This window comes from Rhynchophorus ferrugineus, unplaced genomic scaffold (genome assembly GCF_030347505.1).
Source record: "Rhynchophorus ferrugineus isolate W39M unplaced genomic scaffold, kcgeb_rfMv2 rfM11, whole genome shotgun sequence".
NCBI classification, from domain to species: Eukaryota; Metazoa; Arthropoda; class Insecta; order Coleoptera; family Curculionidae; genus Rhynchophorus; species Rhynchophorus ferrugineus.
Genome location: NW_027472590.1, coordinates 4,348,428 through 4,492,606, shown reverse-complemented (window position 1 = coordinate 4,492,606; position 144,179 = coordinate 4,348,428). Strand labels below are relative to the sequence as shown.

At 31.6% G+C, this 144,179-nt stretch overlaps 1 protein-coding gene, 1 long non-coding RNA gene and 1 other non-coding gene across 3 annotated transcripts; all 3 read right to left on the bottom strand.

The window, feature by feature from the left end:
• Nucleotides 1–44,427: 44,427 nt before the first annotated feature.
• Nucleotides 44,428–44,529, bottom strand: LOC143205378 (U6 spliceosomal RNA). The gene has a single exon (XR_013007811.1). It is a non-coding gene; the product is annotated as a U6 spliceosomal RNA (small nuclear RNA).
• Nucleotides 44,530–58,206: 13,677 nt separating this feature from the next.
• LOC143204658 (leucine-rich repeat, immunoglobulin-like domain and transmembrane domain-containing protein 2) lies at nucleotides 58,207–109,394 on the bottom strand. The gene is made up of 4 exons (XM_076417362.1): nucleotides 109,266–109,394; nucleotides 69,113–69,994; nucleotides 65,538–66,176; nucleotides 58,207–60,780 (listed from the first exon to the last, which is right to left on the bottom strand). The coding sequence occupies exons 2-4, from the start codon at nucleotides 69,953–69,955 to the stop codon at nucleotides 60,391–60,393; spliced, it is 1,872 nt and encodes a 623-aa protein (XP_076273477.1). The 5' UTR covers nucleotides 69,956–69,994; nucleotides 109,266–109,394; the 3' UTR covers nucleotides 58,207–60,390.
• A 28,665-nt stretch (nucleotides 109,395–138,059) lies between these two features.
• On the bottom strand, nucleotides 138,060–139,467 carry LOC143204657 (uncharacterized). The gene is made up of 3 exons (XR_013007651.1): nucleotides 138,947–139,467; nucleotides 138,384–138,660; nucleotides 138,060–138,331 (listed from the first exon to the last, which is right to left on the bottom strand). It is a non-coding gene; the product is annotated as an uncharacterized LOC143204657 (long non-coding RNA).
• Between the last annotated feature and the right edge of the window lie 4,712 nt (nucleotides 139,468–144,179).

Sequence of the window (144,179 nt, the reverse complement as noted above, 5' to 3'; positions counted from 1 at the left end):
GAGTAATTGTGCTTCAAAATAGTGTTCTTCAGGATCGAAGAAATAATTGTAAAGAACTAGCAGCACATCGTATTTTATTTTCACTGTTTATTTTAATAATGCGGTGACAAAAATTATCAATTGGAACATTGTTTAATAACAGAATGTTCCATCTACTGTTTACTATATTCCATATGAATATATTTTACCAGAAAATTAAAAAGTGTAATTCGAATGAATGTACTATGCTTAACAACCTGGCATCTTAGTGATCTTGTTCGAAAACTCGTATTGTAAAGGAGAAAAAAACAACTTCGATCCACTAGGAACTATTTACAAAAATTACCTTTTCGCGAACCTGATAAATGATTTCTTTTATGTCTAATGACACGTCATTCTTATCTTTAAAATAATTCAAATACATTTCTTGTATGGAAAATTTAACGTTAATCATATATTGGTCCTATGTACTCTACTTATGCAAATTATGTAATTCTTTTATATATATTATATTTTTCTATATTCCTCATCTGAAATATATATTGCAAAAATAATAAATACACAAGGTTGATTAAAATAATAGTTTCTTTAACTTAAATTTTTAAATAAAATTGCATCGTTCTTTGCTTATTTACGCCGGTTAGGAACTATTTTTGAGAATTTTACAATTCATTTTATTCCAACCTTCGCTGAATTCCATTATCGGGTAGATCAAAAAGTAATGGCGTGTTATAGCATGTCAAGCAAAAAATAACAGTTTTATGTGCTTATTACGACTTGCGATGAAAAATAGATATAATATGACGTATATGAGGGAGTCAGAAAGGTACCTGCAGATGTCAGTTGAACATATTAAACCAAGCATCATTGCAATAAAGACCAGCAATAACGAGCAAGAGTCCTTACGTGAAAACGTTCAGTCGCACGTTGAAAAATGTCTGAAGATCGATGTAGCATGGCTTAGCAGACACACAGTTTCCATATGCTCAAGAAGGGCGACAATTGAGCGATGATGGTATAACTATCATAGTGTGAAACTGTAGAAAAAGATAAAAAATATTTTAATAGATATATATTGAACCAATTTTTCGCAATATGAGCCTTTTTAAATTGCAAAAATGATCACAATACATGCAAACACATAATATATTGAAATATTGGAGTGTTTTTCACACCCATAGTTTTTTTTTGCTTGATGTTTACTAGTGGTCTCAATATGATTGGTCTTATTATCACACATAATTTTATACCTAAAAATGTGTATTTTTTAAACTATATTATCCATATTTTTTGGTCAATTGAACAGTCCCCGGCCTACCATTGTAAAACACATTTTTTTGGAAAAATTAGTTTTTTTTATTCAACATAATTCCTTTCAAGGGTGATGATACACTGATTATAGCGACTCTCCAACTTTTCCATACCATTTTCTCACAGCGAAAATTACTTAGCATACCAATCTTTGATGGTTGATTTTTCTGGGGCAGTGTCCGGCATCAAGCCAAGCTTTTGCTTCAACTGTATTTTATTAACCAGTGAAATTCCATTTTTATCCATTTTTTTTCACATTAACAAAAGTTGTTTCATTCAAAATGCTATTATTCACGAACTAATGATCCGACAGCTGTCAAATTTATACAGATATCTATTGAGGGTTAGGGCTAACAAAAAATATATGGATTTAATTCTGGTACCGCCATCTATGCGTCAGTCCGGGGACTTTTGGAATGACCTCTTAACAAAGATATCGATGGGATGTGGTTATTTGTGAGTTATTTATGACAGTATTAAAATAAAGAGTTTCTTAGCTCTGGAAATTGTATAATAAAGAACGATTTGGCTTATCCTCGCAAGCCTATGTACTAATCATAGGGTTCTCGTACTTTTTAGATAGTAGTTTTAATTAGTTTGTTCAGAAAACAGATTCTGTTCTCAGAATATCCATTTTTTTCTTTATGACTCACTTATTTTCACTGAACCTTTTTGTATAGTAAGATTATAAAAATTGTATGTACTATTAATGATTTTAAACTATAATTAACTTGCTCTTATCCTGATTATCAGCCTTCGTTCTGGTTTAGTTCATCTTGTTTTATGTAGACGATGTATCTCCTTTTATAACTATTTGTAACATCAAGTTTCTACTCTGAAACTATTATAATTTTAGTAAGTCGAGTCGACTTATTTTCAAGCAACAATTTCAATGATTTGTTGTACTGGATATACTGGAATCTGAAAATGAAAATATAATATAATCAATGTTGGTAAACACTTTATACAACCACTCATTGCTACATAATTCCCTCCGTCTTTCTCCACTCGTTCACCATCAAAAGCTGCTTAACCAAACAACAATATAAAATACATTAAAACTCCCCCAAGATGGTTGGTTGATATCAAAGGATTCGTATTTTTAATAAAATATTTAATCGAACGTTTCCGGCTACTCCCTTCGTCTTTTCCTAATAACGTTGAACCTGATTTTTTGCGGGGTTTGCTTTTTATTTGCTAATTACGACCCTCTCAACCTGAAACCGATTTCATCAAGATATCAAAAAATATTTTGAATTTGGGGATGATAAATTAAATATTGTTGCGAAATGGTGTTAGGGGCAAAATATATGTTAAGGATATCAAAATAAAGTTATAGAATTGAAAGGGAACAATTAGTTTATAGGATCAGGGTCGTTCTACTGGAACTCTTTTGAGTTTTTCCGTTCTCTCGCAGAGCACTAGAGCCAAGAATTTAATTAAAAGGTAAATAGAAGAAACAAAGAAAGTTCATCGACCAGTAAGAAATCCCTTTTGTCGTTTTCCACCGCATCTAAGATATTTCTCCGTCTTGAAATGTTTAACGGAGATTTTAAGCTCTGCTTACTTTTATCTCTCTCGTCTGATAACCGAGCGATTGTTTAGTTTTATTAGAGTGTAAGCGAGAGTTTTTATGCCCTTTGTTGGCTGGTTGGTTGGGGAACTGATAATCTGGTTATAAAACAATAATAGTGTTAACCTACCATGCGCGAAAATGTCGTTAGTTGAATGTAAGAAGGGGGCTCTTGCAGTATTACGACTAATATTTTGTTACAGTAATCCTATCTTTAAGATAACTGAAATTATGTCACGATATTTTAAACTGCAACATTTTTGGGGTTGATAGAGAAACCCTTATAACATTGTATCTAAACATGAATCAGAAAATAAATCAAAGTTTTTATTAGATTTTCAAAAATACTGATATACCAAAAAAAACACATAGATTAGGATCAACTATGAAGTTAATTTAAAAGGTTCTTCGTCCCAAAAATATGAATTGCTTGATTACGTTGCGTTTGTTAAGTTCCATAATCTTAATACCCTGAAAAGTAGTTATTCCAATATCGAATAACAGGTCAAATGAAAAGTCACCGGCCCGACACATAGACGGCGCTACTAGAATTACATCCATATGTTTTTTAGTTAACCCTAACCTTCAAAACATGCATAAATTTGACAGCTGTCGTATCATTAGTTTGTGAATTCCAGCATTCTGAGTAAAGCAACTTTTATTATTGTGAAAAAAAATTAAAAATAGGAATTTCGTGCATTATAACGATATAACATTGGTTTTTGACGGGAAAAAATACAGTTGAAGCAAAAACTTGGTTTGATGCTGAGTTTCCGGACACTGCCCCAGGAAAATCAACCATCAAGAAGGTTGTTACAAACCAAAAGAGGTTGTTACAAAGGAAAAAAATTTAAAAAATCCACAAAATGATTTTGAATGACCGTAAATTGAAACTGAATGAAATAGAACACACTCTAAAGATCTCAACTGAACGTGTACATCATATCATCCACGAATATTTGGGTATGAGAAAGCTCTGTGTAAAGTGGGTACCGCGCACGCTCACTTTTGACCAAAAACAATGACGAATTGATGATTCGGAGCAGTGAATGAAATTTGGCTCTATCATTTCATTCCGAAGTCCAATCAACAGTCATCCGAGTGAACTGCACACGACGAACCTGCTCCAAAGCGTGGGAAAACGCAACAGTCGACTGGCAAGATTATGGCGTCTGTATTTTCGGATGCGCATGGAATAATTTTCATTGACTACCTTGAAAAAGGAAGGACCTTGATGGTCGACTATTACATAGCGTTAATGGACCGTTTGAAGGACGAAATCGCCGATGGACGGCCGCATTTGAAGAAAAAGAAAGTGCTGTTTTACCAAGACAATGCACCGTGTCAAAATCCATGAACTGTGCTTCGAATTGCTCCTTGGTCCACCGTATTCTCCAGATCTGGCCCTCAGTGACTGTTATGTGTTCTCAGATCTCAAAAGAATGATCGCTGAGAAGAAATTTTCGTCGAATGGAGAGGTGATCGACGAAACTGAGGCCTATTTTGAAGCAAAGGACAAATCCTACTACAAAAATGGCATCGAAAAGTTAAAAAAAAATTAACAAAAAATATGTTTTACTATGTTAGGCCGGCGACTTTTCAAGTGACCTGTTAGATTATACTAGTTGTTGTATCTTACGCTATGTAATTTTGTTAGTAACTTTTATTGCTCATAAGAATATTTTATTTGATACTTGATATTTATTTATCCTTAGAAAAAATATTTATGGCATATTTTTTTTGATATTATTAATATTTGATTGACTTGAAGTGGGGAGTAATTTTTTCAGGTGAATTATATACACGCCGGAATATTTTTAGTCGAGCCGGAGGAAAAGCACGAGAAACAAATATCAGAGTCCGAAATATTCTCTGCAAAATAAATATTTGATTTCTTTAAGAATGTCCCAGATGCGTGACGGGGCGACCGAACGGGTTTCCTTTTTGTTGGCGGAAAGTATTTTTCTGTATTTCGTTACCTTTTTTGTTGTATTCCCGGTTCATTGAATCCTTTCCGAACGGGAACCGGGCTGAGAAAGAAAATGTGGAGGAAGAGGAGGAGGAGGAGGGAGCTGCGAGGTGAGTTACGTTTCAATCACATTAGGTCCCTATTTATTTATATTTAATGTCGGCGGCGTGAACTGTGATTACGTGAGATTATCCGAATTACGTGGACCAATGGGATCTGCGGGATACAGGATGGGAATCGTGTTATATGAATGGGGCCTCGTATTTCTATTCATCGGGGCTTTAAGTTAAAATTATTTATTAGTTTTCTTTACGAAGGGTTCATTATTGTGGACAAGATTGACACGATGTTCCACAGACTAAATTTCTTCATTAAAATATGGGGATAGGAATTTGCCATTGAGAATGGTGGTTGTAAAAAAATCATAGGAATGATCATTAAATAGTAAAATAATATTTCAATGTATAACACTCTAGTAATGAGATTTACAGGATGTTCCATAGACTAAATTTCTTCATTAATTTATTTGGAAGTGGGTTTGGTATTGAGGACGATGGTTGTATAAAATTTAAAAGAATGATAATTTAATAGTAAGACACAGAACCAACGAGCGATTTCCTAGCAGCGGTATTAACGGTGTTGCAAATAAGTATGTGACAAACATTTAGGAAATGTTGCATGGAGAAAAATTTTTAATTATATAATTTTTAATTATACTAAAACCATCGATGAAAATGGTTTTTATTGAAGCCTAAAAATTAAAAAAAAAATTCTATTCTACCCCACATTTCAATTCAATTTTTTCCGACATATTATAAACTAGCGACCCGCCCCGGCTTCGCACGGGTGCAATGCTGATACTAAATTAAATACACTACAGAAAAAATATGAACGTTGTATATAAAAACATAGCGGCCCGCTCCGACTTTGCACGGGCATAAAATATATATGCCTATGTCACTCAATGAAAACATGATTAAAATCGATCCAGTATTTTTGGTTCATTCATTACTGCCCTTGGCCTGCACGCATTAAATTTGGAGTAAAACAATTCCTCTTCCCCTATACTTACTATGAAGATTTCCTGCTATCTTTGGAATATCTAAATTCATACAATTTTTATTACATTATACATTTTTAAACGGAAATTTTAAATTTGTAATATCTCCGAAAATATTTGTTTAATTTACATGCTGTAAGCAACCATATTGATCTATATTAATTGCACACTGTATTTAAGGTACTTAATTCGATAAGGATTAATGTCGTATTGCTTAAAATAGCTTCGTAAATAAGCCATTTTCTCACGTAAAAAGTAAACAATAAAAATGGTTAATGTGGGTTATCCCTAAAAGATATACCATCGCGGACTTTTTTGTAGACCTTTTTATGGTGTACAATACTGTAGTACATTAATTTGATCTAACTCGTAGGGTTAGGCAGCGTTTTTGCTAATTGCTAAATAAGCCTAAAAAATAGGTTAATTTACGACATCACGTTAGAAACCTCTAAAATTAGCAATGTTGCCTTAGTATATTATGCATGTATTATACATATAAACCTTCCTCTTCAATCACTCTATCTATTGAAAAAAACCGCATCAAAATCCGTTGCGTAGTTTCAAAGATTTAAGCGCACATAAGGATATAGGGACAGAAAAGACGACTTTGTTTTATACTATGTAGTGATTTCAGAAACTAAGAAAATGTTAAAGGCTAAAGTCCAACAATAATCATAGTCGTACATATTTATACGAACAACGAAACATTTTATAACCGAAGAGAATTAAATCGATTTTATCGAGATAAAAAAAATCAAACGACGACAAAGAAATCGTTACGCTTGTTCTCCGTCACACCTGGGACCTTACTCTGAAGTCAAATATTTATTTAAGCCGAACGATTCAGGTGGAGCTTACCTCAAACCCCCTTCGACAACAAACAGCAGACAGTTGTATTGTTTCCTTTTTTTTGCTCGACGCTTTCCCGATATCGAGCCTTGTTATAGGCCCTTTAATTAAATCCATTGTAACGTCGATGTGGAGAAATCAGAGTGGTCGGTGTTTGTCATTGAGAATTAAACGAAAAAACATGATAGAGTATTATTTGAATCATTAAACACTGTGGGTAATATTTTTATAGCAACAGCAGTTTTTTTTAATAAAATATTATTTTAAATTGTTCTAAAGAGGTAGAAACTCTGCCTGGTTTGTTCACTGTTAATTATGGGATTTGATTTCAATCTTTTCAAAGTGGTGATACTAATGTCAATGACAAAATACCAAATAAAGGACCGAATAAGTTTTAGGGCAATTCGTTGCAAGACTTATTGGACAAAAACTCGACTTTTACTCTCAAAGAAATTGCAGAAGTGAAGTTTTTGAATAGACCATTTTGCAGAGATCTATATGCGATGGAAAAGATCCAAAAGGAAGATACAACGAATAAGTAATCTAAGTAAGACACAGTTGAGTTATTTATGTATTCATTTGGAAAATTTTAGACAAAATATAGGCATACGAGATATTTAAAAGTCGTTTGATACTATATGTTCCTCTTCTGTGTTCCTTCTTGGTTATTTTAAATAGATATAGTCTCTTCAATCATCCTTGGTTTATTATCAATATGATCGTCATTAAGCAACTAAAACAAAAGTTCACATATATTAAAGTACTGCACTTTTCCCAATCACTTAAAGTTTTAAAAGTAGATTGAGAAACACCCTATATATAACTTTTCTTACGATCAAGCTAATAAATATAATATTATTTATGTTTTGCTATATTTTACCAAAATAGTATTTCCGAAAATAAAAAACGATGTCCTAACTTTAATTCTTTTCCCAACATTTATCAATTTAGCCGAGTAATTTTCTGTAAATATATTACTGATACTTTAGCTTTTACCTTCCTTACCACCAATAATCATTAACCGGTTTTTCCAGGTTTCACTATTTAATTAATTCTGTCCGTTAAAATAAATTAGGAAGAGAAATGTGCCCCGTCAAATAAAACCTTGTGTACAGCGCGATCAAGAAAAATTAACGCTGAAATGGATCATGAACTGCTATTGAATTCAGTTTTTACGCTCCTTGAACGTAAACTAAAAATTGTTTGCCATAATGTGGCCCTCTTGAGTCATATAGTTTCGCAGAAATCGCGCCTAACACTCAAGTAGTATTCCTCAATGACATTTTAGTACAACACCACGACTAGAGCAAAATGTCAAACCAAAATCTGCTTATAGACATTCTTCTACAGTTTGATCCATTACACAGCTAATATGGTAAAAATTAGTATTGTAATATCGACTGAAAACAGTCGAAACAGTCTATAGTCACAAAACAGTCGATAGTCAAAAAACTGGCGACTAAAAATAGTAATTACTGTTTTCAGTCAAATGCACAGTTTAACTGTTTTGGCAACAATTTGTGATCTCAGACGAAGACACACGAACCCTTTCCTATAGGAATTGTACGGAAATGTAAAACGCACGGAGATAATTGCTTGGAGTACTTAATTTATGTGCTTATATTTTCCAACGGTAGTATAAGCGAGACGGAGATATACATATTCGTTCATGTACTAACTTTAAAAAAGAAAAGGAACAAAATAATTACTGAATACTATTAACATTTAATTAATAATTTAATTTTAAACAAAGTAGAATTACTTTTATATTTGAATGTTCTGTGGATCTGTAAAATGGAATAGAACAATACCCCTCAAATGTTTTATCGTATACTAATATATTAATTGCTAGTATGAATTAATATTCTATAATAAATATAAATAATACAATAGAACTTAAATAAAACCCAAAAACAAAAGATGTACTATAACCATAAATACTAAATAAAAATTAAACATATACCTAATCATAAAAAAAACTAATTAATGACATAATTAAAAATAAACGCACAGTAATTACTAGAGCTTTTTAAAATAAAGTAAATACTTCATTTATTATTGACCTTAAACGATTTAACAAATATAGAGAGAGTAAGCGAAATATTACCTATTATTCTTTTATCTATTTTTTTACGCTATTAACATTAACAATCCTGAAAAATATCGTTTCAAAATGTTGCTATATTAATACAAAATATATGGTTACTTACAAGCAAACTAATAAAAAAATCATAAAACTATATATATATATATATATATATATATATATATATATATATATCAAATAAATCTGTGAAAGCATAAATTGGGTACATTTTTGTCATGGTCGCGGCTAGGACGACAGAACCAGAACGTTAAAAATCAGTCGAATGAAACTAGTAGAACCAAAAAAAAAGTAACTAAAAGTACACGACTGAAATAGTCGATAGTAAATAGTAACAAAATCATTCGGACCAATAATAGCGACTGGAACAGTCGATAGTAAAATGTAGTCAATTACTGAACAGTCGATAGTCGATTTTAATCGAGAGTTCTCAACACTAGTAAAAATATATCGAAATACACGGGTATTTGTTTACAACGCTCCAAGCTTGTATCAATTTTTATTTGGTTTCCAATTATACTTTTAATTGATGAACACATTTTTCGCTACCCCAAATTCGCATTAATGAATAAAATTAATTAAAATCGGAACGAAAAACAGCGGAATCCTCGAACTACTCCGGCCGACTGTTATTAATGGTGGGAAATGAATGAGCCCCAAATAAATAGTCGATTTTTTTACAACTGAACCTCATGTAATGTACTCTGTATATAGTTTTATAGAAAAAAACACAATAACGTTTTTTTTAATTTAAGTTGAATTAAGGACTTGAAAAATATTCTCTTATTTACAAATCATTATCTATTCATATTTTTTATCAAACATACGTTCACTAGCACAAAGTAAAAGCTTTTCTCTTTCTCAGTAATGCTCCTCTTTTTATATGTTCACTTCCCCATTCCCCCATTTCTCAAATTCAGATAGCACTTCAGGTTGGAATAACCTAGCCACAGCTTTTTTGTTGCAGACATCGGGAATATTCAGTTGTAACAATATATTGATGAATACATTCAACAGGATATTTTGGCACTACACAAAATGCAGAAAAGTTTAAGCCAAGAAGAATACAGAATTATCTATTCGGTGTTTACTTAATTAACATGCTTTAGACAGTGTTTTAATTCAACGTAAAACTTTAAGACAACACTTATCTCAAGAAGAGTTACTTCCAAATATTAATAGAAAGAAAGCTAATCTAAAACTAATACCATAGATAATCTGTAATGAGATATATAATTATGGTGAATATAGCAATAATTGTTATATATACTATTAATATCTTCCAGTTTCATTAAAGCTCTGGACAATATTGTAACTGTAAGGTAATATAAGTAAGAAGATAACAATAAAATTAATGGAAAAGTTCTCATTGCTCGTTTAAAATGAATGCTTGAAGAAATATATGAATGCTGAGTGGACATATGGATTTTTTTCGCTAACTTCCATTTATTTACTGCTTCTTGGCTTCTAAACCACCATCAGTTTGTACATATAATACTGAAAGTGGTGTTTTCTGGTTAATGCAAATGAAGGAGCAATATTTCCTGTTATAAACTTCCAAACTGAAGCTTTGTCAAAATATAATTCAAACTTGTTTCTATGCAATCAATATTGCTTTTAGTATATAAATCAAAAGCATCACTTACTCTGAGTAGTGGAATATTTCATGTTCGATGTTGAAAATGATCATTTCTGTAATATAAAGTTTTACTTTCCACATGTTGGGATCAGCGAAAATTTAACGACGCATTTTTGAAAAACGGATTGGCTACAGGTAGTAACATCCTCTTATATGACAATACTAGGCCACACGTTACAAATTTTATGAAGGATACATCTTTACAGCTCCGAAAAGATGTTCTGCTGGAACGCACCCACTGGTTCAGACCTTCTGAATACAACTTGATGATTAGAAAAATTCGCAGCCACGAAACCAAACCAACTTTGTTCCATGAAAAAAGATGTAGAAAACAATGAAGAAATAACGAAAACAATATTGCCAAAAAATTAAAAATAATGAAAAAATTACTAGAAATACATGGAAGAAATAGCCTCTACCATTAATATGACCTAATACTCACTGAATTTATTTCATATAAATTGATATTTAATTAAATTGGATATAAAAATTGTTTCCTTTTTTATCGATTTAACGACGTCGAATTCAGGCGACAAGGGGAAATGAGACGGAGAAAATTTTAATAGCGCGAAAACAGACGCTTTACTTGTTTTCTCACGCATCCGGTGTGTTTTCACGGTATTCCGAATATTTACCCGGCGTAAACTTTTCAACCCAAGGTCTACCTCTTCGAATAAGAATTACTCTCAATTGTATTGATTCGCTTCGGCTATAGCCGACCTGCTTTTTTAATTGTTTTCTTTAAAATACGACGAATATTGTAATTAAATCTCGTTTGGTATTGTTTATTATTATATTATGGGGAGCTGTAAAATAACACAAAACTGAATACATTTCCGCTCTGCCTGGGAATCATATTTTTCTTCAAAGCTACTATGTTTTTTTTTGTACAATTATTGATTATTACTTGTCGTTATATTTTAATGTTAATATTTATATATATTTTGCTTAGGATGTATTGCAGTGAACGTATACTTCATCTGTCGCTAGATATCTTACTTGAAAATCTTCAAACAGTGTTCCTACTCGTCAAAGTGTTATTACTTTTGACTCGGTTCAAGTAAAACGACAGTCCTTTCGTAAAATAAAAATGACTGTACTTATTGATATTTTGGGGTACCTGCAACTTTGTTCCTAAGGTGCAACTTTGTTTTAAAGTTGTTCGAAATCATTTTTGACTTATATGGTTACATAAACAACTGTACATTTTAAATCATCAGGTTTAAATTTAGAATATTCATGATTGATATAGTGCATAATGTTTAATTAATCTCTATTTATATTTAGCACTATTTATCTGAATTTAGAAGGCACTTTGTTTCACGAAAAATCAATGTAACTTATTTTGAGTGTTGATCTTATGCTTTAGGTGTATTGGAGCAGATATGTATTATATCTGTTGCTTTATACCAGCTTTAGAAAGTCCTTTTATCTGACTTAAACAAGTTGAAACAATGTTCATAATTACCAACACATTGCTTTTGATTTGGTATTAGTAAAAATACACTTTATTCGTAAAATATCAAAAACAATACTTTTGGTTATTGTTTGCTAGTTTTTCTCTAAGGTACAACCTGGTTTTAAAATTTTTCGTAACAATTTAGTGTGACTTTTTTATGGTTGATCAATTCCACAATGTCTATATAATCTCTAAGATTTAGCAGCAATTTTATCCATTAAGAGACCAGGTTATCTCACGAAGAACCAATGGAACTCAGAGACCAGGTTATCTCACGAAGAACCAATGGAACTCATTGATTGATATTTGGAAGAAGTTAGTTGTGTCAATAATAGTGCCATCTATGTGTCAAACGAAGACCCACGATATTTTACTTTAGTTAAATGAAACCATTTTCATTACAAACTAAATTCTGTTAGATAATAAAATTAGAGGGTCCCTACAGAGGAATCTAAACGTAAGAAATTACAACGCTCAGACAATTTAGTCACGGCAAAATCGTCTGAATTTTTCCTTTCCGATGTTCTATTGAAAGGAATTTAATCAAATAGATAAAAGGAAATAAAAGGAAACACACTTTAACGACCGTAGAAAAAAGAAACATTTCTTTGCACTGCGCATCAAAGGCGTGAATTAGTGCCATTCATAGTTTGATTGCTTCGACAATTTACTAAAAATATTTGGAATATATCCGAAATAGCGCAAGAGAGAAAGTAGGATGAAAGTTTTTTTTAGAGAATACAGAATTTATCGATTCATTTTCGACTCTGTATTGGAATGACGGACCTTCACAGTTTTAAAATAGGAATTGCTAATACCAGACACTACAAACTTTTTGTCTTTTCATTCAGTGGCTTGACTAAAAACAAAAATGAAAAATCATACAAATTATAATCTTATCAAGGACACAAATAATCAAAACAAGATAATTAGATGTCTTCTTAGATGATTTCTACTTTGATTACTAGCTAGTTGGCAGAGCTCATGAATTAATGAAGTCAAGAATTAATACTTCATTGGGTGTAAGGAACAAGGTTATGGAGCTTATGTTTAATTAAATGGCCTTTTAAGCTTTCTAATTTTGATGAGTTATTAAGAGAAATGAGTAGAATGTATTTGAGTTAATGCTATGTATATTGTTACCTGTGACTTTACCCTGTCTTTTAGGCTATATAGGTATTCGACGTTTTAAAAGATTCTTATAAGAGTATTTAATTTGTTGGCTTAATTGTAGGAAGTTAAGAGTTCCTAGTTAGGAACAGCATCAACATATAGAGAATATGGCGGATATATGAAACAGAACCTTCGGATTTAAACTTCCAATTCAGCGTCTTTATCCAATTTTGATCCTCCACTACCTTTTTGTACCACAAAAATTTAAAATCCTAGAGTTTTTGAACATATTGAAGTAACTTTCTTCATTTGTATTAGTATATCATGTTCTTCTGGTGACAGGTGTCCGGTTTTGCAATATAACGTTATAATTTCTGTTATTCATCTGATAATATTTACTGAGAACGATATTTAAAAATCTATAGAGTTAAAAGAGTAAATATTGAATTTATTGTTCGCAATTTTTCAACCGTAAAGATCCCGAAACGTTGTATCGCAATTTAACATCAATCTTATCAAGAAAATTTACCTAAACTGTATATTTCCTTTTTCCGTTATACCTCTACGGAACTTCGATGGCGCTACGGAATATAAAAATCAGCAGGAGCGAACGGTAACAATGGGAAATAGCGATTTCAAACATTGTTACGTTATTATTGACTTGAATAATATATGAGTTTTGAAAGTACAATTATTTTTTCTGTATATAAAATAAAATGTAATAACTAATAATTTTTTAAAATAAGTAGACACATTTTAAAGTATATAAATTTTAAAGCAATCTAACATAGGCATTCGTTATTTCACTGCAAAATACATATATTTTGAGTGTTTAATTTTATCCAAGTTTAAAAGTTTAAGGTGTTCACCAATTATGGGTTTATCTGGACTGGGCCTAAAGTTTAACGTGGGCTCAGAACCACGGTCCTCAGCATTAAGCCTACCGACTGGCGAGTGACCAATTTTAGAAATCATCCCAGAAGACATCCGGTCTTATCCAGCCTGGTTACTGGCGTGACTGGGATCATTTTCCTTGTCGAATTTTACGCTCTTGCCTAGAACATTCACAAATTTTAAACAATCACAAACGTAAATTTACGACCATGCCCCAGCAGGTTTCGAACCCGCGGCTATCGCAGTAGGAGGACCATCCCATCGCCTTTATCACTGCGCCACCCAGCTGGCCCTATAAACTGTTGTGGATGTATAATTAACTGTAGTTCTTAGATGTACTATAATTTTAAAATAAATTTTATTTGATAACATTTTTGTTCAATTATTTTATTTAGATTAGAATTTTGTTGTATCTCAAAGCCAAACTGAACTAAAATTCAGAGTTGATGCGGCAACATTACGATGTTTTGGCGTCACATATTTAAATTACGTATGTACAAAATAACTTTGAACAGACTATATATACTCTTGAAAGTATGCGATTTTTGCCATTTTCAGGTTGTTTGCTGTTATTTTCAACAAACTGATCGCAGCTTGTGAAAATAACAGGGATTATAAAGAGTTTTAAGCTCAAACCATTGATGGTATACTAAGGTTTATACATTCTTTAGTTTATAATGTATATATAAAATTTGTTTTCAAAATATGAGTGGATTTCAGTTTATGTCATATATCTTAAAATTATGTACAATTTATAGCATATATCGTATAGCAATTTACTGTAGATTATCATCGTTTATTGCCAGAAAAAAAAGCATATATTTTGACACTTTGATGTTAAACTGAGAAGTCGTGAAAATTTAATTTTTTTGCCATTTTCATATAATTTGCGATCATTGCCATCGAGACAATTACAATTTAGTGAAAATTGGGGGAATTTTACAAATAAACAAATAATGTTACACCTAATTGAATGGTGTTACAGTAACTTTTATCTTATTTTTCGATTTTAAGTAATATAATTAGAAGTCTGTTTTGAAAACTTTGTAGATTTCTGAATTTTTGGCATATCTTAAAAAGTTATACCTTCTAAAAATTTTAAACTAGATTTTCTAGATTCTTTCAACATAAACTTAAGCTTCAAGATATACTGTAAAACTTTTATCTAGATTATCACGTATATATGCTGTTCATTTATCTATTGCTAGCCACATAAATAAAAGTGTGGGCTCAGAAGATCCTCTTAAATCTCAGATGGAAGGTATTCACTCATACACCTTATTAACCAGACTTGATCTCATCTGACATCTTTTTCCGAACAATGCAGCACGCCTTACATATAGAAATAACCCAAAACGAAAAAATTAAAAAATGTCACGAAAATATTTGTTCAAAATTTAGGTCGAATAGATTAAAGTTAAATAATCCTTTCGAACCTACCAAAAGGCAAAGCCTAAACAAAACACAAAACTTTTATGTTGATATCTAATTAATATATATCCTTATAAAGAGTAACTTTTTTCATAAATAGCAATAAAGCTTGATATAATACTACCAATACAGAAATATAAGCCGTAATAATAAATGAATGTTAACGTTATAAAGTTACTCCGCGTGAAATCCCGTTTCAACCTTTTATAATTGTTTCAATACGGTCCAGGGTATATATTTTTCGTTCCAATTTATTTATTTCGGTTTTAATTAAAAAGGGAAAAGGGGGGACCGTGCGGAAAATTCGAATATTTAACCTTTATTTGTTGAAATATCGGTGGAAAATATGTCGCCAGGTGCTTTTTAATGAAAATCGCCCTATTTATAGTTTTTTTCGTTTAGTTATTTTTAAAGAATTTCTATGCAAGACGTAATTAAATAAATAGGAAAAAAAATGCAGAGAAAATATATCACAGTGGGGCATTTAAGATATCATTTTTTTTTAATTTTAATGAAATTGATATATTTTTGATTGATGGCAAAAAATGGTTAATATAATTTCACGTGACAGAAACTGATGTACGTAACGAATCTGTTAGTGAGACCAATTGTTCTGGAGATATAGTATACGATCATAGTAGATATAAGTAGAGATAATTCTATAGGTTAGTAAGATATTTCCATAAATTTTAGTGTTTTAAATTTTGGTTTTTCCATAAACCTTATCTGGATTTTCACAAATATTTAAAAATAAAAACCAACCAAATCACCCTTGATGTTCTCGAGTTTTAGCAAGAAAACATAGAGTAAATCGTTGAAATATAAAATACCGAAGAAAAAGTTTGATTTATATGTGGATTGATATTTGTCTTAGTATTGCCTTAGTGAACCTAAGATAGCAATTTAACCAATTGTTTTTCGTATTATTTCAATTACACATATACAGTCTAAATAATTATGTTTACAAGAAGGCTCTGATAACAAGAAATCCAAAAATAAACAATACCAGTCTCGGCGAGAACGTCTTAACTCAAAAGGACCTGGTCCCGGCCTCTTAGCATGTCTTTTAAATATCGTTTATCACCTCCTTATCTGACCCTCGTTGTTTCATTCCGCCCTTATCATTGCTTATCCCGCGCCAGAAGGGGGGCGAGGATTGATGATCTCCGAATCACGTGACATTTTCATTAACACGGGTACGCTAGCCGTGGCAATTTATAAGTGGGACCGTAGTAGGTACGGTATTATGATGTAGACTGTGCAAATACGACGAATACACCTCCAATATTGAGGAACGTCTGGGGCGGATTCTGTTTGTGGAGATATGTTTGACGTACATAGTTGTTTTGGCGCGATATAACGGATTATCAGCGGAGGTCTTACTTAATGTTCATAATCAACGTTGTTGTTGGGTTAGAGATAATTCATAAATTTTTATATCAACAATAATACATATAATATAATTAAAAATACCTTCTACTTAGGGTTGGTCTTTGGAAGTCATTAATTTTAATTTTAATTTTGCCTAATATTTATATTATTTATATTTATATGTATTACGAAATTTACTATTCATAGCAAAGAACAAATATATGATTCCATAATAACTTATAAATATATATCTATACATGGTATAAAACAAAGTCGCCTTTTCTGTCCCTATATCCTTATGTGCGCTTAAATCTTTAAAACTACGCAACAGATTTTGATGCGGTTTTTTTCAGTAGATAGAGTGATTCAAGAGGAAGGTTTATATGTATAATACATGCATAATATACTAAGGCAACATTGCTAATTTTAGAGGTTTCTAACGTGATGTTGTAAATTAACCTATTTTTTTTTAGCAATTAGCAAAAACGCTGCCTAACCCTACGAGTTAGATCAAATTAATGTACTACAATATTGTACACCATAAAAAGGTCTACAAAAAAATCCGCGATGGTATATGTTTATCTTTTAGGGATAACCCACATTAACCATTTTTATTGTTTATTTTTTACGTGAGAAAATGGCTTATTTACAAAGCTATTTTATAGCAATACGGCATTAATCCTTATCGAATTAAGTACCTTAAATACAGTGTGCAATTAATATAGATCTATTAATATAGATAATATGGTATATTTATAATATATATATATATATATATTATATATATAATAGATATACATATATATATATATATATATATATATATATATATATATATATATATATATATATATATATATTTATAATATATATATATATAATATATATATAATAGATATACATATATATATATATATATATATATATATATATATATATATATATATATATATATATAGTATCATATTATATCTTTTTAAGATTTCGTGGAGAAATCCTTTGATGGTTCTGGCCTACCACTAATTATTATTACATCTTCAAAAGCTCTAACTGACATTGCTATTCATTCATATTTTTATACACTATAGGTAGTCTTGTTTTGTCTATTTCTCATTTCTATCTTATCTTTTCCATTAGTAATAGAGAGTTGGTCTCAAACATCCGCCTTGTCTTAGTCCTGCTTGAATAGTGAAGGTTTTCCATTTCATATTACTGGAAGTTACAATATAGAAAATTGTGTTGGTTAATTGCAATAAAATCACAATTATCAGGAACATGATAAATTGCTATTATATCAGTAATTATTGAAACCTATGGACCCACGAAATTCAATCATAGCGATGTTCCGCGAAATCTAATATAATTTCAATACAAGTTTTCTAGAACAAAGACTTAAGAAATATTTTAGATGCATTGAGATACTACAGGACTGATTACTTACATTGCGACCGTCAGATGCCCACTGTCCCCAAAGAAACTCTGTCCCCCACAAACTCCTTTCTCATGTCAATACAACCCTTGGATAACACCAGAACAGGACGCAGATACGAAGACAACCGGACGGATTTGGCAGGCGTTTATGTATGCGAACTAATCATATTGCATTGTGTCTCTTTTTAATTAAAGTAAAATCAGAAAGACAATATTGTCTGATTCCAAAATGAACTTACAAATTGTGGAAGGCAAAACATTAAATTAATGGTGTACGTGCAATTAATATAAAGAAAATTTGAAGGCTATTTGGCAACGACTAGTAACAATGTAATAAATACATTTAAGGAAATATGACTGCAATGACAGCGTTAGCATTTATCCTGTATATTTCTAAATTATTCTTAAAGTTCTATTACTAACACTTTTTCGCTTACTTACTCTTTGTTGTGACCTATAGAGCCTATAGCTATTCTCTTGTTATTCTGTCAAATCTCGTATGCAAATCGATAAAAACTAGATATATCAATTTTTGGGGTTAAACATTGTCCATGATTTATATTATATTAAATGTATGGCCTTAAATAGTTATTTCCTTTTGGAATGTTCTGCGATTCTGCTAGCCACTTATCAACATTTATTTACTTTATCCTAAGCAAAGAAAAGAAGATATTCCAACAGATTTTTTTATTTACATTAGAACAGACACATATTATACCTGGTAATATATATACATATCTACCACTTAAACATATTTTCCTGCGTTATCACCAATTTTCAGGCAGATATCCTTCAACACAAACGAACGTTCGCATCGAACTTCGACCTCCGTCCCTCCCCTCTACCCCGTCGCGTTATATATACAGCAGGAGTGGCATTAACGGTTTGCATAGCAGTAGTGAAACGTAACAGTTCGTATAGCCGAGGCGTCAAGCACGGCCAACTTAGATAAAAAGGATATATATCAGCGTCAGAATAGTAATGGCGGGTCGCCCGCAGAAATAGATGAGATTTATCATGGCGGCTCACGTGTAAAATACAGTGAGTACCTCGGCGCGACGATCTAGGACCTGGAATAACTTAAGCGGTGGAATTTCAGAGCCGTTTCAACGGGACTAGAGGAAAATGCGAACGCTTCTCGGAAAAAAGACGAGGAAAACTGTTTTAACAATTAAAGCCCCACTCAGATTAATTAAGAAAACTCCATATAAGAGAATTTTATATGTTTAATTCTCGGGTATAATACAATTAATAATATAGCAAAGAAATGGGAACTTGCTAAAGACAACAAGAAATACCAATGAGACTGAAGTATAAAAGATTATAAAACAAGCGCTTTATTCCCTTTTATATTTTTGATTTTGATATTTCCTGAAATAATTTCGGCTGATTTATGTGATTATACTAGAAATTGCATATCGCTTCATGAATCAATGACTGAACTGAAAACGTATAACTATGATAATTTAACTAATAATGATGAAATCGTTCAGATGATCAAGATATCATTTAGGTCTCCACAGTACTGAGCAAGAAGTAAAAGTTCATTATTTCGTCCTCGTCATCTGCTTCAACGTTGAGTTTTAAACTCAAACATTTATTTTTGACGGTCATTGAAGAACATACAGCAATTTGGCAGAGAAATTTGGTTCTATTTCTGTTAAATCTGACTAATTAATGTTTGATGAATTCTCAAACAATTTGGTTATTATTTTCGGTTATTGCTAATTTACCTATATATGCTGTTCATTTGCTTATTTCCCGATTAAATGGTAACGCTAAAAATAAGATATCACAAATACAAACCAGATGCACATAGATAAGAATCTTAGCTCAGAAGATCTGACATACTAGTATAACATGACTCGTGTTCTGACCAATTCATTACCATTTCTATTAAGTTCAGTTGACTGATGTTCGATGAATTCACCGGCAGCTTTGACGGTATTTTCTTCAGTTGTTACAAATATGGATTCACTAGTAGCATTCTAGTGATCAGATCAATTATTTATAACTAAGTACGGTATGAGTCTTGAAATTTTGATATACTATATAATATATATAATCTCATATAAATGTATAAAGAAATTGAGTTTACATTTTTGCTTATTTAAAGAAGCTTCCCTCAATCCCGCTGCTTAAAAAATCAACATAACAAACGAGATGGGACACATAGGGTACCGGGATATGCTCTTTGAAAGTAAATATTTAACTTGCAGGGCGAGGCCGGAAGGCTCGAACGACTAAAGCGATTTCTTCGCCAGCTTTAGAATTTGTTTTCTTTTATTTTGTTTTCGACTAAAGTACTTCGAGCAATACAAGACGGTGGAAGGTGGTGGAAACAACGGCCTTTCCAGATCGGCTAAAAGATGTTCTCGTTCGATTTCCATTTTTGTTTTATTTTTTATTAGGCTCCATTAATTTTTAGGGATGGTTTCGTAAATCTAGAACTTTACTTGAGATGAACGGTGCTCGGTCTAAATGTTCAACAATTCTAAATGATTTACAAAGGAATTTTCTAAGTCGTGTAGTGTATATTGTATGTTAAAATCGAAACAAAAAACGGAATTCTTTTTAAACGTAAATACTCCTCACATGTATAGCTTATTTGGTGACTGTGAAAAGATTTTCTTGGAATAATAATTACAACTTACATAATATGTTAAAATACAGACCGGTCATTTTTATTTTATATAATAAAATGTTGTTATATATAAACATAAATGTGTTATTTATAAAAACATTTAAAAAGCTTTCCATCTGCCGAATTTTCCATAATTGGCTAAACTAAATCTATTCAAGTCTCCGGAATTCTTCAAAATATTATAATTACGTGTTATAAACTGGCAAACGTTGTTTGAAATATTTGTTGAGTATTGCAATTGCACTAAATAGTAGTACCAACACGGTCACTAAAATATCTCAAAAAATAAAAAACAATATGACCTTAAATTCACCAAAAAGAATCTTTATGCGAAACAGGTGACGAGAGAATATGCGAAATGTATGAAAACAGTATTGTTAAACCAGCATTAATTGTTAGTTTGAAAAATATCCATAAAAACCCAACAAATATGCAACTATTTGAGGGATCATGAAGGTGTTTAATGGAACTTACCATACGAACTTAAATAAAGTGTATACATTTAGTGTAAACTATAGCTATAAGTTAATAATTAATAAAAAATTATAATTTTATAATTGAGGAGTACATACTGATGTATTTTCTCGCACACGTCTTGCTTGTTAATTAATCCAAATACATAGGAAAAGTAGTAATAAATTAATTGTAAATTAAGATTGTACTAAGCATATCTAATAAAGATGTTATAAAAAAAATTGTTCAGAATATACATGTACGTTTGGTTAATATGTGTTATGAAAGAAATAATACTAACAATTTTAAAGATACAGTAAATGAATTAAGGAAAATGCAGGGATTAAATGTAGTTTTATCAAGTAAGATATATATACGTAGTAACAGAACAAACTAAGAAGAAATATAGTAATATCAAAATGACTTTCCAAGGAAACATTGCAGCGAAGGAAACAAGAATAAAGCGTAAATTACTCAGATACACAATCTTTAATAAGGTGGATTAGGCCTTAGGGCATACCACTACCTAAAAAACGCGCCCGGAACTCTACCTATACTATTGTGGAAAAAACTTGAATGTAAATATAATGAAACAACTCTAACCTATAAATTATTGATGCTGTATAATTTCTTATAATTTTAAGCGTTTCGAAAATATATGCATAAGATGATCTATATAATGTTAAAGTAAATTAATATACATAACTTTTTTGTCTCATTATTTTATTTAGATTAAAATTGTGCTTTATGTCAAAGCTAAAAAATATTTAAAATCGCAGGGTTCCTGAGATAATATTGCGACGTTTTGCAGATAACGTGGGTACTCTGCTGTTTTGAATTGACTATATATTGTATGCAGATGCGCTGGGAGTTCAATTTGGGTATTTAACCGATAATTTTTCTAGAGTCCCCTAGTGTTGAATTGAACAAAGCAAATAATCTAAGAATTTTATTAATATGATATTAAATAAAAAGTGGGACTCATGAGCTGTCCGCTGTTCCTTCTTTTTCGCTCTCTATATATAAAACACTTCTTTATGTAAATCAGTACCGTCTTACACGACGAATAAATTAAACGGAGCGTAAAATTGATCCCGATAAACAAGCCGAGAGGAACGGGGAATTCGGCGATGAGATGTAATCGTGGAGATTTTTCCTCTTTAACTTCCACGTCGACAAAAATTCAATCAGACGCTATAAAGCAAATAAAAATAAATGAGCCACCGAAAGGAAATCCTTTTAGTTGTTTTGCTCCCGGAGACACCTGAGACATACCACCCACGTCAAATATTTATCTTCGAAGGACGATTCGGGCGTGGCCCCGATATGGGACCGCCTGGGACCCTTTTCTTTCGGCCGTTCTCGCTGTTTCGTATTTTGTGTTCAGTTAGTTCGTTGTGGATGCATTCCGGTCGCTCTTTTCTTGATAGATCTATAGATTAGAATCAACAGAAATCGAAAATATCGCATCGATTGAAGAGTCTCGGGAGTAGCTTCAAAATTGGTTTTCCCATCAAAATTGGTTTTCCCATCAACGTAATCTTCATCAAGAGCAACACAAAAATTCCAGAACCACTCTAATATTTCAATGCCCCTTTTGCAAAATAGTTTATCTTTTACCTAAACACGTTGCTGTCCACTCAGATGACGATCTATTTGATTCCGCAGTGACAAGTTCAACAAGTTCTTGTTTTTGGTCAACAGTGAGCAAACGCGACACCCATTGTGATTAGAGCTTTCTCATAATCAAATGCTCATGCAATATAAAACCAACGCGTACTTTTGGTATCCTTGTAATGTTAGCCAACTCGCGCAACTTCACTTTTCGAATATTCAAGACGATTTTGTGGACGTTCTGCAGCAACGGTGTCTCTACGACCACGTTTGAAGTCAGCAAACCAACGCTTCATTGTTGTTTCTGATAAAGCGGAGGCCTTATAACACTTTTCCAGCTATTGCTTCAGATGAACGGTGATTTTCCATTCTACCAGCATACCGGTCTTTAAAATTCTAAGGTGTAACAAAATCTGTGTCAGTCTTAGCAAAATAAGTCATAAACTAGGAAGTAGAATATAGTGAAACTGTAACAGGTTTCTGTTCAAGGTTAGTGTTAACTGAAAAAACAGTGAATATGTAGGATTGTTGATCTTGTCGATCGGAATGTGTGGCTGTCGACGCCATCGTTTGTTTGAAAACTTACTACTATGCTTGTGGAAGAAATTCGCGTGGGAACAGAAGAAACCGGCTGAATAAAAACTTGTTTATTTCGATCTTAAATAGTACATGTATTCAACGGCAAGATAGACGAGATATTAGGTTGGGTAAAGCAATCACGGAACAGCTATGGAAGTTGTACTGTTACAAGGGGTAGAGAAAAGAGAGAGATACCTCATCGTGGTGGTATTTTATAGCTGGGTACCGCATGGTATCAATCCTCCAACGTCGCCAACCTTTAATCTTAATGAATATTTATAAGCGGTGGCGTAAAGGGTCGTAGCGGTCGTTACATCACTCCCCTCCTAGTGAATCTGCCGTGGAACGTACCTTTTTTGACTTCTTGAAATAGAAATCATAAAGAAAACAAACGTTTTCCACTTTTTAAATATTTAAAGAACAGCCTTTAACAGAATTTAACCTTATTTATCAAGATATTTTTCTCGATGAGTGATAAATTTTATTCGGTACTTATTTAAATTTTTTTAATATTTTTGTGAAACCTCTTCCCCAGTAGTCACTGTGCACCAGATCTGGACTATAATGTCTGTGACAAAGGTATTTGTGGTAAAATCAGTTTAATTTGACCTATCATTTCCATCGACTTGGATGTGATAAATGTTTTTGCGAACCGCAGAAAGTCATTTTACCAAAATTGCTGTAGTTTTTAAACTTAAATTTAGATTTTCACGAAACGTTGACATATGACTATAGTTTTAAACGTTTGCACCTAGGTTAAGATTAATAAGTTAATCCAACAAATTTAAGAGAATACACTATTTAATAACATATTAAATATATATATATATATATATATATATATATATATATATATATATGTATACTATTATTTGCATCTCTATATCTATATCTGAACCCAAATCAGTAGAGGAATAACATATCTGACGAACGGTAAGCAATTCTTAGTAATTTGCACTCTACAGATCATATAAACATACGTACACTGTATAACTGAATTTATATTCGCTCATATATAGAAATGAATTATAGAGCAACGTAACTGTAAGCGCATAACTCCATCCATTCCCCCAAACATTCCCTGTTACGGTTATTTTCGTTTTTCGAATTTCCATTTCTGTACAACCGCCCTCTAGCCTCAGTACAAGGGTAATTTAAAAATAAATTAAATTGACCCTCCTTCTGTCACATGACGGTTTAACGTGCAAAATGTATTAGCACCGCATTTTCTGACTCTCTCTCTCTCGATCTTCCCCTCTGAATAATTTCCGATAAAATGTTATAAAATTGTGCATATATAATAACACATTAGATTGATGCGATTCGTTATGGAACTTTCGGCTCTTTTTAAGTTATTTATCATGACATCCTGCAACATCTGACGCTGAATTTCTTCAATTTGTTGACGAATATTATTTTAAAAGTGTTGAATCGTTTGCGGCTAATTCACATAAACTTTTGATTTCAAATATCCCATAAGAAACAGTCTGGTGCTGTTAAATCCGGAGATCTGGCTGGCCGTACTAAATCGAAACTTCGCGATATAAATCTTCACGGAAAAATGTCATACAGTAGTTGAATTGTTGAAGGAGCTGTGTGCTGTGGTCCCATCTTGATAAAACCACATGCCCTCTAGCCCTGGTTTTTCCACTTCAGGCACAAGAAAATTTTGAATCATGTTTTGGTACCGTTCAGCAGTAAGAGTAACACCTTGGTCATTTTCAAAAATAGGGACCAATGATGTTTCCAGCATGAATACCATACCATACAGTTGTTTTCAGTGGATACAATAATGTTTCATCAATTAACTTAGGATTCTGCGTCACCCAAAACTAACTGTTCTGTTTATTGACGTGGACACTGAGAAAAAACTGGGCCTCATCGCTCATTACCAGTTTAGACGAAAGATCTTCAATTTCACCAGACAGCCTTAGGAATTGCATTACTATACTCAAGTCGTCGATCAGGATCTCTCGGTAGCAATTTTTGGACCAATAGAATTTTTTATGGAATATTTTCAAATCTTCTGTAACACTGTTAACACCATAGCGCACCAGAGCCACATTTTCAGCGTTACGAGACATCCATTGTCTTTCAGAATGAGGCGTGTCTGTTGTTTTGTGAGGCATTGGACTATTAGGATATTTTTGACGCAATTTCCGCTAAGTGCCGAATATGAAACGACTATTTTCAACAAATATTGTCAATATTTCTGCTCGTTCTTGTGGCGAATATTCATCCGCAATAAAATTTTGACGTCTTCACAACAGAATGGTTAAAGCGAAACTGATCTAAACATCACATAACCAAGATGGCTTACTATCAAATGGTGGCAGGACTTTTACCTCATCTCATATCTTCGCTGGTTTAAGTTTCCTTTTCAAATTTTGTTATCAGTTTGATGGCTAGTCTCAGTGTTCCTATATACTATATCTGGTCGCTTAATCCCAGTGTTAAAAGTTATAAGTCTCTTAGAACAGGTTTATGAATCGGTCAATAAAGATATTTGTTCTAAGTTGTGTTGAAAATCTACTGGACATAATAACATAATAATATTTCGGCCAGTTAAATGAAATGATTTAAAGAAATAAAACAATCCACAGTTTTCGGATCAATATATCAAGGACTATTTTTTGATACATTTCAGACCCTTCTTTGCTCCCCTGGCACGGGGATAATATAAAAACAAATTAATTCCACCCTCGAGCTCACACGTAGCCATTAAGTGAAGGAGCGCATTAGCGCAATATTTCGTGACCAGGAATAATATCCCGCATCAGTTTTTACCACGGTAACAGGTCATTCTCTTTGAGTTTCTGCTTATGCCTAATTACAATTTCCTGTTGGCCTTTCGAGGGGGAGGCGTTATTTTTCTTCTTTTGTTTATTACTTTTGTTCTGTAAAATGGATTCTGGAATTTTAAGGTTTGAAGGGGTTTTCGAAAAGTTATGTCCGAATATTTGATGGTTGCATGTATTCTCGTCTGTTTTTCATTATAAAAAGAAAATTTATTGAGAAATATTGGTGCAAATGTATGTTAGTGACCCATTGACGAGTGATCAACTTGGAAATCATTCTCGAGGATGGTGGTGTCTTACCCAGCCTGACTACTGGCGTGGCAGTTATCATTCTTTTTGTTAGAAGTTGCTCTCGTTAATCTTGAACAATCACAACGTTTATTTTACTCTAATGCACCAGCAGGATTGGAATTCGTAACTACGGCAACAATAGGATGACCATCCCATCACCTGAACGTACAGTCCAAAAGAAACTATTACTACCAAGAGTACAGGGAAATAATTACTATTTTTTTGGGAAGTAAATGGAAAAAATTTTTATAATTAAAGTACTAGCCATTCGAGTCTATATATCTTGTCCATCTTTTGTGCAATTTATGGATGCCACTCCAAAAAAGTGCAAAATAAAATGGTATATAGTCTATTCAAAGTTTTTTGTATTGCGTCATGGATATTTGTGACATCAAAATATTAGTTATTATTATTACAGATTAAAAACCGACAAACGTCATTTTAGCATTTTGATTATTTTGATAAATTTCAAATCGTTTCGTATAATATCATTTCGTTTGAAAATGCCGAAAACAATAGATAGTCAGCGGCTTTATTAAATATTTCAAAAGGAAACGAGATAATGGACGCCCCAGGTATTGTGAATAACATCGCTTACAAAATGGAGATAATACGTTAGATTCACGAAAGAAAATCCGTCTACATACAAAGTGGGTGACGAATTTTGACCATTTTGATATTGTCTCTATTCGACACCAAATATACGAAATGTATAAAAACAGTAAGTAGACAAACTATTTCATAGATATAAACATTATTTAATAAAATTGTTCTATAGAAATTTCTCTGTCTTAAAATTACAACAGCATTTGATTAGGTTTTGTTGGTCATTATATTTATTAATAACTATTTGCAGATATATTGCTAGTCGAGAAGGTTATTCCATCAAAAACTGTTTAGATATGCGGAAGGAAGGATTGTCAACCATAACACCTTCGGTTTGGATGAACTCGATAAGACATACAAAGGAAGTAATTGATAAATGGTGGAATCGTGAACATGTTTTAGACAGATTAGAAATTCACAGTTTAGTGATGGAATTGGGCAGTGAAAGTGACTGAAAGAAACTTTCAGGATATCTGATAATCCTGCGCAATTCTGGAAATTCCTGAGACAGAGTGATGAGAGTGGAAACTACTAAAGTTATGCACATAATTAATTGAATATAACAATTCTGAAATCAAGACAATATTTTTTCATCAAAGTTGAAACCGAAATCATAAGAAAAAAATATTTTTTCTCTCGCATGAAGCTACGAAATAAGTGAAATTAATTTGATAACCTTTTTTGTCAAGAACGGACTCTATCGAGTTTGGCCGAATCCATTTTTTATTAGCGCTCGTATAATAAGAGACCTATATATATCCCCGCTAATAAATTAGACCCAACGCAAATTAAACCGAATTATTAAAATGTTCAGGACCGAATAAAACTTCGGGGCCCCCGAAAGGTAAATGTATAAATCCGACTCACTCTATCTCTCTCTCTCCCCCCAAAAGCATTAACAAATTTATTCCGCACAAGCATAAGCTGCATTATTAAAATCATAATTCCGCAATAATTTATCGACGGGATCCTTGGTAACGTTGACAAAGATAGATTGGCAATTTGTTCGGTTAAAATTCCAACAGGAGAGGACTTTTTGACGCACGGGTGGCGCCAGAGAAGCGATTATGAGAGAATGCGCCCGAGTCTGGGAAATGGTAATTTATAGAAGATTGAAAGCATATCGGAAGCTCATCAAAAACCACGAAATTAGGATGCCAGCTAGTGGGACTTCCGTCTCGGCCGGTGATTTATCGCGGCAATACCAGAAAAGGATGATGTTGAATTTTCTTTATTGGGACGATCGGGGAAAGAGGCACGTTCCTAGGCGGTTTTAACGAATGCTAAAACGTTTCCGTTCGAAATAAGGACGTTTAAAATTAGGTGCTAAATTTCGTTCTTGTCGCTTTCGTTTTTTGCTGAGTCACTGAGTATATATTCTTGAAGAAAATTATTTATTTTATAGGCAATTTAAAACTACTGCTGACCTTTTGATATTATGTCTAAATTTATGTTTTTTTTTTGGCTTGGAGAGTACTCTTTTTTAAGTACACTAGCAGCGGGTCAATCGAAAAGTTACCGGCCTAACACATGGCGCTACTAGAATTAAATTTATATGTTTTTGGTTAGTCCTAACCCTCAAAAGATGCATGGATACATTTGGGAGCTATCGGATCATTAGTTTGTGAATTATAGCATTTTGAGTGAAGCAACTTTTGTTATTGTGAAAAAAAAATAATAAAAAGGAATTTCGCGTGTTCATAAAATATCGCTTTTTGAAGGGAAAAAATACAGTTGAAGCAAAAACTTGGCTTGATGCCGAGATTCCGGACACTGCCACAGGAAAATCAAGCATCAGGGATTGGTATGCTAAGTTTAGACGTGGTGAAATGAGTACCCAAGACGGTGAACGCAGTAGACGATCAAAAGAGGTTGTCACCGACGAAAACAATAAAAAAACAACAAAATGATTTTGAATGACCATAGACGGAAATTGAATGAAATAGCAGACACACTAAAGATATCAAATGAGCGTATAGATCATATCTTTCACGAATATTTCGGTATGAGAAAGCTCTGTGCAAAGTGGGTGCTACGCGAGCTCACTTTTGACCAAAAACAACGACGACTTAATGATTCGGAGCAATGTTTGAATATGATCAATCGTAATAAACACGAGTTTTTGCGTCGATATGTGACAATGGATAAAACATGGATCCATCATCTCTCTCCAAAGTCCAATCATCACAGTCAGTCACCCGAGTAGACTGCCCAAGTTGAACCCGCTCCAAAACGTGGGAAAATGCAACAGTCGGCTGGCAAAATTATGACTTCCGTATTTTAGGATGCACATGGAATAATTTTCATTAAGGATCTTGACAAAGGAAGGACCATCAACAGCGACTATAACATAGCTTTATTGTACCCTTTGAAAAACCAAATCGCCGAAAAACGGACGCATGTTAACCGTATTCTCCAGATCTAACCCTCAGAGACTATTTCCTGTTCTCAGATCTCAAAAGAGTGCTTGCTGGAAAGAAATTTTCATGGAATGAATAGGTAATCGCCAAAACTGTGGCCTATTTTGAAGCAAAGTACAAAACGTACTACAAAAATGGTATCGAAAAGTTGGAGGGTCGTTATAATCAGTGTTAAAATAAACTAGCTTTACGAACTTTGCTAAACTTCCAAATAGTGTCATAGATTGCACAAAATAAATGGATGAAATACTGTTGGTGTGATTGTTTTAAATTGCATCGAGTATATTTATAAACAAATTCCTATACAATAAATTACATTTGCCAGAGGTTTTACTTTTTACTTATAATTGAAGAAAAAGGCGACTAAAGGTTTTCGAATACTGTGTGAAGCTTATGGTAACCATGTTCCATCAATTTTAACAGGTGTATACTAGTTTCGACTTTTTAAAATTGGTGATTTTTATACCGAAAACAAAGAACATTCTACCTACTAAAAAAATGTTATGTGCAGGATTGGATAGTATTACGAGATGACTATTGATATAGACCGCAAAAAGAAAATACAGGATTGCTGAGGTATTATTGTCAACGACAAATGTCAACAATAAACTAATTCCAATCGTTTGAAGACCAAAAGTTTTTTGCATTTTATTGTTACTGATAGAGAATACTAGGTGCACTATGATAATCTAAAGCCACAAAAAATCATGGGAACCACCTGCTCATGTAACAATATCAACAGCAAAGCCTCTATATTTTATCGGTGTGGTATACAAGCAACTAAAATCTAAAGAAACCGATGGTGATCGATATCCATTACAATCAATGCGTTTGGGCCGATCAATTTTCTGGGAATGGCGGGAATACGAGTGAAGACACAACAATGTTATCCTTAAACATGATAACGCTAGACCACATGTCCCCAACCGGTTAAAACATAATTGGAAATATTAAAATGGAAAGTCTACTCCACTTGGAATATTCTCCGGACCTTACTCCGTCTGGTTGCTACTTGTTCCGATATACGAGTCGAGATCTGTCAGAGGTGCGCTTCATTTCTTATGAAGATACCTAAAATTGAATCCACGTAAATCGTGGATAGCCTACATACATACATCGTTCATTCGAGATTGAAAATGTACCTTTCATAAAATGTGTGAACAAGTAGCGTCAATAGGTAGACAATATTTGACCAATTTTTTACGATAAATCTTCAGACTTAAAAAATCCTTTAAAACTAATTTATAGGTCAATGTTTGTTCCTGTTGACATAGGCCTGACGTACTTTGTTGATTAGAAATTCAATACAATCGTAGTTTATATATTAATATAATATCTAAATCTGATTTTCCCCTTTCAATAGATAAGTACATAAATTGAGTGATATCATGATGACTATATTGATTCAGTATAGAATTCAGTACGAAAAACAATCAAATTCTTTTTTTTTTGATAAAATATCCTATATGTTTGAGTATCAATAAAAAAATGACAATTAACAAAAAATTTCATACAAATATCGTTTAAGCTTTGTCTAGTATAACTAGAATGACTCACACATAGTTATATCAATTGATTCTCGTTTTAACTTGAATTTTATATAATTTAATATAAGAATTTCTCAACATTTTTCTCTTTATTTGGAACACTCAGTGAATTTGTCGTGATTTCAGAGTATGACATTTCGTATATTTATTCTAAAGATCGATTGGAATTTTGAAGTGTTTCATATTTATTATATTTATATATTTTATTAGTATTCTGTAATAGTTTACAAACACATGTTGCAATTACAGGTATTTTGTTCCCATCGTAACCTCGAATATCTTGAGTAACAATAACAATTTTTTTGTTCTAAAATCAATGCTAACGTAGACAATTAACGAAAACCGAACGAGACGCTGAAAGGACGACGACAAGTTCGGAAAGTATCCGTACGAGAAAGTCTGGCAATTAGTTTAATTAAAATCAAAAGACCAACCGTGGACAAATCCCGACTACGTCGGGAGAGTCGACATTCGTCAAACGCAAAAAGATGGTCGCTGCCCCCGCAAATTGATATTTTCTTTAGATATCGCGGGGAATTAAAAAAGTTTGTCGAAATCCGACTTGGAAACGACGAGACGGTGGCCGTTTTTATCGTCATCGTCTCCCAAGGATAATTTGTCGAGTGGGTTTCCTAATTTAAATGTAAGCAGATAATACTTGTTATAATTAAAATGGTCGGCGAGCAGTTTATCTCTTAATTCGTCTTTCCAAAAGTTTCCTTATTTAATTCGCAAAGTATATTTGTTTATGATTTACCTCCGCATATAACTATAACCAAAATCTAAAACTTTTATATTTTACTTACTTTAGTATACCTCTTAAAAAATTAACTCTGAGTTTTAGCTTATTTTCAACCTGACATAACAAAAAATCTCATCAAAATAAAATAATGAAAAAAACATTTATGTTGTTGTACACACTCATGTTATTAAATATAACATATTTTAACATTAGGGTGCGTCTAATGCATACATCATGGAAGGATTTAAACTATAATTAATTATAGAATCATAATAATTTCTAGGTAGGCGTTGTGTTTTGTTATATTTACATTATATAAAAGTGATTTTATTGAACTTTTTTCCTATGAGGGCTTCGGCATTTTCAACCAGAGTAATAATGAGAAACGATTTGGATTTTATCAAAACAAGCAAATCGTTAAAACAACATTTGCCAATTTATATTCTGTGGTTATTATAACTAATATTTTGAAGAATTTTGCAGAGGTTTGGCACAACCTGCAGAGCAGAACGACTTTTTTAGGCTGGTTTGATTATATGTTGGAACGTATCACCTAACATTGTATCTCATTTTAACTAGAATAAAATGAGAAAGAAAATATTGTCTGATTATTAAAAGAATTTACAAGTAGCGGCAGCCAATACATTAAACATGTTGATGATGTGAGTTTAGTGTTCTCTCAAAACATTATAGATGGGGCAACTAACACGACGATGATATGCAACCTTACATTCACCAATAATGATGCGTTTTATAAATAATTATGATGAATATCTCACAATATTCCTCACCGAAATTACGTATTGTCAAACATCCAACCGAATTCTTACAGGGAAATAAGTGCCTATAAAACTTCCTGCAAATGATGTTACAAAACTATAAAATTCAAAATAAAATTATATCATGTTTCATAACTGTGAAACTATAAAGTGAAGCACCGAACTTCGGTTCACCGTTCTTTACGCTCTTCTACAATATGTCGTCATTTATAAAATAACTTCAGTTGTGTTCGGTTTTGTTTTATTTTTCGTTTGGTAGTAAAATATGATAAATTCAACGGATATATTCAGATAGCAGTTGAGAAACTTTGCCCTAAGTAATTAAGACAAAAACAGCTACTAAATTATACATTATAACTAAACTTTACATTTATACACATAAACTTTAACGTGTAGTTTCTTGGAGATTATGTACGAGTATCGTTTTGTGTGACAAACTTTCTAAATTATTATACACAGCCCTAATTATTACGCTTTTTAAGAGAGTGTGTTAAATTTACAATCGTTTTTATAACTTAGTGGGTATTACCTTATTAATGACCGATCTTTTATTTTAGTGAAATATTACCAAATAGGTATATTTTATGACTAAATTTTAATCATCCAGTTTTTGCTTTGTAGACTGTCGCAGACAATAGAGCAGAGAGAAACGAAAATTTCAACAGGCAAATGACAATATAAATAACTGGAAATGGAATTCAATTATAGGGATGTTCCGCAAAAACTAACAAAATTTATATAATAAATACATCTAAAAATAAGTTTCCAGAACAAAATCCTGATAATTATTGTAGATGATTACTTTCACCGAGACTTTCAAATACCGATTTTTACTCAAGAAATCAAGAAAATTGCAAGCATATATGAGAACATGTTCCATTCTCATGTGTTCATCGAAGTAATAAAACCCTTGGATAACACAGAACAGGACACAGGCTTAAAAGAGTCAAGTTAATTGATAGATAGTGAGTGAACAATGTAACGAATAAATTAAAAATTAAAATTAATTTAAAATTAAAATAATTTTAAATTAAAAAATTAATAATTGAGGAAAGATGTTTTCTAGTATAATACCTAAACATATTTTATCAAAATTTGTTTATTTTCTATTTACATTAATATAGTTATTTAGCTATAACTATTGATATAACTATATCCATTTTATATTTTGCGTAAGATACATTAGTGTTAAAATATATTTTTAATCACAATTTATTTAATCTACAGTTTTAATAAAGTAATAAGAGAACATAACCTAATAATTTCGTGGTATTTTTCTGCGGACGTTCAGATGTATATATCACGAAGAATTGTAATGGTAATCCCTAACAAGCATTGTTGTCTTTTCAATGCTATACATCTCCTGGAAAAACCCTGGCTTAACAGTAATGGCTTTCTATACGATCCTAGAGGGGAAATTCTCCAGGCTCCGGGCCCTAGTTCAGAACGATGTGTTCTCCTTTTTTTTCCTGCAAGGGAATTATTACTGCTGACAGACACATTCCTCGAAAAGATAAATATCAGCAAGAAACTGTTCAAATTGCCTTTAATCTTTCCCGAAAAACACCTGCTGATCCAGAAAGTAAAATTATTTCTGACTGTTTCAGTGAAATTAATGGATTATCGAGTGCCAAATTGAAACCGGTTCTCGTTTGGACGTAAATTTGGTTATTATTTTAACTTTCTTCGGGTTGTTTTTGTTTTAATTAGTGTCAATCATGGGTTTTCGTTTAACTAACGCGAGGCGATATACTCTCTTAGCAATTAATGATTGTAGAAGCGTGTAAAATAATGGAAAAGTCAAGAATAAATTAGGAGTATCGTTCTCTTCTTAAATAAATCTCCGTTAGGAAATTTTGTAGACAGAAAAAATCCGAAACCGCAAGAACAAAGAGCTCAATAATTAATTATACGTGTCCTACACTTCTCAGATTAGATCGGATGGGTGATTGCTAATGCCAATCTTGCAATAGATATTCCTGTTCGTTTTATATTTGCAGTTGAATTAAACACTGAGGAAATTATGGTCCTTACATCCCAAATAGCGTGTTAATTAATTTTAATCTTCATCGCTAAAGGCTAGTAATTAGTTGCTGCTTCTATATATATATTTCTCCAGTTATTTTTCACACCGTTAGAGTATTTATTGTAGAATCCTTAGTCATTTTGCATTTTATAGTCTGAATCGTCTTCACAATTTGTAGGTATTTGATTGCCATTTTATTGCTTTTGCCATATTACGTTAACTTACTAGATTTAATAGAAATGATATAGAATTCATAATTTGTCAATATTCATTAATTAGTAAAAAGTATTTTTTTATTCATGCTTTTGGTGTTATTGAATTATAAATATATTTGGAATATTTTCATAATTTGTAGGTATAAACTAACTACGTCATAGTTGTTCTCAAAAAATCTTATAACAAAGTATTTGCTACTACATCAACTTATAAATATCAATAGGGATTATATGGGGTACATAAATTTTTGAGTCCTCGTAAGAGTAGATTTAGTTACTAAAATTTGTGCTATTATTGACTTGGTATTGTAAATGTATTGTTTTCATAATTGTTAGGTATACGATTGGCACTTTATAATTAATAACTAAAAACCTCTTAATAAAATACTCGATAATAAAATAAATTACTAGATTCAAAAGATAATATATTGTGTTCATTTTTGAGTACTCTTCGTGATTATTTCTTTGTTAATTTTTGGTGACTATTATTTAATTGAAATTGTGCATGAAATATATTCGCAACTTCTGTTATTATTGAATACCCATTAATTTTTGTAAGGAAAACCTTTCAAATTGGAGCGATGCTTGCACAAGAAAAAAAGTTTGTGTAATTATTGAACAATGTGTGTTGACCAAAGAGTACAACTTTAGAGTTAATAGAATAATTTGATTTTTTTTAATTGCTTTACTTCTAAGTATGTTGTAGCCAGTTCTCAGCTATTAAAGATAGTTTAAAAATTCAAAATAGTTACAGTGGAGCTAAGGTAACAGGTATTTACTATTTTCCTTAATAAACAGTTAAACTAATAATAACAAATAAACGTTGTTTATATATATTTATTATCAATACAAATATTTTAAATACGTCGCGTTTACATTGTCGACACTTTAGATAAATTACACGTTAAAACGACGAAGAACGAAACGCCAACTCCTAATATTTAATATCAATTTAATACGTTTGGCCAATCACAGTTGGTGCGACGTATAAATTTTAGATAAATCTTCTGCGGCACCAGATTAACCAAGCCATATTTATGGCGGCAGGAATCTGACGTCTAAGGGAAGCTGTTTTCGATTCTTTTTGGTCCTGCCGAGTGCTTTCGATAAATTGCTCGTGCTCTTTTTTCAGTGGTCGTGTTTAACACATTTCCGCTACGAGATATATGAGCCCCGAGGTGAGCAAAATCGTAAATTTCCAATTTTGAATGGGGTAATGTCGAATTGCCTTTACACACATCGGATTGTAACAAAGTAGTTTCTGTCTGCTTTAATATATGAATTGTTTCGATTTAAATAAACTCAAGGAACATGATGTAATACATTTTTTGCGTTGATTTGTATCCCTACGATTTTTAGCACATATAATAGCCCCTAAAATTAGATCTCTATCATCACGAAGATGGTCCTTAATTTGTTTTCGATGTAAATTGTTAGGAAGAACCTTTTAAAATACAATTGTTATGCATTGACATATTCAGCTCTAAAAGCTCTCGACGATCCAGAAAGGTTATGTCAGAATTCCTCTTGCTATTTTACTCATCCATGGTTAAGCGTGCAAATAATTGTAGTATTTAGAGTTTCTAACGGTTGCAATTTAATACGAAATATCAATGTTTATCTGCTCTAAGTGCAATTCGTTGCGTTCTGCTCACCAGACCATTAATTCAACCACATGTTTGATCCAACAATATTTTACCAGTCGATTGGTTCGCTGGAGAAAATTATTTAATGCCTGTAGTAATATTCTGAACATTATATTCTAGATAAATTAATGTATATAGAATTTTTAATTTTCGTAAGGATATATTCAGACAATTTCGAGTACTTTTTGGGATTTTTAACAGTTTTGCGAGTCCTATTTTTCTACCTGGACATATAAAGATATCTATTAATGGGCTACTACCCCACCCCATGTAAAGTGAAATGCTATGCGGGTGAGATTTGTGGACTTTTCAGGCAGAAATATAAGGGTAAAATTTTCATATATAAGAACTCTAATTGTAGTTAACGTTAGTTTTAAATCTCAGTTTACCTTGAAAACTATCGAAGAAATTCCCAACTCTCTATAAGAGAACTTCTTTACTAACTATTGCTTTTTACACTTCATACAAAGCATATTTATTTAGGGTATTATTTTAATCTACTCATTTCAATTCTTCTTCAACATTTTGAAAGCATCTGCAAGATAGACCGCCTCGAACTAAACAAGCTTCAATCAGTAATGCTAGCTTTTTCCGCAACATAAGTTCTTTCATAGCATTTAATTGATGTTGATAGATCTGATCAAGTTTAGTCTCTATGCGTTTTAACAGTTCGTAGTATATCAAATCTTATTAATCATACTCAGACTAGTAGAGCAGCCTGTAACCCTGAATATTTGAATTTGGATATATCATTTTATAAAAATCATGTATCAAGATTATTATTTTTTACAAATAAAGAATCAGTTATTATAAATCCTATTTAAATATGGTTTATATATGGAAAATTAGATAAGTACACCAGTACCACATTAAAACCAAGTAAGAAAATAAGAAAAGTTGAAAAACCATCCAACTACGTCCCTAAAAACATAAATATACTAAGTATATTATTATTAAATTCGTTTTAATACAAAAACTATGACGAATTCTCGGAGTAGTCAAACTTCTAGTGTCAAGTCAACATCTACAAATGTCCGAAACTAAATCAATATAAGATTGTTAGAGATTTCTTGCGTGTAAAAGAACAGGACGCTATGTTTTTCTTTAACGCCAGAAAGTAACTAAAATATATGATGCCATTTAATGTGGCAATTCTTTTGTTGGTCGCCTTTCAGGATGGTTGTTGCAGCGGAAATAAAAAAGTTCGGGTTGTTAGCCGGCTAAACTTTTATTATTTATAACTCGGGGTCGGCGGGAACAAATGATAATAATTTAAGTGTATTCCTTGGCGCCGGAGCCATTTAGTTGCTCCTGCTTTCAATAATTAAACGTTAAACTTTACCACTCTCATAAAAGCACTAGATTTGAAGTTAATAAAATATATTAAATATACAAAATGTACAAAATTTACAAATTATGAATGAATAACATAAATGAATTTGAATAAATATATAATTGAGAATTAACATTTGAGTGTTAGTTATTAGTTTTTTTATGAATTTGATTTGATTTGATTTTTATGAAGCTTGAGGTATTAAATATATCAAATATACAAAATGGTTATCATAGTTTGACGAATTATGAATAAAACATACAAATGATTTTGAGTTAATATACATTTTTATTGCTCTATTTGGCTAGATATTAATAGTTTTATAAATTTGATGTCTTACTTAAACAAAAATAATGAGCTTTATGTCTTTTATAAAAGCTCTATATTTGACAGTATTAAATCACATTAAATATACAAAATGGTTATGATCATTCGACGAATTATGAATGAAGTAGCCAAATATGTAAATACGGTATAAGACTGAGTATACATGTAACTATGAATTAATACTTAAGTGATTGTTATTAGATTTTTTATGAATTTGATTTGATTTCTTACGTTTTAAAGCTTACGATATTATAATATATCAAATATACAAAATGGTTATCATAATTTGACGAATTATGAATAAAACACAAATGAATTTGAGTTAATATATATTGTTATTGCTATTTTTGGCTAGATGTTAATGCTTTTATGAATTTGATGCCATTGCTTAAAAAAATGATGAGCTCTATGACTTTTATAAATGCTCCAGATATAACAGTATTAAAACACATTAAATATACAAAATGGTTATCATAATCGACGAATTATAAACTAAGTAGCCAAATATATAAATACTGTATAAAACTGAGTATATATGTAACTATTAATTAATATTTAAGTGATAGTTATTAGACTTTTTATAGATATAAAGTCATTGCTGAAACGAAAATAATGGCATAGAAACATTTTCTTGGCTTCGTGCTGACCTATTTATTTTTCATATTTTATTTTTTTAATATGTGTATAACTCCATCTCACCACTACCTAATATAACTAAGGTCTTTGAAAAACTCTTGTTGAAAATAATAATACCAAATATAGAGATAATAAACCTAATACCTACACAAACTGATGTTAAAAAAACTTTCGACAATTGACCAGACGCATAGAACAACAAATGTAATCTACAATAAAAGAAACTCAAGCAGGTGTCTGCAGGGTACAAATAAGTGTATTAGGATCAATTCTTTATATACTCTACACGTGTGATGTAACCCAAATGGAAAATATCATGGTGGTTTCCTTTACTGATGATACTGTGATTATTACTGTGGAAGGCAATAGCGAAGAAGCCACACAAAAATTAGAACATGCAAGTAACAATAAAAATAATTGGGCCCAAACTTTGAAAATAAAAATTGACGAATTAAAACATAGGATTTTTTTTGATTGGAACGAAATCACAATTATCAGTACACAATAAATTACTATTATTTAAGCAAGTTTTGAAACCTATATGGTCATACGAAGATCAATTAAAGGGATGTTCCGCGAAAATTAATATAGATAAATATTTTCCAGTGCAAACTTCTGAGAGATATTGTACTTGAACCGAGATACCGCAGGACTAATTACTTACACCGAAACTTTCAGATACCGACTGTAACATAGAAAATCAAGAGAATTGGAAATAAACGTGAGGAGAGATAATTATGACAGATATTTTTTTGTTAATGTCAAAGTAATACAACATTTGGAAAACACCACACCATGATAACCATTTGCTGAAGCGTAGTATAATGTAGTAAGGTGCTTTTAATATAAAAATATCAGTGTTAATACACAAACACTATTACATTAAAGACTAAGTTAAATTGTTGTCGGCAACGACTAGTAACATTGTAATAAATAAATTGTAATAAAAAATAATTATTTTAAAATGTTTTTTATTTTGAATTAATCGTTGTTTTTTTATATACAAACCATTACGAAATGGTGAACACAAAATAATTATTGGTTTGACACTAACTATAGTATCCTAAATTACTGTCGATTTTCTTAGTGGATGTTGACTATAAACTCGAATAGGAAAAAATCGACAAAACAAATCATAAAGCGGAAGTAAAAAGGCTTATGAATAAGCGAAATGATGTTGATGCTGTTTCGAAGATGCGGAACGCGCTTTTCCTGATGAAAAATTATTCGTTTCACAGTATACTTCCAACGAGGGGAATTGTCGTGTAACGGAAGATATGTGAGGAAATATTGTCTCGAGAATATCCCACGAAAAGGAACGTATAAAAACCAACAACCATACGTACAGTTACTTTTGTTTTATGCTAACTATTCCCTTTATTATGTATATCTGTATTATGTGTATGATGATCATAAATAAAAAGAATATTTGTTTTAAACAATATAACATATTATTTAGTTATTTTATTGTTTCAGTAAATTATAATCAGCAATTGTATTTAGTACTCCCGTGAAATTATATTGAAGTTATAAGGCTTAAACTACTTTAGATGTAGTTACTTTAATTTTCATTTTATGCTTTATTATATAATAAATTTAGTTTGTAGGATAAATAAGTAATTTATTCTATTAATTTGTACATTTAATCACATTTACAAAATACCTGGATTGTGAATTAATATAGGGATAAATGTAATAAATACCATAACAGAAATGTTAAAAAATAGAAAATTCGAAGCTCAAATCTAACGATCGGGAAAACTTTCTATAGATTGCTACAAAATTGTCTATAAAATTTCCTATTAAATTATCTATAGAATCTTCCGAGAGTGTTTTCTTATTCAATAGGATATTTGTAACCAAAGGCTGAACAAGTATTTCCAAAACTTCTACAAATTAGTGTATCAGATATACTTGAGCTAAAAATTTAATGCAAAATATTTAACTGATGAGAGAAAAGTTATCTTTCGGTCATATATTTATAAAACATCTAAAACTATAGAGGTAATCTACCCACTCGCTGCTTCTGTGATTATGAGTAAGGAGCTATTAAAGAATCTGGAAAAATATCTTCAAAATAGTAACAATTCACTGAAAAAAAAAACAGCTAACATTAAAATATATAATATTCTAGATATGAAATGCTAGAATTATTCAAATTAAAGGGATATGGCAATTTTGGCTCATATAATGACAGAAGCAATAATAATATATCATTGTCAGTAACGGATATTAAAAAATCGATGCTTAAGAATTTGATAAGAATATATAAGGAATGTATGTACATTGAAAGTCTTGGAGATAGTATCCTAAATGTTGCTCTCAAAATGAAACAGATCCACGCAAAAAATTGTAAGTTCTGATTAGGTTTTCTCAGGCAATCTTTATTTTCTCGGGTGTACTGTATTTTTAAATGAGTTACATTTATTTATAAAAGAGAAACGGCACTTTTCTTGACAATTCGTGTAACTATATTCAATCGGTTTTTACATTAAAATAAATAAATCTTATATCCAATATGTGGCCTAACCTTTTGACAACTTTCCAAAAATTAGTCAAAATTGAAATGAATATAATGTACTTTTGACTCATTAAGCAATCTAAAGCTTGAAAGGTTTTTAGTCTACTTTTAAAGGTTTGTTTACATCTAGGGTGTTTTTGATTGCCTAGAGGTATCAAAGTGATATTCGCAAAAGCAACCTATAAGTCTAATCTGACGAAAACATCGTCCTTCGCCTTTGCTTCGACGATTGACCTAAAAGTGTGGAGGGCTTCTTTTTGACGAATCTATGAAATGACGCTATTGTGCTGAGTTGTATTCTTATTTACATCCATAAAACCTTCAGTAAGGTTACAATTAATACTTTCGTCCTCTTGGGCAAAGTAAGGAGTGAATTATTTCTCAAAATATCTGAACTAGGAGGAAGACACTCCCGGCAGATAGAAAGAAAAAAGTCCTTTGGGAGGGAGCATCTCTGGGAAGGTTTAGGTCATAAAATTCTCGACTTTCTGGTTTTTTTTTGAAATTGGTTTGGTTTTAAGTCTGTTAAAATACATGGAAGTCATAGAAGAAAACCTAGAAAACTAAATGTATATATAGTGTATATATTTTAAATACTACTTCATTACTTACTAATTACATATTGACATAATATGATGCTGACAAGTGAAGTTACATATTAAAATAGAAAAAAGCATACCTGAAAACTTTTCCTGCAGAAATAACATATTCCCAGAAGAGTTTTCCAAATTAGTTTTAGTTCCGAATATATAAAAGTGAATAACATTATTGATGTATAACTCACCAGAAATTAAAAAGGACTGGGGCCATTAACACTGTAATATAGATAAGCAAAGCCTCCATATCCCTGTTCGATAGCCACGTCGAATATTTTCAGATCAAAACTGGCAGAATCGTTTTATTTTATACGTTTTTCGTTATCCACTAAACCGACTTTACTGGCAATTGCTCAAGCGTAAAAGAACCATTCGGTGTTTTTGCCCGCAGGCCAACAATAGAACTTAGAGCGGTTTTAAATTCTGTGGTCGTGAAATTTGAACCGTTTGATAAAACTATGCCACTTAAAATGGTGCCCATTTCGTCCCAGAAACCACTGCAGAACAAACACAATTTCTTTATTACCTATTCTGTATCTTTCATCAGTTCCGAGTTAACTAAAAGTGTGGCTTAAATTGGTCAATTACAGAGGTCACTAATAAAAAAATATTTTAGTGTTTTCAACTGATTTCTATGAATTTCCGTATTCTGAAAATTAATTTTTATTATTTTTATTATTACAAGAATAAGAGATTTTATTTTAAATAAACTTTCGGTTATAATTCATACAAATATAATTTAAATAATTACTTTACCGTTTTATAAACATAACTAGTATTACTTTGCAAATAAAGAACAGAAATCCTGAGTGACTTGTGTGAGCCAAGAGAACAAGCATGAGCTCGTTCTAAACTGAGAGTGAGCGGTTTGATATTCCTGCTATTGTGTATAAGGTGTTAGCCTGTTATTATTTTGTGTGTTTTCGAATTCAGCTCACCTGAAATCATAATTGCGGCTTTATCTAGCAGATTTTTCATTTTCCTGCAGCTTTGAATCGAATTTTATTACCGGAATTCTTGATTAATTATGACACTATTGTTCAATTTCTACAAGGAAAAAAATTAATAAATTTAATTCTTTTGTTTGACGGAAACTCTTAATGCAATTATCGTCGGAATACGGTCGAGGAAATAGTTTTTTTTGCTTGTTCTAAACGACCGTCACCGGCATTATGAAGTAGAAGATTAATTATGTTGATTTTTTCTCTACAATTGTGCCGGAGATGAACTGATTGCAGAAGCTATTCACGGATAATGGATGGAAAAATTTTAAATGGAAGCTCCAACTTAACAGCCGGTAGTTTCTTGTTCAGTTTTATGCTGCAATTCAAAACTCATTTACAGAATTCAGTTAGCGAAGTAATTAAATTAAGCCAGTATTCTTGGATATAGACTAGCACTATAATTCATAAGAATATGAGTGAATTTTGGTGGTTTTATTATTATTCAAAACGTTGGTCTAAAATATGTATCTTCATTATTGGACATTTTGTTCCTAGTTTCTTGTAAAATTCTTTACTCCAGAGCATAAATTGGTTGGCTTAATTCAAGAGCTTTCATAAGATGTAACTCCTGTTGAAATAAAACTAAAATTCCATCGATTGGGACATATAACAGTTGAAAAGAGCAAAAACCACAGAATATAGCTCTTGAGGTAAGTAATTTATTTCTTTTCTTTCGATTGTCTTTTTTATCGCTTGTATGTCGGTGTTGACATAAAGAGATCGAGGACAGATATAAAGTGTGTATAAAGAAGTAGAGGTTCCATCCAGATAACACACATCAACACCTATACCGAAGTGGTAATAGTTATTTGGTCAGTAACTCTAAACTTGGCATAGGCTAGATTATATGAAGAAAAATAATTTCTCGTAGAAATCCAAGGAATCTGCCTGCATTTTCTTCTCTTAAGGCATTTATAAAATATTGTAGCCCATACTTAGTTCCAATCTGGGTGAGCCCTGGAGAATCGATCATTATGTGGTAGACTAAAAAAGGGTACGGTGATAAAATTTACAGCGAGTAGACGGGCTCGAAGTCATGAAGTGACCGTGCGAGAGACTACCTAATCTTAGTCGATTCATAGCTACGGCATAGTGATGAAGGGAAGGAACACGAAGAGAAGCTCACTCAGCTTTAACCTCAAAGAGTCTATTGTGGTTGGCCTCCTGGGCCCAACAGCGTTGTTCCTCGTTATTTGTGAAACAAAAAATGAAAGGGATAAGGTCGATATGGGCACAAAGATCCGTGACGGGTAGGGAAGATAAGGCTGATTTAGCCGCACTATCCGCGAGCTCATTTCCCGGTATACCAACGTGAGAAAGGGTCTACAGGAAACTTGTCCTGATCCCATTCAGATAGAGGGTATGGATAATTGACAGTGAGTCGGTGACCAGGGATGGTTGAATTTCTGTTCTCCAGGAAACAATTGAGAGCATTTCGAGAGTCGGTCAGGATTAGCCAGTCTTTGAAAAATTGTGGAACGCTTCACGATTTTGCATGTCATCCTTGGGCGCATTCTAATCTTCTCTGTATCGTTGCAATTTTAGTGTACGTACCGCCTGAGTGAATACCGTTCGGTTCTTGTTCATCCAATAACATTTTAATAGTTCTTTTTAAGTCTTCGACTTTTGGGAGCCGGATATTTAATTGGTTTAAAATAAAATTTTAGAAGTAGGCTCATAGCTGGAGTTTACAAGAACATAAACTGATTATCTTATTATTGGTCCTAGTATTAGTATTAATATTAATTTATGTTACACAACTTCCTACTTCGTGTCACGTTTACTCACCATGTAAAATATCAATTTGACTATAGCGGAATCTTGTAGATCAATGAAACTGAAGCAGAAACGACATGAAAGAGAAAGCTCACCTAAAGAATTGCCAGAAGAATTTTTTATGTTATAAAATTGGATTTAAAGACAACTGTGGAAGAATAAATAATCAAATAATTAATTAGAGACAAACAATATATATATATTCTTGAATATAAATTTTTTGAGATTTACTACTAATCGATTACTTTTAGCCCCTAGTTAGTGTACATGAAAACTGAGAGGAATTTTTCAAAATTTATTTTCCAATGAAATATATTTTATATATAAAAATGTCATATGTGTCCCTATATGACAGTTCTATATACCCTGATATATTTTTCCTTTAAATTCTAGTAGAAGCGCTCTACCTTTTCTTCCATACAATATTTGCTTCTAAAGTTCTGAAGATTTCTAACAATATTTATATATTTTAGTTATAATTTAGTGTTTCATATAATATATTCACTATACTCACTATCTCAATCTAAAGCTTGTAACTTGTCCCAGGCTTCGTCTTACTATTCCATCGTAACGAATTTCACGTGTAGTTGTAGTTGTAGAATGGTTTTGTCTCTATTTGACAATGTCTCATTAATTTTGTTGTCTTTTCTAGTAACTACAGGTTATCTTCAGAAATACATTTCTTGTTCTAATTAAAATTACTTCCCTCTTCTCCATTCCACACAAATAAACCGAAGCTCTATTGTATATCTACTTTAATGACCACCCAGAATATATATTTAATAAACTTGATGAACAATTTCTTTTGTGAAGGCACCAGCAATATAATTAATTAAGAAAGAGGTCTCTATTTTACCTTTCTAAACTTCGGAAAATATTCTTATTCGATGACTTATGCCTCTAAATATATATATATATATATATATATATATATATATATATATATATATATATATATACATATATATATATATATATATGTATATCTATATATATATATATATATATATATATATATATATATAAATCAATGAACAAAAGGTACAAAGAAGATATTAAACCTGTTTTCGGTTTGAAAAGAAGGATATAGAGGAAATAATGGTAATGCCGCTATGCTACCCAATCGATTTATTTATTATACGCCTCATTAGATCGTCCCCGGAAATATTAAGGTCTCTATTTTTGTCTACGCGACGAAATTCCTCCGGTATATCGGATTATTATTGCGGGAAAATCTATTTCTAATAAATCAAATAACTTTACACCTGGTTCAGAACGTGGGAAAACTCGGTTTTTGAGACCAGTTCCAGTGGGCTAGGCCGTATAGAAGCCTGGAACGTAACTCGTCAGTTATACATAAAATTTAAATTTATTTGACCGGGTTGCGGTTCAGTACACGCAGTGCATCAGATAGTGGGGTAATTGATGAATAAAATTTGCAAAATAATGAGTAGTTTTTTGTATACTGCCGCGAATATTCGCTGAATATCGTTAAATAACATCGAACGGTAACAAATCATCAAGTTCAAACCACAGAAAATAAAAATATAACATATAAACAATGCTAATATATTTGTATATGTTATGTAATACCCAGACTATCCGGCTATCAATTTCCTTCTTTCCACCTAAATGGTGAATCAGTGAACGGGCATCTGTTTTTACCCTCAGTGTCTCTTTCTATCACCATTCAATTATTCTGTTATTTCTTTGCAAGCTCGTTAAATAATAAAACCTGGAAGCCTCCCTCTTTATTTTCTCAGTGCTTGTTTAATTTTATGGCATGGTTTTTGGCATACGAGTATATATAACAGAGATAAAACCAGTAATGAGCTCACAAATTGACTACCCCTGTGTATTTTTTAATTCTAAACAAATTGTTATGTCTGTCTCACAATATTATTGAATATCAACGTTTTCAATTAATTTAAAGAACTAATCCTGCTTTTCTTATAGATTCAATTTTATTGTTAAAGGATATTTTCATTAATGCTTTCTCTATGTTGGTATTTTTAGTTATTTTTCTAAAAACGTGTTTCTAAGTCCATTTTTATGTATCATCTTATCATCTTCGTCATTATTATCAATCCATAGCCCGGAGCTTGGTCAGAATATTTATTCCACCTATACACTGTTGTTAATGCAGCACAATTTGTATCATTCTTCCCTAATTCTAGCTGCATCTTGATCCATATCCTTTAGAGTTTGGAAAAGTCTCTAACGAATGCGATATGATCTAAACCATTATAGTCTGTATCATTAAATTTATGTAAAACTGCGCTGGAAGGAACATGTAAAAAAGAAATGGAATGAACGGGGAACAAAGACCTGAGAAGTATATCAAGATCACCGAGATACTACAGGACTGATTAACCAGAAAATCAAGAAAATTGCGAGAGACCTGATTACAAACTCCGTTCTCATGTTAATATTGATGTAATACGACTCTTGAGCGGCCAGAGCAGGACAAAATCCTTTAAAAGCAAATACCATACGCGATAAATTAAAAATGTATTAATGTTTGACCGAGGAAGTGTTCCAGGCTCGATTGTAAACCCCTCGAAATGAATGATATGCATTCGAAACTCCCGCATTCCTCTGGCTCACCACCAAATAACAACGGGCGAGTTTTTCCCCGATAAGTTGGCGAACAGTACCGATTACAAGTTTTCCATTTACGTCAAGTATTCCGAAACATTACGGTATCAGTCATTGGGTACTTCAGCGGCGTTCGCAAATTCCTTCGCTGATTGCCGCATTTCGTTAGACCGGAAGCGGTAGCCGGTAATGCAAAAACTTTGCGGCATGACGGAGAGAAGAGGTTGCGCGTTCGCAAACTACGAAATGCTAATTCCGAGTCTCTTCTGGTTCAATTACCGGACGCAGCTGGAAATTAAGCTCGATCCCGTCACTCCGAGATCGGCACGGAGTTCGAACTATTACAGTTATTTTAATAGGAGTTTTTTCATAATGGAGAGGTATTTGAACTCTGCTCTTTCCGTTTCGACGTCGCTAGGTTTTTTAAAACAGAGTCAGTTTATATTGAAACACCTTCTAAAAACTGAAAATGATTTCCAAAGTGTCGAAATATTAAAATTACTAGTATCAAGAATTTTTATTATGTTAATATATTGTGCTTCCATTAGGTGCTTGTGTATATAAAGGAGATCTGTTGGCGAATATGCGAAATAACAATATAAAAAACTATTAAACGGCCTAGCAGTTTTATGGGATAGATTAAAATTTTTAATTGGCCGATTTTTTTTGGCCAGTTTTATTAACTACCGAATTAGATTTCTAAGATTTGAAAGTGTCGATTTTGATGTCAATGTCGAAGAATGGCATCGAGGATCAAAATCAGAATAAGACTCTTAAGCAGCTAACCAGTAAATGTATCAAATGTCGAAATCGGTATCGCCATGTTACCAGAAGTATGAGAATATGTGGAGTTTTTAAGTGAAAAAAAAATTACCAGATTACAAGCAAACAGCCCTTAGAATTACAATTTTTGACTTTATGTACTGAATTCGGTTAATTTCATTGATGGTTTGAAGGACTCCATAGATTAGTTTTTACCGCAGAATTCAAAACTTCTTGCTCATGGTCTCCTAGGATAGGTTAGCAATGGCTCACAGTACAAAACAAAAAGACACTTCTGTAAAACACACTACAAACTAATTTTAATTTTTATTCTATTTATACTTGTTACAGTTTTTCTGACACTCTTTCAATTCTAACCAGGAAACATTTGCCTGATGATAGTAATTCTAATATTCATTGTTTTTAAACATAAACGGTGATGGATAGTTTCTGGAAATTTTTTATCACCACAAGATTGAATTTCCTGGCTTTGATATATATCCTATTTTAAGAATTATCATTACTTGGGTAGTTCGGATTTCATCGTCTAAAATATTACTACAGAAGATGTTTCATTGACTGGTAATTATAAGATGACTTTGTTAAACAATTATGAAGATTTTGAGCTATGTTGCGACTCTCAAATGAATAAAGGTAACACGTGCGACTAATAGGACGGTTTAGCCAGCAGTAATTGACCAAGTCGACAGAATAAGAAATATTATTGAAAAAGCCTATGAAAGTAAAAAGGATGCTCAGCTATAGCCTTAAATGTAGCGCAAGCCTTCGATAAGGTTTGACACGAAGGCCTTGTTCGTAAACTACAGAAAATGTTACCAAAACATCACACCGAACTAACAAAATCGTATATTACAGCCAGAATGTTTAGAGTTAAACAATAACAAGCTTTCTCTACAATAAAAGACGCTGAAGCAGGTGTACCACAAGGAAGTGTACTGGGTCAATGTTATATACTCGACACTTGTGATATATCACAAATGGGATTATAGCTATCGGAGACAATAATGAAGAAGCCACATGAAAATTACAACAGAACAACACAAGCTTGGAAAATAAAAATTAACGAAAGTAAATCTGTATATGTGCAGGTCACCTATAATCAGACCATACAAGAATTAAATACATTAAATAATACTATCACTCCAAATAGCAACAACGCTAAATATCTCGGAATGAATCTTGACCCAAAATTTCGCTGGAAGGAAGATATAAAAAAAAGAAAAGAACTGGAATTAAAACACAGGATAATTGGAAGAAAATCACAGTTATCAATACACAATAAATTGTAATTATATAAGCAAATACTGAAAATTATATGGACATACGGAGTTCAATTATTGGGATGTTCTGCAAGGAGTAACATAAACAAAATACAATTTTCTTAGAACTAAGTCCTGAGAACAGGACTGACTACCTACATCGAGACCTTCAGATACCCACAGTCAGTCAAGAAATCAAAAGAATTGCATGAGGAAAGACTCCATTATAATTTAATGACTATTTCCAAAAATTCGGCTCACTGCAGATTTGGAGATAATAACAATTACAAAGCAAGCGACATATTTTTTAAACGTTTGTCGCACATCTAGTTGATGTCGACAAAAGAAACTAAGCGTAATTAATCTCTGACATCTCAACGTCAATGACAGGCGTTTGCTGCAAAAACTATTTCAATAGGTGCGGTATTTCAATGGCCGTGGTGATTTAATCAAGAAACGAATGTATTTTTTATCACGTCGGCCTGAGACAGCGAACGTCAGAACAGTTAAAAATTAGAACTCTGGCTGTGAATATTAGATCTATCAGAAAACAAAATTTCCAAGGATTTTTCGCCGTTACGAATCGGACTTGCCTCGAAATTCTATTTAACGGCCTTTCAAATTAAGTAAAACGACACAAAGTAATTTATCCCGAAAGTTTAACGTTCGACATTTCAGATGATTTAGTTAATATTACACTGCCGTGGCGAAATTACAATTAGAAACTCGTCCTCTTTCAGCGCTAACAACTAACAGTCACTAAAACGACAGCTAATTGCATCTATAAAACCATTTAAAACTGTAATTCGCATTAGAAGCCGACGCGAAAGAAAAAAAACTGCGACGCGGCGTAAAATAGAAAAGTAATTTCTTATTTAATAGAGTAACAGCGGGGGAAATTCACTTTTACCCGACTAGTTTTTTGTTTTAAACATCTGCCTCTGACATTGAGGGTACTAAGTTATGTATAACATCAACCGTTTTTTTCCCTTCGGATAAAATATATAATAAACTTTCGAAACACACGTATCTTTCCAGAAAACTGTTTTCATTTTCTAAAGTAGTCGCATGAAATGAGATACAGAATGTTTCGTTCTCTGTTTTTTTTTAATTCGGGTCTCGGTGGGGTTTGTTTAATTTTGGTGAATGCATCATGAAGAGTGTACAATTCTCTTTGTCTGTTTCAACCAGCTGTGAAATATTTTTTCCTCCTTTTATGTCGCCGTTATAAAATGAGGTTTCAAAATGGCGAACGAGAATTTGTAACGTCAAGGCACCAATGATTTTGGTCCACTGTTCCTCATTATATCTATTATATATCTATTGATCATTATATCTATTGAAGTAGACTCAGTGTGATATACTCAACAAATGATTTTCTGCAGAGAGTAATATCTTTTACTTTCAATTGCAAGAAAACTATAGTCGAAGCATGCAAAATAACAATACATACGTACGACAACCAGTGTATTAGTGAAAGAACGTGTACCAGGTATGATTCCTGAGGTTTGAGTCTCTTGGAGCCCTTATTAGAGGTTTACCAGCAACCCATTTCCGATTAAACATAACTAAAGACTACCATATGAAATAAACCAGATCTAATGCCAGAACTGCCCCAGAATCAGAGAAAAGAGAGATCCTTGTATCGCATAGCTTACAAAAGATTAGTATTATATTAATTATTACAACCACAAATGGAAAACATCGTGGACATTCCTGTGTCAAATTTTCACCTTCTCGACGAAGCTAAATACTTCAGACGCGAAAGTTTTGTAGTCATGTAACAGGCCTAAGTCAGCATAGTGTACTAGGAGTTGATAAAAATGGGTTAGCTGATTACAGGAGCACCCTAGTGATCTCAGCTTCTATATGTGAGTAGGACCATAAAAGAAAAACAGCTACTATATCCTCAAAAGCATGATAAAGTCTAAAATCTTTTTACATTATAGTACACATATGTATGTAACTCGAGAAGCTAAAATTAAATAGATCAGTTATATAATGCGTTTTTATTCTTATATTCCAGAACTACACTTTTCCGCTGCTTACATCTTTCTTCTATCTCTTTTCTGTCTTTCCTGGCTTGAAAATATATTTTTTTAATTTCCTATATATTAATGAATTTTCTATTTATATAGGAGTACAAACTCACAGTATATATATATATATATATATATATATATATATATATATATATATATATATATATATATATATATATATATAGGTATTAATTACTTCTGATAGTCTTTATTACTTCTTTATATTGTTTCTTTTTATTGTTATTTTCTTTTATTCGTATTTTATGTCCTGCGTCTACTCCTGTTTTATCTATGTGAAAATTCCCTATTATTTATATTATAAACAGGGTAGGGCTAAAACTATGGCATTGCCTTACTATTATGAGGGTGTTTGACATCAGATTGTCCAGAATAAAGGCAATGGTATTTATCCTATATATTTGTTGAATCACTCTTGTAATTTGACTACTTACATTATAACCACTCTAGTCTAATTATTTCCAAATCACTAAATACTAGCTATATCTGTTTTTTTTTGGACTGAGCTTTTTCCACTAATATTTTAATCTTTTAATCTTTTCAGAAACAATCCTGCAACCATTTTAACCACGTTCTGAATTTTGATTTCAAAATAATATATGAAAAAAATATTAAAACCAAAGTTTTCTTAAATATATACATGAAAATCAAACCATGTCATTAAATGAATTAAAAAAATCCCATTTTCTCAATAATAAGACTTACAAAACGATTTAAGATTGGTATAAATACATTTGTTTATTCATCACATCTAAAATTATTCCATATTTGCAGAAAACTCTACACATATGATATATCAAATGGAAATTATCACGATGGCTATATTTCCTAATAACTGGACCCAAACTTTATAAATAAAAATCAACGAAAGTAAATCTGTGCAAGTACACTTCACGTATAAACAGACCGCACAAGAACCAATAACAATAAATAATACTATTATTCCATATAGCAAGCTAAGTATCTTGCACTGAATCTTGATGCAAAACTTCGCTGCAAGCAACATGTAAAAAGAAAATATAGGAAAATACATTGGTTAATTAGAAGGAAAACACAATTATCATAATATAATAAATTGCTATTATTCAACCACATATTGAAACGTATTTGGACATGCAGAATTCAGTTATGGGGATGTTCCACGAATAGTAATATAATTACAAATTTTCAAGTACTAAGTCCTGATAAGTACTGTAGCCGCACCTTGATACTACAGGATTTATTACCTACATAAGGACCTTCAAATACGAACTGTCACTCAGGAAATCAGGAGAATTGCAAGGAGACACGAGCAGAGACTTTATGCTCGTGTCCAAACTCAAAAGACCATGTTTTTTTCCCTTATTTCTTTCTAACCATTTGTTCTTCTACAACTTTTTGTTATGAGGCGCATTTAATAGAAAATCAGCACTGTCGATAGATAAATATTATTACACCAGATACTGAGATAGGGCCGATAGGTCCTCCAAATATATACCTTCATTTAATTTATTGTAAAAATAAACTGTAGGTTAGTCGGCAATGACTAGTGACAACGTAATCATCTTTAAACTTTCAATTTTGCCAAAACAGTGAAGTCTTTGTTAATCCTTCCTAAGTTCGAAAACGAAAATTATAAGAAAATGTCAAACAATTGACTTAAGAATTAAATTATACTTAATAACATTTTAGAGTAAAATATTAGGAAACATCTTATCCGTTTAGTATTCCCTTTTGTTTTTTCTGCAAACATTCCCGTGATAAATTTAAATGTTCTCGCGAAGGCAATAGATATCTTCTTATCTCTAATTCTATCAAATGATTAATTTATTGTTTTCACTCCGTCGTTGTAACATAAACCCCCAAAACAATCCTCGACGAAATAATGTTACGAAAATATAATATGCCCTGATATTTCGACGACTTGTTCCCTGCGACGTCAGTTCTCCCGGTTTCAGACAGGAACGAAATGATTCTCCATTATTTCCTGTGTAATTGGAAGCCAGCAGAAAATTATATATGCTAACGTCGGTTAGGTGAACGCATATGTTTTCGGATCACGTAAGGTGACTCTCCAGCGTAGGTGGATCATGCCAGTTATTTGGGTTATGATAAATCGACAGTCGGCATTGCATTGTTATGGAAAATAATGGGATAAGATCAGGTGTTATTCTATGGTAAATTTTGGGGCTAATCATTTTAATGGCACCTTACGTGACAAGTATATTGTGATCGTGTTTAGAGTTGGTTGTGCGCATGCGCTTTTAATAATGTACTGTTTGTGTATATTATTAACTTCATTTTATTTCAACATATATTCATTCATATGTATTAATATATAATTAATATATATGAATTTAAGAAAGAACAAAATATTATTTTATTAATAATAGATGAAGAGAAAAATATATAGCAAAGCGCAAGTAAAATGAATATAATAATGTGATTATATCAACAAAATTATCAGAATATAATGAATTTCAAAAGAGGTTGTTTGTCGATGTGCTGGGAATTCCTTATTCCATTCTTAAAAGCTATTTTGTCTACTGAACAGGTTACCTAAAACGTCACATTCCTTAGTTATAGTGTGAGTACTATTCATATAGTACCTACTGCATATTCATTTACTATAACGAAATGTATAAAACATTAAATTAATTTTTAACTTAATAAATTATAATATTATATAATAATATTTTTGTTTTCTCTGCATGGGGACAATAGAGAGACCAAGAGCCACTACGAAGTTAAATAATGGCTGAAAAGGGCTGACTTTGTGGTAAATTAAATGTTATATATGAACCTCTTATACCACAAGAAAATGTGATTCTTCCGGCCTTACATATAAGACCTGGTTTAATGAAAAATATTGTCAAGTCCATGGATAAAAATGGTAAAGGATATTTGTATTTGAATACTGTTTTCTTTGTTGATTTTATGTTGGACCACATAGAAGAACTTACAAGAAACAATAAATTCAATTAAAATCTTACCGTCAAAATGTTTGTTGGCTCTCTCTATTAAGAAAATAATTAATGGATTTTTAAGCAACATTAAAATTAAAAATGCCTATTTTTCAATGAATGACTTGTTACACAAATTTAAAACGATGGCCTGAAGAACGTCTTTAAAAATACATTTCTTCATCATTCATTCCCATATTGATTTTTCCAATCCCTAATCTTCCTAATCTAATCCCTAATAATGCTGAGTGACGAACAAGGTAAACACTTTCACCAGGATGTAAAACAAATTTTAGGGCGCTATCAAGGAATATGGAATACTAAAATGTCAGCAGATTACTGCTGGTTTGTAATGAAAGATTATTCTACTGTTCACAACAGGAAAAGTTAATATTTCGTTAATTTCTTCAGAATATATGGCCCAAAAAGTGATGAGCTAGTATTAAAAATCATAACAATCCTCATGTTACCTGGAAAATTGGAAATGGTTATAATAAATGATCAAAATATTTTGATTAATGATTGTTGATAAGTAATGTAAGATGATAAGGATCCATAGTATATACAATACAATACAATACAATACAATATATATATATATATATATATATATATATATATATATATATATATATATATATATATTCATGAAGACTTGTGAAGGGAAGCCCAAAGATTATCAATAATGTAATGACTAAATAATGACTTTGAAAAAAAAATTTAGGGAATATTTCTAGAATAACTGTAAAACGATTGAACTATGTACTGATATTTGTTATAACAGTGTTTTTAGAAGTTACTTATTGCAAATAATTTAAATAATATACGTGAATTTACACACTCAAACAAAATTACTCGATATATCTTCATTTCCAAACCAGAATTGTTTATAGAAATGACGTGATCTAATCTCTTTGCGGATCGTCATCGGAGAATGTCACGGGACAGGCCGAGAATAAATGCCAAAGTGAAAAAAAACTAATGTGAAAGATAATAAACCGATCTATTATCTCGGCCGCGATAAAAACCGGCCGCAACGGCCAATTTGGCAACGCAGGACTTATCGATCTCTTAGATCTAGCTGACGAGGGTGCCTGACTAGCATGTTTATGCCCAATTCATACAACAAATTTATCAACCGGACCATCAATTCGAGAGAAAAATCCAGGACCGTCGATTTTTTATCCGAACGACTTGATCCGAAAACCTACGGACGCCGTTTCGGCCCCCGGTCCTGCTTAATATTAATCCCCGTTTCCCTATTTACCCTCACCTTTTACTTCTTTATTTAATCAGCGCTAAATCTGACTAAAGCCGCCCGGATCCCGTTTGGTTTTTTAGCGGGTATTCTAGTCCAGAAATTTGAAAAAATCGATTTTCTTTATACATATCGGAATATTAAATATATGATATATGATATATATGATATATATGATATATATGATATATATGATATATATGATATATATGATATATATGATATATATGATATATATGATATATATGATATATATGATATATATGATATATATGATATATATGATATATATGATATATATGATATATATGATATATGTGATATATATGATATATACGATATATACGATATATATGATATATACGATATATATGATATATATGATATATATGATATATATGATATATATGATATATATGATATATATGATATATGTGATATATATGATATATATGATATATATGATATATATGATATATGATATATATTCAGTCATTTTTTAGTTACAGTTTTACAGTTTGTTGTATTAACTGTAGAGTAGAGTAGTATTTTATAGTATTTTATGAATGTTTATGTTCAACGGATTCATAAAATTACTATATCAATCTGGTTATATTTTCAGCAGTTTGAATGTAACAACTATTTAGAACAACATAATTATAAAATTTGACGAAATTATATGATCTATATTTTTGTTGTTGAATATATAATAACTCCTGTAAATTATTGTGTTTGTTACGACTTCCTTTTATGATCAATTTATATTCACCCTCATGTAAAGGGCTCGGGATAATATCCACGTTTCCTACAGTACATCTTGAACAATATAATTTATTTATACAATTTAATAATTTAACTAATTAGGTAAGATACAACCAGAATTGCTATTGATCGTTCGAATATATATAAGAACTATTAATTAATTTTACGGTATACTGCTTTTACTAATTACTGTGTGGTGAAAATTTATGTATATTTTTATTTTTTGGTTGTTGTTCATTGCTAAGCACTAGTACACTTTATCTTTATAATAGGCAACCAAGAACCGAGAATCGGACTGTCCGTTTCTTTTTCAGTAGCTGAAGAAAAAAGAATTACTACTCATTTAAACGTTTAGTATATAAGGTAACATTCCCACTTTCATATTATAAGAAATACACTTATATTATAAGAATATATATATTTTTAAAAATGTACTTGTGCCACTGCGTAACAATCTGCCTTTTGTTATAAATTAATTAAACACAAATATATACAAATATCACCTCCTACAATATTGCTAAATAATAATACCTATCTGAATAACGTGTAATTATGTATCGCGTTGTAGTTTGCCGAAAACAAAAACTAATGCGGCTTTATTAGGACGTACGAACTAGCTGAAATCAATGAAAATCTCGTTTTGTATCGACAATGTAAATCATATAATTAAATTGGTAGAATTAATTGGAATATATATTGGAATGCTTCTCTTTTTGTCTAGTTGTGTGGAGCTAACTAGTTTTCATACAGAATATTAATTAGGTAATTCATGAAACCGTTATTTATTATATATTATTTCAATAAATTATTTTTACAGTGAGTAGCATTTTTTTCCCAATAACTGAAACAGTTTTTTGCTGTATATAAACAACAATCAAATTTTCTCTCTTATTTTAGTAAAAGTAGTTTAAAATGAAACAAAATATTAATTATTATAAATATTTATTCATGTTTACAACATATTAATCTTACTCGAACATTATATGCGCTACTGGACTAACTTGATCCCAAATTTGTTTATTCACTGGATCTAGGAATATTAGGGTTATAAAACCATCACCAAAAATACCATCAACTTAATTCATATTTATTAAGTAAATCGAGTTCCCAGGGTTTTCGTGAAAACTATCAAAATTAGATGCGTTAAATATTGTTATAAATAAACACATTCTCAAGCTAATTTTATTAGGACTGCTAAAGTTGGTACTACCGAAACTATTACTTAATTACCAATAATCAAGCTGTATCTAATTACTATGGCCTGAAGCAGTCAAATGGGCAAATAAGCACTAAAATAAAAATAAATAGTATTTGTATTCAATAATTTATACGACAATATAAAAGGTAGTGAAATTAGGAGCAAATATTTAACTACGTAGGTATTTTAGTCTAGAATATTTTGTCTTCCTAAACCAAAATTTTTAGAATCACATTATAAAATTAAAGAAGGTTACTTCTTTTAATTTGTTTACCTAGACGAAACAAGGATATTATAAAAACAAGTTGATGGACAAAGGTAGAAGTAAGAATAATAGACTTTGATTGGGTTTTTTCATAATACTATTTTTCTAATAGTCCATTACAGGAATGGATTTTTCCTGAGCAGAGTTACTGTTTTCCTTCAAAGGACGTGGTGAAATGAAACATAGTGTGTGAAACCGCTATTTATTATATATTATTTCAATAAATTATTATTAGAGTGAGTAGGATTTTTTTCCCAATAACTGAAACAGTTTTTTGCTGTATATAATCAACAATCAAATTTTCTCTCTTATTTTAGTAAAAGTAGTTTGAAATGAAACAAAATATTAATTATTATAAATATTTATTCATGTTTACAACATATTAATCTTATTCGAACATTATATGCGTTACTTGACTAACTTGATCCCAAATTTGTTTATTCACTGGATCCAGGAATATTAGGGTTATAAAACCATCACCAAATATACCTTCAACTTAATTCATATTTACTAAGTAAATCGAAATATTTCCAAATATATAACCAATAATTTTATATCCTACTTCTATGACGCGCGACTTAAATACATAAACAGAGTTCCTAGGGTTTTCATGGAAACAATCAAATATTAGATGCGTTAAATATTGTTATAAATAAACACATTCTCAAGCCAATTTTATTAGGACTGCTAAAGTTGGTACTACCGAAACTAGTACTTAATTACAAATGATCAAGCTGTATCTAATTACTATGGCCTGAAACAGTCAAATGGGCGAATAAACACTAAAATAAAAATAAATAATATTTATATTCAATACTTTATACGACAATATAAAAGGTAGTGAAATAAGGAGCAAATATTTAACTCTGTAGGTATTTTAGTCTAGAATATATTGTCTTCCTAAACCAAAATTTTTAGAAGCACATTATAAAATTAAAGAGGTTTACTTCTTTTAATTTGTTTACCTAGGCTAAACAAGGATATTACAAATACAAGTTGAAGGACAAAGGTAGAAGTTAGAATAATAGAATTTGAATGGGTTTTTTTCATACTACCATTTCTCTAATAGTCTATTACAGGAATGGATTTTTCCTGAGCAGAGTTACTGTTTTCCTTTAAAGGACGTAGAGAAATGAAACATAGTGTGTTTCTGTTCTGTTTTTAAGATCAGGTGTTAAAGAATTTCGAGCAAATGTCAGTTATAGCAATGGAGAATGCATCATACTATAGTACCCAGATAGAGAAAGTAAAGCGAAGTATATACCTAGTAAAATTCATTTTCGGGAAGTTTTTTTTGTTGTTTGAATTCAAATAAAACGGCGACTGAATATTATAGAATGCTTCGTGAAACTTATGAAAACCAAGCTCCATCAATTTCAACAGTCTAGCACTAACATCGAGGTTTTGAAAACGGCAATTTTGACGCCTAAGACAAAGGGCTTTGTGGACAACCCAAAAAAAATGTGAAGACGAGAATTTGGGTGCATTTTCTTCAAACATTGCCACAGTACGAACAGAGGCACATCCAGGTTATTCTTTACATACTAGAAAACTTTAAGATGGACCTTAAGTGCTACCCTACCCACGTATTCTCCAGATAATGCTCCTCTTGATAATTAGTTACTCCGACATAGGAGTCCTGGCCTGTCGGAGAAGAGCTTCATTTCTAAAAAAGATACCAAAAAAAGCGTCGATTCGTCTTTCATCGTTCTTTCGATATGGGATCCGCAAATTGTCTGAAATGCATATTGTACCGATTGTTCAACAACAACAGAATTGCTCTGCATCAAAGGTCTGGCGCTTTACTCCTTGTGGCTATTTTCAATGCTTACAACAAGTTCTTACACTTCAAAAATCCTTCGTTGTTAAAATGTTAGTTGTAGCTATAGATAAATCCAAATAAACAATCCCTTAAAATTACCTGTCTAACTAATTGGCCACATATGGAAATGACGGCATCTTAATCGATATCAGAGTAATTAGAATTGAGTAATATATACTTTATATGTATTATAGATCCGTGTTATTTATTCCACTATATATTCGGCATTACCGAAGCTGTAATTGGAAGGTAGGCAGAGGGTAATATAGAAGAGCGAAATCCGATTCTAGCCTAGAAGATCAATAATACATTCCCTATCCAATATAGAACATTTTTTTAAATTATAAATGGTTATCAGGATTTTCAACAAGTCACAATGTGTAAATAAATTAAGGTGAGAGGATAAAAGTACTTCAGCTGTTGCAGAGTCAAATTCTCGATATTCAGTGGACCAACGTAGTAATATCTAAACTAATTTAGGTAGATGGAAATATATATTCCTAGACTAAATTTCGCTGTTAAAACCATAAATATTTTAGCAAACCAATGACTCATAATTATAAATAATTTGATGACAAATAACTTAATGAATATAAAAAATATACCTAACTATTTCATACGATATCACCAACAACAAAGAAACCGTCCTCCTAGAAATATAAAAATCACTAATTTTATCATTCCAACACATCACGTACATGACCGCTCTACAATTGTACGTCATCTTTATCCATCGCGCCCATCACTACGTTGTCAGTTCCTTTACGACCATCGATATATTGCTGTAATTTCTCCGTTGAGTCGCCACCGTCGAGTCGAACGTTCGATGCGTGTTTAGGAACGAGCGAGGCTGAATGTGATGGAGTGGCTGAAGCTGATTTATGATGGCTGGTATTGGACTGGCGAGCGTCAGCGAGTCGACGCTCCGGATAACCGTCGGCCGTGTATCGTACGTCTTGGCTCTCCACGTATCGCTCGAACGAGGGGGCCGATACGGGGCGGGAACCCCCCGTCAGGGTGGGTTTTAAGTAGGACCGGGCGCTGTCGTGCAGCAGTTGCCGGGAAGTTGATGTAAAGTCGGCCAGAACGGGCAGAGGCTGAAATAAATTAGAAAGAACCATGTTAGTGGCTACATAATAAAAGCAACTTCGCTTTTTTCCCGTCGGAAACTTATTTAGTTAACTTACGAGGTCGGTTGGGGGTAATTCTCGTCCTGCCTGAGTGAAATAAAAGTTTTTTATGCGTTTCATATAAATTAATAATATTTTTGGAGATATCATAGAATTTTGATATTAAAACTTTGCCTTATACATATCTTCATATCACATATTAGACCGAAGACTTTTCACTAATCCATGTACCATATATTAACGTACGATTTAAAATATATAACATGTTTAAAACAAGAAAAACTTTTATTTTACTTCAAAAACTAATTTCTTTTACAGAAAGAATGTGCAACTCATCAATCGACGGTACAAAACGACACTGTAGATTCAAATCTATCTTAATATACACCAAATTCCTATCTCAAAACGTCCTACTAAAAACATTATTCATTTTTAACATATTACACATAATGCCTCCCATCTAAATACGCCTGGGTAATTTACAGTTGCTGTGGCTTTGTTGGGCATTTTGCTCTAGACGATTTTCTGAATAGCATTGTTTCTACTAAAATTTCCACAGCATATATCCGAACTCTAATATTCTATAGCTGAACAGAAATAGAACAAGCTTCTGTCCAAATTCTAATAAATTATATTAATTTACAACTTCAGTCCATCTTTGGTGGCCGTACAACCAAAACTATAATGCTTGTAGCCGGAATCCACGGACTGAAAGAATTTCCAAAGCTTAGGTGTTTCCTAATACTATAATTTATGGTTTAGTTGAGGTAATTTTGCCCAAACCCACTTAACTACACCCAGGAATGCTTTGAGTAAATGCAGAATAATTACCAATGTAACATCAAGCTGCCTTATTTTCTAAAAATTAACTTATCTCCGGTTAAATGATTTGATTCAAAAGAGAACAGTATCATGTCCTTCTTGGAATCTTAAAGAATTTTTTCACAGAAAGAAGTTGAGCGGTGATACAACACTGAGGGTTTAAATCTATTCTAACATAAATCAAACACTTATCTCTAGATATCTTACTAATCATACCATTCAATCAAAATAAACACAGAGTATACGTATTTCAAATATACAGATCTCTATCAGCCTCACAATATAACATATATTCAGGCAAAATGTTATTAGAAGATGGAATTATTCAGAAATGAAGGATTATACTTATTCTTTAACTTACATGTGATAACATATATTAGAAAAAAACCTTAAACGTAATCTTCCATTCTTGAAATTGAATTAAATTGAAATTTATAATTGAATACCACTCAGCTTATATCAAAAGAAACTCCATATGCTTCAGCATTATGTAGAAAACTAAACTATTTACTGGCATATTTTTATGCATGTAAAGAACATATGTAAGGAAAGAGATAAAGGGCGATGTTATGAATTACTAAGAAATATTAATTCTAACTTCATTTTGAGAGATGAAGTATTAGAGATATCTCCTCATTGAAAGACTAATACACATTATATTTCAAGGACGCTACCTTCATGACTAAATATATTTGATGAAGTCATAGTGTAGAAGGTAAGATTGACATTTAGTTTTGGTCGATGACGAAAGAAGAATATCTTCCATTGATGCCATAAAGTAAAAAAAATAATACAAATATTACCAAAACATCATTACGCATTACCACTTGTGACCTCTATCAACGTGGACAACAAGATTTTACATCTAAAAATTTCTTCCTTATCAAAAAAGTGGCTGAAAGTTGTAAACAAATCCCAACAAATAATCCTTTAAAATTAATTAACTATCTTGTTCAAGTGCTACATGTGGTAACGATGGCATCAAAAACATGCTCAAAATATTGAATCATTATCTTTCCCTATTAGCTGATATGAGAATGAAATAAATAGAATAGAGTAACATATACTATAAATGCACCGTACTATATTCACGGCCTGTTTTAATGGATCCGAATTAGTAATTCCACTTTATGTTGGGTATTACGGAAACTGTAATTGAGACGTAGACAGATGAGTTTTAAAGAAGATCGAAATCCGTTTCAAGCCTAGATAATCAATAAAATATTTTCCTTTCCAATTTATAACTTCTATTAATTATAAATAGTTATAAGAGTTTTGAACAAGTTACAATATATAAACAAAATAATTAGGGTAAAAACATTCAGTTATTGCTATGAGATTCAGTGAATCAACATAGCAGTAACTAAACCAATGTATGGCTCCCCATAATATAATGGGAATGGTAGCCAAAGAACTTGCCTCGGAAGACTGAAATTCAGTTATTTTTTCCTGTGAATATAAAAATAAAAACAATACCCCACCTCACGTAAAAAAACTAAATACAGTCTAATTAAAAACAAATAAATTAATTGCCTGTTTTTGGAAGTCAATATTTTACGGTTCGCATAATACCCATTTGGTTATTTGTAAATAACAACAATGAACCTTTGATCAAGCAATTCATTAAACAGCAAAATTGAATGTAAACAAGCATGTATTTTAATTAGAACTAATATAGTTTTTACTGTAGCAAATAAAATTGTTTTGTAAAATGATGAAAAATAATCGAATGCTTCGAAAACAAACTCACTATCGGTGTATATAGACTGAAAAATATTTTAATTAATTAACTGATATTTTTTATATAATTTTCTTTGGTAAAAACATAGAATTCCACCAAAAAAAGCAAAAAGGTTTTTTGAAAAGATTCGACAAATATTTTTGATTCTCAAGTCAGAAGCATTAAATGCCTTAACAGACTAACAATGAAGAGATTAATTGTTTCTGTGAGATATTCTATTCAGATTTATAATATACGGCTGAATACCTGGTAAATCAACTAAAGCGCTAAGCTGATGAAGATCCCTTTTTAAGCAATTGATTTTAAATCAAAATATCTACCAAGAAATTAAAATGTTACATCAGTGTTCGCAAAAGCATGAATATAAGAAGCAGTGGATGGTATACAAGAATGTAAAATATCTTAAGATGAAGTAACCTTGACCAGGCACTTACAAGACAAACAAACTACAGCACATGTAAGCCTTCATTACAGTTTATACCATTTTTGTAAGACAACTTCATAGAACAATATTATTGAGAACTATATTTATTAAACATAACTATATTCACTATAAGATATTACATACTACATTTAGCATTTTCACTATCACTATATTAAAAATACACTATTGCGATTGAATATTTATTGAAGCCTCCATGCCAACAGCACAAAAAAAACCTGACAAATAAATTATCATAGCCTGTGAAATTAACTTTATGGTTTCCGGATGATTATATGTATTAAAAAAAGATCCAGAAAGAGAGCAAATGCCTACAATACGAATTTCTCGAAATATATCCTTTCGGACTTTTCCAATACCGCAATACCATTACTGGCTAGGCAATAAAGAATAGTCTTTTGTGGTGTATTCTAAGTATCTATGAAAGCTGTGTTAGTGTAAGAGAACCATCCGCATCGATAATGATTCATAAGGACAAAAGTCGCTGTATTAAGGTGATATCATTATGGTGCCAAAAAATTGGGAACATTTTTAGATGTGTGAAACAAGTATTTAGAATAAATACAGGCATCTAATATTTAACTAGTCAATTGAAAAGTCACCGGCCAACCATAGTAAAACACAACTTTTTGCCACAACTTTTTTTCAACATAATTCCCTTCAAGGGTGATACACTGATTAGAGCGACCTAACTCTCGACACCATTTTTGTAGTAGGATTTGCTTTTTGCTTCAAAATAGGACTCTGATTCGTCGATCATTCGAAGAAAATTTCTTCCAGCGAGCATCCTTTTGAGATCTGAGAACAGGAAATAGTCACTGGGGGCAGATCAGAAGAATGCGGTGGATAAGGAAGCAATTCGAAGTCCTATTCATGAATGTTTGACACGGTGCATTGTCTTGGTGAAGCAGCACTTTCTTTTCCTTCAAATTATGCCGTTTTCGGTGATTTCGTCCTTCAAACGGTCCAAAAACGCTATGCAATAGTCGCTGTTGATGGTCCTTCCTTTTTCAAGGTAGTCAATAAAAATTATTCCATGCGCATCCAAAAATACAGACGACATAACCTTGCCAACCGACTGTTGCGTTTTCCCGCGCTTTGGAGTGGGTTTATCGTGTGCAGTCCACTCGAATGACTGTTGACTGGATTTCGGAGTGAAATGATGGAGGCATTGTCACATATCGATGCAAAAACTCGGGTTTATTATGCTTGATCATCGTCAAACACTGCTTCGAACCATCAACTCGTCGTTGTTTTTGGTCAAAAGTGAGCTCGCACGGCACCAACTTTGCATAAAGCTTTCTCACACTTTCATTCAGTTTCAATTTACGGCCATTCAAAATCATTTTGTGGATTTTTTAAATGTTTTCGTCGGTAACAATCTCCTTTGGGCGTCCACTACGTTCACCGTCTTCGGTGCCCATTTCACCACGTCTAAACTTAGCATACCAATCATTAATGAATAATTTTCCTGAGGCAGTGCCCGAAAACTTGGTATCAAGCCAAGTTTTTGCTTCATCTGTATTTTTCCCGAAATTCCTTTTTATCAATTTTTTCACAATACCAAAAGTTGCTTCACTCAAACAGCTATAATTCACAACCTAATGATCTTTTGAGGGTTAGGCTAACTAAGAAATATTTGGATTTAATTCTAGTGGCGCCATCTATGTGTCGGGCCGGAGACTTTTTAATTGACTTGTTACTACTCTATATACTTACGTTCGATGGAAAAACATTATAAGTTCCCGTATAAAAAGAGCTGTTATCATTAACGACAGGCCCTGTGTGATGGCTTTTTATTTCATTAATGATGTCTGGATTTTGTTTCTGATTCCGATACCAGACATCGCTATCGCATTCGCGTTTGTTTCGGCTAGTCTTGGACTTGTTCCCGATATCATCCGATTTACTATTGGTTTTCTCCTCGCTCCGTATCGACCTCAAGCAGCTCTTCGCCTCGGATGGTCGATTTTTCCGACAACATCCACCGTGACACCTAATTAAGGACATAATAAATACGACCAAGCAAAGGAACAACAGTACGAGACCCGCTGCCGCTCTAAAACCGACCAGTTCGATAGGAAAATCAGATTTGTCTTGCGGATGTTCCGGAATCTCTTTCAGGGTAACCATAACGGTATAGTTTCCGTAAGATATCCCCGCAGGATTTTCTGCCGTGCAGTAAAATGTGCCATTGTGTTCCGAGTTTAAGTTGTAAATGAATAAGCTGCTTTCTTGTTGTTTGTCGTTTTGTTGTAGATAATAGACCAGACGTAATCTGGCCCCAACATCCGAGTTATTTTGTAGGATTTGTCCGTTATATAGCCAGAGTATATTGGCTGGAGGTAGGGATTTCACCTGTAACAAAAAATACGAAGAAATCCCCTTGTTATTCTTCCGGTTTGTTTTAGTAAGTTTTTTTTTCTAAAGATTTAAAACAGCACTTTTATTTTATAAAGAATTCCTGCTTTCTGATATCAATATAAAACTATTTATAGCCTATTCAAAATAACAGTGAACTCACGTCATCAAGATTTTTAAAGTATTACCTTCCGCAAATTCTTAATTCGTTTGAGAATCGGACAATATTTTCCTTCACATTTTATTCTGGTTAAAAAGATATTAAATGCCGTCTAATACGTTGGTATTTGTACGCGAATCAGCCTAAGTAAGTTTTTTCAATACAAATATCATTTAATACAATTATTTTAGAGTAAATGGTTGCAGCAGCTCTTTGGGGGTGTAATCTTTTTCATCATCATTTCATACACATTTTAATCATCCCTTCATACACTGTTAGGTAATATAGGATTTAAATAGTATAAAGATAACCCGAAAAAAGCTTTAAGAGAACTTCCTTCTCCTTCATGACTTTTACAAGAATTACGAAAACGAATTTAAAAAATACTAATAACGAAGACTTTTTTTTTAATTTCTGTATTTAGATAAGACTTGAATATTACCGAATGGGGCATTGGGTCACCCATAGCAAGACTTAAAAATTGTATTCAGACAACAAATGTTTTGACATAATATAATAATTGATTATGATTTACAGTCATAATATTTATTAATAATTCATGCTGGAAACAGGAATGATTAGTAACAACTTCGGTTTGGACACAATGAAGAAGAAAATGACAAATTGAACATGTATATCTATAATATATGATGTACTATAATGTTTAATAAATAAATTACATTTTATAATATATTTGTTTCATTAAACCATTTATATTAGAAAGGTGTTATATATAGAAGCCAAAATAAACTGAAATACTCAAAATATCAACGTTAAACGCGGCAACATTGCACGTCATAAATTGAGATGACGTCAGTTCACTGCCACTTTGTATAGACCATATATAGTATAACATCAGCTAAGTTATTTGTTTTAAATCCTCCAAAATTAATTCATATTTTTAGTATTTTATTATATATTGGACGAATTTATTTTGCATAAACATTTTTCAGCATCCATTAAATTAAGCCAGTTATAAAATAAACGATGTCCTTTATTTACGTGCAATTGCACCGTTATTATATCGATATCATTTGCAATTTAATTACGAATCGTAAATAATATCTCCCTACCGCTCGATACCAGCTGATAAACTTGTTAAAAATAATTTCATACGTACCAAAAATAATAAATGATTAATTTCAATTACGGTGTTTTTGATATAAAGCTGTTTTTACTTCTAGTGAACTCACCGTATCATTTAAATTATTTTCATATTAGGGTATGTTATGTTGATAAAATTTCAGAACTTCTGTACCAAACGGCATGACAAAACTTAAGCACACTAGAGATTTTTCATTTCCGCTAGCTTTTTAAATTATACTATTTTTGTAGACATTACAACAAAACAGCTATTGTTAATATATAGTTTTTTGCTATACTATAAATAAACAATAGATTTGATAGAAGGCGACAAAACTATAACACAGTGGGGTAAAATAAGAAAGAAACTAACCAATATAGTCTCCTCTATTTTTTACAATGTCAATCAATCTGTTTAACAAAGTTTCACCTAGATTTTTGAAAATAAACACATTTTTCTACTCATCTTGAATAAAATTTTTTAGTTGTTCAATATTTTTCAATTTTATAACTTAACCCAACAATGTTCAATAATATTCCAATCGGGAGGCATTAAAATTTTAACATTGAGTACTAAAAAATAGTGTTTAACAGGTTTTGCAGTATGAGCAGCAGAATTCCACTACTAAAAATAAATTCTGGCTAGCAGTTTGTGTTCCACATTTATCGAGTTCGGTAAGAGCAGTTGCTCTTCAATTAATTTATGCCATTAGTTATTATTGCCTTTCCTGCAAAATCCACAACACACCATCAGGCCATCTTATCTTTTCTTGAATCATGCTAGTAATACTCAGCAGGTGTACCTAAGTACCTACCATTTTCTACAAGATTACAAACTACAAGAGATTACGACCAATGGTAATATCTAAAAAATGGGTCCCACATCGAATTACAAACAAATAAAAAACCGAAAAATCTTTTGTGAAATACTGCTTCAAAATTATGACCGAAACATATTTCTGCACCGAATAGTAATGGGTGATGAAAAGTTGACTCATTTTGAAAACCATAAGCGCAAAAATCATGGTTGTCTCCTGGCGAAGCCGGCCGATCGACACAAAAGCGAAAATCATTTTTATTGCAAGACAATGTTCTGTGTTTTATGGGACCAGAATGACGTGGTCTATTACGAATTGTTGAAATCTGGTGAAACAGTTAATAGTGATCTCTACCGACAACAAATGTTCAACTTGAACCACGCATTGATCGAAAAACGTCCAGAATGATCAGAATGTCGTAGTCACGGTAAAATTATTTCACAGCAGGATAACGAGTCGTCTCATAAACAAAAACGGTCAAGGATGAGGCATATCACTGCACCCGCTGCCCTTTCCAGATGTCCCCATCTGATTATAAACTCAGTGGGACATGCAGGGATACGAGCCACACTTCGCCAGTTTCAAAGAAGTTCGAAGAAGAAGAAAATAGCTCGATGAATGGTTTTGTTGAAAGGACAAACAGTTTTTTTAGGTTGACAATAAATGGCCACTACTATTAATAAATAAATTTTCCATTTTCTCGAAAATATGTAGCGTTTTTCCGAAAAAATCAGTAATGCACCAATAAAAGCACACCTAGAATATGTACACGTAGAATATGTAGTGTGCTAAAGTTTTGTCGCCGAGTATCGACCTGAAATTAGTCTTGTCCCAGTCTATTCTAATGGTGAATAACGATACATTGTGCTTACCTGACAGGATAGAGTTATATTTTCTGTCTCATTGGCTTCCAGGTAGAAATTTGAGGGAGATACCTCAGGATAACACGCGAGGTCTTCTGATTTGAGTGTTTTAATAATTATGTTTTTATATTTTAGCGGTTGCTCACACCGCGGCTGATCTAATAAAGAAACTAATTCTCGTTTTAACCAACTATTGACCGGCGCTATATTACAGTCGCAGTTCCAGTGATTGCCGTTCAGATGCACTCCGCGAAGAGTGTTAGGAAAAATCCTGTCGCTGGGTAACGATTTGATGCTGTTCCACGACAAATCCAGCCATTCCAAGCTGTACAGACCGACGAAAGCCTCGGCGTCGATAATCGAAATTTTACAGTCTTTTAGGTCCAAGTTGTTTAAGGAGCTTAGATGATTGAACGCGAGCCTCTCTAATGATTTAATTGGATTTCTGGCCAAACTCAATTTCATCAGGGACGGGCAGTCGAGGAGTGCGACGGTCGGGACCGTTTCCAGCCAGTTGGACGACAAATCCAGCTCGACTAAGTTCGTCAGACCCTTCAGGGCGCCATCTTGGACCGATTTAATCCGACAACGGCTCAGGAATATTTTCTGTAAGTTAATTAGGCTTAATTTCGCGAACTTTTCACGCTGGATAGATCGGAAATCGTTGCCGGCGAGGTCCAGGACCTGGGTGGCCGACTCGACGCCTTCCGGTATGACTAGGAGGGATTTGTCGACGCACTCCACCGTCTGTTTGCCGTTGCGCCACTTGCAGGTACACGTCGGAGGACAGCCGGTGCTTTTCACCGTCGTTAACAGCTGACAGACGAGAAAGGTGGAGAAGAGGGCGATCATTTTATAATTGTCATGTTTCGCAGCTTCACTTTCTTGACTCTGGAAAGAAAAAAGTATCAAGGGTTGGTTAAATTTATTAAATAACTAGCTAATTATGAATACTTGGGTTTGCTTTCACTTTTTATAATATTTAAGGAAAAATTACTACACTTCGCCATGTTTTTAAAATTACTTATGTTAATATATAATTTCTCTGTCCGTGTGCATGTAACTGAAAACGGGTTGTCTGATATCAATGAAATATTTTGCATGTGCATATGTTGATTAGAGAATAGTTTATAATTACAAATTGGCCCAGAAGATGGCTGCGATAGGCTAGCAGCAGATGTTTTAAAATAGTTTTGAGCAGAGCAACACTTCGCTGCTCTGGAAAAAATTACAGCTCATGGGAGAAACTGTTTTTTTTTGTTTGGAATGGCATTCGTAAATCGCCTAAGAAATGAGAAAAATCTGTAGATATAGCAAATGGTCAATACTTCCTGAATACTGAATAAGTAATTATAAGTATCCACGGCAAATACAGTGTTTTCTTTAGCGAAAAAATATATAAATTACCGACTCACTTGGTGATTTCCTACTGCTTCAGAACATTTTCACAACATTTGTGAACTCAATTGTGCCAAATAATTCAACGACTTGAGAGTGAAATATGTATACAAATAATGTGTATTAAACAATTGCAATTTTATGATGTTTTTGTGTTCCTATATCTACATTTATAAAAGTAGTCATAAGGAAGTTACCAATTTATATTCGTAATATTTAGATTTTATATCGAAAATATAAAAGTCGATTTATTGGAAACAAGTCATATGGGGACAAATTGGCCCTGTTAAAGTTTATGTTATTGCAATAAAACGTAGTTATGGCTTTAACTGTTTTATATTTAAATAATTCCGATTTTATGTCGCATTTAGTAACGCATAAAAATGTCTAAATTGGCTTGGACCCGATGCCATATTATAAAGAGATCGATCGTTTCGAAGTGGAGACGTTTCTAAAGTTATTCCGATTTACCTTGTCGTAAAAATAAAATACAGATTCATGATAGTTTACTGATTCATTTACTTGTTAGAAGGCTTGTCTATTTTTGTTCTATTGAAATTTGTACATATATCATAAATTATTATATAATAATGTTTTATTTATCCATATTATCAACTGGCAATCATAACCAGTTAAATTATGATAATAATTCCAGATTATTCTATTATTTCTGATATGTGATATAATATTAATATTGTGTATTTCATGTTATATAAATGTTATATTGTTGTAATATCGTTTATTATATCACTTGTTAGTAATGTAATAATTTATTTGTAAATGAATGTCACTTTATAGTTTACCTAGTAACTTTACCTATAAAGTGACACTCATTAAATTATTATATATGATAATCACCAGTTAAATTACAATAACAATTCCAGATAGTTCCATTATTGATGATGTATGATGAAGATTAATTGTTACTGTTATTTTATGTGTCTCTAAAAGGAACGTAATAGTAATAGAGAGGAAAATATTAGAAATGATCGGAAGGAATAACAAGAAAAAATGTAGTCGTTCTTATATTTGAATGACCAATTTCAAGTCCTATCGCTTTAAATGATGTTACTTGTTGTGGTTCTTCTAAACTATCTTTCGTAGTTTTTCTTAGCTATATTGCAAGTGCTAATATCTAGATATTCTGTACTAGTTTTTCATATTTTTAAATTTGATAATTGGTCACATTATCAGTTATGTCTCAGAAACAGATTCGCATAGGAGACTGCACCAATAAATGGAAGCTTCCTCACTAAAAAAGCAGCAGTGCAGAAGTTGGACAACACAGTAAGCTATTTATTCGAGACTGAATATTATTATGCAGAATATAGAATAAAAAATTGTAATATTATCTTTAGCGTAAGTGAAGTTATTAGATGAAATTTTTTTAAGGTAATTTGCTAAGTTTCGATTTAAGATCTAATAATAACTGACGGCAATTATTTATAACTATAAAAAATTTACTATAATATTTCTATTCAAACAGTTGCAAATTTTTGTATTTTTTATATTGATTTTGTTGTCCAATTTTCCTTCTGTACATTCTTTTCTCAATCGCAAACCATTCCGACTGGAAAATTTAATTAAGCCGATGAATCGGAATATTTTCCTTGGGACCCGTTTTCACGGGGACGCCATTTAAAGGGCTTAAACTTTCCAGATTAATAAAATTGTTTCACGAAAAATCTCCCGTTCTTTTCTACCGACTAACCGAAACTAATTTTAAAGTTCCCCACTCCGGGGCAATCGTTAAACTACGGCCGAATGATAAGTAAGGTAAAATTTCCCGTTTAAATGGTGTGCTATCATTCGAAAAGTTTCGCGCAATAAGTTGACTAAGACAAAACTTGCGCCATCTAGTTAACATTCAGACGGTGACGGTATGCCGGTGAAGTTTCGGCAACAGGATACTGATACGTTTTATTTGGATTTAAAATGGTTATCTTGTTGCCAGTTACTTAGATCAGAGCCGATTATAGTATCGCAGAGTTGCAGCCGGCTCTATTGTCTCTGTATGCAACGAACTTCGCTAAGGTGTTGTTCTCGGGTTTCATCGGAAAACTAATTCGAGGACAAAAAGCACTGTACCTCAGTCTTCACCCATAACTTCTTATATATACACAGAAATGGAAGGCTGTTCGTTAGTCTCGTTAAAACTCGACAACAGCTGAACCTATTCGGCTAATTCTGGATTTAAACTATTTGCAGAAGTCCAGGGAATGTTTATATGGAGAAATATGGAATTATACAAAATAAATAGTTAAACAATAATTTTGTTTCCCCATGCAAAGTTTCGCTGCCGCAGTCATCAATAAATTCTCTCTCACAAAAGACCGACAATGTTTTTGCTTGATTATATTTATTAATATGGACGGTGAATGCCTATTTGAGACATCATCATCCTTCATAACAACGCCAGGCCACACACCACATTTTTGACAATAAATGTTTCCCTTTCGAGCACCCTCCTTATACCCTTAACTTGTCACCTTGTGATTATTTTTGTTGGCGCCCTTGAAATAATCACTTGGAGGTAAAATATTTAAGGGCAATGTAGAAGTAGAGGAGTATGTGCGCAATTGCGTATAGAGCACGGAGGTGTCTATATCGAAAATGTATAACAAGCCTTTTCACATGCTGGCCACACTGATAACCAACAAGAGATAGAATGTGATAACGTGGTATTGATATGTCACGACTACGTTCTAGAAAAACTGGTAATGAAGGGGGAATTATCCAAATTGGAGCAGTAATTCTCCAGTAATGCGTGTACATACGTGGACACCCCTTCCTCTTGGAAAATATGGTGCACATGGAGAAGTGTGCAATTTAGTAGGGTTAAAGTTTCTATTGAGAAGAAGATTATTTTACCGCCTTGTTGCAGCGAGTTTATTGTATCTGTATACAGCAAACTTAGCTCATGTTACAGTTTCGATCTTTTCCAACTATTCAGAAGACAAAAAGTGTTATTCAAGTTTAGTTAAAGAGCTACCTACATAATTTTGAATATATTACTATAATATGTTATTATAATATGTAAAAAGGAAAGGGATATCATAACTTGATAAATTATGCTAGTTGCAGAACATATTTATATATTGGTACGTCTCCCTTTTTGTAAACATGGCGTGTATAAATGAGTGTGCAATTTGGTAGGGTTAAAGGTTCTATGAAGAAGATTATCTTTACCATTGCAGCGAATTTATTGTATCTGTATACAGCAAACTTAGCTCATGTTCCTGTTTCAATCTTTTCGAATTATTCAGAAGACAAAAAGTGTTATTCAAGTTTTAGTTAAATATCTACCTACATAATTTTGAATATATTGCTATAATATATTATTTTAATATGTAAAAAGAAAAGGGATATCATAACTTGATAAATTATGCTAGTTGCAAGAACATATTTATATATTGATACGTCTCCCTTTTTGGAAACATGGCTTGTATAAATGAGTGTGCAATTTCGTAGAGTTAAAGGTTCTATGGAGAAGATTATCTTTACCATTGCAGCGAATTTATTGTATCTATATACAGCAAACTTAGCTCATGTTACAGTTTCGATCTTTTCCAACTATTCAGAAGACAAAAAGTGTAATTCAAGTTTAATTAAAGTTCTACCCACATAATTTTGAATATATTGCTATAATATATTATTTTAATATGTAAAAAGAAAAGGGATATCATAACTTGATAAATTATGCTAGTTGCAAGAACATATTTATATATTGATACGTCTCCCTTTTTGGAAACATGGCTTGTATAAATGAGTGTGCAATTTGGTAGGGTTAAAGGTTCTATGGAGAAGATTATCTTTATCGTTGCAGCGAATTTATTGTATTTGTAAACAGCAAACTTAGCTCATGTTCCTCTTTCGATCTTTTCGAATTATTCAGACGACAAAAATTGTTATTCAAGTTTTAGTTAAATATCTACCTACATAATTTTGAATATATTAATATAATATGTTATTATAATATGTAAAAAGGAAAGGGATATCATAACTTGATAAATTATGCTAGTTGCAGAACATATTTATATATTGATACGCCTCCCTTTTTGGTAACATGGCGTGTATAAATGAATGTGTAATTTGATATAGTTTCTATAGAGTACAAGTTGCAGAGATCTAAAATGTGTATTACATTTGGGACAATTTTGTATCAAAACGCCTTCACCATTTTACAAAAATAAATAAATGTCTGGATGGTGTTTAAATAAAGATATTTTAAAAACGTATCTAACACCAACATTTTTTAAATGGGAGCCATTCGAGTTAACAATGGTCAGCTACAGGTCAAACGGAAATAATTAATTCTAAACCAACAAATCGAAACATGACCTGTCACGAGGTATCTGAAACGTTAAATATTTAATAGAATGTTATTTAAAAAGCACCTGGCCAAGTATTTCCAAAAAAGCAATCCTTTCACGTACATTGTTTCGACAGCCTTCCGTGTTCTATACCTATTGTTTGAAAAATAATTAATCTTTTGTCGTCAGAACCAACTAGAATTTCAATTTAGTAATTAAAAGGGCGGGCTCTATTAACCTCGAAACCGTTCAAATCAACCGGTAAATGTTTTAGATTAACTGGTCGGTCCAAATTAATTAAAAATGATTTGTCACTTGTTTATGTTCTAGCTGGGCGTAATATATGCTTTTATTAATAGTTACCGCCAACTAGGTTTGATTAAATTTTTTTTAACGTTTGCGGTTTTAGTTTATTATTTCTTGTTAATGAAACAGTGTGAAACAATAATGTCTAAAATCATTCAGAAGGGGCAGTTTCTGTTGAGCATGGTGGATGTGATAACACTTTCTTTGGATATTCGTTCAATTCGTGGGTCAGTGACATGCAACATCAAGCAAAATGTACTACTATTATATCCGTTGCAGTTTCGTATATTTTGAGATTTTATATCAATGGATCATGCTCACTATTAAACTACGGATATGTAGTTTTTTCTTTGAATTATATTAGAAAAGTATACCTTCATTTATTCTTTATTCTATTCGAAACTAAGTTAGTTTTGCAATGAATGTTATATTAGAGTCGAGTGTGTTTTAGTAATCTACTAATATCGCATAGGCCTGAAACAACAAAACTGATTTCGTATGTTGAAAGTGTCGTGGTTATTTAAAAAATTGCCAGAACCAGAGTAATTAGTTTATTACAACAATTTTAAACGTTTGGTGGAAGCATTTAAGGTCCAATACTATACAACACAATAGCACCTTTCCCTAGATTCATTAAAAACAAGCCCTAAAGCAGTTTTGCTTCATAAAGGTGGTTTTCATTCTTCCACTTCTGTTAGTCACTTCGTAAATGTTGTGCTTGTTGTTCGGAAAAGAAGCTGTATTTACTAAATCAGCTCAGTTTTTATGTATATGGGTTAGCAATGACCAGGCAAATTACTGAGCCAATAAAAGATAGCCCCCGAGGAAGCCCAAAGTTTGTCCTCGAAGTTGGTCTTCAAGAGAACGTCTTCCAAGCAACATTTACACCTTCATGTAAAGATACCTCAACACCGCTGCACATAATGTTGAGATTGATGAAGCAGTGTGTAAAAATCCTTCCTTGTAAAGATGGAGATAGATACAAATAAATTGTTTGCAGGCTTCTCAAAAGCAAAGGCGAGAACAGTTTTTTGTGATACCAGACATTAGACGGCTGTATAATCGACCCAAAATTCATCCCGTCCCTAACTATAAACAAATCGTTAGAATAATGATAAAAGTACATATTCTTCATTCCGACATCGACTACATTCCGAAAAATTTAAGGGATATGAGTAAAGAGCAAGATGAATGGTTTCACCAGAACTCAATGATATCAGACTATTGCTGGAAGCCTCAAAATGTCCTTCCAGATTCTTTCCCCAAGCGAAAATGTACAAAAAAAAGGTACAAATATATGATAATGATTGTATATTAGATACAAAAGTTTGTGTCTTTAATGGTTTGTAAATAAAATAGTCTTGTCCTGGCCTTTTTTTCATTTTAATGTAATACCCTTTAACATACAAATTATTAAGTAACATGTCCTCTTGTGACAAAAAGGTATTCAATATAGATTTCAGTAAACAACACATAAATATTAGGTCACACCACGTAAATAGCTCTTAAAATATGTAAAAACATCAACAATCACCACTAGATTTTTTTCTGAATTAATGGTATATATTTAGGGAGTTACTTTGAGCCCTACGAAATAAAAACCATTCATTTTACCATTGGATTATAGTCTAATACCAGCATAGTATTTAAACAAGAAACCAGTAGTAACCAGCAAGTGGTTTTGTATTTTTTTTTATAAAACTGTTTAATTTCATACAGAAAAAATCGTTCATCACAAAATTCTGTCAATTATTAAATTAAATTTAGTCACAGTCGCTCACAATTATAAACCACTCTCTAATTGATTCATATTAATCAGTTCCGAAACTAATTAAAATTTATTCCGATCCGGCCTGAATTTCAACATCGCTAAACGTACGCTTTTATTGCTGGAGATTTCAATCGAATTAATTGGATTATAAATATTTTCACCAATATTTAAAGCACCTGTTTGATACGGATTCGCGAGATTTGTCACTGTGACGTACTGAAAAATGCAGATGCTTCTCCCGATGACCGAAGCGATTTATTCGGCCATTTTCGTTGTACAGAATTAACGAATTAATTGAGTCCAGATTTATGGGACGTTTTCATTATAAATCTATAAATTGGTTTAATTAAAATACTGGATGGAGATTTTTATCATCATGTTCAATGTTATGAAAACGTTAGGATTTAATTTATCACGATTTTTAATTTGAGAAAAAAATTCTTGGATATTATATGAAGAAAATTTAAAAGTTATAGTAAGTTTAATGATTTAGTAGCAGACCTTTAAATAGCTTTATTCATAACTGTATTTAGTATTATGAACATTCTCATTTTAACATCAAATTGGATTTTCATAATTATTGAGAATTTTTTTCTTTAAAGTTTGCTTGGAGATGCCATGGGAACTGCAATCCTTTCAACTACAATACTCCTTCCTTATCCGAGCTAAAACTTGTATAGATTTATTTTTAATGGTTAAATATATTTTTAAGATATTAACAAGTATGTGGTAATGTCTCAATTGCTACGCTATAATTGGTGCCGGAGAATGATTGCAGCTTTTTATAATTTTAATCCATGTCTTGTTTTAAATTGATTGTTGTATGCTGCACACACTGACATAAATGCACACGTTGCAGAGAGATGTACAAGATCAAATAATTCTTGTTTATATTTAAATGGCAGAAAAATAAATAAAAATATATAAATACCCCATTATATGTGATATAGTTAGAAATAATTATTCTATACTATAGAACAATCGAAAATAGACTGTACCATGTGTAATAAACTGAAATGGTTTCTCAAAAATTTTAACAAGGTCTGCTTACATTTACGTTATATTTTTAAATGAAACAACACTTATTTAACCCGCCCTATATATTGTCGTAATAAAAGTAAATATAAAAGGGTAGATTACACAATGCGGGTACACATTTGCATTCAATAAATATTTATATACAACGTTGTAAAATGTTTTGTTCCTAAAACAACGCAGATGATTTAATAAGCTTTCAGCCTATTAAGGTTTTAAATTAAATTTTAATGAGCTATTTGTGATATAAAGTAATATATTTCATACCTTTCCCTTCAGGTTATACGTTTGTTTAAGGGAAAGGTTCCTCATGTTTCTTCTTGCCTGCAGTAATATTAATGTAGAAAATGTTGGGCTACCTGCCAGCTATAATTGCTTCTAGAGTAATTCTGTATAGGATCCTGGTTAAATATTTAGTGATATTGGACGCCAGGTTCAAGCGCAAAGGACAATTTAATAAGAAATGAGAAAAAATGTCTATGGGACTCAAAAATATGTGGTGATTTTTTGGACGACAATTCAAATTAACACTCCACGAAAAACATTTCATGTATCTGTATAATATAGCACACACTATATACGGATGAATACATTAGGATACGCTGTAATATAATAAAAACAATGTAATATTGCATTCGTCGAAAAGAAAGTGTCTTCATAAGGAGCGAGTAATGAATCAAGACCACCTTAATATTAGTTCTATTCAAGATTAAGTTTATGAAATATAACCAAACAGTGAGTAGTTTTATTCACTACAAACATAATTTTAAAAAAATATTTATCCATAGATTAGTTAGTCAAATGCAACCCTTTTGGGGAAGTAAGCCATCTATTCATACATAGTTAGGAAGCATAGGATTTGAATTAGTATAAAAATAACGTACGAAGAGTTCTGACTGAACCTCCAGGTATAGCTATTAATAGAATACAATTTTTAAAAGTATATAATAAAATAAAGAGAGATATGTTATTTCAATTTATGTATAGACATAGGTATTTTAAAATGGAACAATAGACCGTTGAACAAGTGATTCCCTCGTGATAATGAGTGAACAATTTTAATTAAAATGTGCCTCTTTAGAAATTGGCATGAAAAAAGGGTATACATGGATCAAAGGATCAGATAGCTGAACAATGTGGTTTTATCCCTATCACTGCATATTTAATCAAATTCAATTGTTATGGAAGAAAGGAATATAGAATACATAACTGTTTAGATATACGAAAAGAAATATTGTGTACAATAAGTCTCTTCTGTTTAGATAAACTCCATGAGATACACAGAAGAAGAAATTGACAGTGTATAATTAGAATAGGATAATTGTAAAAAAAGGTGTTGTAGAAGGGGAAAGATATTTATATATAGATATCTGTGTAATTGTTCAAAGTGTATATGATTATTTTAGTAGTATATTTTAGTTTTACCAGAGAGCTTATGTCTAGTTATTTTTTCAATAGTTGCTATATTCCCTTCTCAACTTAAACTATATTATATAACTCAACTGTATTTCTGTGTACTGTATATGTATATATTTTAACCAATAAAAAAATAAATTAAAATAAATTAAAATATATGAAGAGAAAATGAAATCTAACGGATTTGCTGATATGGCAAAAGCATTAAAATTATGCAGAACATAGTAATTAAATCTAACTTTATTAATATAGAAATATTATAAACAGGTATACAGTACAGAGAAATACAGTGATACCAAAATGACTTGAGAATGGATTATAGCAACGATTGAAGAAATAACTAGATTTAAGCTCTCTAGTAAAACTAAAATATACTACTTGAATACGCAATTGTTATTAGATAGATTAAGCATTCAGGAGATAACATATATGGTTTAGAAAGGAGTTTAATACAAATATAATAAAACAGCTCTAAGTTAAAATCTGTTGTAGCTGTAAAATTAACGTTAGTTTAAGTATTTCGATAATATATACATTAAATGTACTGTAATGTTTAAAAAAATTATACTCGATAACATTTTTCTTATTTCTTTATTTTATTTACATTAAAATATAACAAAATCAAAATTGATTAAAAGTCAAAGTTAAATACTACAACACTGAGAAGTTTGCTTATCATAAAATTAGATGACGTGAGTTTGCTGTTTTATTGAGATAGACTGTATAAGATAAAAGATACGAATATAATTATTAGAATTAGCAACAAATAAATCGTTAAGAAATAAAAACAATAAAAAATCCATGATTTCGGTTCACCAATTATTTAAGTTTACAGAAATTAACATGTCCATCAAACTTTTTGCTTTTTGACCAATTTTTCTTTTGTGCTATTTATTTAAAATATTTATATACTTTATCCACTATTTTTAATTCTACATAATATGCTAGATGATTTATTTCTATATTACTAAAGCCTAATTGTTTAACACATTTCTTATTGCTCTTTTATATCTAATGAATTATCTTAGAGATTAGAGAAATAATAAGAGCGTCCGTAAATATAAAGAAGCAATACATTCTCATGTTATAGCTATTCAAATAAAAGAAATCATTCGGTGAACATTAAGTTAATAGCCTGAAGACAGTGTATAATATATTCCATTTATGAGATCCTTGAAGGGCGCTTCAAGCTTATTCCTTCCTTCTCCTTTTCCGAAAATTTGGCGTAGTTACAGTTCACAGTCATCTTTCATGTCGACCTTAAGAGATTTACGATCGGCCGTAGTCGGCAAAAAACCGAGCGGCTCCCCCGTCCGCACCCCCCTACCTCCCACCCTTTTCTAGTAATTTGCTTTTTAACGTTAGACCGTCGTTTGTAATTTCGAACGGTTTTTGTCGGCGCCGGGATCTCCGGTCTCTGGCCGCGGTCACTGCGACCTTAAAATATATGAGCTAGCAAAATGAATCCTGCGTCGGCGGGAGGATTGTATGGAGGAGAGTAAGCGCTTTTTGCGCCACGGGCCACAGCCACGGCCACGACCGGCAGCTTTGCTAGTTGTACGATAAAGATTCGCTGGACGTACTATACTACGGCTTGTTTAATTTATCAAGAAACTGATTAAATGCGAACTACAAGTAAGTCAAGAAACTGATTAAATGCGAACTACAAGTAAGTCACAATGAAAAAAACAGTCCATCCAAAGTAACAGTAAACTTACGACATCACCAGACAAAATTTTCCTTATATTTTTATATCATTTAAAAAAGATACAGTGATGTCTGAAACGTCCGAACGTGTAACCGAATCAGCCCGCGGTTGCCAAGCGTCTGCAAAATTCTTCAAAACATTAGTGATAAGAGTTTATCAACCACCAAATGTCGTTTTGGCGCTTTGCTTGTTTCGATAAATTTTAATTTGCTGCATATATATGTGATTACACAGGTTGAAAATTCCAAGGCCAAATAAGTGTTAATTTAGGAACAGATTACGTCTTTAATCAATCCAATTTCGAAAAGAAACGAGGTAATGGCGGCCTATTTTTACCAGTAAAATGCTTTAAGGATCTTATTATTGATACTATTAAATCTTAATCTACTAGAGTATTTATTGGAAATATTCTTATTGCCTTGCAGCTGCACTGAATATTAGTATGGACAATATGAGTAAAATCTCTCAGAAAAAGAAAAACAATATTATTTTAGATTCCCCGAAAAGAAAGTATCTACAAACCTTGATGTTAGTTCTATTCAAGATTAAATGTGTAAAATGTATAAGAATGGTGAGTTGTTTAAAAAAGTTAAAAACCTTACACGTCATCAATATTAAGGCGATAACAACGAAAAAATCATTATTTTTCATGTACCATGAATTGTTTCTTAGTTGTATATAAAAATAAAATTTAAAAATGTATTACTAGAGAAGGATTGTTATATTTTTTTTAGTATATTTTGAGGTCTCCTTATTACCAACTATGGGTTTATCTGGACTAGGCCTAAAGTTTAACGTGGACTCCGAACCACGGTTCTCAGCATTAAGCCTACCGACTGGCGAGACAAATCAAATATTATATTTTTAAATCGGGTAAACTTTTGAAGAAATTGGTACTGCTCTCTTATTGCGCATTTCGTTTTATAGAAAAAAGATATCTCCATAACTTTATCTTAGTTTATAGGAAAGTTATCCAAAGGAAACAGGCTAGTCACAATATTAAAGGAAGTACTTTTTTTTGTCCTATTTTGGATAACTATAAAATATATTCAAAAAATAATAATATCGATTTGTTAAGCAATAAATTATACATCGATTTTGATATACTTGTATTTAGAGTTGTATGAGAATAACCAAGCGAATTTAAATAAACTAATATCTGTTTCAAATTATATTTTAATTTTTAATTACAAAGATGTCAAATCTACGAAAGTAATAATTAAACTATATTATTAAGGGTTATATTTGGAATGCCTTGGATTAATTTGAATGATATTTTTCATTTAAATAGTTTTTTTTACAGAATTATATTGAACAATTAAACAAAAAATTATTAATATTTCTGGTAAGATAACCGTTTTTACTACTTTTGTATCTTTCTCATGTTGTGTAAAGGATGGAAACAGTTTATTCATCAAAGATCCCAAAGATGGGAAGATTGAATTTGGCTCATCTGTCTTGGAATTTTGTTTGACCAATTGTTTTCGAGGACATTCATTAAATTTTATTCAATTGTTTTCTCAGATAATTCTCTAACAGTTTAAAAATGTTGACATAATTCTTCCAAGAAAAAAGGCAAGAAGGCTGAAAAGCTATTTCAGTTACTAGTTGTTTTGGAGAGAGTTATTGATCTATGTATTAAAATATTTATTTTGAATTTAAAAATAATATTACCCAACCTTTCTATCCCACACCCAAAGCCAGCCGTCTGACCAGGCTTTATTTAGATTATGGCTCGATTCCATGTCGAATTTACTTGATCCCGGGCAAATTATTTAATTATTTATAACTACAGAAGGCACAAATCCGGAAATTCTATTACAGGACGGTAAATTCCAGCTTAATCAGCTATATATTTTTTCCTGCTGTGATGGAACGACGGCCCGGATAATTTGTTGGGGCAGGAGTTGGTCGGGAATTTATTCGAAAAGTTCCGTAGCCACGTTTCATTGAAGAATTAAATAACTAAACGGTAAACCGGATTGATTTTTCCTGATATAATTTATATAAGAAATTAACTGGATCAACGTACGTGAGTCGGGAATTATCTATCAGGTTTATTGAACTCTTTTTCCAGATAGTTTCATTACTTATTATATTAATTAGTGTTGGTAAAATAAAATTTCGTCCACATTTGCAGACTAAGAAACCACCATCTTTTAAGAACTCTGGACATGGATGGCAAATACATCGTACACATATTTCAACTGACTCCTTCATATTAAACTTTTAAGAAATAGATGTTTGGCGGATATCAGTCTGATTAAGACATTTATCTACTTTCATCCATCCAATATCTCCGGAAATCATATATAAGACTTAAATCAGCAGCAAACTTGATACCGTCTCTCAAATCCTCTTATATAAATAGATTAACTTCAATCCAGAACGCGGCTTTAACCAGCCCTATTGACAGTCTGCACTATGAAGCGGAGATTCCCAGTTTAAGTTCCCGGGGAGTGCTCTTATTGTTAAGTTATTCGAGCTCTTTAAGATTCAGGTGGCAACTGAAACAGTTTAACGACTTTTTTCCTACTGGTAATTGCAATGCTCTCAGTAGGAAAAGACATAAAGGATCATCCCAAATTTGTCACAAAATTACGTTACAAGAGACGTTACAGAGTTACAGAAATACCACCAGGGCGCTACATGCATATGCCTATTGACTTATACACGCCAGCTCCACATAAAGATGCGGGTGGCCACTGGACTGCATCATCTTTTCCTCCAGATCTATCCTAAGATCCTACCCCAATCATTTGGCTATTCATACGCATGTACCTAAACGAGGAAATTATGTTGATGCAGCCCTCTTTGCCGAGGGGTATTTTCAGTTTCCCTCCCAGACCAGTATTTTCACCGCTGAACCACTAGCAATATATAAACCCTTATTGTCTATCCAAAATAAGTCAGATAGTAGATCAGTAGTAATTGAAACAGACCCCAAGAGCTCTCTGGAGAGCCTCAAACCAGGGCAGGCAGGTCAGCCTTTGGTGGAGAGCATCAGAGAACTCCATACTACTAAAACCAGAAGCGCCAGAAATATCTCTTATCTGTGAGTATCTCCTGGCGGCAAGGGAAGATGATTCGGTCCGATTGACTTTTTTGTAGGAGGGGTGATACAAAGTTCCAATGTAAAACCCTTTTTAGAAATCTCTACCCACTACATTGGCTACTAATTAACAATAAATTATGTGAAATCAAGAAAGACTTCTATCAGAATCTCAATATTCGAGATATATGAGTACATAACTGAGTATCTTCTCCGGTCTACCAATCGGGCACAGTACAGACTCACCAATGAACATCTGTTAAAAGTCGAAGGATCTCCTATGTGTAATGAGTGTCAAACGTTTCTGAGTGTCAGACCTTTACTAATTGAATGTTGCACGCCCTCCGTGGAACATTTGGTCCAACTAAAAATCTGGGACAACCAACCAATTACCTTGCAGTCGGGGGTGTACTTCAGCTTGTCGAACCTTACCGAATAATAGATTACCTGATCTAGAGTGGGCATACACTGTTGTATTTCTTATTCTATGCCTTACACTAAGTTTATTTCCTATGTTATTCTATGTAATCATGCTAAATGCATTGTCCTTGTATATAACTATACATTTATTTATCTATATGTTTTATTTATACTCTCTATGTTTATAAATTTTGTGTTCTGCTATTAATTGAAATCGATACTGTTAAAATACTGTTAGCTATTATTATTCATATGAATTGTAATTAAATTAGTACGCGGTCCTAAATAGCCTAACAGGCTTAAGGGCCATAAAATTACTATTATATTATAAACTTTTCCCAGTTATTTTCATTAATTAACGTTGGTAAAATAAGTTTTAATATAATTAACTTGATCAGCCATATATATTGGTGAAAATGTGATGTATCAACATAAACAACTCTTAAATAAACTGACTAATGAACTGATTGATAAAATAACTAAAACAGTATTGTTCTATAATTTTGACATTTCCAGATAGCTAACACCAGTTTTTTAGTTGGTATTATTTAGTTTTCAAGAATATACAGACGGTAATAATAGAACCTGCTACCGAAGCCTCCCAAACATATTAAAAATATATGATAAAGCTGCTGCATCATATCCCAATTGTTACTTTCAGTTTCAATGACTTGAAAGAGGTGATTTTGATGTCAATGAAATTGCCTAGAGGAACAAAAGAGTTAGAGTGGTTGAGACTCTAAAATTCTGCAGAAATCACGAGACAAATTTAATTATAATTACTTATTACTCATATTAATTAAAATGACTTATATTAATGTAAAAGTGCAAAAAATTGCGCGGTTGGCAAAATCGAACAACAATTTTTATCAACTACCCTGACCAAATACGACAACTTCCTGCCCTACCCGTAACGACTAATTAGCGTGATCGCTTTGTCCGCTTAGAACCAGCTTATGCCAATTAAATTCAACGTTTTGCAGACACAAATTCGCTTCCAATACGGACCCGATATCTGCGAATCCGAGTTAAACGAAACAGAGGACACAACCAGATATTTCACGCGGTGGCATGGGCTACGTCAACATATATACTTATATGCCATTCTGACGTGACATTGCGTTCATTTAATATCGACAGCCAGGTAATATGACCGCATTCGTAATAATATTACGTTCGACTCCTAATCATAATTGGATTGTTGGAATTACCTTTTGTATGAAGTTCATGTCGTATATCCATAGATGCCCATCATTATAGCACATAAGTATGATATATATATATATATATATATATATATATATATATATATATATATATATATATATATATATATATATATATATATATATATATATATATATATATATATATATATATATATATATATATATATATATATATATATATATATATATTCATACTTCTTCTCTCTGACGTTCCTTTCCAGATTCCCGTTACAACCGCGCGAGCGACTTTCCCAACGAACTGAGTATTTTCCTTACTCTGAACTTAAATGCACCTTCCACTGATAAACTTTTGAGGTATTTTCTTATATCTTTACTTCACATGCTGTCTATCTTTGTTTTACCACTAATACTTTTAAGGTGTTTAATTTCTACTGTTTGTATCTTGTTTTCATTCTTTCTTGACCATACCTAGTTAATGTTTCCTCTATATATTGCTTTGTAGGCTGCCATGGTATTTTTCGTTCTTCGGCTTTCTCAGTACACTCTTTAGTTCTTAAATATCAATTTTTTGCATCTATATGCTTTCACATTATTTCCTTGCCGGTTGGTATATTTTCTCGTACAAATAATATATGATTTAAAAATTTCATCGAAGCAGGCGGTTTTTGGCAGAGTTAATAAAAAGACGCATAAGTATTAATATTTATTTTGACGAAGAATTTGGTTTTTTTTTCTAACCAAAGCTGCAGGTATCACTAAATCATAAGAGTGGAAATGTTACTTAAATAACTCAACAAGTTTCACCCTCTTAAACGGGCTGGGGATGAAGATGCCTCATTCACAGTGCATTCATGATGATTCCATTATTCCATTGAGTTATATCCCAATAACAATAAATAAACCAGTAATATATTCAACAGTTCCGGCTGAGGATTATTTCTTAGTCTGTAGATTGAAAACAGGTGATTCGAAGAGATAATTTGAGTTTTTAAGAGGACGAAATCTACTAGAGCTATGAGAATTTTTTGGTCAGAACATTATTCACTTGCAACAGTCTTCATTCACAAAAGTCTTCTTTCAACGAATATGGCTTTTTTTCGTGTTCAGATAATGTTATTTACTTAAAGTCTAGCCTGCTGGCTTTTTCCATTTTTGAGACCATTATTCCTAGAGGAGAGATAACATTTGCTTAATAAATAGTCTAAATACTAGTACCTAGTTAACATATTTCTTGGAGATTAAATACTATGATTTCCAAAGAATTTCACTGAAAGGAATTAAAGCACAACGTATTTTATATAGTTTTTAATTTTTAACTGATATTATCAAAATTATCTGAATAATCAGTCGATTTTTGTTTATGTCACATATCTTGAAATTCATAAATAATAATCTATATAATATATATAACGTATATTAAATGAATATATATATATATATATATATATATATATATATAGTAGTTAGGGATATTTTTTCGACAGAATATATCAATATACATTAAGATAAGACATACAGTTAAGTTCCTTAAACTGTACTATCCTTGTTTCTACTCTCGATCTAGTTTCTCGCTTCAAACTACGTCCGATATTTATACAGTAAAATGTGACAATATGGTGTTAATTAGAAGCAACGCTCTGTTCTGTCACCGGTAACGTTATAAACTGAATAATTGTCTGGTCATGCCGCAAGTGACTTGTAATTACATCAGCAATGTCTAAACATTCACGGAAATTTACTTTGTATTTAGCGATGCTTTTCATTGCACACCACTTATGACGATAATTTATTTGTAACCAAAATTGCACTTAATTTCGTTACATAGAAGAAAATGGAAAACATTGTTATAAAATGCATAGTACTTAAGGCGCAAATTATAGATAGCAGACAAAACACGTTCGATAATCGACGCACATGAATGGAGGCGTGTTCTGTACACGCTCTTCAAGAAGTATGTTGTAATCAAACAGTCCGCGTTGTAGTCAAAGACATCAAGCGACCGAGTTTTAATTAAAATCACTCGGTGAGTTCGAAAAATGGACGAAAGAAAGGAAAATCGTTTAGCATTCTTTTGCTCTATACCGTTGACGTTTCTCTCATTATGTCCTGTCATCTAAAGATGTATTTTTAAAAGTGGAGTTAAAAATACACCAGACACTTTCATTACAATATTCGATATGGTGTTTCGTAAATAATTAATATTAAATGGCATTGCTACTGTATTTGGTTTTCGTCGTTTAAATTGAATTGAATCTATTTATATACGTTTTAATAATTAATTATAAAAAGTAAACTTCGTATGATATAATATAAGCATAAATATTTAAGCGACATATACCTTGCAAATTTTCTCTAACAATTACAACGCAACAAACAATTATAATATATATTACAATAACCACAAAGTATTGCCACTTTGTTGTATATTGTCGGTAAATTAAAGCTTTTCTTCAAATGGCATCCCCTCCAATGTTATTTGAAACATTTCGACTAAATCATTATATTGATGAAGAAACATTTTTAGTTCTTGGACAATAGTTTGCTTTTGCATCATTCAATTTTCATATCCAGATTGCCCACAAAATAAATATGTAAGAATTCATAATCTGCATCTGTTAGTAGTAAAGTAACTCTTGGTAACTTGTATATTATATTATCATGAAAGTGCATTATGCAACAACTATTATATTTTTGAATTTTAATATGTACGTCTGAGTAAACATTAGAATCATTTTCCATGTCACAAACTAAGCGTTATAGTTCTGCTAACGATGTTAATTTTTCCAATTTTACTTTTCCAGTGGCACAACAAAACCTACGACAATCCGCTTCATTTAAAATTACTTTTAAACGCAACTATGCTGCCAATATAACTATTGTCACTTTCTGTCGTTAAGCACGTAGTGAGATAGGTCGTCTTCTCCTTGACATTGTTGATAATAAAGATAAAGAAAATTATCTCGTATTAAATTTCGGCTAAATAATAATAAATGTGAAATAGATTGACAAAATATGCTTTCTCAGAAACCTTAACCTCATATTTCATATCTACTCTTAGCAGAAGTTATCTCTATCACAATTAGAATGAAATTTAATATTGCCCTTAGCACATAATTACTATATATGACATTTCTTCTTAAATATACCCACATTTGTATGAAATATTATTTATGGTATAGTATTAAACTCTCAATGCCGAGAACTTATCTACAATGGTCAATACATTATACATTTTAATCGCGGTTGGTAATAGGGACTACTAAGTTGAATCATTAGTCATCAATTTTAGGGACAAAATAAGTAAAATCTCGAGTTTTAGTTCAACAACAAATACATTTTACGATCAGATATTCTACTTTTTTTCATACCTCGGTTGAAAGTACGTACTTTCGTCCCTAATAACTAGGAAGAAATTTAAACATTTACTCCCTATGAGAAGTACACCCGCGCCCTTTATAACAGCGGGAAGAAAGAATTTCTTATGCGTATTTATACTGGTAACAGGGGACTATAATTTAACGTTGTCATTAACGTTCCTATCTTTAACCTTAAATATAATCATCAATGTTCTTTTGTCGTCACTCGATTCAATGATCCAGAAAACATGAACAATACGTTATCATCAAATGAATCCACGGACGATGAAGATGTTATACGAAATTTTGATGCAGAAGCGCGATTGAAGTCTATTGATGTCTGTTTGTATACCAATAAAATTCATCAAATTCTATTAATCAAATTATATAAAAAATCGAATACACTACACGGGCCAAATATGCCCAAATTGTGGTGTAATATACTATTATTTAGCTATTCTTAACAAAGTTGTTTAATTTAAACTTATGGAAAACATGTTGTTTTATTTAGAATGTTTATGACATGGGTAACAAATTATGATTTTAAACAATATACAACATCGTACTGTATCGAATATCTGGTGATGCCAGGTGATAGTAGGGAAGGCACCACACATAGAAGACACATAGCTAGCGAAAATAATGTAGCTTCCGGTCGTTTTCAATTGTTGTAAATAATAGCGGTGTAAGTGCCGAGGCTAGACGAAGCTTGTAAGATATTAAATCTGTTAAAATACACCTCATTGTGGCTATAGCCGTAAATATCAAGAAAGTACGACACCATTGAATATACGAGCATTTATAAGAATCCGTAGAACACGTATACAATCCACATGAGAAGGTCCTAATTGAAATATGGTATGCAAAAAAGGGTTTCTTGAATATCAGCGAAGAACCTGTTAACAACAATACTCAAGAACATAAACAGAATAGTCAATGTCTAAGAAACAGATTAGTCGAAATAAAGAAACAGAACCGAATTACGACTTTCCTCAGAGAAGAAGCTCTTAGAACAATCTATTTCACTTCTTTTTATATCTTTGTTATATTATATTATTCGTTTAAATAAATAAACTTACTTTTGCACATTAATTTACGCAAAGAATAGATAAAACAAATTATTTTCTTTACAACATCTTTTCCCTCCTTAACACTCAACAATTAGTAAATACTTATATCACTTTTATGACCTTTATTATATATAAATCTTATATTTTACCTGTAAATTTTAACTTGTTTTTAAAGAAAATATTGTAGAAAAATCACAAACAATAAAACACATGATTCCAAGATCGTAGATGAAACTTTCGCGCTGTGATATGCCTCCAAACTTTCTGGAGGACATCTTATACAACAGAAATACTTTATTCATATTTTCGCCATACGAAGCGTCTTTAATTTATAACCAGAACGCGGCGAGGCACGGTTCCCACGGGAGGTGTATAAAATACTTTTGTTTAATGAAGTCGTTTTTGGTTATTTTTTCTGGTGCCGGCAGCCAGTAAATAAAATCTTTTCCGCGTTGCACTCGTATTTGCATTTAAATTCGGTTTCGCTGCATAAAAGTGTTGAGTACACGGGCACTCTTTATAATACGGAGTTTGCCGAAAAAAAACTGAAAAGGCTTTTCATTGTAGCTTGTTTCATGCTTGCGAAATACCGATTTATAAATGGAAATTTCTTAATTTTATACCGTATTAAGGGTAATTTAAAATTGTTCCATTATTACCTGGTAGATTGTGTATAGAGTTCTTGCGTGAAATGTTAAGATATTGATACTAATGTTGATGCTAAGCTTGCAGTGATTGTCCAGTTTGATGTTTTACGAAAATCCAGGGGAAGAATGATTTTTCTTATTTGTGGAATTTCTGATCATTGTTTGAGTTGATATTTCAAGAAAAAATGGAATGTGAGACTAATATTTATTGTATTACTATTGATCGACTTTTTAAATTCTGTTAAAAGAAAATATCGATTATTTGTTGCGTTGCAAATAACAGGATGACCGAATTGGCTGTCTGTATAGGGAGTAACAGCTCGCAACTAGCAAGCCACAGCTAAGGGGACAATGAAACAAGGTACCCGCTCATGATCAGCTGATACCTTGGCAGTATGAATGAAAAAGGGTGATTAATCAGGTGGGTCAATTTCAATTTGCAATAAATTTTGCCCGATTTAAATCAATCAATAAATCAATTTTGCTGGATCATTATTGTAATAATATTTTTAAAAATGTATAGAGAAATGAAGGGTATAGTACCTCTGAATTCCTGGTCGAGCTGTGTCTGTCTCTCGAGAAGTTAAGTTATTAGTACCTCTGAACTTCTGTTCCAGCTGTGTTTGATCAAAGTGTAGTCAGGATAATGACAACCCAGCTATGTAAAGAAAAAAAGATGAAGTGAATAGTTCAGGTAAATCCTCTTTGGTGTTGTTATTTCAGTTTCGAAGCAAGGATACACTGATAGCATGGCTGCGTAAGCGGAAAATATGTTAAGGACCGATACTCGAAGGCACTAACATGCGGAAAACCCAAGAACGGGCTTCAGAAACAAAAAAAGGTAGTCGACAATAAGCCAACGTCGGTATACTTTTTACACTTTTATGTTTGTCGAAAATGTTTGTCCTTGATGATATTGAAAATTTAGACATTATCGATGATATTTGCGTGTTGAAGCCAATAAAATTATAGATGAAAATCGATCGTAGACCATTTTCTCCATAAACATCGTACTTTAACAAAACAACACAGGCTCCCAATACTAAACAAGACATCTAGCCGAAAACACCCCTAAAATATAACGCTGTTTTCACCCCGTCGAATATTTCCAACGAAAAATAACAACCAGAAATTTCCCTAGCCTTCGAATAATCCCCGATCTATAAACCCTTTTCTCGGGTCTTTTATTTCCTACATAAGGAAAAATCATATATCAGCGCTGGCATATCTCCAACTTTAAAGAATCATTAAACAAATTGATTCTGACGTTTTTTTTGTTACATAAAATAGTAGGAGATAAACCGCAGAGCGAACGCCAAACCTTTTTCCAGATCCGTTGAAACTGAAATTTATATTTTAAAAGGATTTTTTATCGTCGTTATCTCGTGCATAAATTGCGCTTTGGGACGAATAAAAGTGGGCCGATAGTTTTCCGTGTAATTGCTAGTTTTTTCATAACAGTCCTGATTATTTGTTTTGTACATATCGCTCTACTAGTGTAATTATATCTTCTCTTTCTATTTATTTCTATGGATTAATATCAAGCCTGTTTTATTATATATTTTTTTAAATATATCTTAAATTGTCCTTTTACTAATTGGCATTAAGCCTACCGACTGACGGGTAACCAACTTAGAAATCATCCCAGAAGACATCCGATCTTACCCAGCTTGGTTACTGCCATGACTGAGATCATCTTCCCTGTCAGATTTTGAACTCTTGCCTAAGGAAGTAACAAATATTAAACAATCACAAACATACATTAACGACCATGTCCCAGCAGGATTCCAACCCGCCACTATGGCAACATTAGGTGGACCATCCTCTCGCCTACTTTATTATAGATATACAGTATTTACAATAGATGTCGTTACTGTGTATGAAAAGAAGTGCGGATGAAGTTCAACGAATGTTGTTTGAAAAGTGACGAACTTGATACCAAAGACAAAGAACATTCTGTATATCCAAAAATAATTTAAGATCGGGATTTGAAGGCATTACTGGATGATGATCCAGGTAAAGCCCAAGAAGAGCATGCAAAATTGTTTGGAAGAATCAAAATAAATAATTTAAAATAACTTGAAGGAAATGGGAATGATCCAAAAGCCTGGATATTTTGTATCGTTTGAACTATAGTCAAACGACCTTGAATGACTTTTGGTCAGGTATAAAGTGCTGCTTCTACTGCTAAATTTGAGGTACAAAAAGGAGGATTTTTCATCCTAGTATTACTGATGCTGAAAAGTGGATCCAGTATAAAAATCCGAAGCGAAAAATTCATGGGAATCAACTGGTTATGCATCAACAGTAACGGCAAAAATGTTTGCTATAATTGTTGAGTGTTTTTGTCAGAAAAAGCTCTATATTTTACTCCCTGGTCAAATGTACAAGTTTCCTTGATTAAATGTTTTTGCATTTTTTTATCCTTCTCTCGTTTACTTATCATAATATATCTATTTAAAATATTGCTACACTAAATTACTTTTGGGCAGATTTTTAAGAAATAATTTTAAAAGAACGACTGACAAATGAGACAACTATTCACGCAAGAACCACGGAAGAATTAACTTTAAACAGATGGAATAAAATCAGTAGTGCTTTTCCAGTCAATCGTAGGATATGTGGAAACATTACAAGAATTCACAATGCAGAAATTTAAGTTATTCTCAATTAAAACCATCATTATATATTAGTCCTTCAGATTTCCTCCTTCACTCTATCTAGTGGATCGCTCACGGTCTAACTTATCATCATTTCACTTATGAAGAAATACAAAGTCCATCTTAGAACCTAATGTTGTTTATAATAATGAGCGTTACTCTGCATAAAATGAAATAGCTACCAACTTCTCTGAAAAAGAATTTAGAGGTATGAATACCCTCGAAACCGATTTGCACCCTCCATATTCAGTTGGTCCACAATAATATTAAATTTCGAGAGAGATTTCAATATCAAAATTAACTTTCAGTGAAAAATTATACAGTAATATTCATAAAATAGACATTTATATTTAAATTTACGGAATATTGTTGAAACAAATTTATATAAGCAGCTTATTTAAATTAAAAAAACCCAATTTTATTTGATATAATTTTCCAAAAATTATTTTAATATAATTTTTATTTAACTGATAATAAAAATAGTGTTTATTTAGCACGATTTAAAAACTTGTTAAAAACTGTAACAGAACAAGATTGGACATGGAAATAGAGCGTTTATTTCTCTCTCGGCTTAAGAGCGTGATATTTTATTTTCGCCTCTCCTTTTTATCGACGTAATCTTGTGCATAAATTTCTATTCGGCAATCCTCCATTTAACCTGACACTTTGCCGGGACTTTGAATTATTCAATTTTGTGAATGAAACGTGACTAAGACACTTCCAATAAATTCAGGCCTGACCTTTGTCCCTACAAATTACTCGACAGTCGTATCGAACAAAATAAAACAACAACTGAAATAGAAACCCTCCCGCAAACTGATGGCGGGACAGTGTAGATACTATATCACCGGAAATAAACAATGCCTCTTGGATTTATTTATGTATATATACAGGGAAACTATTTGAAGAAAATACAGAAAAATATAATAAGAAAATATAAAATCGAACCTGATTAACGTTATTTAATGTATAGATTTCAAAAATATTTATGTTTATGATATTTAAAGTGTCACATAAAATTACTTTAGTTTACAAAAGGATTGACAGGAAAATCGTTCGAAAAATACCGGTTTCACCAAATCAATCAGTCTTCGTTCCAACCACATATAGAAAATTAAACATGCGTACTGTTGACTTACCAGTGTTTCCAAAGTTTCCTAGTAAACAAATTTATAATGATTTAAATCTGTTTGCATAATTCCATATATGCTTGACATTATCAATTTAGTATCATTAATGTATGTTATTTTTTGTTGTATTTTTAAGTTATATATTTTTTTCTACTTGAATATTTCCATGTTATACATTGCTCTTGCTCTACTGTCCATCGGATTTATATAATACCCTAATAACTTAAAAACTAACTAATAATCAGTCTTCATAATGCCGAATACTACCCGCAGAAGGACCACTAAATTATGCAGCTTTGGAATTTTTTGTAAAATTATAATTCTGGCATATATTCTTAATATTATTATATTCTTCTTTACTTTCTACTTAACTTATTATTTTTCGAGAGCAGCTTAGAGTCTACACAATTTTTTTATAGGTACATCCTATATTACTAGTAAAATTATCTTTTTATTATATGGTGTAGATAATATCGGATACTATCAACAAAATGTCTCATTAAATAATCCGGGCTCAGTATTTCTTTGAAAACCTAAACTCATAATTCAGAAATATATGATTGCCACTTACTTGTTTTTTCATAAGATTAGCAATTTGAACGTAGAGAAGTTTCGTATTAAGAGAGTCGATATTATGAATAGTTATTATTAATAATTACTATTAATTATTATTAAGAATTATTAATAATTATTAATAATTATTAATAATTATTATTAATTATTAATAATTATTAATATTATTAATATGCAATAATGCTGGATGTTGTCCGCAAAAATATATTTTTCTCGGCAAAGTCATAACATTATATAGCCATTATTGGTATATGATTCCCATTTTGTTATTTTCTCCGTTAACTTATTATTTATCAATGTAAACACTATAGTTCATCGACAGCAGAATACCGCTTAGGCAAGCTTCGTATCAACGCAGTCTGTACTATGATTACCAGTGGGTGTATTTTTTATTTTGCCTTCAATATAATTCTGGGTATTGTCGGCGAGAGAACCAATAAGTTAAACGGCGTCTTCTGTAAAATAATTATTCAGTGATGTATAATAGCCACATTTTAATTTTTGTAAACAGTATAAACACCATAGATTTTCGGAAGCAGTTTAGAACCTATTCAAGTTCTATATGAATACAGTCGATAGTATGGATATTAATAAGAGTATGTTATTATAGTGCGGTTTATTTTTCGCGAAAGCAACACTTAATTATTTGGCTAACGATTTTTTCAAGAATAGTATATTTTGCTGGAATCGTAATTCAGAAATATATGATCGTTACTTTCTTATTTTCTACCTGAACTATAAGTAAAGTTATTATAATTTTAAGAATAAAATAGACCCCACCTAAGTTGATTCTAAGATTACTACTAATACTATATTTGTGTAAACTATGGTCGCGATATTCTTTCCAGAAACTTATATTGGCTAGAACCGTAATTCAGAGATGGCTAATTATTTTTTACCCTGGCCTATTATTAAACCTGTTAGCGTTTCAAATGTATGTTAGAGCTTACCCAGGTTTCGTTTGACTACAGTTGATATTATGGTTACTACTAAGAATGTCTTTCCATTTTCTGGTAAGATAATGCCGGATACTGTATATTTCATTGAAAGAAATATTTTTTCTTAATAATAATTCAGGGATATACGTCTGCTACTTTCTTATTTTCTCCCTGACTAATTATTAAACCTATTGATGTATCAAGAATCGATTAGAGCTTACGTAGCTTTTGTCTGTCTACATTTGATACTCCGTTTACTACTAAGAGTATATTTTATTTTACGGTGAAGATAATGCCGGATACTGTCCGCGAAAGAACCATTAAATTATGCGGGCTCGCTATATTTTCAAAAAAAAAACGTAAAATAACGCGAGATAAACCGCAAACAGTGCTCGGTTATCGTTTACCAGGCCCGGCCTCGCCGAAATTTATTCGCGTTCTCATCTATTCCAGTAATCTGGTTCATAAATTTCGAGTTCGGTAGTATCGATCCGGACCGAAAACTGACGCCCCCCGCGTCCCGCGCCCTCCCTCCCCGCCGCCATCGTCTCTTAGTTATTCAATTTGTAAATGAAACGTGGCCGCGAAACTTTCCGAAATAAATTCCAATCTGACTTTTGCTCCATCAAATTATCCAGGCCGGCGCGCAGTCGTTGCAGGAAAAAATACAGCTGATTAAATTGGAATTTGCGGATACCGGATGGCGGGACGACGAAACTTCGGGATAAAAGATTCGGGAGGTAGTTATAAATAATTAAGTCGGCTTGTCGTGGATTAATTTTGTTTAGTCATGAGCGTCTACCTCGTACCTGCTGTAATTGCTACTAACTACAACAATAAGCGGCATAACCAATGAAGGTAGTTAATAATTCGTCGGTTTAGTTGAGATTATTTAGTTATCTCGCGTCCCAGAATAAGCCTATGGTAGTTATGCTGTTTTTGACTGAGTTTGCTTAACTCGTTATTTATCAAATAAATGGATGCAATAAAATAAAGGTATCTTTGTAGGATCTAATATTAGGTATCTCAAATTCTCCACTAAAAACCTTATTTAACAGTTTCTGAACGGCTCATAGAATTTTGTTCATCTAAGAGCGAAGACTCATTTTGAGGAAGGACACTAGAATAGGGAAAATATGTAAAATTTTACGGTTTTCCTTCGATATGCTTCTGACACTATAACAGTTAGTGCTTTTATTATGCTTATTTCGATGTACAAAATGCACAACATTCTGGTCTGCTTAACTCATTCTTGATCTAACAGGTGCTCCATACAGATCTGTTCCGATATACGATACGTTTTTTTTTGAAAATATAGCGAGCCCGCATAATTTAATGATTCTTTCGCGGACAGTATCCGGCATTATCTTCACCGTAAAATAAAATATACTCTTAGTAGTAAACGGAGTATCAAATGTAGTCAGACAAAAGCTACGTAAGCTCTAATCGATTCTTGATACATCAATAGATTTAATAATTAGTCAGGGAGAAAATAAGAAAGTAGCAGACGCAGACTATTAAGAAAAAATATTTTTTTCAATGAACTATACAGTATCCGGCATTCTCTTACCAGAAAATTAAAAGACATTCTTACTAGTAACCATAATATCAACTGTAGTCAAACGAAACGTAGGTAAGCTCTAACATACATTTGAAACGCTAACAGGTTTAATAATAGGCCAGGGGAAAAAATAAGTAGCCATCTCTGAATTACGGTTCTAGCCAATATAAGTTTCTGGAAAAAATATCGCGACCATAGTTTACACAAAGATAGTATTAGTAGTAATCTTAGAATCAACTTAGGTGGGGTCTATTTTATTCTTAAAATTATAATAACTTTACTTATAGTTCAGGTAGAAAATAAGAAAGTAACGATCATATATTTCTGAATTACGATTCCAGCAAAATATACGATTCTTGAAAAAATCGTTAGCCAAATAATTAAGTGTTGCTTTTGCGAAAAATATCTAAACCGCACTCTCACGTGCGCACTCTACGCACTCTGTATTCATAGAAAACTTGAATTGGTTCTAATCTGCTTCCGAAAAACTATGGTGTTTATACTGTTTACAAAAATTAAAATGTGGCTATTATACATTACTGAATTATTATTTTACAGAAGATGCCGTTTAACTTATTGGTTCTCTCGCCGACAATACCCAGAATTATATTGAAGGCAAAATAAAAAATACACCCACTGGTAATAATAGTACAGACTGTGTTGATACGAAGCTTGCCTAAGCGGTATTCTGCTTTCGATGAACTATAGTGTTTGCATTGATAAATAATAAGTTGATGGAGAAAATAACAAAATGGGAATCATATACCAACAATGGCTAAATAATGGCAAAGTTATGACTTCGCCGAGAAAAATATGTTTTTGCGGACAACATCCAGCATTATTGCATATTAATAATATTAATAATTATTAATAACAATTAATAATAACTATTAATAATAACTATTCATAATATCGACTCTCTTAATACGAAACTTCTCTACGTTCAAATTGCTAATCTTATGAAAAAACAAGTAAGTGGCAATCATATATTTCTGAATTATGAGTTTATTTTTTCAAAGAAATACTAAGCCCGGATTATTTAATGAGACATTTTGTTGATAATATCCGATATTATCTCACCATATAATAAAAAGATAATTTTACTAGTAATATAGGATGTACCTATAAAAAAATTGTGTAGACTCTAAGCTGCTCTCGAAATATAATAAGTTAAGTAGAAAGTAAAGAAGAATATAATAATATTAAGAATATATGCCAGAATTATAATTTTACAAAAAATTCCAAAGCTGCATAATTTAATGGTCCTTCTGCGGGCAGTATTCGACATTATGAAGACTGATTATTAATTAGTTTTTAAGTTATTAGGGTAGTATATAAATCCGATGGGGAGTAGAGAAAGAGCATTCAATAACATGGAAATATTCAAGTAGAAAAAAATACATAACATAAAAATACAACAAAAAATAACATATATTAATATTACTAAATTGATAACGTCAAGCATATATGGAATTATGCAAACAGATTTAAATCATTATGAATTTGTTTACTAGCAAACTTTGGAAATACTGGTGAGTCAACAGTACGCATGTTGAATTTTCTATAAGTGGTTGGAACGAAGACTGATTGATTTGGTGAAACCGGTATTTTTTGAACGATCTTCCTGCCAATCCTTTTGTAAACTAAAGTAATTTTATGTGACACTTTAAATATCATAAACATAAATATTTTTGAAATATATACCTTAAATAACGTTAATCAGGTTCGATTTTATATTTTCTTATTATATTTCTCTGTATTTTCTTCAAACAGTTTCCCTGTACATATACATAAATAAATCCAAAAGGCATTGTTTCAGATCTGTTCCGATATTTGATACGCTTTTAGAAACTTATTGTGACTCTGCATCGTATCATATCAATTTTAGATTTGGTTTAAACGATTTAAACATGATAAGATGATGAATAAGTTAATTCAAGAAAATTTGTCTGCGAATAGAGAAAAATGCTTGAGATCAGTTTCCATTTTGCGAATATATTACAAACTAATTTACGGATTATGAATATACCTTTCTTTCACTAGGAGTTAGAATATTATTATCTCCACCAGAGAGATAGATTGCCTCCACCAATTTTTTGAGATTCTCCTATTTGACAGCTTTTAGCTTTTTCATAATTTTATGAGTTTTTTGATTTATATTATTTTCAGTATATATTTATATAGCACTGATAAATAACTGACTTTTTTTGTTGCTATACTTAACAGATTGTCTAAAGTTTGTGTTTCTAGTTAAAATAACATCTTAAACAAAATAACCGTATGAAATTAAGCTTTAGTTCTCACTTCATATTGAAGGGTAGCTTATATATCGCCTTTCTGGAAATACTAAAGCTCGTTATTTCATTATCCATGGCCAGACATAGTAAAAACTTGCTTCAAACGTTCCCATACATAAAACATAAGGTTGCAGTCAGAGATTCCCTATTTTTGCTGTCGAAATTAAGCGGGGGCCCCCGAAGTTGTCGGCCGAATTCGGGTGCAAAATTTATGTTAACGGCTTTTTCCATCCAATATTGTTGTCCGCCAGGCAGCAGCATAATATCGGGACAAATGCCGGTGTCATTTTATGAATTCAAGCAGTTCCCGGCAAAGTTAATGCCGGAACACTGACAAATATAAAAGAAAATTTATCGGGCGGTGGCTGAGTCGCAGTCGCCGTTTCTACGTCCATTTTATTGCATTAATAATTCACAAACTTTGGGTTTGTATATTAGTCCCGACCTCCCTTGTTTTCTTTATTAGCGGCAGCGACACACAATTAACGTTTTTCGCATAATTTCTTCGTGTTAGAGGGTCGAAGATAAATATAGCTGGGTGATGATGGTAGTTTGTGTGTATATGAGCGACCAGAAAGTAAGAGTAACTCATGTATTCTTATATTTTCTCATTTTAAAAGGCTTTTAGTAAAGAATAAGGTGACTAAAAAAGATTGCTTGTGATGTAGATCTTTTCTAAAAAGAACAATATCCACAATTTTTCCCAAAAAAAGCAGAAACTTTTACTTTTATGTAAAAAGTTTATCTGTTAAACATTTTAAAGAAAACAGTCTGTTGACCGCCGTTGGTCCCACAGCCATTAAGTTCAGGCAAATTTTAAGCCATATTTTACCCGGGACCCAGTTTTATCACATTGAGATATTTCCGGGGAGCAAATCCCCCAGAGTCCTGCATAGGCACTTAATCACGACAAGAAAGAAAATAACTTTCCTCGACTTTGCAAACCTCTCAATTCTTTACTTACGACGAGCGTATTTTACGTTTCGCCTTTGCTAGAAATAATCTAGTCTGATCGATCTCGGACGGTTCCTTTCGAAAGGAAAAAATAACTGGCTTATCTTACACATAATTTATACCTTTTATTTCCTAAAGATTCACAACTATTTCTTCATTGTCTGAAATTTTCTTAGACAATATATTATTTATTTTTTCCCATTATAATGATTTAATTATTTATTTTTACAAAATTATTACGTTAAAATTTATCCGCATTATAAAGTGGCAATCATACCTAGTTAAATTAGGAAAATAATTTCAGTTAAATGTGCTATATATTTATTAACAATTGTGTAACTGCATCCAATATAAATGTTATATTACTGTTTAAATATTATTAGACGCTATATTAGTTAGTTTTTCAAGTCCTAGGAATTTAATAATGTATATGTACATTATTGTTATGTTATTTTTTATGTGTAATATAAAGTTGGTATCATAACTAGAAAAATTATGACAACTCTTCCAAATATATATTTTTTCTTTACTATGTAATAGAAATTATAGTATTATAGAAGTATTATAGAAGTGTTCAATGGTGATAAAGAAGGAAATATTTCAAATAATCAATGGGAGTCACAAAAACACATTCATTTGTTCTCAGGTTGAAATAAATAATTTGTTTAAATAAATAAAAGCATACTCAATATTAAACCGGGTTTTTTTATAATATAGGACTTTATATCAAATATTATTCTTTATAGTTATCACCTGTAATATATTCCCTAAAAGAATCAGTCCATTTTGATCGCACTTAACATTATAGTTAAAATATATCTATAACATCAATTTAGAAATATGATTTAATAACTTTAGATGCTCTCGTGTATTTTTTTCTGGATGTTCTGAAAGCAATGAAGTCAAATTTATATATTGGCTGAGTCACCAGTTTAATAAGATACACATTAAAAGTCAATATCGTAATATGGGTAAACATCAACCAGAAGAGATTCACTCTATTTGTTTTCCAACCAAATATTACAGAAAATTAACCTATATACGTATATCTAAATTTGTTTTTTCATAATCTATATTTCGAAACCACTATTTGCGTCGGTTTGACACGTTTTCAATTTATTTTTCAATTTTCATTCCTATATGAAATAACTGAAAATAAACGTTCGCTTCAAAGGGGCGCTTTCTATTGAGAATTTGCGGCTGTATACAAATGCACGAAACAATACGTTTAACATATATAGCCGGGTGGTAATAGATGAGTTAAAATTCGACCTCATTTTTAATAGATAATGAATCATAAACAATGGAAGAGTCCGTGTGTAATTTTCCTAATCGTCATGAGAACAAAAAATATATTTAATGTGAAAATACATTTTTGAAACATACAAATACAATACGTACAAATTTGAAATATAGTCTTTCTACTATCTATCCTACCAAAATTAACCTTACCGCCACCAGCAATTCTCAAGCCTTACATATAGATAGTGCCACCTCCTTAACATCCTTAACCTAACCTATTGGATCGAACCTTTAGACGACACGTATCAAAACTTAATGATAATGTGGTGTTCAGTTTAATAGTTACCCAAGAGTAATAGTCATCGTATTAGGCAGTTTTACCATAATACACTTAATACATAATTCAGGATGATTTGTCTTAAAAATTCCATTTAGATACTTGGACTCTGGATAACAAAAAAGAAGAAAAATACGATAAAATCTACCATCCAATTAAAATTATAAGTATGAAAACACTGGTCCAACTTTTCTCGTTTAAAATTTGCTAAAACTTTTTATCTCCTCTGTTCACTTAACCTTAATTTATTAAATTTCTTTTATATTATTGTTTCCATATCCCCTACTCTTTCAGACAATAGAAAAATTCAAACAAATTCAAGATTAAATAAACCATGCTATATGTTAACGATTTAGGAGTACGCAATAATTCTTCGAAGAATATTTTATGTAATATATATATATTATATATATATATCATTTGGTATATAATACAGCTTTCAGCATAACAATGTCTAAAGTATCTTTATGCAAATTTCATTAGCTCAGAAAGTCCCTGATGGCAGACATTTAGGTATCATTTTGCAAGAGAAATTTGTTTACTTTTTGAAAAAAAAACGTTGGCATTCATAGCAAAATTGAAAAAGTTTTTTCGTCGTTTGTAACACAATCAACAAAAAAAATAACACGTTATCTGAATATAAAACAGAGGATTTGTCTTTCATCAGTTCTGCTATATAGTCTGTTGTTGACTATAAAAATAAAATATTTTTTATATTGTTCTATTTTATTTCACTAAATATTAACATCATAAGCGGAAACATAAAGGATCTCTATATAGAATATATAGAAACCAATGAAAATGAAATAATACTTAGTAGATAAATATTTTTTTATTTCTAAATAAAATTTATATTATTACATAATTCAAATATTAACCGTACATAAAGAAACCAATTATAAATGAACATGTTTATTCAAATCACTCAAAATTAAACTATATAACAAAACTTAATTGACTTTCATCGACAATTGGTGTCTTCAGAAGAACTATTACATAGTTAAAAGGATCTACCGAAATCCAAAATTTGACCATGTGGGCGATCAACATTTACTGTATTCTTTTAAATTGATGCTATTTGATTTCTATCTATTTGGAAAAATGCTGCCACAATATTCACATTTTTCTTATTTGAAAATATTTTATTTAATTTTTAACACACCTTGTAATTTTCAATGTTGAGAGAGAAAGAGAAGGATATTGCTGAATAAGAGAAATTGTACACATGTTACGCTAATGCCCGAAGCTAAATCGTTTACTAAATATCTCGTCTCAGTGCGGTTTCAGTATTCGCAAGGTGTTTTCATCTCGCAGGAGTCTGTCACCGCAGGAAACGGGTAACTCTGTCAGCGAGAGAACGTGGAAACTTACAACTATCAAATTTGAATAATCCTCTTGATTACAGCTGAATGACGTCTAGTTATGAGCATTTTTTGCAACATTTTAGGAGAAATTAAAGTTTAACCTTAACTTAACTAAACTGTTTAAAAACTCTTATAAAACTGTGGCCCGTAATGCATACTTGAGGCGAGTTTATAAATAAAACAAGCACCGGCGAAGTCCTTAATGCAACCTTTTACCATTATCTTGCATTATCCCTAGAAGAAAAGTTTTCATCAACGACAGGAATATTTTTACAAAGCGCCAGCGTATGGGAAAAGTTCCAAAGTGATGAATATGTGATGGTTATTGTTCCCCAGGCCATTTTTACCTAGTTTAAGTTTAAGTTTCGCGGAACTATGCTTTCCCGGTTTATTTACGGGTATATTTCGGTGAGATATACAAACAGAAAAACTGATATTTTTAAGGAATGCTGCAAATAAGGAGAATAAAGTTTAAAAACAGTTCTTTTTATATTGGTTAACATTAGTTTATAATAAAGGTCGTATTATTATCCTTATTACAATAATTTATTAGAAAGAATACTAAAGAGAAACAACGCAGTTGAACTTGAAATGTAAACAAATATGTATAAGGAAGTATAGAAATGAATAATTTATTAATTGAAGTTGTAAGTTGGTGAATTACGACTAGTAGTGGTTTAATAATATTAAATACAAGTTTATCCACCTTATAATGTACCAAAAACATTGTATCGATCTTTCAAAATCTGAAAGTCTTCCTTTATGCATCGAAAGAAATATTACTTCAAACTTTTAACAACTCAAGAAGAAAAGGACTACATATAGGAACCGGAGATGAACTACTTTCACTACTTTTTTTGAATAAAGCATAAAAATATCATTCAATTGTGCATGTAATAAACAAAAACCATTAAAACTTTTTTATGATTATTATATATTAAATTTATTATAAAATACAATATCAATCTCCTTACTTTGTTAGTATGCAATTGTTTTGATATGTAGTGGCAACTAATATGTGGAAAAATTTACAGAGGTGTATAAGTCCAGCCATGAAAGTCAATTTGTTGATAAGTGTTACCGCCTACTTCATCAACGGAATACAATGATTAATACGACATAGATTGTCAAATAAAACATTCTATTTTAACAATAAAGCAAAATATTTCCCCTTAATCGTCCGACATCCTACCATAGAATTTAGATGTGCTTCCTAGTACTTCAGACATAAATTCATTCGGCTTTAAATAGAACACAGTTTCAGCCTTTTTAAACTTAAGAATAAAAGAAGACCCATGAAAGCACTCTCACAGAACAGTAATATTAAAACCGTTTATAACAAGAAAATATATATATGATGTATACTACAAACAACAGTAATTAAATATATGTTATCCTTAATCCATGCCTTATTTGTTTCAGTTAAGAATATTCAATTTTAAAGCTATCGATTGCTAAAGAGTTTAATTTAGGTATTAATTTTTATTTGATTATATTAAGGACCATCATAGTTCCAACTATGCAGAAATAATTCATATTTCGAAGAAATTTCTTGGAGTTATGCATTTAATGAAGCCACAAAGATGGGGAAATATGGTTTAAAAATGTATTAAGGGACCAAACATTATTCACTTCAAAACCCTCAAAAAATCACCCTATATAAGTGACCCCACCACATATTAATGCAGTTTATGCTGCAAACTTATAAAGTGCCCTTCAAATTTAGCTCACCGTCTAGCCAACCCATTGTTACGTAATAAAAGATCCATTAACTCTTTAATTACCGCACAACAATGATGGAAATGTATTCGAGACCCTGTCGATCATCGTCGACAATCCGTTCTATCGCTAGTTCACCCGCTGCAAATTTTACCATAACCTCCATCGAGACGAGAATTAAAACGTCCTTTGTTCGGTGCCTAATTAAAAATCCAGGTCAGAAAAAAATCCGGATGAATACGAAAGGGTTTTTTTGCGGGCCAGGCTTTCCAGCTAGTCGCGCGAAACAAAAACTCCGGTCTTTTTTCTGGTCCGTCATTTTCTTAGCCGCTCTGAGGGCGTTTTTATGAATCAGATAATATTAAAAGTTTGGGCAGTTTTTCGCTATAGAAAACCGTGGAAGGTCATTACCGTTTTATACGTTTTTTAATGTAGTCATTATACTTTAAAAGCTCTTTTCGAACGGGCATTTTATTCAATATATTTCAAACCGTAGCTCCAGTATTCTAAGCTCTAAAACATATTCAGGACTCAGTTGTTCAGCTACACAAACACAGTTGGATTTTTTTTTTAAATAAAATTATCAAATACATAAATTGCACAATATAATACAATTGTCAACTTTTTTCTTGAATTTACTCTTTATATTGGATATATATTAACTTACTTTGTAACTTCTTATGTTATTTTTAAATATGCGGATGCTTTTATTGTTACACTTTCTATAATACCTGAAGGATAGATTGTCATAGTTTCCAGTTTTGAGAACTTGCCGGAATATAAAATAATTTGTTGGGTCTAGATCATCAGACGTTGTAACTTTTAGAGACTGGTCTATAAATATGTGGTATATAATAAATTGATGTAAAATAAGAGATAATTTTGAAAATATAAACTGATTTTCTTTAGTCGATGTTAAATAAATTATTGCTTAAATTATCTTATTATTATATAATTCAGGTTACAGCTCAAAATAGTATCGTTAGGGTCAATCTGTCTGTAAAAATTATGCTAACTTAGTAGTATTTCTATCAAATTAATATCAACATAATATTAATTTAGTCAAAAAACTACATTCAAATTAATATAATAAATAATTGATAAATAAAGGTAAATATGAACAAACGCGATAAGGATTTTCGCATTTTATATTAAAATATTAATTACTCATTTAAACCAAGAATTAAAAATATATATATGTATATAATATAAAACTGGCCATACTTATTATAAAATTGAATAACCTTAAAACCTATGATAATATGTACTATAGCATTTACCGTAAACGTTAATATTTTTAGATTATGTCTTAGACAAAGATAAACAAAATATATTTGGCTAAAAAAACGTCAATCATATTTACAAAAATTATGAAAAAGTTTTTACAGGAAACAATATTTACGTATTTTACGTTTTCAAAATTGACTATTACAGTTTGACGCTAAAATTAGAATTTAATTAACAAGATGGTGGTACGCCTTGGTCTCAACTGCTAATAGAAATTAGCAATTTGTGTATCACGACATAGTCTTGCCGAAGCGCTGACTTCTACATCAAAATTTAATTAGCCGGCAAATTAGCATACAGGACCACTACACGACATGACGAACAACTAGAATCTGCAAAATTAATTAGCATATTAACTTAAATTATCTTTATTGTAGCGGGCGACCTACATCGAAAGTTCTTTCACCAGAGAAAGTGTAATTTATTTAAGAAGCAAAAACTAGTGAAAATACCGAAATAAAATTTTTAAAGGAATGATAATTTGCATGTACCAGAATGCAAAAGAATACATATAAAAAGTAGAAGACACATATCATATCACACAACTACTGAAACTATTGCAAGCAATCGCTACTAAAAATAATTAATAAACGCAGAAAAATGTTTCAAAAGACCAGACAGCATTAAAGGAGTTATTAATTAATACTATTAATTACTTGATAAGCGTATTGCAGCAAGCTTCTCAAAAATGTATATAAAATAATATTTATTAAAATTTCTAAAAATATATAATTCCTAAATATATATGAAACCTAAAATATTATAGGTTTTAATGTATCTTTATATATAAAAAAAGGTTTCTAATTTAAATTTATAGTGACACAATACTGTTGCAAAATTCGAGCTCATTTTACAAAATATAAACAGTTTTTAATAAACCCGTGATTTTGTCTCAATTATATTGTAGTTAAATAATAATGTTTTTGAAGGCTTTAAATAAATTTAAGAAATATATAAAATACATTGTAATCACTATAACAAGAGAGTTGAAAAAAAGTAAACCCAAAAATATTTGATATGAAGAAATGGCTGTTGGCCCTCATTGTAGATTAAGGTATAGATTACTTATTTAATCTAAGACTTCCGTAGAAGAAATTTAACGCATATTTACTAAACTATTGAGTATTATGTCTAAAATATACAACTTTAATATACGTACTATAACAAGTACCATAAAATTTGCCATCATGAAACGTCAATCATACTGACAAGAACTATGCAAAATTTTAGGGACAATATTATTACCAATGAAACGGTAATTATAGCCAAGAAAATTATGGAGAATCTTTACAAACAAAATTCTACATATATTATATATTAACATAGTATAGTACTGTATTTCTGGTGTTTTCAGATGAATACTTTATTTTATGATCGATTCAGAACTAATAAAACTAAAGCAGGTTATATTTTTGCGGGTTAAAAAAGAAAACAACTTTCATCGATGGGAGTACACTAAGTTTTGGCATAATCAGGTATATATATTATTCTAAGATCTATTGAGAACCATTGAAATTATTGCAATGTTATTACTAACATTAATTTAAAATACAAAAAACTATATTTTTTAACAAAAGAACCGGCAACCGTAACCAAGAAAATTATGACAAATTTTTATACAAATACTTATTACAAATGGCTGCAACACTATCCAAAAAAATGTTAAAAATTTTATGGTTGATATGTACGTATATAAACAATGAAATGCAGATTTAAAAAATATTAACCCCTTTTATGGTAGTAAAAAATAATATTATGCTTTTACATTACATTATAAAATCGATAGAATATTTTGAAATATATTTAGAACTAGTAAATCAACACAAGACATCATTAATATTCATTTGAAACAAAAAACAAATAAAATATTTTTTAAAAGAAAACTGTCAATAGTATACAAAAAGTGGGAAAATGTTTTACACAAAATATATATTTTATCTTAACAAAATTATACATTTTTAAATTCATGTTAAAAAAAATGTTATTATTAGCACATGGATTTGTGCCTTTATAACTATGCAATACAAAAAGCACACAAAAAATATACACAAACAAGTATTTAATGCGAAATAAATTCTCTAATACAACTAAAATTATTTTTCTTCTTCTACATAATAATACAGACAAAATATATTTTACAAAACAATCATTAATCGTAACCCAAAACACTATGGAATGCACTATATATATATATATATATATATATATATATATATATATATATATATATATATATATGAGAGAAACTTTTATAATTTTTTTACAAAAGAAACGGCAATCATATTCAACGAAATTATGAGAAAGAAAAAGTATTTGAAATTACATCTTAAGAAATTAACTCATATGTATATAAATATGGTTTCTAATTTCATTTCATTTAGATCTACATATGTAAACGGGACAGTGATCAGAACTTACAAAGCTATTTTCTAACCGTGCATATATCGTCCACACTAAACCACGTTGTCGTAGCTTACTACGGCTGCTAGTTGGCAAAATATCGTCCTTCGAATCCCATTTTGGGTAGCGTCCGCGTGTCGGCGAATTTAAAAGACTGACATCGGCGTCGGTTATGGCGACGCCCTGCAACGCCGGCCCTTTTAGAAAGCGTCACTACGCCGGTCCATCCGGATTATTATCTTAAAGGATTCCGGTCGTGGTATTTCGGCTCAGGAGTGGGCCGTTTCGTCACTAATGGATCTAATTCTGCCACAATACGATTAAAATGTTTTATATTGGTTTCGTAATAAACTTTAAGAAAATTAATGGAGCCCTGGAGAGCTCAAATATTTTTTATAAAAAATATCGCAATTTATATGAGTTTATTTCAAGAAAAAGTTTATAGCTTTGACATTGTAGTAATAATATATACTTTTAAAATGACCAGAAAACTATTTGAAAGAGCTTTCTCGATAAATACGTTCATAAAAGAAGACAGAAATGCCAAAATCAAATAAAATGTCATGGAATTGGGCATCTATCTATAACATACCTAATATTAACTTCTCCAAATTGTCATTTACAGTTTGAAGTTCAGTGCATTATTCCAGATGCATAGCATAATACTATATTTCTGGCAATATTACACATATTTCTGGACAAATTCTTTTAGGATCCGTTCAGGCCTAAGAAAACTACTGTAAGTTATGATAAACATTAATTTAAACTAATTTGAACTGATAGGATTAATTAAACCAAAAGTCTTCTGGGAAGAAATATGGCAATATATATATATATATATATATATATATATATATATATATATATAACTGCTGAATCACATGCTGCCGTGACAATGTTTAAACTAGATAGTTAAATAAAAAGTGCAATTTCATCAGTAATATTTTGCGGAATTAATGCACTTACGGAATTACACTTTACTTTTGTAGAAGATGAGATATAACATATATTTAGTTTTGCGAATAAGTCATAAAATATGAGCAATTGAGATTGTATTGAAACATACCATGACAATAGGAAATAACGTCCTTGAAAAATGCGTAAATAATTCGAAATAGATCATTACGTAACTTATAATATAATATATAATAAGGAGCAAAGAAATACTAACCAAATGTTTAATTTGCTTATGGGTCCTCCTTTTCCCTCCATACTTATGCGACTAAGAAACCATATGAAGGCCAGTTTACTTGAACATAAAACAGCATTGTACCTACTTTGATTATTATATTTCTGTAGCAAAAAATTGAATACTAAAATAAAAATTATAGAGCTATTTATTCGAAAATAAGCAAGCAATGAAATCGAAGCTGTGATCCGTATTCGACGAACGAATTTACCTGCAAATAACGCAATTTTGGCGAGAATTAAAAAAATAACTGGCTTCGTGAAAACCTAAAATTTATTTCACGCCGTGACGAACAATAAAGTTTAAATTATTGCGTGCGACCGTTGATTTATTCATAGGGCGTTGAAAATTTGATTTCTGACCCGAAAATTAACGTTAATTTTTTTTTAATTTTCTACGATTGTCAGTTCTAATCACATGTACGACCAATATACAATATTAGAGGAATTAACTAAAGGTAATGTGGTTTATACAAGAATTATAGGGTATTCCAAACTGTTAAAACATCTATGATCGGTAGTTATAAACAATAAAGAAGCAACAATAAACAAAATATGATTAGGTCATGGGTTTTGCTGATGCAGCATACTTGTGGTAAGGGTTACTGAACGAAAATTCAGTTGCAAACGCATGTGCGACCAATATTCAATACGACAGGGATTAACTAAAGTTAATGCGACTTATACAAGAATTAGAAGAGCTTATAGAGTATTCGAAACTGTTAGAACTTCTATGATCGTTAGTTATAAACAATAAAGAAGCAACAATAAACAAAATATGATTAGGTCATAGGTTTTGCTGATGCAGCATACTTGTGGTAAGGGTTACTGAACGAAAATTCAGTTGCAAACGCATGTGCGACCAATATTCAATACGACAGGGATTAACTAAAGTTAATGCGACTTATACAAGAATTAGAAGAGCTTATAGAGTATTCGAAACTGTTAGAACTTCTATGATCGTTAGTTATAAACAATAAAGAAGCAACAATAAACAAAATATGATTAGGTCAGGGGTTTTGCTGATGCCGCATACTTGTGGAAAGGGTTACTGAACGAAAATTCATTTGCAAACGCATATGCGACCAATATTCAATACGACAGGGATTAACTAAAGTTAATGCGACTTATACAAGAATTAGAAGAGCTTATAGAGTATTCGAAACTGTTAGAACTTCTATGATCGTTAGTTATAAACAATAAGGAAGCAACAATAAACAAAATATGATTAGGTTATGTGTTTTGCTGATGCAGCATACTTGTGGAAAGGGTTACTGAACGAAAATGCTATACAACCAGCTTTTTTAACATAAAACGTCATTAGTTTACGAAAATATAGTGTTTCGTATTTATTAAAAATTATCCCACAGATGTTTAACCAACACATTAACTAACAAGAAGAAAACACGGTCGATTCTGAACACTTCTGATTAATTAGAGCCGGTTTTTTTAGGTCGCGGCAAAAGTCTGAAATGTATTTACATAATTTAATTAAAAACCGTAAGCCGGTCGTTACGAGTCAACAGTTTTTACTTGTCGCAATTTCGGACGGACGTGTATTTTTCCCGCGCGAGTCCCACGGAGATTGTAAAGCTCTGACCGAAATTAAAAATCGCCACGAGTGGGACGATAAACAGAGGTCGGTTTCTGTTTTTTTTTACGCCTCCATAAACAATTCCGTTTAATGGGGCAGATTGATGGCAGATCAGATCGGTACCGAGTTATTTTTGTTTATTGATAGAAATATTCATCGATAGACCTTGATATATATAATTACCTACGCTGAAATATGTTTAAGCAAAGATATATTCTCTACTAAATGCCTCTTAGCTATATATGCTCCTCGACAAAACTTAAGCACACTGCACATTTTTATTGAGTTCGAATCAAAAATCAAGTGTAGTGTGGTAAAGTTTCGTCGAGAGGTTTTACGAGGGTTGCTACTTATATTTTGCTACTAAATGTATAGGGTTTTGTTAAGACTTAAACTGAAAAATTTAGTGCGGTGTGCTAAAGTTTTGTCGCGGAGTTATACGGTGGTTGCTATTTATATCTTGATGCTAAATGTCAGGCTCCATATGACGTTTACAGTTGGAAGTTTGATCTTTATAATCGTAATCTACTGCCTGATGCTTAGTAATAGTTAAAATATAAAATCTAATTTAGTGGGCTAAAATTTTGCCGCGGGGTTATACGAGGGTTACCACCTATATTTAGATACTAAATATGGTCAGGCTTCATTTGACATTTCTAATTGGAAGTTTAACTTATACGCTTCCACGGCACGTTTTGTCATTTAAACTGAATTTGTCTAGGTGAAAGAATTGATTTAATTCGGGAACATTTTCGTTCAATGATATTTTATGATTCTGGGCGTGAATTATCAACACAAGAGTACATCGATCGGCTTACTTCAACTTTTGGTTGAACTTGATGAAGCCTTATCCTTGATCACTGTGCAACCTCGGTATAACAGATTTAATCGTTTCCTCGGTTTGCTCAAGTACGAAAGACCTATCGCGAATTAATATTGCAAGTTCATCGAGAAAACTAGCCGTGAGACTAACTAATCCTTGGGCATTAGTATTATAAATATATATAAGGCATTGCATAATTATTTAGCTGTGAAAAATAAAACTAATAAAAAAAAGATACCCGTGTTAAATTCTGCAAAAAAATAATTAATAAAAACAACCACGGTGCATCAAAAGCTGTCTACAAGATCTATACAGGTGACAACACAACTAAGTTTCTTACTTCTAGCCCAATAGTATTTTCCCTCAAATGATTCAGTTGTAGCAAAAATCATAAATAAGCGACAGCTTTATAATAAGTATTAATATACAGTTTTTTGATGCTATTCTTTGGGTCTCTATAACATAGATAAAATATAAACCCACTACCATAGACCAAGATCAAATAAGCACACAGTGAGTGAAACAGCTAATAAAAATGTTTTATTATCAATAAAAACATAAACCAATTTCTAATGATTAAGGTCAAAAAAACTTATTTTTAATAGAAATATAATTAGAATAGAGAAATTAATTTATATTTTTAACAAATGTGTATTTCAACAATACCGAATAATTAGACCAAAAATAAGACCTAGGTCCTTCCATTGACAAAATTTCCCTCATTAGCGAACGAAAAACTCAAAAATTATACTTAATATTATCGCGTATTTTTAATTAAAATAAAAATAACCATTGTCGCCTCGATACGTAGGCGATCTTTCGCAGTATCCATTTATCGTAACTGTGTATTTAACAATGCAAAAAGGGCGAAAAAAACCGGGCATAAACGTAAATGGAATTAAAGGAGATTATCTGTTATGAAAAGCTCAAATAACCGGTGGGAGCGACATAAAGGTGAGCCCGGAATACAATTAAAGAAATCTCGCTTCTAATCCACCTTTTTGAAATAATCTCGGCGAATTACAGAAGGATTATTTCACGTCCGTTTCGCGAATTAAGAAACGGTACCGGTGAAGAAGACGATCCTTCGCTGCGATAACGGATATTACACTATCACAGAAGGATATCGCGAAATTAACGGACATATTTAATTCCGCTAAGTCGTACGTAGGATTTTTTAATTTCGTAGAGAGAATACAATGGTAAGATTTTCTCGATTACCATTTCTTTTATATTATATTATATTCACCTTTTGCACCTCTTAGTGGTGTGTTATGCTTATTGTCTATTCTTTCTTTCTCCATGTATATATTACTTTTATTTATTTCTACCTCTGCTTGATCTCAATTATTTCCCCGATACATTAATTAGTTATACATTAGTTACAAATTAATTTTTCTTCTCTCTGTAAGCTTCTCCACCAACTGAATTGTCTCCTTCCTATGTTTCCTTCTACTGGTTCAATACTGATTTACATCCCCAACTCTTGTGTTGAACCTTTACCTCATTGTAACAGTGGGGCAAAAGTCCTGCTACTATTTTGATTGCGCGCCATCTTGATTATGTGACTCAGTTTCGCTTTAACCATTGTGTTGCATAGACGTCTAAGTTTTATTATGGATAAATATATGCCACAAGAACGAGCAAAAATAATGACAATATTTATTGAAAATAATTCTTCCATTATTGCCACCCACCGGAAATTGCGTTAATGGTAGCGGGACTTTTACCCTACTTTGTATATTGCTTTGCGCACTTCCATTATAGTTTTACTTGATATTATATTTTTATTAATGAATGTGCTATTTATAGCAAAGTAGAAAGTCATAATTTGTCCTTAGATCGGTATCAGATACTTAAATAAATTTCCTTGTTCTAATTTTACACCTTAATAATTTTACATTTATTATCTCTATCATCCCATCATCATAACATGTTTAGCTTTTATTCGTTATCATTATTACATTCATTTATTGACTAATAAATGAAAAACATATCATGAGGTGGCATCTTGAACTATATTTCTTGAGGAGTTGTCGCAATAACAGTTTAATAAAGGTTCTGATAAAGATCTATTTAAAGAATAATTGTTATTATTGTTGAAGTACATCTTCAGCATTTTGCAACCGAATTATTCTACATTTTGTATAATCATAACTATATATTTTAATAAACAATATTCTAATAGACAAGCTCTTTTACTATTCTCCATACAACTACATCTACTATCACTTTATTCATAATGTGTATTCTTTTACCTTCCTTTCTAATGTTTTAAAAACTGTTTTCATACCTCGGTCGAAAGTACATATTTTCGTTCCTAATAGCAGGGAAGAAAGTTGACTATTTGCTCCCTGTGATAAGAACACCCGCCTCCTCTATAACGACGGGAGGAAATAATTTCTTATGTGTTCTCATTATCGTAACTCAGGGTTATTAATTCTGTCGCTACAAAAAATTGCTACCTCTAACCTTAAAAATAATCATCAATGTTGTTTTGAATGTTGCTCGGCTTCGTCTCGGGAATCATGAGCAGGGCCGAAAATTCAACTTTCGGCTTTTGTGGTGTAGTATACTATTTCCTCCTTTCAGTCTTATGAAAATGAGAATTATCAATATATTACAACGGTTAAACATCCTAACATAACATAAAATAAGTTTCTTTTTCCACTTAGTATCATTGAATTAATCGTATTATTCGTTATATAAAGAATAAATGACAAGTTGCTCTATATTGCAATCTACTTCGATTAGTCTCTCCTCATACGTTCCAAGAGCCATCTATATAAATTAATCATAGATATTTGGATCTCTGAATGCTACAATATTTTCATAAACCCTCGTGACGAATTATTTACTTATACGATATCCAATTGGTCTATATCAATATCTTCCTTTTTTTTCGTTAAACACAATATTTATTGCGTTTTATAACTTATTTCATATGATCCAAGTACATTCTCCAGAAGAAATCTTTTGAGGTCTGAAAGTTGTTGAAATGGTGAATGGGAGTCATATCTGGAATATACTATACTACAATCCAGTGGGAGGTATAGCAATACGTTCGATTTGACCATGTTTTTCATCGACATGTGAGATGTTTTATTATCCTGATGAACGGATCAAAGTTTGTTCTTTTTCCAGTCATAACTTTTTTTTAATGTAAAAGTTGTGGATCCAAGTAATTCATTCAGTGTAGGTGTGTAATATAATAATTTATTCTAATTAAAATAACGGTAAAATTATTGGATGTTTGGTCAAAGGCTTTCTGTAATTGCCAGGCATGTTTTTCTGCTACTGGTTACAAAAATAAGAACCAACTGAAGGAAAATTGTTCTTCTTGTCTGCGGCTGCAAGAACCAACATTTCTTTGCTTTATTGAAGAATGATATTATAAAAAATGAGTATTGGGATCTAATTGAAAATCTGAGGAATGGTGCTTATCCAGTGTAGAATTTCCATGTCCGTTAGGATAAAATTAAGTTGGCAATATCTCTTATACCATTAATTCAACACGTCGACAATTGTTAATCTTGTTTCTTAACTTTTGTAGTGCTAGTTATAGTTGTTAGTCATCTCCGATATGGTATTGAAAATGGCGCCTCTTGTTGAAGGTGCGATAATCAGTGCACAGTTGAGGAGCAAACTGCAACAGTTTTGACATGTCTTTCGAATGAAAGGTGAATGATCTCACAGACATTTCTGAAACGAAATCGAAGTTTTGGGTGAAAAATGCACCGACCAGAACAGCGATGAACAAGCTATATGGATCGAGAACATAGAAGGAGATCAGAAAGAAGTTGAGACTGTATGAGATAAGACTTAGTGAATGAGCTATTGATTGCTGCACTGATTATCAATTGATGATGATTACTAGAAACATATATTGAATTTATCGATTTATTAAGCTACTATATCTATATTTCTTCAAAACTATTAACTACATATTATTACTGTTATTGGGTAAGTTCCTTTTAGTTCCTAACGTTTGAATGATAGGATTTTAGATATTTTCTTTCATTCTAAGATCAGGTCATAAAGATGACGATAAAAAGCATTTAAAAAAGGGGAAAATTAAGATATATTATGCGACTTACACACCCGAACTCTATATAATTCATTCGAGACGGTACGAGGGCAAAGTTGAAAAAGTGCGAGACGCCTGCGAAGTTTTTAACAGGCGAGAGAAGAAAAAAAATTAAATCACGCAATTACAAGAAAAACGACCCGTTCCAGATGTTTTCCATTTGTATTCGTTGCAAAGTCGTCTCGGATTACCGAGAAGTTTCATCACCCTGGGCGTTTGTATTTTTAAATGAATTTCGAGCCTGATGCGGAATTCAGGTCAAGATCTCTGTTTTCCTTAGTTAAAAAGGGGAAGCGGAGAGGCGCTACGCGCGGTTGCCTCTCGCCTTCGGGACTTTATTGTTTTTGAATAAGCGGCGCGTTCTCCTACGCGTTATTCACTTATTCAACTTTCGGTCAGGAAATTGGACTTGAATTTCAAGACGACAGTTTGCGAAATTATTACGAATCGGAATACATTTTATCAGTATACAGTAGTCTTCACCAATTCCATACTCTTGCGCATTCTCGAATATTTGCAAATTTCCTATATTCCGACCTATCATTACAGTAGTGTCCATGAGTTGTTCTTTATGAGAGTAGTGGTTAGATAGAATTTTTTGGTAATTTTATGTTTATATTTTTCCTGCATTAGTTTATATAATTATTTTTTACTAAACAGGGAGTATTAGCAGCAGACAGTACAAGGTGTACCACAGGAATATATATTGCAATTGTATATTGGGCTGTAGACTCAAGACTTACCTATATTCAATAAAAATGTTGTTTCTACATTTGCAGATGTCTATATATGTATCTTTCTATATATCTTGTCTTTCTATACATATATATATATATATATATATATATATATATATATATATATATTCCGACCTATCATTACAGTAGTGCTCATGAGTTGTTCTTTATGAGAGTAGTGGTTAGATCGAATTTTTAGCTAATTTAATGTTTATGTTTTGTCTGCATTAGTTTATATAATTATTTTTTACTAAACAGAGAGTATTAGCAGCAGACAGTACAAGGTGTGCCACAGGAAAGTATATTGGGATTAGACCTTATGTGTTGTAGAGTCAAGACTTGCCTATATTCAATAAAAATGTTGTTTCTACATTTGCAGATGACACAGCAATCCTAGCCATTGAAGATAACAAAACTGAAAACAACTTTAAAGTTACAAACAGCTATTCACAAAATACACCAACAAAATAATCAAACCTAAGTCTATATATGTATCTTTCTATATATCTTGTCTTTCTATAATTATATATATAATATAACATATATTTATATATATATATATATATATATATATAATATTAATAACTTGTAACAGGTTGTAACAACCTCTTCTATATATATAACATATATATGTTACAACCTGATACAAGATATTAAGAAGAGGCTTTTTCCTAACATGTTGTATGATACCATACAATAGAAATGAGAAGAAATGAGAAGAAACCACTATCTGTGTATAAGCTTTTGCTTTGCCAACATGATGTCTGGATATCTTGGAGATATTCTTGAAGCTTCCTTCATAACAATGTATAGGTAACGACCCGAAGGAAGAATTTGTAGATAATATTATCGAGAAATATGGCTAAAGAGGCTTCGTCATCATATTAATAGTGAGATTCTCATTTTTTCTCTCTTTTTTTCCCGCAAATTTACTTATTTTTCTGGTAACATGGTTAAACTTTTCGCCTGAAAGAATGGTGTTGGTTTAGCAACGATCCAAATTTCGATCAAACAATAAAATTTTTGCCATTTTTCGTCCTAAAACAGCATTTTTCAAAATATCAAAACTAACAAATCAAATCAATGGAAGGCTGTTTATAGAAAAAACTGTGACTAGCCTCCCAAAATCAACGAAACTAAACCGGACAATTTATGTATATTTCAAATATTTGCAGTTTTGAATGATACTTGAAAAAACTGTTGGTAAACCTTTTAAATTACCTCTTAAATAACTTAGCTTCAGCCGACGTAAACCGCAAAACATTTCTGGGGAAAAGCTATTCAAAGGACCATAACAAATTAATTTAATATCATTGAGGAGATTCTCCAACTCTTAGATAATGAGGGCTTAAAAAGTCAGAAAACCAAAGGGAGTAAAACAATTTGATCTAGTTGAGTGACATAGATTGTCTATCGTTAAATAAGCACATTGTATATTTAATACCTTATAGCCATTTAGTGCTAATTTACTATATTGCTTTAATAATAATTCTAAAAAAATTACCATTTTTTCCTTGCGTTTAACTGTTAATAGTATTTTTCTAAAAGAAGTATCATAGAAACGAGCCCAGAATGTTGAACCGATGGAATCCAAGAAGGCATTATCTGGCTAATATCGTTTGGCCATTTAGTTTGCAATGACCGGCTCTGCTTTTATGTACGAAAAATAGCGAGAGCGAAGACGGGATCTAAAACTTTATCTCAAAAAGCTCACCCAGGCAGAAGTATGTTTGCTCAGACGAAGTGTCTGGAAAGTTAAATTTACTGAAAAATATCATTTGTATAAAAAACTAATTATTTTAATGCGTGTAACGAATAATTTTGTTATATTATAAACTTCTTTATAATGATATGTTTAATTGGAATTTCGTGGAAATGGTATAGTTATTGGTCACTTATATTATTATCTAGGTTATTAGCCATATTAGAATTCATGTTAAAAGCTAGAAACTAAAAATTAAGAACAATAACATTCATTGACAAAATTTAGTACCATACATATTAATTAAAATATTTCTAGGCCGGCTTGGCGACGCAGTCGTAAAGGCAGTAGGATGGTCCTCCTACTGTTGCGATAGCTGCGGGTTCGAATCGTGCTGGGGCATGGTCGAAAATTCATGTTTGTGATTGTTTAAAATTTGTGATTGTCCTAGACAAGACTGTAAAATCAGACAAGGGAAATGATCCCAATCACGCCAGTAACCAGGCTGGGTAAGACCGGATATCTTCTGAAATACTTTCTAAAGTTGATCACTCGCCAGTCGGTAGGTTTAATGCCGAGACCGTGGTTCAGAGGACCCACGTTAAACTGTAGGTTCAGTCCAGATAAACCCATAGTTGGTAAATGGAAACTTCAAAATATATTAAAAAATATATATTTCTATTATTTTGTAAAAAATTACCTATTTCTCTGGTAATATGGCGATAACTGTTGTCTGGAAGGATGATATTGGTTTAGCAGCGATCCTATTTCCGATCGAATTTTCGAAATTTAGCAATTTTTGATGTAAAAACAGAATTTTTGCAAAATCTAAGGCTTTTTATAGAAAGAAAAACTGTAACAAGCCTCCCAAAATCGATGAAACTAAACCGAAAAATTAATCTGCAATTAAGATTTGTGCAGTTTTGACTGATATTTGAAAAAACCGTGGGTAAACCCTTTAAATTACCTCTTAAATCACTCTGCTTCAGCCGACGTAAAACGCGAAAACATTTCTGGAAAAAATATTATTCAAAGGACCATAACACGTTAATTTTTTATGGGTACGCTTAAGATAAAGCTGAAAAACATCCGGTCGCTTTTTTTCCCTCCCTTGAATAAAACTAATTATATCGCTTTACTTTCTCCTCATGCTTAAAACTTTCCTTTTAAACGGTTTATTAAAAATAGGAACTTCATATATTTTTTAAGTAAAACAGTTGCATTCCCTTTGTGTTATTATTGTTGATATTCCGAAGGTTTCTTTTAATTTCTTTGAAATCTTTAGCCACGTTTAGCTCAAAAAAACATTGGATTTTAATATTTAATATAAATTTGAAAACATACTAGTCTTACAAAATATAAAATTCCAGAAAATTACACAAAATAATAGCTCGAAATAAATAAATTTATTGACAGGAAAATATAATTTAATAAAATAAGACACTTTTTTATTAAAAAAATAAACCTTTCTTTTTTTTTATTAAATATTTATAATAGACTATACTACACTACATAGGACCAAACTGCTTGATTATTTTTAGTCTGTGTCATTTTGACATGATAAAATGTTGATGCAATTCTCTTAATTTCGTGGGCTCCACCCGGTATCTGAAGGTGTCGGTGTAAGTAATCAGTCCTGTAATATGTCGGTGCATCTACAATACTTCTTAGAACTTTAAACCAATTCATTTAACTACAGTTTTTACCTTTTCATTTTTACACATTCCTTTCAACCTAGTTTTGCATCAAGTATAATTCAGAGATACTTGTCGTTGTTGGTATATGCAAATGATAGTATTATATGTTGGTACATTTGCTTGGCCGATCTGATTATACATGAACTGCACATGCACAAATTTACTTTCGTTATTCTTCAATTATTTATAATGTCACTTGCCTGTTACACTTTTCGTGTGGGTTCTTCCCTACTGCCTACGATACAAAGAATAGCACTGTTATAAGCAAATGAGCCGTTGTTATATTTACCACTTGAATATTACATGTGTAGTTTTGTGATACACGCACTTCAGCTATTTTTATTATAGAGTAGCATTCCTCTTAACTTCTTTAAGTAACATTTCAATAGTTCGATGTGTCTTTTTGTTAAAACTATCTTCTATCAAGTATCCTGTAGCTTATAAATAAGACTACCATCGGCTTATTGAATATTGTGCTACATCTAATAATAGAGCTGAAAGTACCTTTTTATCTCCATAGCCATTTTAAATTTCATCTGTTATTCTGTACACCCAATCAATTGTCGAATATTTGTCAACAAATCCATACTGATGTGTAGGTATTAGCTTTTTTCTTTTTTTTTATCAAAACAAGTTTTAGTAATAAATGATTTTTAATGATTCTCTTAATTAGGATAGGAACATGATTGACTTAATGAATTGTGGTTGAATTTTAACCCCTTATCGATCACCAGTCAATATAATTTGACTTAAATTTATGAAATTTAAAACTTTTTAAAAAATTTTAAACTTTAAACTCACTTATATCGTTTGAACTATGGGGAATTATTTCAGTTTTATCCAAACAACCCCGAGAAAATAATGCCGCACTCGATTGCGTCCACATTCGCGTAATTCGTTGGGAACCGTAGAGGAAAGAGAATATAATCGATGCGGTGCTAGGTCGAGAGAAAAAACGGGAGTATAATTGAGGAGATATATTCACCGTATGCAAACAGAATAAACGAAAGCTTTTCCGCACCATCCGAATACCGCGAATCCCCACGGAATATTTTACTTTACTCATTTTTTTCGGATGCGAAAGCAACTTGGATGAAAAAAAATTGACGAGCATTGTTACCAGAAACAGCAAACTCGAACTCCAGGTACGGACGGAATAACATCGTTGTTTCTCTGGATCGGTTTTTTTTGTACCAAATCTATTGATTGAACAGGGTGTGTTCCTAAAATAATGTTTCTAAAAATTTTAGGTGGTGCTAACAGGCTTTTCATTGTATAATATTATACAATGACATTGTCTTCCTCAATGTCGTCCTTTTCTTAGTTATTGTCTTTAAATTTGTCTTAAAATTGTTTGTAAATTTGTCTCGCTAATATTGATCAAGATCTATCAGAGCTATTCTGAGCAAAGATTTTGTCGATTAGTTTAATTTTGGGATTTTTGTTGCATTTTTTACTATAAAAATCGATTTCCCTTATGTTAGTGAAGATATGTTATACAACTATGCACTCATTGTCACATTTTAGTCCAAAAAGAAAACACTTTTAATCACCTAGATAGCAATCCAAAAAGATTCGGGAATAGCAAACCCGCTATCTTCTCTGATCTGCCCTTCTAGCAGACTTACCATCTCCATCAAATGCTTATTTTACAAGACGTTAATTCGGTCCGTACTCCTCTACGGATCTAATGTCTACTTCAAGTTTGTTACACCCAACCAGGTCAAACGGTTTCAAGTTTTCCAAAATAAGCTCCTCAGGAGAATATTAAACGCTCCATGGTTTGTCAGAAATAATCAAATTCATATGGAAACTGACGCTACAGAAATCAAGCACTTCATATCTCACTCATTCCACAACAACTCAGCTCAAGTTCGTCTGAAAACGCGCTTGTTCGCGAGCTGGTCGACATGCTGGGAGCCTAGCACCGCGTCACCGCTAAGCTCCCCCACCTTTTCCAGGATGAAACGGCCTCATCCGTCGCTACAGTCATAACTTTTGCCCCCATACAACAGTATCCAGTTGTATGTTAACTCAGGTTCGCGAACCAATAGAATCGCTGGGTCCTCGTGCCCAATAACGTCTGCCTGATCAGCGCGTGTCATATCCCCAAATTTAATGCAGTAGCAGTAGCGATCCACAGGGGTCAACTGTGAGGCGGTTTCGGTTTAGTGTATTGGTAATTCCTGAGGCAGTCCCACATAACCTGGTCCAACTTGTCACTGCAGGGCAAGTCTCCGCGACCAGGTATGCGTCATGTATTACACCACCTGGTTTTAGACCAGAACAAAAAAAAAACACTTTTAATACGATTTTGAAGGGAAACAATTTTTTTCATAAACAAGTCACTTAAAATACTTCAAGATTGTAAATTTCAAAATATTTAGTCCATATCATATAGAGTAATTGATGCCTTTATAAGACCCGGATCATTTTCCATATGTATTCATTCATCTTAAATTTATCTGAACACTTATGGATCCGCAACGTACTTATGGATCACAGAAAATATTACTGAGTCCATTTGATATATAAGTTCAAAATAATAAATTTAAGAAGAATTAGCTGTAAAATATGAAATAATTCTTTGAATTTGTCTCAATATAATACGAGACAATGAAGTGGAATTACCTCTAGATCAAAATTGACAAAAGAACTGAGTTTTATATAATGATAAGGCAAAATAAATCTTTTAAGTCTGTATATGTTAATATTGACTATAACATATTTATTTTGAAAGAATGGCAAAAGTTATCTTCTTATGTCCAGCGAGAAAACTAAGCAGAGTTTAAAGGAAATAAAACAATCTTTCAATTTTAAGTGAAACCTAATTAGGGAGGGTGGTTTTAAACTTATCAAAATAAAACAAACAAAGATTACAACTTGGTACCATGTAACTCAGGCATTATGTTAGCTAATTTTACTAGTTATCAGTTTAAAGGTCCGAAACTCCGGGATCTATCTAGGTGGCTATCGATGACACAATCCTTATTTAATTAAATTATAAAGTTTCCCAACTATATAATGGAATTACCCCGCAATGACGAACAAAATGCACTGTCTAAGTTACATTGGTAAACTGTGAGGTAGCAGATAAATTTTACAGTTTACTTTTAAAAATTACAACACTGACTATAGCCTTATTAGGACTATAAAACTACACTACAAAAATAGTTCGGTTAACACCTATTTTTATAGTAGTAGTCTCTTGCTGAAGACAAAGGTATTCCTGGAATTTTTATTAAATTGTTCTATTGTATTTTAATGTGAAATATTCTTGAACCTTCATGAACATTGTGATTAAACTGTTATCGAGTGTCTACAAATAATGAACTAGGAATTTTGCAGTGTCTGTGGCCTAGTGAGATCCTATTGACCCAACAGGCAGGTGTCGCTTCCACTATCCCCGAAAACCGCAAATTGAAAAACTACACTAAAGAAAAATGCTGGCTATTAAGATAATTGAAGATATTCCCTAATTATTTTCATAAGTGATGAGTCGATTTATATTGTTTTAAATATTAAGAATATCAATGTTTTATTTGCTTGTTCTTTTTTCCTTTTTGTTTTAGAACTGAAGAATGTATTGGTAAAAATGTTTACACTGAAGATAAAGCGCATTTTAGACAGCCAAAATAATGCAAGACGATGATCTGAAGGCATTAACCGATGGAGCTACCAATGGGGATCGCTATAGACTACAATTGATGCCTTTGAGTCGAGCTATGCACGTAAAGCGGTGGGAATACGAGCAAAGACACAACAATTTCATTCTTCAGCGTGACTCATCTCGCTCTCAGCTCGACAACATCTTGCGAAACTGGCGAACATATACTTGGAAACATTCAAATGGAAAGTGCTACCCCACCCGCCATACTCGCCATACCTTGCTCCATCTGAGTACTAATTGAGTCCTGATGTGTCTGGGCAACGCTTCACTGCTTATAAAGATTTCTAAAAACATGTTTTGTTTTTGTACAACATATTTAATAAACAATTATAGCAATAATTCTAATCCAAACGATACGATTCATCCTTTTCAATTTTTTTTTCAGTATAGTATATTTAAATATTGCTATAGAAGAAACTCTAAATAAAGCAATATGCTTTAACTCTTTAAAAAGATACGCTTTCGCTGTATAGATTTTTATTACTTAAGGAAATACTATACGAATAACTCTAAACAAAATATAATATTTGAGCGAGAGTCCCCGTGATTAGAACTCCGATTAATTTTCAATTAAATATTAATACTTTCGTTAAGGGAAGCGGCATTAACCAAATGCTACGCAATATACTACGCAAAGGTCAACAGCGTTATGGCGGCAAGGCAGTTCGGTCCCATAAACCAGTTTAATTAAAGAGGATAATAAATTTGGCAAAACGCGTCTCCCGACAAACGTTAGAGACACGCATGGCCGAAGAAAATCCGATACTACGGTTAAGCCGGCGGTTCACGCTTCATTACTGGCTTCGGGATCGTCGAAATATCCCGGCTGTCGCGTTTCGGGTTTCGGTTATCAATTGTGCGTATAGTTGAATGATCGAACGAACGAGTTTAATTCCTTCCCGCGAACGGTATTAACGTTAAATATGAGCTACGTGATGTTATAGGTTATGGCTGGCGTTTATTTAATTTTGGTTTAATGTTATTCTTGTTCTGTTCTTATCTATTTCCTAAAACGAGGGTAACTTGAACTTGGTCTTAAGGAATGTTAATAAAATGTCATTTAGGAATTGACATACAATGTATCTTGAGACACAAAAGTATGTATCAATGTATCAAAAGACTATATCAATATTGAACGTTGTTCAGATTTAACGCAGCTTGAGTGGGATCTGCACGACAAAGAAAACATGCTTTGGTCCACCAAGAAGGGCTTCTTTTCCCCAAGTATCTAGCTATGAAATTTGCAATTGAAATTAAACAGAGTCCTTGTTAGTCACTGTTAATTTACCCATTCCTTCTTAACGGATCCAACTGGGAGGCCTCCACTGAATTTTGCGAAGGAAAAGTATATAGACGTATTAACTGCATCAACATTCATCGTTATTTAAACACCACTTTCAAATTTAACTCAGCCTGTTCCGGGAGTGCTGCGGGGATAAAACAAGCTTTGATCAATCAATAGGGACTTAGTATACACTGCTATCTTGTTAGGAAAGAGTGATTTCCAACAAGACTTAAACAGACTGCTGATTGATCACTGTTAAATTACCTATTTCGTCTTAACAGATCCAACTAGAAGGCCTCCTCTGAATTTCGAGTTGCGAATGAATAAAGACGTATTAACATTCATCGTCATTTAAACACCGCTTTCCAATTTAACTCAGCCTGAGCCGGGAGTGTTGCAGGAAAAAACAAACTTTGATCCATCAATAGGGACTTAGTATACACTGCTATCTTGTTAGGAAAGAGTGATTTGCAACAAGACTTAAACAGACTGCTGATTGATCACTGTTAATTCACCTATTCCGCCTTAAGAGATCCAACTAGGAGCCCTCCTCTGAATTTCGAATTGCCAATGAATAAAGGCGTATTAAGATTCATCGTCATTTAAACGCCGCTTTCAAATTTTACTCAGCTTGAGCCGGGAGTACTGCAGGAAAAAAACAAGCTTTGATCCATCCAATATATTTTCCAGACTTAGCTCTTATGTGACGAATTACCTAACGTGAAGAAATAGCTATGTGTCTAGAGATTTGAGTCGAATGAAGTGGTTGTCACTGAACCACTTCATTCATTATTATGGATTGAAGCACATGTATCGAGTAAAAAAGAAATTTTGTTAAAAACTAAAACGCTTTTTAAGCTGAAAAAATAACTTTCATTCAAATTATGACTACTTTATAACACTTACCCATAAGTTAATAGGTTTGTTTCTTTTTTAAATTGGGTTCTGATGATCTAAAATTAAAGTAATTCGTTTTATAAAAAGTGTAAAAAAAACTTTTAAAAAACTGTTTTAATGTTTTGTCAATTAACAGGCAAAAAATATACCATCGAACGCGATCGAAACTCGTCGAAATTGTTTACATGTCACAGATAATGTCGCGATATACTGAGAGTCTCTCTCTCCACCCTCTCCCCATCAGAAAAACAATTTGCCAAACCGAACATCAACCGGAATGGAACCTTTTAAATCTGAAATCGGCCATTCCTGGCCCGAATATTGTTGGTCTATGCTAATACGGTTTCTCTTAAGCGTCGCCGGTTCCGTCGCTGCGTACGCTTAGTTAATCGACAGAGGTTTTTGTTTTTCAGCGTTTCTACCTCTTGGTATTCTATTTTTGTCCCGTTTCGCTTGTCCCCCCTCCCCGACTGAACGACGGTCTCGGTTAGAATACAAATCGACCTTAAAAAATTCGATTTTAATTATATTTTCCCGATATTCATTGATATTATTCGATTACCTAGGAAGGTTTTATATTAGCTGTTGGAATTAATTCGTAGCGTTCTAATAATAATGCATTATTTTCTTCGTGTCACCACGCATACTATTTCTGAGCCTCTATCCTTGACGCAACTTGACTATGTCTTGATACAGTGTCATCTGCAATCTTCAGGTCTTGTCTCCTGGTTTTTTGGCCCTAGATAATATTATGAATGTGTAGATTTGTATTCTTTTTGTTTTATTTTACCGCCATATAAACATATAGATTTTGGGTTACGATTTTTTTCCTGAAAGATTTAGAATATTTTGTTATTTGTAGAAATTAGTTTAAGTTGATATTAGATAAATAAAGAGCTGTATGCGTTGTCACTTTAGGATGGGTAGTACGTTGAAAAGTATTGTATATTCTTTGGTTATGTTTGATATCCGATTTTTTGGTAGGTTCTTCGCAAGATGTATGTATGTAGTTACAACTTCAGGTAACACTTGTTAGACCAAAGTATAAGAAATTGGCTATACATCATTAAATTTGTTCAATTGACTACAGTACATATCTGAAGCTTGCAGATCCCATCTATACTTAGCAATTTTGTATAGTCATCAATATTCCTCTTCAGTATCGATGTGGGAAGTTATCCTGCATGAAACCATGACTGTTTACACTTAGGGTTGTAGTACCTGGTCTTTTAGCTGTAACCCTTGTTGATGTTCTTGTCTCTCATTATGCCAATAGCTCTAATTTTACACACATGGCCCCAATTTTATTGCAAAGTCCAAAGACCAACCAAAATACATTAGTATTCAGTGGGACAATCAACATTTCCAAGTAATATAAATAAAGGAAAAGTTCTTTTTGACAAAGTAGACCTCTTGATAAAAAAAATAACTATAAGAACGGATAATTGTATTTTAAATAAAGATGAATCGAATAAAAAACCCTCTATTGGTCCTCCATAAATAACTAAGGAAACATCCGAAATCTTGTCATTTTGCCCATAAAATGTATAGAGAGATTTCCCTTTTAAAGTCCAATTCGTATTCGTCAAGGGGCCCCGGGGCCCCGTTCCGAGGACAGAGCGGGACAATAATAGAATAATAAAAGATGGTAACATCACATACGAATCTGAAAGGAGACCCGCTCGATTAACTAAGTAAATGTAGTGACATGGCCGAAGTTTGAGGAGAACTCTATTAGCATAGACTAACAATATAGGGACCCGAATGGCCAATTCCGGATTTAAAAGGTCTTATTCTGCTCGATATTAGGGTTAGCGACGTGTTTTTCTGATAGGAGAATATTTGCGCAAGCTTTTACCGCCACAACGTCAAAGGCTTGTAAACAATTCCAATAAAGGATACTTCTATAAAGGATATATATATATATATATATATATATATATATATATATATATATATAAAGAATTTATGTAATATAAGGGTTGAATGAACTATGAAAAACTTTGTAAAGAATTCCAAAAAAAGAACCTAATATTTAGTATCAGCTGTAGTGGTAACCAATAAATCATCAAATATTTTAAGATTTGGCTGGTTGTTATAGTCATTGTTATATAGAGGAGAAAACAAGCTTCCCTGAATAAAAAAAAACTATCAGATGATAAAAAATTAATCAATTTTCACATATGTCTTACAGATGTTACTTCAAGGGTCTCATGTTAAGAGTACCCAGAAACATTTCTCTATTAAAGCAAAATATTACCCAGAAATCTGAAGTCAATTGCTTTAATATTTTCCGAGTTTTTCAGATACAAGCATACGCTATCTGAAGTTTTATTTATAAAGAATTTTTACTTAGTTTAAATGTTATATGCATTAATGATTGAAGGAATGACTGATAACTTAGCAACTTATAGAAGATGTAGAAAAATTACACCATTTTCTCAAATAACTTCCATATATTCCTTCCACATTCATTAAAAGTACATTAGCAAATAAAATATACGGAAACAAATTTTTGTTGAACTAAAATATTGTGTAAAATATTAATGCCAATTGACTATATTCTGAGTTTTCGAAAACAAACGAAACTCTAATTTTAATAAACAATAATTTTACATATTATACCCAACGTAAATGATTCAAGGAATGACATCTAAAAAAACATATTGCAATTGCATTATTTCTAGTAGATACTTTGAAACATTTTATGTTCTTCTAATTGCATCTTCCCATATTTCTAGTACTTTTCGTATAAATATCCCATCCATTCTTTCGTGTTTTTTCTTGATTTTCTTTTCTTTTGCTTTATTTCTTTTTTGCGTTCCTTTCTTTCTTCGTTCATCTTTTTATATCTGTTATATATAATTTTAATCATTTCTTATCCTGTGAGTTTTTATATAAATCTTTTTGAATTTAATTTTTTTTAAATTTTTTCTTGTTCCTTGATATCTCGACTCTCTTTTTGTAATCATCGTTAAATTTGTTTTAGAAGATCATCCATCCTCTTCGTATTATACCCATTTTATATTTTAACAGTTTTGTCTTTTCAGTTACTTTAGTTTTATTGAAGCTTCTTTAGTAAGCTTTACTCTTCGATATTACCATTATTGATACTGATGTCTTCCTATGATTATTCTACTTGGAACTACCATATTGTACTGCCATTTCATTTTTGCAACCAGTAACCCTGAAAGACTCTTTCATAGCGTCTCCAAATATCTGTCTATAACTGCTCATGCTAGAACATGCAATTTCCAATTAAGAAAGCCTTTCTTTGGTTCATCAGTTACTAGGACAACATGAGTCGGCATAATACTGCTCATTTTGTTTCGCATTTAGGTATTTTAGAGCACTCTTCTAAAATAATCGTAATTAAAAATATAATTCTTAATTTGATGGGCTGATCTTTGATTTTACGTAATCAGGCAAAATATAAAAAGAACCCGTATTAAAACATATTAGAAATCTGTACTTAAACAATATCAGGCTATTAAAAAACGTTCGCTAAATTCGTTCTGATACTTCGGTCGAAACTTTTTACGGCCTGATGAGCGTTTAGATGAAAATTCGTTAGAAATTTTATATTTTTAGACGGCGATTTTTAATCTGTCCAAAGTCGCTCGAGACGTAGTTCGCAGTTGGCTGAACTGTGGCGGTATCGACTACGGTGTATGCGATAAAGTTTCGGATATTTCGCTAGTGAGTATAATCTGCATAAAATAGATAATTCGAAATTTTATATATATTCTAGCGAAGTTTTAATCAGTATAATTACAACAGACTTTTAACAGGAAGTTTTGTACATTTAATTTTTATTTAGTAATGGGACTGAATGTTTTTAACCTAATATCTTAAACACTCAGTGAATCGCTAATTTTTTTCTTTATTATTTTCCTTAAAGAGAACAAAAGATACTAAAATATTTTCATAACATTATATTTTAACAAAAAAATGTTTTATATACGGTTATTGCAACATTATCAAAGAGCTTATGTTTACACAATGTTCCTACGGATGCTGATTAATGAAAATTACTTTTCTCATTGGATTCCACGTTAATGCTGGCAATCTGTTGTCTTAATGCTGAAGACTGTGGTTCGGAGCCCACATTGAGCAGAATGTCCAGTCCAGTCCCTGCTGATAAAAAGGAGACTCGAACAAAAAAATTAAAAAAGAACCAAAAACATGTCAATATGGGCGCAAGTAAAACAAACGAACTCGAACCTGAAATATTATTTAAGAGCTTATATTAACACAATGTTCCCACGAATGCTGATTTAATGAAAATTCAAATTTTTATTGGATATCGCATCAATGCTGGCTCCCTGTTGGTTTATTGCCAAAGACCATGATTCGAAGCCCACGTTAAGTACTAGGTCCAGTACAGTCCCTGCTAATTATAAGGATTCTCTAAAATATGACGAACAAAGATATCTAAAAGGAGAAGTAAAAATTAAAAGAATATAGACGAACAAAACGACCGACCTCTAACCTGTAATATTGTTTAAAAGATTATGTTAACACAATGTTCCCACGGATGCTGACTAATGAAAAATAAATTATGCATCGGATATCACATCAATACTGGCACCAAAACAAACATAATCAAATTATGATGTGTTGTGAATGGGCCTTAATAATTTATGGGGGGAACTCAAAAATGGCCCGACCTTTATTAACCTCTCCCCGGGGCCCCGTTTGGCTTTATTTAATTTCGCACAAAGTGGAAGTCAAAAACCGCAAAGGGTTAACTTAATTTTGGATCAGTGAGTAAACTAATTAAGCGAGCCTTTGGCTATCCAATCATCTGACTAAATTTATTGGTTTTGCTCGGCTAGAACTTGTAACTTGGCAGTTTGATCGTAAAATCTTTTGATGGTGCCACAATCCCTTCCGTTTCCCGGTAGTTGCTATATATATATATATATATATATATATATATATATATATATATATATATATATATATATATAGACACCAGTCAGTCGTATATATTTGTATATATAGATATATATATATATATATATATATATATATATATATATATAAATATATACGACTGACTGGTATCTGTTTTGTGGCCTATACTCTCTGCTGATGTAATGGGGCGACGACAGTAAATGTTTTGACGGTTGCGAGTTGAAAAATCGTAACTTTGTTTTATTTATAAAGTATAATCGTGATTTTTGATCCCTTTTTTTATGTGAGATATGTTGAAGTATCTCTGAAAAAGCTTGTTTGTAAATTATTTCTAATTTAATTTATATATTTCGTTATACACTCAGTATAAATGATTTCTTCTATCCTATAAATTATATATTCTAATTATTGCTCTGAGATTTTTTTTCTATATTTAGAATTTTATTGTATTATTTTAGTTACTATTTGTACAAACCATTTGTACAATTAGTAACAAGAATACGGGTCAGCTAAATGATACTTATTTATAATACAGGTAGAATATATTTTATATTGTTCTTTATATAAAAATTGTGCAGTTTTAACCGTATAAGATATATTTGAGATGACTAAATACTATTAATACTTATGTATCCAAATCCAAAGAACTACAAAATAGGCTGTTTATTATACATGAAACAAAAATTGATGGTATTTGCCCTTTCCATTTTAGTAATAAACAAAAGCTGTCTAAAAAACTTTAACTTTTATTTCCTGTTTCTTTTCATCATAATAATAAAGTCAGTAAAATTAATTTAAATTTTTCATATTCCTAAACAAAATAATAGAGTTATAATATATTGTATTATATTTTGTTAAAAATTACATCATAGTAAACTGGAATTTTATGCTTAGTTGCATTCTTCTATATTTCATTCAATGCTTTTATTAGCCTATTAGCCTTATTTCTTTTATAATTTCTCTTTCTTTTGATCTATCTTATATAACAGGTCAATTGAAAAATCCTCGGCCTACTATAGTAAAACATTTTTTTGGCAAATTTTTTTTTATTCAACATAATGCCAGCATTTCTTCCCTTTTTCAGCCAAAATTTCTTCCCAGCCAGCATACTTTTGAGATCTGAGAACAGGAAATAGTCATCGGGGGCCAGATCTGATGAATAAGATGGATGAGGATGCAATTCGAAGTCGAATTAATGGATTTTTGCCTTCGTTTTCACTGACTTGTGACACGGTGCATTGTCTTGATGAAGCAGCACTTTCTTTTTCTTCAAGTGCGGCCGTTTTTCGGCGATTTCGTCCTTCAAACGAAATTTGCAAGATTCACGTTGGCATGCCACTTAATCGCGTTTCTCGTGGGTAAAATTGTCCTTCGATGTTCAATTTAAAAGCACCAATAACTATCTATAACGGTATCTCGTTATCTTCTTCTTTTCAAACACTCACTGCAACGTTTCTGTCATAGATCAACCATACTGTATGCTTCTGTAACCAATAGAGGCTCTTAACAAACTCAAAAATAGCTTTAAATATCATGTTAACTTCGAATTTCAATATTTCCTTTATCAGGCGCAGTTTTTTTAGTTTGATCAACTTGCAATAAATAACGTTTCCATTACAAACTTCATCCGACATAATAAAGGCGCCCCTCTAGTCGGTGATATATGGTGGGCGTATTTTAAAATGATCCTTATTTATTTTCACCTGACGGATCTGAGGCTCCATCGGAATTTGGGTAATTCAAAATGTGCCTGTTTTATGTTTAACCATAAAGTATTCGCCAAAGCCCGCTTCACGTGTATAGTATATGAAAATTGAATTTTCAGTGCCTAAAAGCTTTTGCTTCTCGTTTCTCTTTATACGAAGAGCGCTGACAAGTTAGATTTACGTATGCAATTTCCTTCACGGTATTGAGGCGGCCGTAAATGCGTCCGCTGATTCTTTAACTGTTACTTATATTTCCGATATCGGTGTATTTCTTAACTATTTTTAGAAAAATTCTGACAAAAAAGACGTATATATATATAGTCGAGTAGATAAAAATGAAGAGATTCTCAATAATCTGAAATGTATCTGAACTTTAAGGGCAATATCTGTTATCTCAATTTTAAGGAAAAGTGACCTCTGTTAACACATGTTGAAACAAAAAGGCGGTTTTATTGATTACTTTATAGATATTTTTGTCCTTCTAATATTTACACTTGTTTTAATAACACTACTTGCTACTAGATGGCAGAAAGGATAAAATAGTATACGGTTTCTTTGCAGGAATTTCCGAGCTTCGAACGCCAACCACTAGAGGTGTTGATATCAATAAAATAGTTTAGTAAATAGTAGGTTGTCTATATATGTTGTCTAATTAAAATAACTGTGTGTAAAAGTGTCTTAATTTCCTTAGAATATGAAAAATCAAACTGAACATCAGAGACATTAACACCATTTTTATACCATCAATTTATTTTTTTAAAGATAATTTTGGGTACAACACATATACTTAGAATTCCCCCGTCATATTCCGATATCAGAATTTAGGGTCGCACAACGAAGAAATTATGGCAATTGTTATAAAAGTTAAAATTAAGAAACAAGAGAAACTTGACGTGAGAAAATATAATTACAATGGACAGTATGGTTTGTAAAATAAATTTTTCAAACTATACGTGAAAAAATATATAACGTGCATAGAAAATTTCAATAAATGTGAGAAAATGTAACAATAATTTAACTTTTTGCATAATTTTGCGTAATATGAAATACCATTTCTTAATTTTGTTAAATTAGATTACCTTAATACAATTTAATGTTGTAATTTAAAATTCAAAGCTACTAAAGGTAGATATTGTCCCCTGTTTGTGACTTACGTTATAGGGTACACATTTATGTAATTAAAATAATCAAATCTTTAAAAAATACAGTTTCTTATTCGTACAAATGTCAACAGTGTTGGTCCAACATAGGTTGATATTTTTCCGATTTATTTAAATCCTCCTTTATCTTATACATTAAATGAAACCGGTACGCCTCAAAAATTGTAAATATTATCAACAACTACAATGCAATTATTTTTCAACAATCGGTCTCTTAATTTCAACCAATGACAACATCTATTAACCTATTCCAGAATTATTACACTCTAACCCAAAACAGGAATTTATTAGACAGCTCTTCTGCTGCCGTTGGTTACGGAAACTTCCGTTCAGAATATATTTTAGTTGCTTTCCTTGCTACTAGATGTCTCTGAAATATAAAATCAATATATCTACATTTTATATAATTTAACCGTTATAATTTATTATAGAAATCTTCTTGCAGCAATTCTTTGTATTATTTGATGATACTTTCCAAAAAATAATGACAACAATGCCAAATAAAATCCTATTTCATAAGTTAAATAAATATATCGAATAATTAAAAATACCTTCGCCATTTTATCAAAAAAAAAAAAAAAATAAATGAAAACCCCATAAAAATTGTTGTGGTTCATATATATCATAATATTTTGTATTTGTTTAATTTAGAACGTGGTAAAACTATATCCGTGTTAATATTGAGACATTCTTTGTTTATAATATATCCAGCATTATTTAATAAGGTTTTAATGAAACATTCCAATAGTATTTTCCGAAATCACCACATTTTTCATAAAATACGCTTTTTATCTAAGCTATTTTTAATCAAATATATAATAAACCAGATACGTATGGTGTTTATTACTTTAATAATGAGTTTATTTAATTAGAGTGAGTTTAACGAAGAACAATATCATTAATTTCCAAATGTTATGTCTACAAGGTTTTAATGTTTGTTTATTCAATGAAGAATGGCCTGTATCGCATTAATTCTGTTAATTATTACATGTTCACTGTGTCGCTTCATTGTTTTAAAGAATTGGAGCATCTTTAAACTCCATTTATACGTTTATCTGAAATATGATAGAGCATTTGGGTACATCTAAATGGATATGTGTTTATTATCTAATAATTCAACGAGGTGAACACACACACACAACAATATATGTTACACAATACGTTATTTTATCCCTAAGAAGTATTTTCCTTGTTACCCAGAACACAAATAAATTGTTATTAATAAAAGAAGACCTGGTTTTAAGAGCCAAAGGAAGATATATAATGGAAATAATCCAAAATATTTTTTGTCAGCAGGGAATAGACTGCGGGATTTGTCAATAAAGGTAGTAGACCAAACAATTATTGAATAATGCGTTACCATTTTTACGAATGATAATGTTAGCACGCAAACCAAACACGTTAAAATTGATTCATCAAAATTCATTAAACTCTGTTTATTATTTATACAGAGATAATGGCAACGATATTAATCAAAACATTTCGGCAAAGTGTCTATTAATAATTTTCCCATATTTATTCGGTTAATGCTAGTCGAAAATATTTTTAATTATATGGGAATAGTAAGCAAATTATATGGACTATTGTTAATTTATTTCATTGAAAATGGTCAGTAGTTAATTGAGTAGCTATGCAACATTCAAATGTTTCGCATATAATTTAATCGAATTTAAATTTTTCGCTGTTTCGTTTTCGCCGCTATCAATAAATGATGTATTAGAATTTCAGTAAAAACCTTAAACCGTAAATATTTTAGGTTTGTCCACATCGACAGCGAGGCCGTTAAATAAGTTCATAGAACGCCATATATTTTTCAACAGTACAACAGATTATTTCTATAGCCTCTGCATGAATTTTTTCAAAGTCCTCATTATTATCCAGATCTTGGTCCTTCTAACTTCTGACTTTTCAGGCATCAAAACATTTTCTAGTGACCAGCATCATCGACAGAATATTCTTGATTTGGTTTTCTATAGCCTAATGAGATGGTTCTAAAACCATTTTATTTATAAAGCATATGCCTGAGTTACTTGAAAGTCCTCATTATTAACCAGATCTTGGTCCTTCTAACTTCTGGCTCTTCAATCATCAAAACATTTTCTAGTGACCAGTATCATCAACAGAATATGCTTGATATGGTTCTACGGTATTTTCGACATCAAAAAGCAACGTTCAATTAAAAAAAAAGTTTTTTCATGGTATTTTAAAAGCAAGAAAAAATGTAAAGAGCACCTGGAAAGGAGACAATGTTATTGGTGAGTAAGTAAGAACAATTATAGTCTATGAAATATACAAGACAATCAACGAGAGTTTAGGAAGCGAGGAAAAAATTATTTATCATTATTCTGTAAATTTTGCTACTGCTAACTATTGTATAAAAGGTTTTGAATGATAATGATATCTTACAACACTCAAAAAATACGATCCTAAGACAACAAGGACAACACGAAATTCTTTTAAACACTTTTAAACCAATCTTTTCGAAGAAAAACAAAACGGAATTAAATCTTCCAGGAGTCATTCGAACGACAATCCGTTCTAACATAACTTTATGGATAAAAAGACGCGAGAAGAAGTTTTAATAAATCGCGGAAAGGCCAACAATGGGTCACTCTATTTGTCAAGCCGACAGTTTTAAAATATTCAAACTAGAATAGTTGTCGCTGTGACAGTATGTGAGAATGAGGTTCTCATTACGTGGGTTTTAATTAAGACAAAGGGATTGAAATTACCTCTCACTGTCCCTCGCAATTAACGATATCTCTAGAGGCAAAACTCCCTTTCTAGAGATAAAACTTTGATATGAAATATAAAAATTAGTTTTGATGATATCAAAATTGTTTTGATGAAATATTTTATGATGATAATTTGAAGATGTAGATACAAATGTACTTGACAGGGCTACCAACATACATTTTACATTGTTAAAGGCGACAAGACGGTTCACCTACTGTTGCGATAGTCGCGGGCTCGAATCCTACTGGGGCATGGTCGTAAATGTACATTTTTGTGATCGTTTAATATTTGTGATTGTGCTAGGTAAGAGGGTCACGCCAGTAACCTGGCTGGGTAAAACCGGATGCCTTCTGGGATAATTTCTAAGTTAGTCACTCGCCAGTCGGTAGGCTTAATGCCGAGGACCGTTGTTCGGAGACCACGTTGAACAGTAGGTCCAGTACAGATAAACCCTCGTCGGTAAAAAGGAGACTTTAAAATATTTAAAAAATATTAGCGACTCTTATATACAATAAATCAAACAAATGAGGTCCAACCAAATACGTTATCAACAATTTTATTTACTCTAACACAAAAATAGGTCTAAATTATACACATTTGAGGATGCAGCTCTATATTGTATTTAATTACATTGTGATATTTGCCTAACAATCTTCTAAGAATATGCAACTATAACACTTCATTGTGTACTTTACAATTTCTGTGTCTAGACATGCCCTAACATATCATTTTTTTCTGTCCATTATTCAACTAGATTTCTGCTTAGTTTTTTTTTCTTTACTTGATTTCAATGATTTTATTTGGTTCATACAATGTCTGTACGTAAGTATTGGTTCAAATATCTGAAATTTCTTTCCATGAAGTTCCATGGCACAAATATGTCTGCAAAAAACTTGATAAAATTACATTATTCAATCAAATATTTGTAACATACCCTTAACCTAGTGAACTATAACCCACCGAACTATTTGATAAACCAGAAATCAGATACTTGGTATTAGCTTTTCGTAATCTAACCATTATAAAGTTTGATTGACACCTATTGAGGGCTTGAATTTAAATAATATGTTGGTTAGTATATGTGGCCAGTACTGAACATCAATATATATTGAATTAGAATCCCATTTTCTTCTGACTAGTTGGCATTCGAATTTTATAGAATTATATGCAGTCACACTATATTGAATATAATTTTGTATATTATTTGGTAACTGAAAAACAACAAATTTATTAGTAATCGACAGTAATTGAATGATAACAAATGTCTTCGACAGTGTTATCACACCAACCCTGTAGCCCTACACGAATTTTGATACACATTTTGGGATAAGTTGATGGACTGTTGTGAGTGGCGATGGAAAAAAGATCTTCTTTAACAAACATTTATCTTCTCTTATTGAGAAAAAAGACATAACGCTACCCAATAACTATGGACAAAAACTTACAGAGCAAGGCATCGTTCTTATAATAAAATCAGAACTATTTTTTGGTATTTACCGAGCTAAAGTCCATCTAATTCAGTCGAAAATCATTGCGATTTGGTTGCCGAAGCTTCGATATGGGAAAACAATTAACCATCGCATCGATTTATCTTCGCCTAATACAGTTGCGGGTGCTAAAATCGAAAATATAAATTATCTGTCGTCACGTATAGAAATATTTCCTTTGCACAAAATATTTCTAATTCTTCAAAACCTCAAAACGGCCGATTGGAAAAAGCGTCACGAACTTTGAATCCGATAACAAATAAAATATAGTAGGGACGTGGCGACCCCGGCCATAACTCATACATATACAGGGATCCCAGCAATATATGGATACTTAGGGCGTCTCGTTCGAATTTCCCATTCTGATTTTTCCGTTTTCCTTATTTTCCGGGACATTCGTCATGCAAAATGCATTATTTTATGTTTTCAATTGATACCTATTCAAATACCGCATATTTTGCTTTGATAGCTTCTTATACACGTACTTTTCTCTAAGCCTTCAGCCTATACAGAACTACATTACATGTTATATCATATAAAACAAATGAAATAAAAACTTTGAGTAGATTATTCTACAAAACTCATTTATTATTCTTTTATACTCCTTGTATAAAATGAAATTGAAAAAACTGTTGAATATTTGCTTCTGAACTTTGTCTAGACGCTTTAGATATTCTGTTCTCCTTATTCACTAGATATTATTATTCTGCATTGATAAATATGTTTTTCCTAAATGGGTAAGAGTCACAAGACACTAAGTTAAGCTACAGTAAAAGTCCTTAATATTGCCCCAAGCCTTAAGAGTATACAGAACTGTATTACACATTATATCATATAAATATTTACAAACAAAATTGTTTAATTTTTTTATTATTTAATTATTACATTGTTACTAACCTACAACTTTTTTCTATAAATAATTCATACTATTACGGCTCCCTTTTATTTAAATTTGGTCACCAAATCTGAAAAAAGGTTTTATTACATACATTTTATACATTAAAACCATAAATTTAACTACAATAATTTTATCAATTCATTTTACATCTTTCTTATACTGCTACAATCTTAAATATCTAGAATATTAAATATCTTCATTATTATTATATGACTTGTAAAGGAACTAATTGTATGAGGCATTTTTAAAAGTGCCAACTATTCTAAAATACTAGCTATTTTGATCTTTTTGTGCACCTTTTATATCTGGTAAATAATCTATTGAAATTAAAGCAAATCTGGCAATAACGCCACATAAAAAAATCGCAAAAGTGCCAATAAAAATTTGCAGTGAGTTGTTTTTTGTCCACAATATCATTCAACAATTGAAAGCAAACATATGATTCATTTTACATATTTCTTATATTTCTTATATTATTATATATCTTATAAATGAACGAATTGTATGAGGCAGTTTTAAAAGAGCCAACCATTTTAAAATACTACTTTTGATCTTTTTGTGTGCTTTATTTATGTATATTATTTACCAGAAAATAATCTACTGCAATTAAAGTAAATCTGGCAACAGTGCCACATAAAAAATCACAAAAATAGCAATCAGAACTCACCAGTGAGTTGCTGTTTCGTCAACAATAACATTCGATAGTAGGAACCGAAAGCAAACGTATATATAACGTCCTTATAGCCGGTTTCTTTCAGGCGAATCAATTAAACTCGGCAGAAAGGTGTAACTAAACCGGCTTGACAGAGACAAACCCGGTAATCATGGCAAACGAAGCGTCTCAACTGTAACAGACACTATGATTACGTCTGAGATTAACTTTACATATGGATCGACCAATGCTAATGCCTCATATCGTATCTGTGAATATAACCGACGGAATGTCTCCCGGAGACTATATTTACAATAGAGTTAATTGAATATATTATGTTCTTAATCGAGTTGCCGTATTTAGTCGTACATGGCGCAATTATCGCGCAGATAAATAGATATTTTGATCAATAGGCTAGGTTTAGTTCATAACTGTGCGCATAATATATACATTCCATGAGTAAACATTCGAAAAATCAACTGACTAAAACTAGTAAATTAACTTTTGGGAACAAAAAAGCTCTCAAGAGGATATATCGAGCGAGTTTGACTGCTTTTAATTATGTTTTTGAACAAATTTGATGTATCTCAATATGTTCGATAGACCACCTATCATAAAACAAGATATTTTATGTTTCATAGTTAAACCCACCGTCCTAGACTAATATACAAATTACGGAGCATCCAGCTTCTTGAATTTGTGGATATTTTTATCGCTTATACTTGTTGGAGGATTGCCAGGACGAGGGAAACCAATTATCAACTTCATTCTAGCCAAATATTACATTCAGGTCTTCTACAACATTTACCAAATTACTAAAAAGTATATGTTGATAATAAAAATAGGAGATTCAAGAAACAACATCATGGCCCACATTTCTTTTCTAAGAGCAATTTTAATTTAATCCAATTTCATTTTTCTGTCATGAATACTGTTATGGATGATAATTGCGAACCCTACTTGCTGAAAATTCTAAACTATTAAAATTTGACGAGAAACAATATCATCATGTTATTAAGCACCAAATGTTACATAAGTAAGGATATATTCAGTTTCGAACCTCTGTTTCGATCAGAGTTACAAGAAAAAGTTTGAAAATGTTTAAAAAATCCCGATTTTTCCTAAGTGTATATATGAAAATGTGCAAAAAAATTATAGGTCATCCAGTTAAGTTAAAAATTCGATACTTCCAGATATAGATCAATATAAAGTTAAATGTTTTTATCCCAAAAATGACTATAGTCATATCTACTGAAAATGCGAACATGCAGAATATTATCAGTTTTGAAGAACCAAATGTAACATAATACCCATATTTTCAGTACTGTATGGTGTTTAAATCAAAGTTATAAGAAAGTCTGAACACGACAAAAAAATCCTGATTCTTCCTCAGTATACATATGAAAAATGGAAATGGAATGGTGGGAAAAAATTATGAACTATCAAATGAGGTAAAACATTAATACCTTAATAATAAAAATCAGAAATAACTAAAACAAACAAAAGGATGAATTCATTACTATTGTCAATAAGTTCATTTTTTTCCATATATAGATCAAAACACAGTTAATGTCTTTACCCCAAAAATGACTATAGTCATATCTACTGACAATGCGAACATGCAGTATATTATCACGTTTTGAAGAACCAAATGTAACATAATACCGATATTTTCAGTACTGTATGTTTGTTTAAACCAAAATTATAAGGAAAACTCTAAAAATGACCAAAAATCACGATATGTCATGATTATAAATGGAAAAAGTATAAAATCAAGAGAAATTTATAAAATAGTTAGTAAGATTATAAAATTGAGTACGGAAAATATAAAATTATAATATTTAAGCATCTAATTGATATTATTTTAGTTGGTAAAAGAATATGAACAAAAAAAAACGTTGAATGTTCATGAAGAAAACTGAAGCAAAACAACTGTTCCCCAACCGACAAAGCTGAAACGGTTACGTGCACCTTTGAAGTAAATATCATGTAAATATTTAATGGCATTGCTAAACAAGAACCCCATGCTAACGATGTATTACGAAGCCATTCTCGTTGTTACCTTTAATTAAATATCAACATCTTTTACATCTTCGCCAGCAGCTTAGAGCCGCTTTAAATAACAAAGTGTAGTACAATTGTTCGCTTTACGTGCTTTTAATAGCGAAGCGGTGTAGTGCAGGCGCCACTTTCATACAAAAGGCAACTTAATTATAGATACAAAAATATGAGGAAAAAAGGTGAAAATGTCTATTCTTCATTAATATTAAAACCGTCTCTATATAATAATGGTCCATGTCTCAATATTATAAATAGTTCAATGAATCTAATATTATCGAAAAGTTTTCCAAATATTTTTCTCTTTATTCAATTTATTCTTTCCTGAAAATCCTGCATACCATGGAACATCCTCTTCTATGGACCTGCGGGTGATTTTGATAATGATATTCTCTACCTGTTCTTATTCACTCTTAAACTAATCAGAGGATGTGCACTGTCTTAATGTTAACGTAGGCAACATTGAGTGATCAATACACCGGATGTTCTTGTATATGAAACCGTTTATTTATTATGGAATTTTGTATATTTATGTTTCTGAAGTAATATTTCCTGACAGTTCTGATGTTCTTTCAGTTGTATGAACTCCTGAATGAATTCACTACTTTTGATATTAGAGATACAAATCAAAATACAGTTTAAATGTTTTTGCCCCAAAAATGACTATAATCATATATACCATACCATTGCAATGGGAATATGAACAAAATTATCCTATTACTGAGCTCCAAATGTTACATAAGTATATATTTTTCAGCACTATATCTCTGCATATACCAGAGTTATAACGAAAAGTTTGAAAATAACCAAAAATCAGGATTTTTCCTGAGTATATGTGTCAAAATTAATATATCACCAAAAGGGGGAAATCATTGATATTTAATCATTTAAACGGTGAAGAAAAAGATGAATTCATTATTTTGACTCTAAGTTAACTATTTTCTCTATGTAGTTCCAGCTAGAGCTTAGTTTTTTCTTACCCCAAAAACAACTACAACCATGCCTAAGCTATTGAAATGCAAACATGAAAAATATTGGAGCATTATTAAGCACCAAATGTTACATAACTACCATATCTAGCACTCGTACCGTACCATTATAAAAATATTATTATAAAAATTACCAAGTATCTTTTTTTTCCTAAGTATATATATACATAATATGCAGAAAATGTCACCAAATAAGGGTAAAACGATGATACAATGTCATTCATAAGGTGAAAAAAAAATTACTTTTAGCATCAAGCTAACAATGTATGTTGTGTTAAATGTTTTTTGCCCTAAAGTTACTACAGTGATATGTATCAACCTAATAAAATACGAACAAGGATATTATAATAGCGTTATTAGACATCGAATCTTACATAAGTGATGATATTTGCAGCACTATATCTCTATTCAAATAAAAGTTATTAGCAAAGTATGAAAATAACCAATAATCCAGATGTTTCCTTTATATGTGGAAAAAGTTAGAGATAACTAAATGAGATAAAATTTCGACAATTCTTCATTTATAGGGTTAAAAAACGTCTAATTCAAATATCAAATTGATGACAAATGCAATTAAAGGATATACAAACTATTTTTATCTCTCATTATCTTAATGTTAATATAAGTAACATTGAGTGATAAATAG

Coding starts and splice junctions, on each gene's coding strand:
- LOC143204658 (XM_076417362.1), bottom strand. CDS start 69,955: ATGATCGCCCTCTTCTCCACCTTTCTCGTCTGTCAGCTGTTAACGACG. Junction 66,177..69,112: donor ATATAACTCTATCCTGTCAG/GTAAGCACAATG, acceptor TTTTTGTTACAG/GTGAAATCCCTACCTCCAGC. Junction 60,781..65,537: donor ATAATGTTTTTCCATCGAAC/GTAAGTATATAG, acceptor AATTTATTTCAG/CCTCTGCCCGTTCTGGCCGA.